The sequence below is a fragment of the Glycine soja genome, chromosome 4, assembly GCF_004193775.1.
Source record: "Glycine soja cultivar W05 chromosome 4, ASM419377v2, whole genome shotgun sequence".
In the NCBI taxonomy this organism is placed as follows: Eukaryota; Viridiplantae; Streptophyta; class Magnoliopsida; order Fabales; family Fabaceae; genus Glycine; species Glycine soja.
Genome location: NC_041005.1, coordinates 46,087,405 through 46,206,176, shown reverse-complemented (window position 1 = coordinate 46,206,176; position 118,772 = coordinate 46,087,405). Strand labels below are relative to the sequence as shown.

At 32.7% G+C, this 118,772-nt stretch overlaps 11 protein-coding genes across 21 annotated transcripts; 6 read left to right on the top strand and 5 right to left on the bottom strand.

Annotated features, from left to right (window-relative positions):
- Nucleotides 1-1,624: 1,624 nt before the first annotated feature.
- LOC114409932 (probable inactive leucine-rich repeat receptor-like protein kinase At3g03770) lies at nucleotides 1,625-7,096 on the bottom strand. Of its 5 annotated transcripts, none has more exons than XM_028373608.1 (8): nucleotides 6,756-7,096; nucleotides 4,873-6,310; nucleotides 4,498-4,631; nucleotides 4,085-4,325; nucleotides 3,183-3,394; nucleotides 3,040-3,065; nucleotides 2,718-2,829; nucleotides 1,625-2,182 (listed from the first exon to the last, which is right to left on the bottom strand). In XM_028373608.1, the coding sequence occupies exons 2-8, from the start codon at nucleotides 6,224-6,226 to the stop codon at nucleotides 1,970-1,972; spliced, it is 2,292 nt and encodes a 763-aa protein (XP_028229409.1). In that variant the 5' UTR covers nucleotides 6,227-6,310; nucleotides 6,756-7,096; the 3' UTR covers nucleotides 1,625-1,969. The 5 variants fall into 5 exon arrangements, with proteins under 5 accessions (XP_028229409.1, XP_028229407.1, XP_028229411.1 ...); XM_028373606.1 differs by having other exon boundaries at nucleotides 4,873-6,306; XM_028373610.1 differs by lacking the exon at nucleotides 6,756-7,096 and adding an exon at nucleotides 6,451-6,724 and having other exon boundaries at nucleotides 4,498-4,616; nucleotides 4,873-6,306.
- Nucleotides 7,097-17,505: 10,409 nt separating this feature from the next.
- Nucleotides 17,506-28,666, top strand: LOC114409929 (4-coumarate--CoA ligase-like 9). Of its 5 annotated transcripts, XR_003666246.1 has the most exons (8): nucleotides 17,506-18,695; nucleotides 20,631-20,820; nucleotides 21,471-21,616; nucleotides 21,703-21,770; nucleotides 22,224-22,326; nucleotides 22,484-22,680; nucleotides 22,904-22,996; nucleotides 28,277-28,666. XR_003666246.1 is itself a non-coding variant. In XM_028373602.1 (6 exons), the coding sequence occupies exons 1-6, from the start codon at nucleotides 17,586-17,588 to the stop codon at nucleotides 22,607-22,609; spliced, it is 1,743 nt and encodes a 580-aa protein (XP_028229403.1). In that variant the 5' UTR covers nucleotides 17,506-17,585; the 3' UTR covers nucleotides 22,610-22,849. The 5 variants fall into 5 exon arrangements, 2 of the variants coding, with proteins under 2 accessions (XP_028229403.1, XP_028229404.1); XR_003666245.1 differs by lacking the exon at nucleotides 28,277-28,666 and having other exon boundaries at nucleotides 22,904-23,150; XR_003666247.1 differs by lacking the exon at nucleotides 28,277-28,666 and having other exon boundaries at nucleotides 22,467-22,680; nucleotides 22,904-23,150.
- Nucleotides 28,667-29,313: 647 nt separating this feature from the next.
- Nucleotides 29,314-40,090, top strand: LOC114409930 (probable aspartyl aminopeptidase). Its single transcript, XM_028373604.1, has 11 exons — nucleotides 29,314-30,477; nucleotides 30,561-30,696; nucleotides 30,794-30,872; nucleotides 31,678-31,880; nucleotides 31,978-32,047; nucleotides 32,435-32,557; nucleotides 32,708-32,863; nucleotides 38,693-38,866; nucleotides 39,112-39,186; nucleotides 39,267-39,407; nucleotides 39,594-40,090. The coding sequence occupies exons 1-10, from the start codon at nucleotides 30,393-30,395 to the stop codon at nucleotides 39,405-39,407; spliced, it is 1,242 nt and encodes a 413-aa protein (XP_028229405.1). The 5' UTR covers nucleotides 29,314-30,392; the 3' UTR covers nucleotides 39,594-40,090.
- Nucleotides 40,091-41,837: 1,747 nt separating this feature from the next.
- On the top strand, nucleotides 41,838-45,008 carry LOC114409928 (EKC/KEOPS complex subunit Tprkb-like). 2 transcript variants are annotated; one of them, XM_028373601.1, is made up of 7 exons: nucleotides 41,838-41,899; nucleotides 43,059-43,142; nucleotides 43,729-43,795; nucleotides 44,118-44,240; nucleotides 44,321-44,404; nucleotides 44,487-44,573; nucleotides 44,653-45,008. In XM_028373601.1, exons 2-7 carry the CDS (start codon nucleotides 43,075-43,077, stop codon nucleotides 44,737-44,739), a joined length of 516 nt encoding a protein of 171 aa, XP_028229402.1. In that variant the 5' UTR covers nucleotides 41,838-41,899; nucleotides 43,059-43,074; the 3' UTR covers nucleotides 44,740-45,008. The 2 variants fall into 2 exon arrangements, with proteins under 2 accessions (XP_028229402.1, XP_028229401.1); XM_028373600.1 differs by having other exon boundaries at nucleotides 41,891-42,025.
- A 7,122-nt stretch (nucleotides 45,009-52,130) lies between these two features.
- On the top strand, nucleotides 52,131-52,874 carry LOC114410884. The gene has a single exon (XM_028374792.1). The coding sequence runs from the start codon at nucleotides 52,131-52,133 to the stop codon at nucleotides 52,872-52,874; it is 744 nt and encodes a 247-aa protein (XP_028230593.1).
- A 6,162-nt stretch (nucleotides 52,875-59,036) lies between these two features.
- On the top strand, nucleotides 59,037-60,528 carry LOC114410883. Its single transcript, XM_028374791.1, has 3 exons — nucleotides 59,037-59,342; nucleotides 59,473-59,811; nucleotides 60,208-60,528. The coding sequence occupies exons 1-3, from the start codon at nucleotides 59,037-59,039 to the stop codon at nucleotides 60,526-60,528; spliced, it is 966 nt and encodes a 321-aa protein (XP_028230592.1).
- Nucleotides 60,529-71,250: 10,722 nt separating this feature from the next.
- LOC114409926 (transcription factor GTE10-like) lies at nucleotides 71,251-76,260 on the top strand. The gene is made up of 10 exons (XM_028373598.1): nucleotides 71,251-73,225; nucleotides 73,670-73,718; nucleotides 73,810-73,974; nucleotides 74,184-74,257; nucleotides 74,357-74,426; nucleotides 74,544-74,624; nucleotides 74,705-74,820; nucleotides 75,101-75,167; nucleotides 75,300-75,430; nucleotides 75,507-76,260. Exons 1-10 carry the CDS (start codon nucleotides 71,903-71,905, stop codon nucleotides 75,780-75,782), a joined length of 2,352 nt encoding a protein of 783 aa, XP_028229399.1. The 5' UTR covers nucleotides 71,251-71,902; the 3' UTR covers nucleotides 75,783-76,260.
- An 810-nt stretch (nucleotides 76,261-77,070) lies between these two features.
- Nucleotides 77,071-84,027, bottom strand: LOC114409927 (protein PLASTID TRANSCRIPTIONALLY ACTIVE 10-like). Its single transcript, XM_028373599.1, has 12 exons — nucleotides 83,225-84,027; nucleotides 82,482-82,541; nucleotides 82,363-82,392; nucleotides 81,918-81,991; nucleotides 81,172-81,253; nucleotides 80,768-80,841; nucleotides 80,498-80,564; nucleotides 80,188-80,280; nucleotides 78,464-78,640; nucleotides 78,337-78,387; nucleotides 77,781-77,932; nucleotides 77,071-77,692 (listed from the first exon to the last, which is right to left on the bottom strand). The coding sequence occupies exons 1-12, from the start codon at nucleotides 83,948-83,950 to the stop codon at nucleotides 77,254-77,256; spliced, it is 2,025 nt and encodes a 674-aa protein (XP_028229400.1). The 5' UTR covers nucleotides 83,951-84,027; the 3' UTR covers nucleotides 77,071-77,253.
- Nucleotides 84,028-86,525: 2,498 nt separating this feature from the next.
- Nucleotides 86,526-91,632, bottom strand: LOC114409925. Of its 2 annotated transcripts, XM_028373595.1 has the most exons (8): nucleotides 90,962-91,632; nucleotides 89,800-89,958; nucleotides 88,879-88,974; nucleotides 88,719-88,793; nucleotides 88,486-88,605; nucleotides 87,852-87,989; nucleotides 87,398-87,700; nucleotides 86,526-86,960 (listed from the first exon to the last, which is right to left on the bottom strand). In XM_028373595.1, exons 1-8 carry the CDS (start codon nucleotides 91,445-91,447, stop codon nucleotides 86,676-86,678), a joined length of 1,662 nt encoding a protein of 553 aa, XP_028229396.1. In that variant the 5' UTR covers nucleotides 91,448-91,632; the 3' UTR covers nucleotides 86,526-86,675. The 2 variants fall into 2 exon arrangements, with proteins under 2 accessions (XP_028229396.1, XP_028229397.1); XM_028373596.1 differs by lacking the exon at nucleotides 88,486-88,605.
- Nucleotides 91,633-97,775: 6,143 nt separating this feature from the next.
- Nucleotides 97,776-100,726, bottom strand: LOC114409924 (glyceraldehyde-3-phosphate dehydrogenase, cytosolic-like). Its single transcript, XM_028373594.1, has 12 exons — nucleotides 100,520-100,726; nucleotides 100,365-100,388; nucleotides 100,143-100,243; nucleotides 99,872-99,987; nucleotides 99,692-99,791; nucleotides 99,388-99,534; nucleotides 99,238-99,298; nucleotides 99,051-99,148; nucleotides 98,803-98,945; nucleotides 98,572-98,655; nucleotides 98,370-98,459; nucleotides 97,776-98,214 (listed from the first exon to the last, which is right to left on the bottom strand). Exons 1-12 carry the CDS (start codon nucleotides 100,521-100,523, stop codon nucleotides 98,166-98,168), a joined length of 1,017 nt encoding a protein of 338 aa, XP_028229395.1. The 5' UTR covers nucleotides 100,524-100,726; the 3' UTR covers nucleotides 97,776-98,165.
- Nucleotides 100,727-104,587: 3,861 nt separating this feature from the next.
- Nucleotides 104,588-108,349, bottom strand: LOC114410882 (glyceraldehyde-3-phosphate dehydrogenase, cytosolic-like). Its single transcript, XM_028374790.1, has 13 exons — nucleotides 108,129-108,349; nucleotides 107,304-107,563; nucleotides 107,154-107,177; nucleotides 106,931-107,031; nucleotides 106,653-106,768; nucleotides 106,462-106,561; nucleotides 106,081-106,227; nucleotides 105,931-105,991; nucleotides 105,738-105,835; nucleotides 105,490-105,632; nucleotides 105,261-105,344; nucleotides 105,060-105,149; nucleotides 104,588-104,903 (listed from the first exon to the last, which is right to left on the bottom strand). The coding sequence occupies exons 1-13, from the start codon at nucleotides 108,347-108,349 to the stop codon at nucleotides 104,855-104,857; spliced, it is 1,494 nt and encodes a 497-aa protein (XP_028230591.1). The 3' UTR covers nucleotides 104,588-104,854.
- Nucleotides 108,350-118,772: the final 10,423 nt, after the last annotated feature.

Below are 118,772 nucleotides of genomic sequence, written 5' to 3'. Positions count from 1 at the left end.
TGGAATAGGATGAAACACTAATGAATCATTGGTCTAAATCCAAATCTCATTGGCCCATAATTAAACTCTCAACACAAACAAACATTAAATGTCTTAAAAATAATTATAGGTTCACATAAAATAAAATAGAAAAAAAATCATTTTTATATATAAGAAAAAAAGAAATACTATCTTATTCGACCAAAGATTCACATCGATTAAATAAAAAATTCGTCCAATTCAACTAATAACTTACCCATTCAACAACTAAAGACCCATCCAATTCAACCAAGATCATACTGATTCTAGTACATTTCTATATATTTCTGATCCTCTCAGCAAATTGAACCGGTGTGCCCACCAAGTTTAAGTTGAACCAATCAGACCAATTAGTCCCGTCCGATTCTTGAAACATTGTTCATAAGTTTCAATCATTTGATTGATTATGAGACTAATCCTCTCTCCAGGACTTATATAAAACAAAGGATGTATTCTCCAACTAGAGATTTTAGGCCTATATAAAATTATTTAATGACAAATTAATCCTTATATTTTGCTATTTAATATCAAATTTGTCATAAAAATATAAATTATTATTAAATTGATTCTTGAATACATTTTAATAACAAAATAGTCTCATAAATTTAACACGTCAAGACCAATTTGTCACACTTTTTTTTATATTCAGGGTTTAAGTTTAAATTTTTATCTTTCAATGATCAATTTGTCACTGTATCATATTTGCTGAGACTAAAATGAATATTTATTCTTTTTTTTCAACTTTATTTAATATTTATTTATTTAACATTGTTATTTTTAAAATAAACTAAATTTAAAAACATTAAGAGGATTGATAAGTATTTACCAAACATGGTTGGTGTTATAATATTCTGACCAATAACATTCCCAAGAATACTATTCCCAAAAATATAACAAGCGTCCCTTAATAATTGAGAGCGTTAACCTAGTTGAGGATAGGATTGTAGGCATGAAGAACAGTGGAGTTTACAAAACGCCCGGTGGCACCATCCTATTCACTGCAGTGAGAGATTTAGAGTGCTTGACACTTGATCGAGAAATGCTTCAGCTGAAAGATTAATTGGCCCTTAAATATGCAGAGTTAATGTACGCTGGGAAGGTTTTTTTTTTTATTATCGGCAAACACTAATTATTAATTTATTAGTTTTTGTTAGCGGGGATAGAATCTTCCACCTTTTTTTTTTCCTTAACCACCCAATCAACTTTATATCTCAATGTTTGTTGGGAGGTGTGGTTTGATCCACTCCAGTGAGTCCTTGGATGCATTCATGCAGAAGATCACAGACACCAGTACACCACAACAAGCTCAGTGACTTTGAAACTCTACAAAGGTTCGGCTGCTGTGGTGGGGAGGAAAAGCCCCTATGCCCTCTATAGGGAAGACATTTCATCGTTTGAGAGTGGGGAGATATATGATCATGCTGATGCTTTGGCTTTATCAAGCTTTATGATCTTCCAATGAGGATCAGAGCTATGATTCAGCAGGGTGTCTAAGTGCTACTTCCAAACATTAGTGTGTTTAATTTTGCCTGTTTTAGTTTTATTGCATGCCTGTTTTAATATAATTTGTTGTTAAAATTTAATATATAAAGAACTAAAGTTACGCTTTTTTTCCGAAGCAATACTGGTTTCTCTTCTGATTCCATCATCTAAAGACTCAAGACTCAACTACCTAAGTCAATTCTGCGAAGAGGCCAGGGTGCATAAGTTTGTTCACAAAGAGTTTAGAGGACTACAAATAATAACCTTATAATAATAACAAAAATAGTAATAATACTATACAGATCAAAGTACTTACTAGATGAAAATTGACCGAATTGGTGTATGCAGCCAATTCTTTCCTACAATTCTAAGAAATCCAAAAGATGAAATGTTGAAATAGCTAGTTGTTATCTTTTGGAGCAGTTTGAAGCAAAACTCAAGAAGTTACTGTCACTGAAGTAGTGGAGTATCAAATTCTCTGATCCCCATCAGGTGTTGCCTGAATTTGAGATGCATACTGAAGGTTCCAAAGGACATCCTCAATGGATGGTCGGCTCCATGACTCAGAAGATATACATTTGTTTGTTATGGAAATAACAACTAATAGAGACTCTTTAGAGCATGTAGCTTGCACAACTGGGTCCACAATCTGTTTCCAACCATCTTGACTATTGAAAGATGCCTGCAGAATGGAGTTAAATTAACTAACATAGAAAGAAAAAAAAAAGAAAAATAAATATATATATATATATATATATATATATATATATATATATATATATATATATTCTATTAGGGATGCTCTATATACTTTTTCTTTTCTTTAATATTGAAAGTGCAAACTTGTCACTTGAGTGGGAGTGGAGGATAGTTGACCTAATAGAAGTATGAACATCCAACATCATCACAAATCTATTTCTTAATTTAAGACTTGAACTGATGCTGACATTCTTACAAAGAATGATAAAAAAAAAGTCTTAGTGCGTGTTTGGTTCAATTTGTTTTGAAGATATAATTGCTTATCAACTCTGTAGAGAGTTTTTAAAAAATGAGCGATTATTTCTTAAGATCTAATCATTTCCAAACATTGTTAATACTTGTAGTGGATGGTATTGTAGATTTGTATTGCATCAACCATCAACAAGGAGCAAGGACATGCATCTCATTATGTCTTGTAATTGGAAGATATCATGTAATCCAAACATCTTTGCACATACCATTACATTCAGCACATTTACTTCACTTTTAGCTGATAATGAAGGTCCAACAAGTGCCTCGAGTAGTATGAATCCAAAGCTATAAACATCATCCTCTAACATTTTCATTTGCCTGAAATTACACATGTTGAAAAAATCATGACACAAATAAACCTCAAGGAAGTTTCCAAAAAAATTATCATCTAATAATGAAATTCTACTAATTGTATCAGAAGTTATCCCATTTGTTGTGTACCAAGAATGTTAACAGAGACGACATTGGATCTAGACAAACTATTGAAGGAAAATAAAACAAAGTCATATGGTATATGGGAATCCTTACCATGAATCAGGACTTTCTCCTTTTACCTACAAACCAGAAAAGACAAGACTTAATCACTGATGATGATAGACAAGGTTATGAAAGACCACCAATAGAGAGAAAAAAAAAAAACACAAAATAATTTAAAGGAAAAGAAATCTTACCCCACTTGCATCAGTTTCTTCTGATATAACGGACAATCCATAGTCACTCAACTTTGCCATCCAATTCTCATTCAGCAAGATATTGTTGGTCTTAAGTCGGTTTTTGAAGAAACCAGGTATCATGCCAGTGTGTAGGAAGTGGACAGCCTTAGCAATGTTAATTAGTACTGACAATCGCTCTGACCAATTGAAAACCTTGCCTGGACTATCTCCTGAACATGCAATTTGACACATTTAAATTTAGTTCACAATCCAAACTAATTGGTGAGAACCAGAGAATACTTTCAACTTTCTAGGTTCTAATTTCTTATGTATATTATATTTCAATTTGAGGGTCTGAATGCAAGTTGGAAAAAAAGCTACCTACTTAAGGTTGTTTTTCACACTTTGAATGGATTCCAAAGCAATTTTAAATCTCCAAGGTGTTATCATCCAATCATAGCACAACTACCACATGGCATTGAATGAAAACAAGCAAAGAAAGCCATAATATTAAACCGCATTTCCCATTAGCCATCCACCACACTTTGCTATATACAAGGAGGATATTTCCATATTTCTTGTCAACTTCTGCATTTACTTGTCAGAATAATGGCATTAATGTGAAAACCACTACTTTAATGTATAGTTTAGGGCTGTACATTGAAAACCAACACCTATTTTTTTATTATAAAAAGAAGTAATGTTCGATACATGGCAGGTGATATACACGGAGGTTAGTTTCAGAGTTACATATTCTAAGATGAGAATGGCTGGATTCAACAATTATAAGTTCCTCATGTAACTAAATAGCTTAATGACTATTGTTCTGCTTTTAGACGGTTGTATGATAATGACACTACTTTAATGACTTAAGATTTTAGTAACCAAATAATAAAGTGAAAGAAACAGTATACTCTTACCAGAGAGATAAGTCTGAAAAGTCCCATTTGACACGTATTCATAAATGAGGAAGACATTAGCCTCATTATTCTCTCCTACAGCACCATCCATGCAGTGCCCTAAGAGGGATACCAAATGAGGGTGACGCAGCTTTGCAAGCAAATCCAACCTCAGTTTGAAATTCCTAATTGAATACTTTTTTGACAAAGGCAGGGACCTTATTACAACCTGTATTCCACTCTCCAATTTTCCTCTGTAAAGCTGCAATATCAGGGAGAAATTTTCGTGAGTATCTCATCTGATAAGAAGAAAATATAGATTTTAAATGTTCAAATATTAAAACCCAACTGCTACATTCAACTAAGTCCCAACTTCCAACAACTTAATAATATCTTTTTTCTGTTTTGAAAATAGAACATGTTTTGGATATTACCTTCCCATATATATTCTCACCCATAAAAGTGGAGTTGTCAAAGTTATTTGTGGCTTCCTTTAGCTCTTCCAAGGAATATGACCGACATGTGGGGAGGTCCTCTCTGCCTAACTTTGCGGCTTCAGAAACATACCCTGAAATTAGTACCCCAAAAATGAAAAGAAATAAATAATTGAATTCAATGTTCATGTCCCTCAATTTATCATATTTGCATAGTAGTTTATCCATATTTTCATCAAAGGTTTTAAAAAATGTTCCGTGGCCACAGTTGCATCTACATCAGTTTCCTGCAATATCAAGGATTGCAACAAAACTGCAATCATGACCGCAATTTAAAACCTTGTTTTTGTCCATTCTTGAATTAAGAGAACCTACTTGCATTTGTGAGAAGCTCAGAGGAGATTCCTGCTGCATAGCTGCTATCTTGAACTGTTTTATGCAATAGGTGCTGCTCTGACACCCCCCAAGGGAAATACCTTTTACAAGTTATAACAATGGTCAAAGCCAAAACCACAATGATTGCAAGAATTCCCACAATGAGACCAACAAAAATTCCAACTCTGTATGATTTCTTCTTCGCATGAGTTTCTGTGCAGTAGGATACTGCATGCTGATGCTGCACACTCCCAGATAAACAGTTTCCATCACTCTTAACAACTCTATTTTCTGATTTAGTGCTGAGTGAGGAAGGCAAGTCCCCCACCAATCTATTGTATGATATGTCAACAAATCTGAGTTGACTGCTACATCTTAGGTGATTATGGAGTGGTCCATTCAACATGTTGGATGCCAAATTCAAGTAACTAATGTTAGGCAAAGAAAAAAGTTCAGCAGGAGCAGTGCCTGTGAGTGAATTGAAGGAAACATCAAGCTTCTGAAGCCTATCTAGTTGACCATAGTGCTCGGGAATTTCACCTGAGAAAGAGTTTCTGCTGAGGAAAAGACTTATCAACCCTTTTGGCATTGCAGGTAGTTTAGAGTCTAACCTGTTTTCCCTTAAATCTAGTTGTTCCAAGCTACTCAAATCAGTTAAATCTTGCAATCTCCCTGATATTTGATTGCATGACATGTCAATTTCAGTTAGGGTGATGACACTAGGGATTGAAAGTGGAAATGGACCCTTCAACCTGTTACTCTTCAAACTAAGAACTGTGAGATTGTTTGATGAACTGAACAAGCTTGAGATGGTACCATTAAAGAAGTTATCACCCAATCTAAGAGTTTGAAGGTTCACCATTGTGCAAATCTTTGGAGGGATTGATCCATAAAGATAATTGGAACTCAAGTCCAAATGTTCAAGTGCATAGAGTCTGTGAATTCTATCAGGGAGTGGTCCCCACATGCCCAAAGAGACAAGACTAAGGACTCTAAGGCTGGTTAACCTTGCCAGAGTAGCCACAAAAGACTCCATGGAGAAGCTCTCTGATAGTGTTTGATTTGGATTGGCAAACCCATCAAAATCTCTACCCTTTGTTGGTTTATCACCCAAGATTGTGAGCTCAGTGACAAAATTGTCCTTGCATGTGACATTCACTTGCCCAGAAGAAGAAATAGAGCAAAGATCTGTCCAACGATCTCTCCATATTTCCAACTGTTTTGGGTACTCCAAGTGCTTTTTCAGCTGGAGAAGCACTTGGGTCTGAGAAGATTGCAACTGAGCACTGCAACTACCCACATAAAACACACACCAAGCTGAACAGAATAGCAAAACCAAGTCATGAAACCCCATGAAGGAAAGTTCTACTCTTCTATTTGCAGTATTTCAAGGAGTAAGGAGCAACTTGCTCATATAAAGAATCCAATGTAAACCTGTCTTAAACAAATGTAAAAGAAGTTCCATTAAAAATAATTGAAAACTTGAAACAAAGACTACCCCCCAGAATATAATAATAATATCAATAAAATAACAATAATATCAGGATGACTTGCATAGACATTAAAATTGACTAGTACCTCATTATGAGCTTAAATATCTTTGACCATTTGAATTGTTAAGCAGAGGTGGTTGTGCAAACATTAATGAACAGAATATAGTAGAGATTGAAGAACAGGTTCAAGCAAGATACTAATAAGCATTGGCTATGAATGAAAGAAAAGTAGCATGAGGGCAAAGAGAAAGAGCAACAATAATAATTAATAACATCTGTGCAAGGCTCTCTCTTATATAGTGAATATCTGAGATGTAAATCAATATATTAAACGAAAGAAAGATCAAGTTGTGATCTTTGCCCGGAATCCAAGATATGAAAGTGGGGTACCTGAAGTAAATGCATTTACTGCTTCCACATGGTGTTCTTTCCTACTGTGCTCTCTCCACCAGATAGCAATAATGGGGGTGCCAGAGGAAAAGGGTAACATGAAAGGTTCTTCTGAAAAAAAAAGTAGGAGGGAAATAAACTATTATGAAGTGAAGAAACCAAGTATCAACACTTAATATGTTGTTTCGGCTAAAGTTCAAATACAGACACCAAAATCCAACCAAGCCCTCATTGTTTCTAATTCAACCCTTTACAGATAAATGGACACTGGTGAAATTGAAGGCCTTCTGGGTAAGACACCAACCGATAACCATGTAATATAAGTTGTTATTTGTTAACCGCAGAAAACAAACAAATAAAACATGGTGTGATGGGTCATATGATATATTAATATATATGCACTTATGGTATGAATCTAACAAACTGGAGGTGCTATGCGGTGGGGACCCCACAATCATTGTAGAACTATGTCTACATCTATATACTTCATTTTCACTTGCGGATTTTGGCATTACTTGGGAACTAAAACAATCTACTCTGCACCTTCAGATTTCTTTGCGTTTTTAGTTAATGAAAACTTACATAATACCAGACTTCTGCTCCTCTCACCTCTCTCGTATCCTTCACTTAGCCTTTGATTCTTGAGTAATGATTATCGTCCCACACTCTCACCCAATGTTCATCTAGATACATGATTAACTGTGCATATAAATATAGTTAATATTATTTCACAATAGTTAAGAAAAATGAACACGATTGTATAATTATCAATATGTGTTTAATAAGATGTGTTATTATTATATACTTGTTTAAAAAGTTATATTTTTAAAAGTATATATGAAATAAAAGTGAGTTGAGCATACTAGAAATATAACTTAAACTTGTCTTTTAAAATGCATCAGATTTAATTTATTTCTCAACATGTCAAAAGTAATATTGGGTTGAATTAGATTAGTGGACGAAACAATTCATTAACACTCTTAATTTAGATAATTTATTTAAAAAATACTGTTTTTAATGTATTTTAGAATTTTTAAAAATAATTTTCCAAATTTAATTGTTTACTATATTTGAGCCTAGTTGCATTGTAACCAGTAAACTTATAATCTCAAGATTATGGAAAAAGCTATCATTCTAAAGTAGTGAGAATAGATCAACCAAACTAAGACTAACAGTGTTTGGTTTAATTATAGTGGGATGTATTTGAAACAAAAGTTTTAAAATTTAGTGAATTTCATATCTTTATATTGAATTTTTTTTATCTCAATTTACTTTCAATTTTTTTTGGTTCTTTTAAACTAAATGGACTCTAAATTAGTAAATTTACATGGCTATGTATTGATAATGTCCTTTGGAACTTGGGGTTCCTGCTTACTTGTCTTGACAGGCTGTCACAAACAAATCAAAACTCAAAAGCACAAATGGGTGTTTGGCTATTAGGCCATGACCTCCACACACACCCCTTATTAGGACAAATGACTTCAGACTACATAGTGTTATAATGTTGGGTAACAATGACAATAGGTTACGGCATGGGACAGCCCCGTGTACTCTCGTCTGTCCCAAATTTAATGGTTAAGGATTGAAGATTTGCCATCCACGAATTAAACAGCTTTTAATTGATAGGTGAATAAATTAAAAAGATTTAAATAAAAAATGAAACTCAATTTAGCTTGTAAGGAAAAAAAAATATGATAAAATAAATGTTAAAGTAAAAACAAAAAAAGTGATGCATATTTGAATATTCTTTCATACTACACGATTACAAAGAGTAGTATGTTTGATTGTTTATTGAGATTAATCTCTTTTAGAAAATTTAAAAGCACTTAAAGATAGGTTGTTTCCTTTTTAATATTTTTTAATCACTTTCTTAAAGAATTCAAACTTATCGCGACCAATCACTTGTTGATATGTCTTAAATAAAAAGATCACTACTAAAAGAAAGATAAGAGTAAAGGAGTAATGTTGAGCATCATCTATAGATCATATTGCTCCATTATTTTCAAAACCATGTACGTAGACTTTAAGATCTAAATTATATCCATTTTTTTAGAAGAGTTTCGATTTCATTTAGATCTAGGGGATAGTTACAAACATTACGTTGATGCATTATTTTCGTACTAAAACTAGTTTGGTTAATAATGAGCCCAGTTATTAATTACACATAAAAAAATAACCATGACTTTAAAATGAATTTGTATGAATAAAAATGACATTTTTTTAATCTAAAGAGAATTATGACTGTGATTAATTAAAATTTAAACTAGCTAGATACTTTTATTTATAAATTTTAGTAACAAGCTCACATTTAACACTGAACCTTATCCAACTATCTATATATAAAATTGAAATGCAACCTTTTAAACCTGTCTCTCGTATGTAGTCTCATGGCTTTAGTAGTTTAGTTGCACGAGAACCCTATTCAAGTTCGAATAGTAGTAGTTTTCATATATATACTTTCTATTAATGGTGCAAAGAAAACTCATTACATAAGCGTGATATGTGATGTTAACAACTTAGCCACCCGATCAACTTTTGTGTTGTTAATTCAACATTTTTTTCTTTAGTTGTTATATCTTATTAAATGATTATCTAACATAAATGAGTGCCAACAATTACTTATGCACTACATTATTGTATTAAACAAGAAGAAAAAAATATGAAATTTTCAAGTTTCAATAATTTACACCAATAATAAAGATAGTTCAAAAAATTGCTTTAGAGATTGCATTGCTAATATTTTTCAATTTTAAAAATTAAAGATTAATTTATTAATAAAATATATTAAAGAATAACATAATAATTCACATATTAAGAGATTAATTTTGATATTTGAAAAATAATTTAGTGAAAAAAAATTAAAAGACTAATTAAAATGATAATATACATCTCTCTTTCATAATTATTTTCATTTCTCATAAAATTTGGTGAACTGAACTGGGTTTATTAGTAGTAAATTATCTAGCACATTTTACAAAATGTAAATCTTAAAACAAAGAAAGAGGTGGGGCTAAACAAAATCCAAACCAGTTGTTGAGTTGGGAAGAGTTATGCGATTCGCATGAAATAATAATGATCTTTAATTTTGGCATGGTGAAGACTTATGAGCTTTATTCCTTTAGTATTGCCATCCTTTTACAGCAAAAAGTTGTATGCTTTTTGCGCACTAGCACGTGCAAGGAAGCAAGGAATTGGCCCTGTTAGTCCTAAAACTTTGGAGGAATGCAACAGCCAACCCAATAGCCAATAATTGTTTTTTGTAACGAGTGAGTATTCACACAGTGGACATACACGTACGTAGGAGTTTTTTTTGAAGGGAGAATGTGAATATTGAAGGTGAGCTCTGGGTTCATTTCAAAAATCAAATTAAAAGTTTATACATTAATTTTAAGTTTAAATATATTTTTTGTTTTTATTTGATAAATATTCCAAATTTTGCTTTTAATTTCTGTAATTTTTTTGTTTATGATGTTTTTGATACTCAATCTTTTCATATGAAGTCAGATATGGAGTCATGTAAGTGTTTCGGTAACAGAAACTAACAAGAGAAAAAAAAAATTGAATATTGAATATTTGAACTTTGAAGGTGAGTTGGGTCTATTTAAAAAAATGAAATTAAAATCTAAGACATTAATTTATGTATACTATTCTCTAATTGTTTAGCATTTATTAACAATTGCTTTTAACTACTGAAGATGAACATAAATATTTTAGAAAATATTTAAAACTGATAATAAAGATATTTCAAACTTTACTTAATGGTAATGTGTTTGAAAATGATTGTTGGTTTTTTTTTAAAGGAAAATTAATGGTTGGTAACATTAAAAATTGTAGAAAAAGGACAGATAATATTATTAGGCGACACTTTCATAATTACAATTGTTAAGTAGTTCATTTATATTGAAGAGGGTTAAAGTACAACTGATATTTATTGAAAAGGGTTAGTGCAAGTTATATATACTCATTAGGAGGAAAATGTGTATTTAAAAGTAAGAGAAAAGTTTGTTCTCAATGATAAAAAAAAAAAAGAGCATTATAAGTGTTTTTTTTAAGAGAGAAGCGTAATTTACTGGGAAAAAGAATGCACATATACAACCTTCATATTCTCATCAAATTTTATCTATAAGATGTCCACTTTCATGATCACTATAGCATTTTACCATGTACACAAACTATTAAGTAAAACTTTGATTAAGAAACATTGCAAGGTTTAGTAGCATACATCTTTGAAGTTTTGAAGGAAAGTTACAAGTTCCAACACCTGTCCTTTTAAGGGGAGAATAGAAAGCAGAGATAGATTAATAATTTTGGCTAACTTTAGTATTGGGCCCATTTAAATTATACCCGAATAATACAGCCACCTTTTCCTTTATTCCTTTGCCTTAACGGCAGCTAGAAGAAAATGTAATCAGTGTAAAGGGAGCCTAGTTATGATAGAATCAAATCCATAATTCTGACGGTTAATATAATTAAATTTGATATTTCTCTTTTTTACTTTATTATTTTAATTTCTCTTGATTTATATAATTGTATATAAAATTAATAGAAATCATTATTGAAAGCTAGAAGTTAAAAATATAGTTTATTAAATTATAAGTGTTCAATAAAATTAATTGTTGAAATAATTAAAAAATAAAAAATAACAAAAAAATAATAAAACTATAATTTATTTAAAAAGAATAATTAAGAAAATGAATAAATATATTAAAGATAAAAATAAAAAAAAATATAAAAAATTAGAAATTAACAGTTAAAAAAACACTAAAAACTAAAAAAAAAAACTAGTTAAAATGTGTTATTCAACATAACTTAAATAAAATTTTATTAACTCTAGATATGAGTATAATTTATCCTAAAACTAAAAGTAACTGGGTTTTTCAACAAGACTTTGTTGGTTAAATGGAAGTGGACCTTTTTTCATAATAACCATTCTTTGTGGGGTCAAGTTAATGAATCTAGGTATGGGGGGAGGGGACTTGTGGAGAGGGGCGTTGAGAAAAATTCATCTATTTGCTGGAGGGATTTGAAGAGGATATGTGGTGAGGAAAGTGAAGATAAATGGGTTGACAAAATGAGAGCGTGAAAATTAGGAGATGGTGGGAGGATAATTGGATGGGAGAAAGTCTTAGCAAGTTTATATCCTAGATTGTACCTTAATTCACACCAACAAGTGTGTATTAAGCAACAACTGAGGGCGAAGATGGCATTGAGATCAGGATGTGAATTTGATAACTTCTTGCGGTAGATTTGGAAGTTAAACATACCACCAAAGGTTATGTTTTTCTTGTGAAGGTTGTTCATTAATAGATTTCCTGCTAAGGATAACTTGAAGAAGAAGAATATTGTGATGCATAGGAATCATTACAAGTGTGTTTTCTGTGAGGACAATGAGGAATCTACAGATCATGTGTTCCTCAATTGTAGGAAGATCCTTCCATTAATTATGGAAAAATGTTTTAATTGACTAAATTGCACTTCCGTTTTACCAGGCTCAATTTCTTATCTGTTTCTACATCACCCTACTGTGCAATGAAATAGGTTACTCAAAAAACAGTCAAACACTATACATAGTCGTCCTCGTCCAGGGCAAAAAGAGGTGTTTCAACCTTATAGAAGAGTTATAGATAAAATCAATAATTTAATCAAAATTAGAAAAATATGGAAAAGAATGTTAAAAATAAAAAAAGGTTTGGATTCAGAACCCAGAAGTCTGATTATGTATAAAGAAAGGGGTGAAAACTTAATCCCACACGACAAATTTAATACATCTATTAATAAGTTGTATAAAGATTTTATACATCTATTAATTCCACTAGACTTTAGTTAATTGTATAAATTATTAATAAATTTTAAATATTTATTTTATTAATGATATAAATAATGGAATTTGAAAATGTGAGTTGTGTATTTATTATTTTTGGAATTGAAAATGTACCTATAAAGATTTTATTACTATATTTTAAAAGAAGAAATTAATTTTGCATGATTCTTTTAAGTTGAAAGAGAGAAACTGTGAAAAAATATTTTTGAGCACGAAAGGAGAGACCCCTATTTCTATATATGTATCTTCAAGTGAAATGAAGAATTAAAATTGGCATAGTTTGAAAATATTTGTGGATTGATTTATTTCAATTAATTTTACATTTTATGACAATTGTGAGAAACTTTGATTTTTGGTAAGGGATTGTTGAGTCATAATGTCTCAGGCGAACCCTAGAACTCAATGCTCCTATGATAATTAAATAAGAAGTTAATAAAAAATATTAGTAACTTATTATTTTTAATTTGGAAAATTATGGATTGTCGAGTTATCGTGACTTAGATAAAAAAAACAAAATTCTCACAATAACCAAACATAAAGTAAATTTGAATTGATTAATACTAATACCATATTTTTAAAAAAATATTTAATTTGATAAGATAATAAATTACAAATTAAGTTAATTAAAAGGATGAATATTTGATCAACACAATGCTACTAATAAAATAAATAAGTCTTAAATATACTTTTAGTCCTTTAAATTTGGGTTATTTTTTAGTTTATCGAATTCATATAATGCTGTTTTGTGTCTCGTGTGAGTCAAATGAGAATAATAGACCCACAATTAGTGACAACTTTTAACATGTAGAATTTGATTTTTTTTATTTTATAATTTAGGTATGATTTTTCTAATAGTTAAAAAGTATCGCAATTAAGTCAATAAGAAAGTTAAAAAAACTTATTAGTTGCTTTAATTTTTTATTGACTTAATTATGATAGTTTTAAACCATCTAAAATTGTATTTTAAGATTTAAAATAAAAAATTAATTTATAACGCTCAAAATCACCCATATGAATATCTCATTCTTCATTTAGTTCATACAATAAAGAGGGACTAAAAGAAAATTATGCGAATTTCTAAAACTAAAAAAATAATTTTAAATTGAGAGGACTAAAAAAATATACTTAATTTAAAGGACTAAAAGTCGATAAATAATTATTTATTTCTAAAAGGATAGTTAAATGAGATAGCAATCTATCATGACAGGATAACCAAATAATATATTCATATATAAGTTTAAGTCAAACTCACGGCTATGTTACGAATGTGAATGGAAGATCGTAATTTATGTTTCCCATAATTATAATTCACTTTGTTTTATTATATTTTTTTAGATTTTTTTATTTTTGTATTATTCCAATATATCAATCCCATCACGGCTATTGTTTCATGCATTCTTACTATTGTATCCTCCTGCATTTCCACTGACATTATAATAAGTTCATTCTGAAAAAAAAAAAATTCTAAAATGAATATGGGAAGTACAGGAAACAAATGCTGCCTGTCATCTAGAATACCCAACAATTAGAGAAAAATCCAACCCAAAATATCTACCCAAAGGTAACAAAATCCAGGGCGTTGCTACTTGCACCATGTAAAATTGTTGATACACCTAGTAATTATGTGATTTTTCTGTTTTAGCCTTCCATGAAAGGGATACAGATTAGCCCAACTTGCATGTCTCATATGGATTTAAACATCATGATGCTCTAATCAACTAAGCTAATAGACCAATTATGTTATAAAATAAATTATGTTGTTATATATATTTAAGGTGTATGTAAATTTAAATAATAAATTTTGTGATAATTAATTTTAATATAATAATTAATATGTTTACATATATGAATTTTTTTTGACAAAAATATTTTTTTCTCAGAAACTAATATTCAAAACATATTTTTAAAAAAGTGACCCAACATTACTAAATAAATTACAAAAGTCATTGTTTGTAATGTAAAAATACAAAAATTAGTTTCCCTAATGTAAACTTTATATTATGGAAACTAATTTCTGTAAAATGTATGAAAAATGAAAATGAAAAAAAAAAACTTGGAAGTTCAAAATGACTTGAGATAGTTCTGGAGAGAAGAAAAGAGTGAGAAAAGCCATAGGAAAAAAGACAAGGAGAGTTCGGGAAGAGAGGAAGGAGAAGTGAGAGAGAATAGGGATATTTTTGGGAATACAAAAAAGTGAAGTGTGAATAGCAGCTCCAATTTTTTATTCAACCTATCAAAGGCTTATTGAATGGTCCAAAAATAACAAAAGCCCAATTTTAATGAGAAATAAGGACAATTTTATGTTTGGTTATTTATTGCGTATTGGATTTAAGGCAAATTCTACGGTGAATCCTGAGATAGTTGATTCACCGACAACTATTCACCCTCAAATTATATTATGAATAGACCATTTTAACCCTATATTAAAAACAATAGTTTTGTGATGGTTGGTGCCAATTCCGTGGTGGTTTCCGACTTGGTAAAAACTAGCTAGGACAACACAAATGGAGTATTGCACTGAAACACTAAAGTTGAAACCCGAGACACACAAAATTCACCCTTGCAAGGGACATAATCTACATAAAACTTTTTTTTTTCAATTATTACTGCACGTAATTAAATAGTATATTATTGGAAGAATAAATGAAACTATAATTTTTATAAGTGATAATTAGAAAAAGGGAGGATTATTTGTTTCTAAACAAATACAATGTTACTTAGTAATAAAGGGTGAATGTTTTTAATGAAACATGAGATGAAAGATTTTATTAGATATCAATCTATAGGACTAAAAATAAGTCACATGAAACGTTTGAGGAAATTTATTAATATATATTAAAATATGTGGGTTTTTTAGTATATATTTAATTTATATTAATTAACCTTTATTTTAAAATTTAGAAACCATTACAACACTTGGTAATACTTTTATTAAAACAAAAATGCAATCTTTATTTTAATATATACTTATATTTACTATTTTAATATAGTTAACGTGACATTGTTTTTCTAAATCACAAAAATTACATAAATAAATTTTTGAATCTAGTTAATGTGCAATATTTCATAATTATGAAATTTGGACTCTATTTAACGTACCATATTCAAAAAATGTGTACACCATTAAATAATGAGATTTCAGAAATTGTAATAATTATTTAGTTATTAAGTAAATTATTAGAATTATGAATGATCCATTAGTACAAAAAGGATATTTCAATATTTTTTTCGCAGTAAAAAAGAAATATTTGTTTTTTGAAAGGAGGACATTTCAATATTAGTATCTTTATTGTTTGTAACTGTTAAAAGTTCTAATTTTAAATATTTAAATATTCGTAACTGGCTTGTAAAAAAATCGTAACTGCATGATAAAATAATGAAATATAAATCTTTTAATTTGTTATTTTTTAAATTTTAAATAAAAGATAACCTGCCAATATGTCACTCCTTAATTTTTCATATATTGTTCGTATACAATTTTTTAATTACCATGATTACATGGATTTTTTTTAAGCTTTGTTTATGGAAATTAAATACTTTTAATGATGTTGCCATATATACCTGAATAATGTTGAATAATGATACATGGATGTACCGTCAGCGTCAAAATTCAATGAACCATTTAAGTCTTTGACAATTATTATATAAAATAAAAAAATGTTTAAAATAATAACAGTCAACAAACAATTTTTTATGTATTATTATTTATACAATTCAGTAAAAAAAATGTACTTTTTGTACAAAAAAAATTATCACCTCTATAACACGGATTTTCTTTGAGGTCTTAATTATAGAAATTAAGACTCCGTTTGGTTGATTTACTGCAGCTGAGAATTGTGTGAAAAAATTCAAAAAATTTGATATCATTTCATGTTTTTCTACATTATTTTAATTTAAATATTTTTTCTCAATTTCATTGATACCGACCAACGTATCTCTAATGACATAGCCATATACAATTGAATAATGCTAAACAATGAGATAAAACAAAACTTTACTGTGAGCTTCACACTTCAATGATTTCAAATTTTAATTCAATCCAACATTTTATTTTGAAGAATGGTAAGTTGGTAACAATATACTCAAAACTCCTTAAAAAAGCAATATACTAAAAAAACATTTTCTTTTTAACATTCTGTCTATTAATGATTAGAATTGATAATACTAAAATTTTTAGTAGGTTTCATTTTTTTTATTTAAAGAGTCTATCTTTTAATTTAGAAGTAAAATTTAGTTTAATGAAAGAGTTAATAGCACGTCCTTTACTATATTATTTCATACATTTTCTTTCTTTCTGGTTAAAATGTATTAAAAATTATAAAATTGAGAGAGTCATTAAATAAAATAAGAAATTCACTAAATTTTGTGATCTTTAATAAATTTTAATCAATAAAAAAATGTGTTCAAAAAATCATGTCAATGAGTGTTTTATCATAGCATTTCTCAAAAGAAAATGTTAAAGAGAATAGAATAATATAAAGTGTTAATAATAGCAAGGAATTTTTTATATGAAATTTTTTTTTTTTACAATTTTGAGTTGTTTATAACTTGAGAAAAGAAAGAAAGAAAAAAAATAATTAATTTGATTGATAATTTAACGTGATAGAAAGAGAAATAAAGAAAAAAAAATATTGATAGAATGTTTAAAAATTTGAATTGTTAAAATATAATATTTTTGGGTCAACAGTCAAATTTAACTTTGAAAGTGCAAGAAGCGGATAAATTAGTCCTCACAAAATAAAAAATTCAAATTTAATTTTTTAATATAAAAAAATATGATAATAAATTGATTCATAAATTTTACAAATTAATGTAAAATTAATCCTAACTTTTTATGTATTCCGAAATTAAATTTTGATTTGTTAGGAATCAATTTTTAATGACAGCCATGTAAGATTTTGGTTATTTATGCTATTCTTTTTACACACACGTGATACTATAATCAATCAGTAATGGTACATAACGTAGTATAGTATGTGTCTCAGGTTGGGCCAGAAGAAGAGACAACTATGGTTGAGAACCGGGAAAACAACAACAGCCACTCAAGAAGATCACTCACTCTTCATTTCATTTCAGTAATGGCTACCCAAACCCAAACACAGTCACATCCAAACACCACCATCGACCCAAACAGCGGCTTCTGTTCCCATTCCAGAACCTTCCACACCCTCCGTCCAAACGTCCCTCTCCCTCCGCCCTCCCACCCCCTCTCCCTCACCGACTACGCCTTCTCCCTCCTCCCCGCCGCCGCCACCACCACCTCCGCCCTCATCGACGCCGCCACCGACCGCCACCTCTCTTACTCTCTCCTCCTCCGCCAAGTCCAATCCCTCGCCTCCTCTCTCCAATCCCTCACCCCTCTCTCCAAAGGCCACGTGGCACTCATCCTCACCCCATCCTCCCTGCACGTCCCCGTACTCTACTTCTCCCTCCTCTCCCTCGGCGTCACCATCGCCCCCGCCAACCCCCTCAGTTCCCTATCCGAGTTGACTCACATCGTCAAACTCGCCAAACCCGCCATCGCGTTCTCCACCTCGAACGCCGCGAAAAACATTCCCTCCCTCAAATTCGGCACAATCCTCCTCGATTCCCCGTTCTTCCTCTCCATGCTCGACGACGACGAAACCGTTAACAGAGACTCGCGTGCTCACCGAGTCGAAGAAGTGAGTCAGTCTGACTCGGCGGCGATTCTATTCTCCTCTGGCACCACGGGGCGCGTGAAGGGCGTGCTCCTCACGCACCGCAACTTCATCACGCTGATCGGAGGGTTCTATCACCTCAGAAACGTGGCGGATGGTGACCCTCACCCGGTGTCGCTCTTCACGCTGCCGCTGTTCCACGTGTTCGGGTTCTTCATGCTGGTCAGGGCCATCGCCGTCGGGGAGACGCTCGTGTTCATGCAGAGGTTCGATTTCGAAGGGATGCTAAAGGCTGTGGAGAGGTATGGAATCACGTACATGCCGGTGTCGCCGCCGCTCGTGGTGGCGCTGGCGAAGTCGGAACTCGTGAAGAAGTATGATCTCAGCTCGCTACGGTATTTGGGCTGTGGCGGCGCGCCGCTCGGGAAGGAAGTCGCCGACGACTTCAGAGGCAAATTCCCTAACGTGGAAATTGGGCAGGTGAACGAACTGCTTTATTTTTTTTTTTAACTTTTTCTGCGTTTTAACTCATGCGTGGGTGCAGTTATTGTGTTTTTTGCGGGTATTATCACTCACGGGTTTAATATATGTTTTTTTTTTTGTTTTTTTAATGGGGCCTACAATAATTTGTTTGGAATTATATTATTTACTCTATCCGTATTAGAATCTTAGATCCAGATACCAGATATCCCACCTTTAGGCAAAGGAAAACCAATCCCACTATTTCCTAGGACTCAAAGAGGACTTTATATTCTTCTTTTAAGAATCTCTTTAGGCATTCTTTTTTATAAAATTCACAAAGGATAATGATATTTAGAAAAATATACTGTATATGAATACCATAAAAAATGCTAGTAAATACCTCATGAGAGAGAAAAAAGAAAAAAAAATACCAAACAAATGTTAATCAATACCCGATGCTGATGAGGAAAGTAAAAGAAAAAAGTTACGAATTTTAGAAGATTATACCGGTTTCGAATCTCCCTTATAAAATTGTCTTATAATAATTACCATACGGATTAAGAAGACTGAAAAGAAAAAAGTTAACTAGTATCCTTTGAATATCTATCGTTAGAATAAATTTAAAATAAAAAATATTTTATATCAATGTATTTTAAAAGAAGATATGATTTGTCATAAATTAAGTAAAAAATACATTTGATCTCATAAAAAAATTAGTTTTATATATATATATATATATATATATATATATATATATATATATAAGATATCAAATTATATCGATGTAATTTTGGCAACTATTAACTTAATATAAAATGTGATTTTTATCTATCTAATCATTAAATTATATTTATATCTTATCAAAATCGTTTGTATCAAATTTTGTTAAAATTGAACAACAACAAGAAAGATAATCAAATGATACATATTTTATTATATTTTAAAATGTTTATATTAAGTCGGTTTTAACTTATATAAATAAAGTATCAAATGATTTTGAATTAATTTGAAATTTTACATATGTGATTTATGCAAAAGGAATTTTCGATCATGGTGAGTTTTTAGAAAACATTATTCAATTGAAATGATAAAGTGATGCAATAGTTGTCAAAGTTACACTAATGTACTTTGATCCCTCTTCATATATATATATATATATATATATATATATATATATATATATATATATATTTCTTTTAGTTTATAATGTTCCATTTTAGTTTTTTATTTTTTAATTAAGAAAATGTGGTTTTTCATTGATTTTTTTCTACAATAAACCCTCAAATTAATTATTTTGGGAAATTATATGATAAATTTGAGATATGAAATAATTTTAAAAGTTTAGAAATGAAAATTTATTAGAAAATTGACAAAATTTAAAGAATTTTATAAAATACTATAAGATTAGGGTTTGGAGAGGAAAATTTATATTTGATTTAGATTATAAAAAAAATGAATAGAAAATTAGAATTTAAGAGTTTTAAGTGGAAACAAAATTGATAGTAGGACTAAATTTGCTTAATTTTAGAAAATAGTAATTAACTTAAAAACTTGGGAACCAAGCTCCTTCATAATCTTTTTTTTTTTTTTTTTTGTGCGCTTGTGTGTTTTGAAGGAAATAAGAGACAAAACTGCCGGACTACACTAAAGTAGAGAGACTAAAATTTGTAATTATGTCTAAAATATATTCGCCCTGATTATGTCATAGGAATTACATATTTTTCCGCAACTCAATCAAAATGTCACAAAAGCATCTTTAGTATTATTGAAAAGAAGTCTTGATTATATATAATAGTCTACTATATTGTTTTTTAATCTATATAATCTGCTTCCTTAAAAAGAATCTATATGATCTACTATTTCTTATATAATGCCACAAGAGTTTTGGATTATGAATATTTTTTTTTATCTATTATTGTTGTTATTATTATTATTATTATTATTTAAACGCAGGGATATGGTTTGACTGAAAGTGGAGGAGGGGCAGCTAGAGTGTTAGGGCCTGATGAGTCTAAGCGCCATGGTTCTGTGGGTCGACTAGCAGAAAATATGGAGGCCAAGATAGTGGACCCTGTTACTGGAGAGGCATTACCTCCTGGCCAAAAAGGGGAGCTCTGGTTGCGAGGTCCAACAATCATGAAAGGTGATTTGCTATTTCCTTTTGATTTGGTGAAATATGTGCTTGCAGCTTAGCATTTAGCAACACCATTCTAGTTAAAAAATCCAAATATAATTTGAGAGGTGTACTGAAAGGCTTATTCATTTTCATTGCATAATACTCTCTCCAGTCTTGAATATGAATAAGAAATCCTTTGTTTTTTGGTATCAAATATAAGCAAAATTTTACTAACTTTGTCTAATGAAACTATCTTCAAAATACCTTTCATTTAATAGGATTAGTGAGTTTTTTTATGTGTAATATCAAGTTCAATGAAGGGTAGTTTAGGAAACACTTATTTTTTAATTGAGATTACACAACATAATGAAGTTAATTAGTTTTCTTAATAAGTAAAATAAGTTGTTTTTTCCTTATAACTGAGACAAGAGGGAGGATTAGGTAGTGAAGAAAGGCTTATAAACCAACCATCGATTAAAAAAGTGCATAAAAATATAAGATCTGTTATCATCATGATTCCTAATAAATGATACCAATTTCAGGTTAAGCCATACAAGATGAATATGATTCGTGTTTTTTACCAAACGTACTTCATATCACTAGCGAAATATACTTAATTTTTTATGGTCTTGCTTATGTAATATGTTCCATGAATGGTGATTATGGTGCCGGTGCAGGTTATGTAGGAGATGAGAAGGCGACAGCTGAAACATTGGATTCAGAAGGGTGGCTGAAGACGGGAGATCTTTGTTATTTTGACTCTGATGGCTTCCTCTACATTGTAGATAGACTGAAGGAATTGATCAAATACAAAGCTTATCAGGTGAGATGTTATTTCCACTAACATTTTTTTTGGATATTATTTTACTACTTAACATTTTTCTTATTATTTTTTCAAACCAAATCCAGGTTCCCCCTGCTGAATTGGAACATATACTACACACCAATCCCGAAATTGCTGATGCTGCAGTAGTTCCGTATGTATCAAGTCCTTTAATGTTGTGTGCTCAGAAGCAAATCAGTTGTCTTCAATGACAATGATTTAAATCTACTAGCTTTTTCCCAATTCTAGTTCCCCTGGGGAATCAAACTTTCTTTTTTTGACTTTGAACTATTAGTTGTTGTGTGTTTGACTCCTTTAAAGTGAGCAAATCACTTTAAAAGTTAAACTAAATAATCCCAGTTGATGAGAAAGTCATCGGTCGATATTACATGCACATGCATAACAAATTATAAATGTGTTTGAATATCAATTGTTGATTTTTTCATCAATGAGTATGATTAGTCTATTACTTACTTTATCCATGTTCAATTTTGAGAATTCAAATTCAATCCAAAAGAAAAAGGTGTTGCTACAATTCATTCTCTTTAACATACATGACTTGATCTTGTAACAAGGTTCACTAAATCTGCTAATCTTTTGGGGACAGGTATCCTGATGAAGAGGCAGGGCAGATTCCAATGGCCTTTGTAGTAAGAAAACCTGGAAGCAACGTCACTGCAGATCAGGTCATGGAGTTTGTGGCAAAGCAGGTGTGCTTCTGAAACCATGTGTTCTAAAATGTGAATATTTGGTGAATGAATTATATATCCAGTAATAAACACTCATAAAACCTAGATGTTCTTGTGAACAAGTCATGATTTGTGTTTTTCCTCTTGCCATGTTGCCGAAGTATTCTTATTGTTGCAGGTTTCTCCATACAAGAAGATACGACGAGTTTCTTTTATCAAATCTATCCCAAAATCTCCGGCTGGGAAAATTTTGAGAAGAGAATTAGTTGATTATGCACTATCTAGTGGTTCATCCAAATTGTGATCAAGAAAAAAGCATGGAGAGCAGCACTTAACACGTGCAACATTTTTTTCTTTAGGGATTGCCTTGTTATGGTATTGACATATTTACTTGGAATGCTTGAAGCATTATTAGGTTTGGTTGTTTTAAGATTTGGCTCTTCCTAAAGCGAGCTGTGTATTTTAAATGGCAATAAAATGAAGTTATTACTTATCAGCCTTTACTAGAAAATCAAGGGAATAGATTGATTTTAGCTGTTAACAATTTTACTGTTATAATTTTTCATACCTCTAAATTCTCTACTTTGTGTTATTACAGATACAGATTAATGTACCTCGCCTCGAAACTATTGTGACCTGTTCAGATGCAACAAATGCACGATATCGTGTGAAGCACCTGGCTTATCATGAGGTTCGTCGCCCTAGTCCACCACGAAGAATGTTGGTGGTGTGTAGGCTGGTCCTGTGTTTTATTTTTATCTGTTGTCCAAAAATCAGCAATCATTTTATTCGCACACACCCCTCAGAGATTTAATCATTTTAATCAACTACCTTCGTTTCCCTCATCTTATTTACCAAAATAAATTACGCACCTTTAGGCTTGTTCACAAAATATTTTTTTTCTAACAGCAAATGCTAATGTTAGTATGGTTAGTATACCGGATAAGGTGCTCAGTCAAGCCAAGAAGACACCTAATACACTCAAACTGAACATATCATTCGGCCACGTATCCATATATGCCATACAGTACGTCTTAGCCTTCAATATGTGTGAACAATGAGTACCATTCTGGCGTGATTATCACCGCTAAACTCACTTAAAGGTAATCACTTGATTAGAAGTTCCTAAGCATAATTAGGAGGAGTGTTACACAACCGGTAATCAGGATATGACAGACCCATAGACCCTAGGCCCAACAGGTTTGTATAAAAAGGGGTGAACTCCTTAGGTAAGAGGACTAATTCACTCTCAAATGTTTGCTACATACCATTAACAGTTCTGAGTCAAACCCTCACTTAAGCGTTGGAGTTCTTTTTCTAGGTATCCCCTCGCTCTTCCAGACACTTAACGCACTCGAGACTTCAACAAGGAACTACAGGAAAAAGATCCTCTGACACAGTAGAAGACCATAAAGCAAAAAGACAAGTATCTGATCCATTTGTGACAAGAACATTTTGGCGCCCACCGTAGAGTCGTGTAAGATATATCTCAACCCCAAGAGTTCATGGCAATAATAAGAACTGGTACAAATACAACACCGATGGAGCAACTGACTAATCACCAGAATGAAGACGTTCACATAGAGGATGAGACCGATCTATCTTCAATAGTTAGGAGAGTACAAGCTCAGGTCTCCGAGATGCAAAAACACCATGCCGAGGAAATCGTTGTCCTTTGGCGCAAGAATGCACCTCCGAGAGGCACGTAGGTCACGACAAGTTAAGGCTAAGTTGCTGGAAGGAGGAGAGGTTGAATCAACCACAGTCGACTTACCTATAGCCACTAATCTGAGTGTGCATTCGAACACTATTCCCCTATTTTTTTACACTTTGGGAAGACAGTTGTCATAGAGGCGACTCTTCCTTCCAACTAGAAGAACTTGACTATTGAGAAGTACGACGACACTACAGACCCAGACGAACACCTAGATGTGTACATTACCCAGGTGAGCCTGTACACCACAGATGATGCAATATCCTCTGCCGGGTATTCCTGACGTCATTGAAGGGGCATGCCCTTTATTAGTTTACACAACTACCTCTTAACTCTGTGGACTCGTTCGACACCCTAATCGCCCGCTTTGGAACACAATTCGCCACTAATCAGCCTCACCACCTAACATTTGTGGCCCTCATCAACATACAATAGGAGAAGAAGGGGTCATTGCGGACCTTCATGGAACGTTTCAGAAAGGTCACATTGAATATCTGAAATTTGGACCTAGCAGTGGCTATGCACCACTTGATAATGACATTACGGCTGTGACCTTTTGTCAATGGCCTATGCAAGAAATTGGCATTTGATCTTGATGAAGTGTGAAAGAGAGTTGCCAAGTATATGCAGATGGAGGAGTTGGCCAAGTATCAAAAATAGGTGTGGGCCAACACCATGTCGGCCAAGAAAAATAATGACAAACACCATAATGGCATAATAGCCTCATTGTCAAGGTTTTTACCAAGAATTGCCAAGAAGGCTAGACCCATTATGAACCTCCTCAAGAAGGCCAAAATTTTTGTCTAGGATAAAAATTGTGAAGAAGTTTTTCGGCAACTGAAGGTAACGCTGGCGACACCATCCGTTTTGTTGAAACTGGATACCACCAAGAAGTTGATTGTTTATCTTTTGGTTTCGACCAAGGCCATAAGTGCGGTTCTAGTACAAGAGGAAGAGAGTGAGCTAAGATCAGTATATTTTGTAAGCCAAGTACTGCAAGATCTGGAGACCAGGTACCAGGTGATGGAAAAGGTAGCCCTCACACTTGTTAACGTCGCTGGCCATCTTTGCCAATACTTTTAAAGCCATTAAATCACTGTTCGAACTGATTGTCCCATAGCAAAAATATTGTGTAATCTCGAGTTGGTCCGACGGATGATGATGTGGTCAATCGAACTCCTAGAATATGATATTGCCTACAAACCAAGAGATACCATCAAAGCACAAGTGTTGGATGACTTCATCAACAAGTTTCATCCCTCACTCCTCTTTCCTTTTTCTCCTTTAAAACACAACTTTGTCTGTTATTTTTCGCGACCTCACGCTAAGCGCGATTGTGCGGAGTAAGTGGTCTCACGCTAAGCACGTCTTCACATGATGTCAGGTTTTCTATGTGACTTCTTTACACTAAGTGAGTGTTGCCTACTGAGCGCTTGTGTCACGCTAAGCGCGTATGGCTCGTTGAGCGAGAGTCTCCTGACCTTCAACTTCTCTTCCAAGCTTTATTTTGTGTTTCTGCATCAAATATAACACTAAAATAGTATAAATTCACCAGTTTAAACACCTACTGGACAAAAACTTAGATGATGCCAAAATTCTAATTATTTACACAAAAAGAAGCAATAAAAGAGAGAAAATCTGGTAATTTTTATTGACTTAATTACAAGATATACTTATGCACGACAGTTATCAAGAAGCCCCCTCGGGATGGAAAAAAGAGATACTCGAGTACTTGAAACATGAGATACTCCAATCGACAAGATCAAAGCCAGAAAGATAAGAACACAGGCCGCCAGGTACACCCTAGTGGCCGACGAACTATATAAGAGAGGTTTCCCCTCACCTCTCCTCAAGTGTCTTGACCAATACCAGGCAAACTATGTTTTTTGAGAAATACATGAGTGTGTTTGAGATTTGCATTCCAGAGAAAGAACCATGGCCACTAGAGTTCTGAGTGTCGGCTACTATTTGCCAATCCTTAGGACCGACTACTCAAATTTTGTGAGGAAATGCTTTTAGTGCCAGAGACATAGGAATTTGATACATCGGCTGGCTGAAGAGCTGCACCTAATGGTCTCCCCTTGGCCGTTCACTATTTGGGGAATGGATATTCTTGAGCCCTTTTCCAAAGCTTTGGGGCAAAGAAAATTCCTGTTGATAACAGTTGATTATTTCACCAAGTGGATACAAATCTAACCACAAGCAAACATCATGGCCCAAGCAGCTCAAAATTTCTTTCGAAAAAATAATCACACGCTTTGGAGTTCCAAACACACTAGTCACAGACAATGGGATACAATTCATAGACTGAAAACTCAATGAGTTCTTGAGTTGCCTTTGTATCAAGCATAAGGTGACGTTAGTAGAGCACCCTCAAATCAATGTATATACCAGAAGGTCAATGGGAGTAAGATTTGTTTTCTTGTGTTATACATGGATGATATTTTGCTTGAAACTAATGATAAGAATTTGCTATATGAGGTGAAATAATTTCTCTCAAAGAACTTTGATATGAAGGATATGGGAGAGGCATTTTATGTCATTGGCATTAAGATCCATAGGGAAAGGTCTCAAGGCATTTTAGGTTTGTCTCAAGAGACTTATATTAACAAAGTTTTAAAGAGATTTAACATGAAAGATTGTTCACCAAGTGTAACTCCTATTGTGAAGGGTGACAAACTCGATTTGAGTTAGTGCTCAAAAAATGATTTTGAGTGAGAACACATGAAGAATATTCAATATGCTTCAGTTGTTGGGAATCTTATCTATGCTCAGGTTTGCACCAAACCTGACATTGCATATGATGTTGGAGTTTTGGGAAGATATCAGAGTAATTCACATATTGACCACTGGAAAGCTGCAAAGAAAGTGATGAGATATCTTCAAGGAACAAAGGATTACATGCTTATGTACAGACAAACTGATTGTCTAGAGGTGATTGGCTACTCAGATTCAAACTATGATGGCTGCATTGATTCATGAAAATCAACATCTGGTTATATTTTTATGCTAGCTGGTGGAGCTGTATCTTAGAGAAGTGCCAAGCAAACCTTGACTGCTACTTCCACTATGGAGGCTGAGTTCGTTTCCTGTTTTGAGGCTACCTCACATGGTGTATGGTTGAAGAGTTTCATGTTTGGACTTAGAGTTGTGGACTTTATTTCTAGGCCATTGAAGTTGTACTGTGACAACTCTGTTGTGATATTCATGGCTAAGAACAACAAAAGTGGAAGTCGAAGTAAACATATCGACATCAAGTACTTAGTCATAAGAGAACGAGTTAAAGAAAAGAAAGTGGTCTTTGAACATATTAGCACTGAGTTGGTGACTGTCAATCCTTTGACTAAAGGCATGTCATCAAAGAATTTTAAGGATCATGTAATGTGAATGAGACTTGGTTCCATGATGTGATTTCATTGTAGTAAAATTGTTATTTTTTAAACTCATATTTAGTTTGATGTTTTCTCATATAGTTTGTGCACATATTCATTTATTTATTTTGAGAAATATCATTAAGTTTAGATTTGGGATAAATATATGGTTTATTCATAAAGTTGAGAGTTGGCATTTAGAGACTTGATATATTGTGGTACATGGAAGATAATAATCGCTATTAGAGGACCTATCACTATGACTCATATTTTGTTTCTTGCTATGACTAATGTTGGGTTAAATGGACCAATTGAAAGAATGTTGGAATTTTCAGTTATTTAGTTCCTATTTTTCTGGACTGTTTTTTGTTGCAATTTTTATAGAAAGTGAGTTTCTATACGGGTCCATTTTTTTGTCCACATTCAATCCGTCTGTGCATCGTTCAACAACAACCCATGATCTTAATGTACATACTCACGTTATGTTGAGCTTTGTGATGGATAAAGCTCTATAAATAAAACTGGGTGCTTTTGATCATCAAACTCACTCCTCTCTTTAGATAAAACACACCATCAAGTTTGAGTGAGTGGGAGTCTGAAATGCTAAAAGTGTGAAGACTACAGTAGGTTGATAGCAATGACTAGAGGTAGGTACCTCTAAAAATTATTTTTCTTTACTTCTGTTGTTTGGTCTGAGAGTGTTATTTATGGTTCAGATCAGTATACTTAAATACTTTACATACAATCCTCTATATGGCCTTTCAATGTTGTCTAAGAGGATTTGCTATTTTTCCATTATTTCATTTGTGCATTTGAGGATTGATGTATTAAAATGATTTTAACTTTACATTGACCCTAAAAAAAATTGTAACATTTGAGGAACCAGTGTAGGAAAATTTTACTACTTTTGGAGTTTTGGAATCTCAGGCAATACATGCTGCACACAGGACACAAAAAAGGTGCATTGCTATAGAAAGGAAAACATTCTCATGATGATATTTAAATGGTTATTGTAATTCAACAAGTTTAAGACGTGTTGGGGTAGGAGTCTTGATATTTTGTTTTTCTTTATAACTTTACACGCGCAGTTTGTTAGACTTTACAGTACAGGTGTTGGGATTTTTTTTTTGATATGCCATGAATGGCGTTAGAGTACCCTTAAATTGCACTCCAGGTGTATGATAACATCTGTAATTTGTGCATTTCTCCCAATTTCATTTGTAATTTTCAAATTTAAAGTTCCTAAATTTAATTTAATATAGTTTGATTGAATCAAGACATTTGGGGTTAAAGTTCTTTTTCCAAGTCATGTGAGAGTGCTGGTATTTGAACTTCAAAATTTATGGAAAGAAGATATAAAAAACATGAATTATAATTATCAGTATTTTACCAAAGAAATGTTAGTGCAACCCACCACAAAATCAAGGTTGAAAGGGGATATGTCAAAGAACCGGCGATGCTTGAAGTCATTGTAGTCGTACTATGTTCATTAGAGCAGAAAGGCTTATTAGACATTTCCTATAGGGATTCAATAGTCGTTTCATAGTTTTAATAAAAGGACATATTAATCTTTTTCTATTAATGAAATTATATTTAATTAAGAAATTATGTTACTGTAGCTACTTTTTCAGTGGTTCGTAAGTGAACCATTTAACTGCAACGTCCAGGTAGAAGCCACCCTACTACTATTACTATTTCAGTCTATAAATTTGTAAAAAAAATGAAAAAGTAAAATTTTGTCTGTAAATTTGCAAAAAATGAAACAATTTAATTCAAATATTAAATATCTCCTTCAAAACAAACAAAATGTTTTACATATTTGTGGATGGATTTGTTAGCAAAAACTTTCTACAGCAACAAGCAATGTAGCCATTTAAACCAAACAACTATTACTCTTTTACTCCTTTCTTCTTTCACCTTACTATGCCTTCATGTTTCCCTTTCCACAGCTATGGACCACTGTCATCAGATGCGATTTTTGGCGGTGACTTTTTTCCAGTGACATTTCAGCTCCCTTTTCTTTCTCTTTCCTTCCTTTTTCTTTCACTGCTGCATCCTTTTTTGATCTGCAACATCTCCACTAGCAAGTTAAACGACTGGATCTCATACCCCCAAAAAAGAACATCAAAATCACAACAAGAGTCTTGAATCCAGCAAGAACTACTGCTCCAAATTAACCTTCCCTTCCACCACCACCCAACCCCAAATCATCTCCTTCAACCGTCACACGAGAGTGGGAGAACACGTCGGCAAGAATGCAACTACAAGGTTCCCTTCCCATTTCAAGCGTGACGACTGTGAACCTTCACCAACGTACAATGTTGAATTCGTGATTCTAGATTTTAACTCCTTTTTGTTTTCTTTTTCCAAATCTGAAAATATGCACAATGTTGGGGTTTTTTATTTCAAATTTGTGGAATGAGAAGAGAAAATCGCGCGTATGAGTGAGAACGAAAGAGGGAACAAAATTCTCCAAATTTGCATTCGTATAGGCATTTGTGGGCGAGTCAAGGAGAACAATTCTTATCGAAATCTCATTTTCCATGATTGAAGTAACCATGAAGATGATCTCATATTTACTTATATTGAAGGAGTGAATCGGGAGGGGAGAGCAACAGAGAGGAAGGAGGAGGAGGGTATTATGAGGAAAAGAAAGAATAGACATTTTTTTGAACTGACAAATTGGTCCAATAAAATTTCTTATGACATTTTAGTCTTTTCAAGTCAACAACACAATAAATGTTTCACTGTCAAAAAATCCAACAATATCATGTAGACTTATCTGGGTTAACAAAAATATTTAATTGTAAGACGGATTTGTCACATATTTTACAAATTGAAGAACGAAATATTATTCTTCACTAACTTAGGATCCAAATAGTGAGGCTCTGCAAATTTAAAACCCGATATAACTAAAGAATAGTAGAATAGTATACGGTGTTGGTTAGCTTCGATAGATTAATCAACACAGAGGAGTGAGCGAAACTAGAATCCGAAAAACAATGGCGGCGAAGCTAGACAGCCACGCCGTGGCTTCCGATATGATCGACTTCCTCAACGCTTCTCCGACGGCTTTCCACGCCGTCGGTAAGACCAAACCCAACTCTCTCTTCCTCTCACCAAAAAATTCGCAAATCCTTACTCACTCACTCTTTATTCGTTCCTTTCAGACGAGGCAAAGAGGCGTTTGCGAAGCGCGGGGTACCACCAACTCTCGGAGAGGGAACCGTGGAAACTTCAACCGGGCAACAAGTACTTCTTCACCAGAAACCACTCCACCATCGTCGCCTTCGCCATCGGCAAAAAGTTCGCTCCATTCTATTCCTCTCTATTTTTCAACCAAACAAACACGGAACAATTATATTAGTATTGATAATAATGTCTCTTTTTTTCAACTTGTCAGGTATGTTTCTGGAAATGGATTCCACATAATCGGGGCTCACACGGATAGTCCTTGTCTCAAACTCAAGCCTGTCACCAAGGTAACAAAACTGCCATATTTTAGTCCCTGGAGTTGTGGGTCTGTCATAAAGAAAAAATGTTGATACGCTGTCAATAGCAGTCTCTGTCAAATAAATACCTGAAAGAAAAATGTCATATGAACACCTAATATGCTATTTGACACCAAGAGAGGGAGAAAAAAGAGAAAAAAATATAGGTATTATAGGATTTATGATGTGATAGGAAGAGAGAAATAAGAAATATTAGAGAGGTGTTTAAAATAATGAGGCATTTGTGTATCATTACTCTATCTGAAATTGTAATTTGTTTAAGAGTTTAATGGTGAATACACTATCATGCACCATCCGATCACAAATCACTGTTATATTGATAGTGGTTTGTGATTGATTGACAGTGTTAAATTCTTTTACAATGTCAGTGTATAGACCTTTTCTCTTTGTTTAATCAAATAAATTTAAAATAAATCACTTATTATCATTTTGATTCCTAAACATATGTTAATATTATCACTTTAAGTCCAACATCCCAGAAATTGTAATTTGTTTAATCTGAGTCCTTAAATTTAATAATTTATTATCTTGGTTCCTAAACATATGTTTATGTTATCACTTAGTCACACTGACTCACACACAGTTTCAGGATTTTTTTAGATTTTTTATTTTATTCGGAGACTAATGTAACAGTGCCCACCAACTTCGAAGATGAAAGTGGTTGTTTATGACACTAAATTTGAATTTATAATTCATGTATTGAATTTTGAATTTGAATATGTTATTATATGTATGTAATGTAAGTGATGTTTAATTAGTGAGGTGTTTTATGCAGGTTGTTAAGGCTGGGATTTTGGAGGTTGGTGTCCAAACCTATGGAGGAGGCTTGTGGCACACATGGTTTGATCGAGACTTGACCGTGGCGGGGAGGGTCATTGTGCAGGAAGAGAATGCCGGTTCTGTTTCGTACTCGCATCGCCTTGTTAGAATAGAGGAACCTATAATGCGGATCCCGACTTTGGCAATTCACTTGGACAAGTTCTGTTGCTATTGTTGAGATGCATTACCTGTTTGTTTGCTTGCTTGCTTGTTCATCATTTTCAACTTATCATTTCCTTTGGTTCATTGTGTACAGGACTGTTAGTGATGGATTCAAATTTAACAACGAGACTCACCTTATTCCCATCTTGGCAACATCACTGAAGGTAATCACACTGGTAACTGTTTTTTCTATGGAAATAATTGTTATGGTGTGTCCTGGTTTAATGTATCTAGTCCTGCAGGCTAAATGCACTTAATGTTATGTTACCTGAATTATTATTTAAGTGATTGCATGTGGTTAGAAAGCTCATTTATTGGTTAAATAGGCGTTTTAAAATTATATTAGCACGCAATTTTGCTAGTTAGTAAATGTTGTTTGTGTTTTTAATCTTTGATGCAATCGTTTTGGACAGTTATACGTTTAGACTCGTATTTAGTTAATTAAAACAAATAAGTAAAGTCTCTACAAACAATGCTTATTTAGATTCATAGTGCTCATTTTGAGTTGTTTAGATCTACCTTTTACACATTCGTTGAGCTTTGTTTTGCAGGGTGAGCTCAATAAAGTGTCCACTGAAAATGGTCCTGTTGAAAGTGGAAATCAGAACGATGGAAAGAAAGCAAATGATAAAACAGGCACCAGCAATACGAAGCACCACCTTCTTCTTCTACAGGTTAACAACAAATTTTGAAACTCTAGATATGTATTAACACTTGCAACACGTGGTTATAACTTGTAACTTTCTTAATTTGGGTCTTGGGATGTATACATGATGATTACGAGTCTAATTATCGGTGATTTTCTTCTTTCCACTTTTCACCAGTTGCTTGCAAGTAAGCTTGGGTGTGAACCAGATGACATATGTGATTTTGAATTGCAAGCTTGTGATACACAACCAAGTACTATTGCTGGAGCTGCAAAGGAATTCATTTTTTCAGGACGGCTTGATAACCTCTGCATGTCATTTTGCTCGCTGAAGGTTTAACTTTTATACAGATTTTTTTTCAAGTCAAGTTTCAAACGCATCTGTATGGTATAGATATGAACTCTGAAATATAACCTTGATTTGGAAGTTTACCACTCAAGATATTGCATCTAAAATCTAAACTGGGGCATTCTGGACTAGAGTTATTCTATAGTGCAAGGAATAGAAAAAATTTCTGAATATCAATAATGTATGTTTATAACATCATTATAATTTATGCTCTAATGGAATGATTTCAGCCAATGATCTCTGGGTATAATTGCATCTTCTCCCATTCTATGAACTTGTGAAATGATAGATCATTAATTCAAACCCACATGGTTTTTCTATGTCTTTGTTACAATATCTATTGATATCTGTTAGATTTATATATGTAGTTTTTTATATTTTGATGTCTTTTCTCTCTGCTGTAGTTATCTGTCATTGAGAGACAGCTTGTATTTTAACTATTAATATATAAATACATTTCACCTGTGTGAGTGTGCATGAGAAAACTTCTTCATGATCGCTTAGGTTATCCGAATTTGTCAAAATTAAAGCAAATGGTTCCTGGTCTCATTAGAGTACAAGTGTTAGAGTGTGAATCATCTCAATTAGGTAAACATAATAGGTCTTCCTTTCCAAAACAAACAGAATCAAGATGTAACTCTTTTTTCTGTCATTCATTCAGGCAATTGGGATCCCAGTCATGTTACATCTTTTGGGTTTAGATATTTTGTCACATTCATCGATGAATACTCTTGTTGTATATGGGTATATTTGATGAAAAGATAGATTTGAACTTTCACCTATTTTTATATCTTTCTTCAATGAAATCAAGAACCAGTTTGGCAAAGTCTTTAAAATTCTTCGAAGTGACAATGCTAAAGAATGTTTTTCTTCTACTCTTTCTTCCTTTTTATCCTCACAGGACATCTTACATCAATCCACTTGTTTTCATACACCACAACAAAATGGAATAACAGAAAGAAAGAATAGACATTTGGTTGAGACAACACTCATCTTATTGTTTAATGCAGATGTCCCTGTTCACCATTGGGGTGATGCTGTTCTCATGGCTTGTTTTTTAATAAATAGAATGCCTTTTTCAACACTTGATAATAAAATTCCTATTTCCATTATCTCTCCACGTGAACCCTTATATCATGTTCCTCCTTGTATCTTTGGTTGTACTTGTTTTGTCCATGATGTTTCCCCAAGTCTTGACTAGCTCTATGCAAAGGCAATCAAATGTGTTTTTCTTGGGTACTCTCATCTTCAGAAAGGGTATCGATGCTATTCTCCAGAAACTAGGTAGTACTACATGTCTGTTGATGTTACTTTCTTTGAAAAAACTCCTTTCTTCTCATCCTCTAAGTAAGATATCAACTCAATACAATAGGTCTTACCTATCCCGTCCTTCAGCTCAGTAGTATTTCCTATCTGTGAGAACTCCAACCAAGAAGAAAATCATTCTCACCCTCCAATGTCTAGTCGAGTTATCTTCACCACCTCCTATGATATCTCAACACAGGAAACAAGGAACTGATCAAGCATTACATGAGTCTTCTAGTTCATTTCGTTCTCCATTGGCTTCCCCTATGACGAATCCTTCTTCATCATCACCTCTTCATGATGACGACTCAGGTTGGGCTATTTCTCTCGGGAAAGACATTCGGTTTACTCGAAATCCTCATCCTATTTATCTGAGTTGCATCATTTATGGCTCAATTAGTGGCCAAAGGATATACCTAGATATATGGTCTTGACTATGGTGATACTTTCTCTCCTGTGGCCAAAATCACTACTCTCTGGCTCTTCTTTGCCATGGCTGCTATTAGTCATTGGCCCCTACATCAGTTGGATATCAAAAATGTATTTTTCATGGTGAACTAGATGAGGAGATTTACATGGAGCAACCTCTTGGGTTTGCTGTTCAAGGGGAATCTGGTCTAGTTTGTAAGCTTCGTTGGTCCCTCTACGGGCTCAAACAATCTCCACGAGCTTGGTTTGGAAAATTCAGTCATGTTGTTCAAAGTTTTGGTCTAAAACGAAGTGAAGCAGATCATTCAGTTTTTTATTGCCATAAATGTTCTGGAAAATGTGTTTATCTTGTTGTTTATATGGATGATATAGTCATCATAGGAAATGATAATGCTAAGATTTCCCAACTAAAAGAATACTTGTCCAGTCATTTTCTGACTAAAGATCATGGGAGTCTTAAATACTTTCTTGGTATTGAGGTAGCTCAATCAAATGAAGGCATTGTGGTTTCCCAAAGGAAGTATGCTCTTGATATTTTAGAAGAAACATGCATGACTAGTTGTAGACCCATTGATAGTCCTGTGGACCTGAATCAAAAGTTAATGGCAGACCAAGGTGAACCATACTCAGATCCAGAAAGATACAGAAGACTGGTTGGAAAACTCATTTTTCTCACAATTACAAGACCTGACATCTCCTTTGCAGTTAGTGTGGTTAGTCAATTCATGTAGGCTCCTCATGTTGATCACTGGAAGGCTGTGATTCACATTCTTAGGTACATTAAAAAGGCTCTAGGACAAGGATTGTTATATGAGGACAAAGGAAATACCCAAATCTCTAGGTATTGTGATTTTGATTGGGCTGGATGCCCCATAGGCAGAAGGTCCACTACTGGATATTGTGTATCCATTGGAGGCAATATTATCTCTTGGAAGAGTAAGAAACAAAATACTATTGCTCGGTCTAGTACAGAAGCAGAATATACTGCTATGGCCACAACCACTTGTGAGTTAGTTTGGATCAAACAACTTCTTCAAGAGTTGAAGTTTTGTGAAATTAAACAAACAAAGTTGTATTGTGACAGCCAAGAAGCTCTTCACATTGCTTCCAATCCAATGTTTCATGAAAGAACCAAACATATAGAGATTGACTGCCACTTTGTTAGGGAGAAACTGTTGTCCAAGGAGATTAGTACTGAATTTGTCAACTCAAATGATCAGCTTGCAGATATTTGGACCAAATTTGTGAGAGGACCTCGGATCTAGTTCATATGTTCCAAGCTTGGAGCATACAATCTATATGCTCCAGCTTGAGGGGGAATGTTAGATTTATATATGTAGTTTTTTATATTTTGATGTCTTTTCTCTCTGCTATAGTTATCTATCATTGAGAGACAGCTTGTATTTTAACTCTTAATATATAAATATGTTTCAGCTGTGTGTGGGTGGGTGAGACACACAAGTATTATTATCAAATATATCTTAGTCTCAACTATATCTATTGATATAGTAGGGATTAAAGAGTTGAGAGAGATTAATAAGGTGTTTCTGGTGATGCTAATGGAATTCTGTTAATTTTTCTGAGAAATTCTATCAATTGTCTGTAAATGAGATTTTTCTAATGTGTGTAGTGTTAAGTTAAGAACTGCATTGTTGAAGGGTTTGAGATACACATTACATTAGAGAAGTGCTGAGTTACTTTACTTAGCCACACATTGTATATATTTATATAAAACAGAAAGAGAGTACAATAAGAAAGAAGAAAAGACAGGTTCAGACTAGGGAACCTGCTCCTACTTAGGCTTCTCAGAATACACACTAAAAACAGCCTTTTCTAAACCTGTCAAGATTACTCTTACAAAGATACAACTAGCTTATATTCTAACACGTAGTATTGACTGTAGATACCAATGTCAGTGTGATATCAATAGCTGTATCATAGAATTACAGTGGATAAGATGAGATGAACCCAAAACAAACAAAGCCAGGGCATTTGTGAGAGCCTTCACTCTCCCACTCTCTTCTACACACTTTTTCCTTACTCTACAAGTACACTCCTCTCATCTCTCCTATATCTTGCAAGTCATAAGAGAATTCTCTACTTTATTTCCCTGATTGCCTCACTGGCAGTCTGTTATATTACTAATGGTCATGCCCTCTACGTTGTGCATTTGAGACCCTGATCCCCTACATCCTTTCCTAATGCACACCCAAGTGAAATGTAGGTAATTACCCCTGTATAACTGCAGAGGATCCCCCAAAACTTACAAAGTTCTGTAGGTCTTGCCATTTGATTAGGGCTTCAGTCATGCCCTCTTTGGTTTCAGTCTGAGCTCTCCAATTTTCTGATGGAAAACCTGTCAATGTCCTGCTCACAGCAGGTTCAGATATGGATTTCAGTCTGATCTTGTCAAATATTGCAAATATGTCTCTAGACACTTGCTGACTACCTTGGATTAAGGATGGTAGGTAGAACAGAACTTGAGTTTGGTTCCTGATTTCCTTGATTATTCAGTCCATACATAACTGACTGAGAAAACCCTGTATCTCTCAATAACTTTTTATGATGGAAATCCATGAAGTTTGAGAATTTTTCTGATAAAACTTCAGCCACTTCCTTGGCAGTAAGGGATGGTAGATAACAGGAAGAGGGCATATTTGACGGATATGTCTACTATGACCATGATATTAACCACTTTAGTGTGAACACATAATGGTCATAAGGTGTTTTTGCTTCCCTGTAAACCCTTAATTTAGTCTTCCAAGATTAGTGTGTTAACATTAGTCCATAAAAGCTTTTGTCTTTTGTTCACTCAAATTAGTCCTTTCAAAGACCTAAAACACTATCATATTCATTCTTGAGTGTATTTTTAAAAGGGACTAATTTGGTGAAAAAAAATCTTTGGAAGATTAACGTTTGGAGGACAAATTGAGGCTTTACTCAATATTATATAATAGTCTATACTCCTATATGCAATCATGAGCCTTTGCTTATGCTCTTAATGTCCTGTCATATTTGGCTATTAAATCAATTAATTGTGTCCTTGTTTTGTTTTTTTAAAAGAATATTATGCCGTGCTTAGATACCATTTTGCTTGCAGAAAAAGTGACAGTATTCTGTGTGAACCCTTTTTTGGTTGTTACTATAGAGATAAGGATCTTGAGAGAAGAACCCTTATTGAATGTGTTGGTATCACTGTACACATCTTTAGTCCTAGTTATAAAAATATACTACACAAGGCACTACTATATTACAAGAGTATATTTGTGGCACTGAGTGCGCACCATACATACAAAACTATTTCTTAGTTATGATCCATTGGAGTCTCACAGTGGTAGGGATACTTGGCATCAACATATATAACCTTGGGCTCTTTCCCTTCAGTAACTAGCTTTTGGGGGTGGACTCTGTCAAGCTTATCTCCAATGGTATTAGAGTTCCCACAGTATCTTCACAAATCTGCAGCTTGAGCAGTGATGTTGGTGTTGTAGTATTCTCTTGGCACTAGAGTCACTGAGACCTTGTCACCCTGAACACAAAGCCAACCCACATGTTGGAATGCTATGATCCATCAGAGTCCCAGATTGTTGTTATAGTGTGCTACATAAGGGTATGTATGGCCTTGAGCTATTTACCTCTTCCCCTCAACTGGTGACTTTTCTGGGTGAAGTCTTTGAAGGCTGTATTATCGGTGGCTTTGACGCTTTGTCAGTATTTGCTATGCTTCACCTTGCCAATCTTAGATTTACCTATAGCTAAAAAATTATTCTTAGATGTGTCTTTCCCTTGGTCCTATGGAAAATTCCAATCAACTTAAGATCAAAAGTATCTCTTCGTTTGTCAACCATGATGTGGTTGAATGACATCATACTCACAAATTCAAATGCCACAGGGTGTATGTGTATGTTCGCTGTTTTTTTTTCTCACTAGACTTCAGCATTTTGGGACTTAATCTAAAAGTTAAGATTAAGTGACTAATCTACCTGTAAATTAGAAAGTGTGTTTGCATGATGTGTAAATTTTTCAATAATGTAAGTAGTTGTTGATTATCCTATGCTAACATCTTGGTTTCTATTTCAGGCATTAATAGATGCTACATCCTCTGACAGCAGTCTTGAGGAAGAGTCAGGGGTTAGAATGGTGGCTTTATTTGATCACGAGGAAGTTGGATCTAACTCTGCACAAGGAGCTGGCTCTCCTGTTATGCTAAATGCTGTGACAAGGGTTACCAATTCCTTCAGCTCAAATCCCAACGTATAATTCCTTTAACTTTTTTTTACCCCTTTTTATGCCTAAGAACTACATGGATGACTCTTACTACTTACAGTGAGTTAAATCTAGGTAGGGGCTGTGGTCATGCACTTATGCCTGCCCTCATAATTTACAGCACCATTCCACTATTTAGCATTTTAGATATTTCAACGATGGAAAGTGGAATAACCACACTCTAATTATGCTTTCAGTATCTAACTGGTTTTTGTTATGGTGATTTGTTTTAGCTTCTGGAGAAAGCAGTACAATTAAGCTACCTTGTATCTGCCGATATGGCACATGCACTACACCCAAATTACATGGTACGTCTTTTTATGTGCCTTGATTTACTTTTGTCAATAATTCAAATTGTTGATCCTTATCAAGGCCTAATTTCTTACAGGAAAAGCATGAAGCAAACCATCAGCCCAAACTACATGGAGGACTTGTCATTAAAACCAACGCTAACCAACGCTATGCAACCAATGTTGTCACATCCTTCATATTCAGGGAGATAGCATCAAAACATAAACTTCCCGTTTAGGTCAGTTCAGTGAACAATTTTATCTCTCTTTTCTTCCTCTGTGATTGGAATTGGAACTGATTGCTTCGGCAGAGAGAAAGCCTTCTCTACTTTAGTATCTGTAGTATTTTGAATTATCAGAAGCTTGGTATTGTGTAAGCATTGTATGTGATGATGGATTATAATGAGGTATATTGATGAATGTAGGACTTTGTGGTGCGCAATGACATGGGTTGTGGTTCAACCATTGGTCCTATTCTTGCTAGTGGCATAGGTATTCGCACTGTTGATGTAGGTGCACCGCAGTTGTCAATGCATAGCATACGAGAAATTTGTGCTGTTGATGATGTGAAGCATTCATATGAGCATTTCAAGGCATTTTACGAAGAATTTTCTCATGTCGATGGTAAGATGGTCGTGGATATATAGGATATCTCTAATCACGAAATCCTCATTTTGATCCTTTGCTCTAGAAGCTGTTGCTGAAATGGTCGTGTTTTGTAATTTAGTATCTATATAATGCTGACTTATTATAAGTTTTCAATAAAATTAGACTCCCTGAATGCAATATTAGCAACGACTTTAAGTGTGTTTACTTGAATAGTCCAAGTTCATGCTTCTAAAATGGGACCGTATTCAGGCGAGTAACGAATTTACTAAAGTAGAAGTTGAAATAAATATACTATTTTTCGAGCAATATTCAATCTACGAAATGTATGGTAGTACTGTGTTATTTGAAGCTTCAGCTTTCACGTGTATTATCCTTGCCTACTATCGAGAATTCAATTGAATATATTATACTAAATGAAGCTTAAGTTTGCACATCATCCAGATTAAGAATGTGCTTGATTTAATTTATTTTGGGGAAAATTGTATTTTTTTTCTCTAATTTTTCAAGTGAAAAATTAAAAAATGATTATTTTTACAATAAAATGGTTTCCGTACATGTAAGCATCTCGATTAAGATGTGCAAACCTTAGCCCAAGAAAGGCCCAAAACAAATAACAAGGACTCGAAGTAGTGGATAGGATCTTACAATAACGCAGGTAGGCCCACAGACTCTTTGAAACTGAGTCCATGCAGACTTACGCAACACACAAGGCAAATGTATAGAAATGCGACCGTGGATCAAATTAACGCAAAGGAAAAAGATGTTATTGAGAGAGTAAACCGCAAGAAGCCAAGAAGGATGGCTAAGTAATTATTTTATAATTGACTAAAATGCATTTTTTTATAAGGTTGAATCTACCATTTTAGTCTTTTTATTTTAAAATTAAGATATTTAATCTTTCAATTTTTAAAAATTAATAATTTTGATCTTTTAGTCAATTGACCATCCCAAAAAATTAAATAATATGAAAAATAAAGTGTTCAAAGGAAATTAAATCAAGGACCTCTTACCAAAAAGCAAGTCATTGAACAAGTAAGCTAGACATTATCATTAGTCAATGTTGTAAATAATATTTTTATATATAGCATTGTCAACGCAAGTCTAATACAATGAAATGATAATTTATCTTCATTTTTAATTTATTTTTTAATTCTTCTTAATTTTTATTTTTCACACTTCCATTAAAAATTTTATGAATAATTTGAATGAAAATAATTTACATATTAAATTTACATAATTTGTATGACTTAGATAAAAATAATTTATATAAATATTTTACATATTAATTTATGTAATTATATTGATTTATATAATTAGAATAGAAAAAATTTATATATTAAATAAAGTTTCACAATTAAAATAACAATATGAAAAATATTCAAAATAAAATAATTTGTATATTAAATATAAATTTATTTGATATATAAATTTTTAATTAAATTTATATATTAATCAAAATTTTATAATTAAAATATATATTAATACGTAACATAAATTTTTATAGTTAAAATATGTAAATTACCCCCAAATAATTTCGCCTGATTATAATATGTTCATTATTAAAAAAATTGTATAAATAAATAAAAAAATTTAATTTATTTAATATATAAATTATGTTTATTTTAATTATATAAATCAATATAATTACATAAACTAATATGTAAAATATTTATATAAATTATTTTATGCAATTCGTATAAACTACATAAATTTATTTTTATATGAAAATTATTTTTATTAAATAAGTAATTCAATTTGATTGAGATTCGGTAATTTTGTCAATTTGAGTTGATCATCGAATCAAACATGCATATCAACTCAGTTTGATTAAACCTGATCACTTAGTTAGGTTTGATGACCTAAATTGGGTTGCATATATTTTTTAAGAGTGTTAAGAACACACTTTTTAGTATATTTTTTCAAGCACATTCTATTAATTGATTAAAAAAATTTAAAATTACAAAATTGGGAGAGAATCATTAAATATGATATTAAACCTACTATTTTTTTTTAATAAATTTTGGCCGAGAGTGTTTTGAAGGAGTGTGTTCTATCTTTTTTATAAAAAAAAAAAAAGAATTCCAAACAACAACGTTTTGGACGTGGCCCAAAAAAGGAAACGGTACGTTTACTCTGTTACTCAATCTTCACTTATTGACAGATTCACGGCGCACGAGCCCTAGCTCTTATCCGTGCCGTTGAATCTCGCCGTCCGGCTGCTGCTGTTAGTCGACGGAGCTCTCCTACTGTTCGTCATCTGAACTGAAGCTCCATTATTTTCTATTTTCTTAGATTATCCTTTTTCGCGCTTTAATTTGCTTCTTATTAACTGAAATTGGGTTGTGAATCTTGTGATTGCATAGTTAAGGATCATATTTTTATACTGCTTGTGTCATACTGTAACTACAATGCCATTTTTTCTTTGGTCCCCTTGTTCAACCACCGTGGCAGTAAACATGCGCTTTGTAGTTTGTACAGATTTTTCAAATTCGTAATTACATTTAACAGAAAAATACTTATCTTTGTCATTAGCATATGGAAAAAAGGTAATTTTGAATCATATTCTTTCGAACTTACTATCAAAATCTAAATTGGGTATCCATTATTGGTGTCAAATGTACTCAAATTACTGAGTTATTCGTGGTGATTAATCATGACAGTGACTGAGCGATGCTATCATTTTGATGTCGGAATTGGAATTCCACTGGTGGTATTGTTCCATGTCAAACAATCTTTTATATAAGTTTTCACACCTAATTATTAAAATTTAGAAGTTAGTAGTATTCTATTTGCATTGTTTCTACCAGTGGTGAACGGACAATTCCTTATGGGTTGGCTGTCTGGTATCTTGAAGGTCCACTACATAGGGTGACGAGTTTAATAGGAAGCAATTTTGTTGGCATTGGCAGTTTGTAAATTACACAAGGGCTATCAGGAGGAAGTGGCAATTAATTATATATTCCCTCCGTCTTAAAATAATTGTCGTCTTAGGTTGTTTTACACATACTAAGAAAAAGTAATTGATCAAATTATGATATATATATATATATATATATATATATATATATATATATCTTTTAACATATACCTGGTCAACTGGTTCAATCCGTGCCCTCAGGTTTGACCACTAACCTATTAACTCTGCGTCTCGACTGGGTCAATAACCGGATTGGTTTTCAAAACATTGCACCTTTCTCTTTCTTTACTCTTTCCAGTATTGAGAAATTTTATTTTCATGTTTCTTTCCTTATTTTGTTTAACAGCTAATGCTCTTGTTACAGATTCAAAACAGAAGCTATGAAATCGTTCAATATAAATGGAACCACTCTTTCTGTTGCACTCTACACTGACGTAACAAATTCAAAGTTAGTCTCTCTCTCAACTTGTCATGGGAATGTTACCATTAAGTGAAAGCCAATATATTTAGCTTGTTTGTCATTTAGAATCAAATTTAAGCTTTTCTTTTGTTCATGCCAACTGTGAAGATGTTTTGCTATTAACTTAATTATGTTTAAATCAAATTTCTTTATTATGGTATTAGGCTAAATGTTTATAAGGTGAATGATTGTTTCTGGATAACTTTTAAATATTGCCTTCTATAGACACAAGTGATAACTTTGTCTCAAAATTCAGTTTAAACATAGTTAGAGTTTGATATGCTTATTTTTGCTTGTGACAACAAGTAATAACACTAGGTGCTAGTAGTGAAGTTACAAATTTACAGTTAGTTAATTTATGATAATTGATAAACCAGTTGCTCCTATATAATTATTTCTAGATGGTGTTTGGCTGTTTGCAAAATATTTGCTATTTCTTGTCATATGTCAGTCTATAAAAGTAAATACACAGCAATTGTAAAAGAATTTATCTATTTATTTGTAAATTGTAATTGATTCAAAAGATTGGGAGCCTGCTCTTAGCTAAAGTATATTATGTAATTGTTATTCTCAGAGAACTCTTGGAAAGTATGCAAGCCGGGACATTGGAGCCAGAAGTTGCATTCCTCAATGCTTTACTTGTATGATTTCTTATATTTGTGTTTTATGTCATGCTCAACACCATTTACAAGAGGATCACAATCATTTATGTCATTCACTAACACAAGAAGGTCATGTTATGAGAGAAAAGTATGCAGAAGTAATTATAGTTGGACATGGACCCACCATTTTGTCAAGAGAATTTAATAGTTTTACTTTTCTCTCTTTCTCTGTCATAAGCATTGCATGTTAGTATGTAACATGGGAGGATCCTAAATGATTCTGGTGCTTAAATTTTCAACATTGACTGTTAACAACACTTTTGCTTCTTTCTGATGGTACAACTGTTGTCAATTGAACCAGATTCCAGATATTTTCCCTGTTCTAGCAGCTGCACACAAAACACTTGTAGCCAAGTCTCGAGACTCTTTGACCACACGCACTCTTCATTCAGAGCTTGTTTACAACTACTCAGGGTCTAAGCATGTAATTATGTATTGCTATTTAATCTGTTATGATACATATTTCCAATTAGAGTTGCTAACTTTGGCGTGTCTTGTGACTAGATTACTGAATCTTTGAAAAGATGCGGCATCTCTGACAGCACAACTTGTATCCTTGCTGCTCGATTTGATGCTAGTCCTGATGAGGTGAGTCAATTCTACAGTAAAATACGACACCCATTTATTTCTTACACTCACATAACTAAAGTGATCTCTGTATCTTTACTAGATAAAAGCTATAGGGAAGCTCATTAACGGCAAAGAGATTGACCTGGAGGAGCTAGAAGGGAGAGCAAACCAATCCCAGATACAAAAGGTTCATAATATCTTTGATCCAAATCACTTAGTATCCTTTTGTGCATAACTAGCGTATTCAGTAACTTGTTATGCTTCAGATTTACAAGATATCTTCCTCGGAACTTGGAGTATCATCACTTGCTGATGCAATAACTTGTCGTATAGCTGCTCGTGATGCCCTGTGAGAAGAATGAACGTGATCTGCTTGAGTTTTCTTATCTCCTTGATCTATTGCAGAAAATGTCATGAAATTTATAAGAAAGCTTCAGGCTACCTTTATATATACTTTAGCTTTCATGTGCTGTAATGCTGATGTATTTTTTTATTATCATTCTTACTGCAGTAACATTTCTTATGGAAAATAAAAAAGTAGATGGTCATTTGATCTGGTATATGCTTACTGGTCATGAAATGCATGCTGTAAAAAAATAAATGATACTTCTTGAGTTCTTCATTTGCTTCTCTAGGTATACATTCATGCATACCTACTTAAATATGTGCATGGACTTGATTTATGGAGTGATATTGATTGAAAAGATACTAAATTATGACATTACAGTCTCTAATATATTTGGGCTTCAATATGTAGAGACGTGTATACATACTTAAAGTGAGTGCATTTCATCTGAGTGTTTATTAGCTAAGTAGACCTTACTTTTTATTCTATATTCAAATGAAAGCATGATAATCAACTTGACAAACCATTTTAAAGTTGGCACATTTTTTTAAGCTTAATTATGTTTTTAGTTTGGTAGGGGGTATGCTTAATTTTAGTTTCTTAAATAAAAATTTATTTTTTTAGTCACTCATTATGGTAGAGGAACTATAAAAAGCATTTTTCGAATGAGGGACTTTTTATTTCGAGGGTTCAAAAAACAAATTCCCTAATTTGAGGGATAAAAACAAAATTAAGTCTCTTTTTTTATCATCTAAATTAATGGACGCATTATTCAGCTTCTCTCGTTGAATGATTAAAAGTATAAATTAATTGAATGAAAAGAAGAAATACACTGATAAGACCCAGACCCATAGAATAAAAATAAAAGTCAGTTAGAAGGAAGAAGTTTTCAAGTAGGATGAGAACAATAAAACACAGTAAATGAATAGCATAGTTTGTTCAATAGTATAGGTACGAAGGTTGTTAAACTCATGATTATACGTAAACTCATGAAAGTCTCAAAAACTCATAAGAATTTACTCAATATAAAAAATATATTAATATTTATATATATATAATCATAACTAAATATTTCAATCCTAAAATAAATTAAAATAATAAACTTTAACAATAGTTTAATAAACTAACATAGGTCGCACACAATCAAATATAAATTCATATAATACAAGACATAAATTCTTAAAATAAAAATATTTAAAAAACAGAAATAGTTCAAATGTTGATCAATCTTCTGATTAAATTATCTCTAATATTACCACCAACAACAACATTTTCATCTCCATCATCTTTAAACTCTTTCAAGTTTACTTCGAGTTTGGTTCGATTCTATTAAATTTAATCCAAATCTGTCAAAAAAAGATTCTATGTGGTATTCAACTCATTGGGGGTGTGCATACTCATAAAATCATACGATTTTATGATTTAAAATTAGAGTTTGATAATCATGATAGTTATTTCAAAATTTTCTTAGAAAAACAAAAACCCGCAGCCACTCCATACTAGTCCTAAAGCTATTATTATTTTAATCTGAAAATTTTAATTATATTTTAAGTCTTATTAATGAGTAGTTTAAAAAATATTATTTTCTTCAAAAAAATATTAAGAATATATTCAATTAATTATGTGCAAATATTCATCTTACTAAGAATGTTCTCTAAACATTAAATAATTCTTTGTTTCTATGATATTTTAATTATTTTTTAATTAAATAGTTTTAGTTACTAAAAAATATAAAAGCAAATAATTTATATACTTATATTATAGTGATAATTCAATAGATTAAACTCGGTTAACAACACACATTAAATTTTTAAGATAAATCTCGGACAAAATTTTTAGGATAAATCTTGGATCAAAAATTAATTTCATAATCAATCTAAAAGATTCAAACTTGTAAAAATACTTCAATATCTACTAAGAAGCCAAAGATCCTTTGATTTAGCCAAACAGAATAATATAATGATAACTTTTTAGATTAATGATTTTTACATTTATTTTTAATTAATAAATCATAGAATTGTCGTTACTTTTTTGGACCAAACATAGCATATGTGCACCATACCTTCCGCTAAAGAATTCTTGAACCTATTCCAAAAGTTGACCAATCGCCGCTTCCTCCCATGTGAGTTTGGGGATACAAAGTTCAAAAAGGAAAGCAACCAAAAAAAATTTGGGGACAGGATTTCCTTGTCGTACGACACACCAAGCCAATACCCAATAACCAATAGGGGAACTACAACACACGACAATTGATAATCACTGTACTCATTTGACGCCACCGTTGGTATTCAAATTCAAGAATAATGACACGTACCTACTTTGCAAACTAAGAAAGGGTCTAAGACCCAATAACCAATGACTACCTTAATTAGTTAATTCCCCCTAGCATCTCTTGTTGAGGAAGGGTATTATATTATGGATAGGGATAGTGCTAACTCATAAGCTTTGAAATTGGAGTTCAAATGATGAAATGATCAATAATTCGGGCAACAACTTTTTTTCTCCTGTTAGAGATTCAGGATGTTTGTTAAATTGATAGGTGATAGATTAATCTGTTTATGATATATGACTGTGTTTTCTTAAAAAAAATTACATACAAAAAATTTAAATATAATTTTTTTTATTAAATAGATGATTCTTACACGTATAAAGACATCATAATATTACATTACCATGTTAATCCTAAGGTTTAGTTTGGACACTAGCTCATTAAGGATATAACGTGGAGTTCAATTTGCATGCAAAACTTGGTACAAATGGAGCAATCCCAGTCGTTGGTTTTCTAATTTTTTGATTTTTTTTCTTCATAAAAAAATTCTAATTGGTGCCCGGTTTAAGGAGAGGGAGAATCTGCTACAACAGCATGATGGATTGATGATGCCACCAAGGTGTGATTTGAATTACCGGCGGATCCGCCATATTCAACTAGGGCAATGGTTTAAAAGTCAAATTTAATTTTTTGGTGTACCATGTAACAATATAATCAATTTAACTAATAAAATCATGACTTTATTAAGGGATCATGATTAATATGAGTGATAATGTATCGAACTAATTTAAAAATAGTTCAAAACTCGATTTGATAATTAATTCATTAAATTTAATTCATGAATCAAATGAACTAAAAATAAATAAGTTGAACTTAAATTCCTATAATTCAACTCGTTTAATGAATTAGTTATATATATATGTATAGAGAGAGAGAGAGGCAATTTTTGTTTATGGAAACTTTAGTTATAATTATGCTTTTTTATACCCTTTGATCCTATAAAGCTAATAGAATAAGTTTGATTTTATCTTTTTAAAAATTATTTTATCTTAAATCCAGTAATAAATTAAGAATTTGAAATGTATAGGATTTAAAAAAAAATAAATCATAATTCATGTTATTTGAGTTAAGAAGTTGAATTGAATTGTTCACAAGCTGAAAAAATAATTCATATCAAATTTCAAGTTGAACTAAATACTATTAAACAGAGTGGAAGCTTGACTCATTTTCAGCTTTAATGATTAAAGAATCATTATATTACATTTCAATTTGACATAGAAAAAGAATGTTACGAAGTGTTTTTAAGATAATATATATATATATATATATATATATATATATATATATATATATATATATATATATATATATTACTGATATATATTTGTGATTTTTAATGTACTTTTATCATAATAAAAAAACTTAATTAAAAGCTTTTGGATTCATAAGAAGAAAGTTTAACTGGATTGAATCATAATTTGTATTTTATGATTGACTAGTATAAGGTATAAACATCAACAAGTCTAAATAGGATTTAGTGTTGAAAAGAACGAACAAATCCACGAATACTAATATAGCAAATACTAGACGAAGAAAAAAAACCAATGATTGCTACTGATTGGTATATTAATTACTACTAGATTGGTATATTATACTAGAAGAAGAAAAAATCCCACTAATACGTAACTGTGTAACTTTACCAGGATTAATTTCCGTCATTTCACGCAATTGCTACTGATTGGTATATTATACTAGAAATATGCAATAACTAGGATGCATGTACCATATTTATAATCTAAAATCAAAACGAAGTCAGGCATTACGTAAAACAACATTGGCAGTTTCCTCACGGAGCTATTTAGCATTGGATAATTTACTATGAGGTGGAATACTCTACTGCAAAAGCTGAAGTAAACTTTCTTCAGAAGCACATCAAACGTCGTTTTCAACAATCACCCATTGCCATCAAGATTCACAAATCTTGATCTGCACTATAAAATGATTTTTGTTTGACTTGTTCTTTAGTTAGTTGACTATTCTACAAACGGGAAATGGAGAAGAAATCAGGGGAACGAAATGAAGAGATACAATGAAAACTAAAGGCTTAATTTTTAATTAGACTTTTTTGTTCAACTAAAGGTTTAATTACATTTTTTTCATTATGTTGTATATTTATTTTATTTTTGATACATTAAATTTTATAATTTTTATTATAGTCCTTCATATTTTCGAAATTGATATTTTGATCTTTTTTCAACTTTTTTTTAAAAATATCAGTGTTTTATTAACTATTAAATTTTAAAAAGAATCAAAATAATATGTTTCAAAAATATAAAAGATTAGAATGAAACTTTTAAAACTTAATATATCAAAGCGAAACAATTCTAAAACATAATAAATAAAAAATGACATTAAGTCAAAAAAATAATTAACTTTACATAATAACGACTAAAAATTTCCACTATCTTTATTTTATTTTTAAAAAATAAACAACTTAAAAAAAACATCATTTCCTCCACCTCCTCCAGATCTGAAAAGGTTAAAAATATATTGTAAAAATCAAATGATGTTAACACATAATCTCGTTAGAATCACGGAAATTCTTATACTTCTCACTAGAAAATCAAAATATTTCATTCAATTATGCTATTGGAAACAAAAGCAGAGGAGACCAGAGCAAGAGTTTTCTTTGATGAAAGACAAAAACGTAACTTTAACCTTAGCTCGTCAATTAACCCAAATTTGAACAAGAAAGTCACAATAAGGCTCTGTATGAAATTTGCGAGCAAGACCTCCATGGCCGACAAGTAGAGGATTACCCATCCAACATCTACAACTAGGTCAGGAAAAGACGAACAACACAAAGAGGGGTGGAACAGTTTGTTTCATTGGAAGATGATTTTGACCTACCCAACCGATCAAACTTCATCCACAATTGAGCGTTATCGATCTTCTTCTTCACCTATGTCAACATGTTGTTGCTGGCGACGATGATGAGACAATTGTTGTTAGGCGAGACGACAATTCCAGCAGCGCAAGGAGGTTGCAGTGAGGATGAAAGTGCGGGCGAGACAACGATTTTTTTTTTTGTAAACAGTGAGAGGCAGAGCAACAGAAGGAGAAAGAGTCCTTATTCATTGAGGTTGGGAATAATTTGTGAATGAAATTATTATGATTATTAATTGATTAAATTGAATGAAGAGAATAATAATAATAATAATAATAATAATAATAATAATAATAATAATAATAATAATATGTTAACTTAACTATTTTAAAATTTAAAACACTGATGGACACCATCATTTTTAACGAAAAATTAAAAAATGATCAAAACGATATATTTCAAAAACATAATGGATCATAATAAAACTTTTAAAGGATAATATACCAAAGTGAAACAAATGTAAAACACAATGGATTAAAGGTGACATTAAATCATTTTAAAAATTAAAAGTTAACATAATATTAATGTTTATAAAAGAAAATTATAAAAAAGACCAAAATGATATATATTTTGAAAACATAAAAGACCAAAATAAAAAAATTTAAAATTAATGTGCCAAAGTGAAATAATTGTAAAATATAATAGATGAAACCCAAAAAAAAATGTTAAAACATCATTCTACAAATAATAATAATAATTATTATTATTATTATTATTACGACCGAAAAATAACATCGACAGTTTTTTTCGTATGCCTATTTAGTCACCAATAAAGTTAATCAAAACTTTATGCCATTATAATTATATATATATATATATAAGATAATTAATTAAAATTTACTTATATTTTACTCTAACATATTTAATTTTCTTTGTTTATATTTTAGTGCTGAAGGAGTATTCAATAAAAAAATCCAGTGGAATATAAAAATAATTAGGCAAAATTGTATTTTTGATTTCCCAGTTTATTTCTAGTTTCGAATTTGGTTTTCCAATAATTTAATCACGAATTTGGTCTCATGGAGTTGACATCCAATCAGAACATGACATGTGGTAGTCATCATCCAATAAGAACGTGACACATGGCGGTCAACATCACTTGTTAACGGTCAACGTCTAACTGTGACTTGGGGGACCAACATTGCACGATTTTACAAAATAAAAGATCAAATTTGTAAATTAAATTACTGAGGAATCAAATTCGTAACTGAAGATAAAATGAAAGACCAAATTTACAATTTTACCAAATAATTAATGAATATGAGTTAATAGTTTAGTGCGGTATATATTCGTACATATCAAATTTTTCTTTCTATTTTTCTCTATACTTATGACATATTATATTCATCATCTTTTCTTCTTTTACTTTTTTTCTCTCTCTTTATCTCTCATCCAATCCACTCTAAAATGAATTGATTAATTAACATAAAATTATACGTCAATTGACGTAAGATTATCTTAAATTAATTATTGTTCTTATATTATGTTATCTTAATCAGAGTTTGAATTATGATATCTACGTTAAATGTTGAAAAGAAGAATTTATAAGTTTTAGTGATCTTATTCAATATTACCCCCCAAAATAAAGTAGATATTTAGTTGTATTTACTTCCTGACTCATACAATCAAAAATTTATCTGTATCTTAAATTTAAATATAAGTAAATTTAATTAATTAATTTATTATTATTATTATTTAATAATATTATTTTTAAAATATTATTTATTTAATTTATTTGTAATTTTAATTTCAAGAACTTTATTTTATTCATGATATTAAATTTTAATGAAAGAAAAATTAAAAATATTTTTTTTACTTGACACTAATAAAATTAAATAATTTCAACTAAATTTTTAATAAATATAAAAATAATTCATGAGATCGAAAATAGGAAAAGTTGTCCTTATCTGGCCGTCCACTTGGCTCATATCTCCCGTTTCTAATTGCGGAATCACAATAGTCCTTTTCCTCATCTCATTGGCACACGTGGTCCATGCACTTTCACTGCTACGTGCAAGCGCCACGTCTCCCTCCCCTCGCACGTGTCCAATGTCTACCCCACACTGTTCCTATAAACCCAATCTCCCTCTCCCTGCATTCACTCTTCCCTAGTAACCTAGCAACCCTCACACACAAACAAACTGGAAACTAAGGGTGCCTGTTGCATCGCGAGGCATATAACATGTCCAAGATGGACAAAATAATGTTACGCTTTCGCCCTATCGCCCCCAAGCCCCTCCCCGCCGCCGCCGCCGCTCTTTCCGACGCTTCCTCGTCGGAAAGCACCGGCTCCGCCAAGCGGAAGGATAACACCGCCAGCAAGCGGTGCAGTCGAGGGATCCGCCGGAGGAGAAACGCGCCTCCTCCTCCTCCTCCGGCGGTGACTCTCCCGCTGCTGCCGGGATCTCCAGGTCCGAAGAAAATCACCTCAGAACTAAAGAACAAGAATGTACCTGTGTTGCTGAGCTTCGAGAACAACTTCGAGAACCGCGGCGGTGCTGCTTCGGAGAAGCTGGATCCTTGCTGGTACTCGCCGGCGACGGCGGCAGCGGGATCGGTGGTGACGGTGGAGTGCGTGATGGACACGTGGCAGCAGCAGGATGAGGGATTAGGGTTGGGGAGTGGAGACGAGGAACGGAAGGTGAAGCTGAAAGAGGACACGTGTCCGGGGTTTATATCGGATGGTTACGGGAGGGTGACGTGGACAAATGAGGCGTACAGGGAAACAGTAGGTGCTGGAGGAGTATGGTTGGCAATGAAAGTGGCCGTACCGTATCCGTACAGAGGTTTCACGTGCAGGGTGAGGGTGCGGTACGCGTGCGGGATAGAAAGAACGGTGCCATGTGATGTGTGGAGAATGGACAGTGGTGGCTTTGCCTGGAGATTAGACGTTAAAGCTGCTCTTAGCTTAAGCTTAGCTTTCTAATCACTATAACAAATAACTAATTAATAACTGCTTCTAATATCTCGAGGTAAGTTAAGGGTTCGCTTAAAAAAAAAAAACTGCCATAGAAACGGTATCGTTTGGTTCCGTGGCAGCTGCACCTAATTAAGACTACAATAACTATGTATATATCACCCTAGGTCAGGTAGCTTTCTTAAGTACTGTAAAGTGTAAATTAATGCATGTGCTTTTCCTGATCGGAACAACACGACTTTCCGATCTCAAATTTGGACGTGAAAGAGTTAAGTTGATTACTCTGCGTAAATCTGTATATGAAATATATGAATATTAATACTCTACGGTATGAATGTATGATCGATCAGTATCGTGTAATGTTTCCTAATCCCACTAGTGAAGCCTTTATGTTGTTCTGTGGCTTATAATATATCGGATCTTATCTTTCTCGGCTTCCTATGCTTACTTAGTTTGGATCATCCAAGAAATGAAATGGAGAATAAAGTAAACTAATCAAGTTGTTTAGGAGTTAAAGAAGGTGATCGTAAACTAGTCAAGTCTTGTTTCTAGAATATTGATAATTAAGATATTCTTAAGATTCTTAATTAAAATCAGAGACAAATTTTTTATCTCTTAATAAAATATTTTTATTTTAAGATTCTTAATTAAAATTCTTAAGACATAATTAACATTTTTCATATTTTTAATTTAATGTAGTTAATAATTTATCAGGATGTGGTCGAAGTATAGTGTTAATAGGATGAAATGAGGATGTGATGGGTGGGACAGATGGTGGATAAGGGTTGGATTGGGAGGAGAACCTGTAACACTGTTGGGGAAGTGTTTCTGGTTGGCTGGGGTCACGGTCATGGGTTGTAGAAAGAAAGATTGAAAGAAAGATATGGCTTTATTTGACAATCCAATATCCCATTATAAGCTCCTCGGAAGTTGCTGATTGCACCACGTCGCTGCATCTCAGTAGGGCATGCATACTTTTTTAGCTTTTTTCTTTATCTGTATCGGCTTTTTCTTTCTTGTTTTTGCTCCTAAGGGAAATGGTATAATACTAGTAACTTCCCCCAAAATCCAACGGTTCAACCCATGAGAATAAAGAATATAACAGCTTGTTCTAACTGGTCGAGACTTTGAGTACTGCTCTCTGCCAAGACCAATCCTTATCTTCAAACTACGTGCACTACCCGTCACGCCTACAATTAATGGAAGACTTGCACTTGATCATATGGTTTTTACTTGTGGCATTTGTAGAATTGTGGTTTTCTCACTTTTCTCCATGAGAACGCATATTGAAAAGCAATGTTTTATATTGAATTAACAAGGCATTGATTTAAAACGAATATTCACAGTTTTGAATATAAACGGGTTGTAGTCAAATTAATCAAGGATATATTTAATTTAAAGTATAGTATTTAAAAAATTTTAACATTAGAAACCGTACTATAATAATGAATAGATGTAAGAAAGGGTTTACATATGAAAATGTAAATATGGAAAATGTTAGGTAGACAAAGTTGCACAAAACACTTGCAAAAAAAAGTAAAAAGACTTAAAAATGCTTGAAATAAAAAAGTTAAGTTGCATAAAAAAAACATGGAAACAACGACACCAAGAGTGAGAGATGTGGGACAGGCTAAATAACTTTAGAATATTTTTTTTATTGTTCTATAACAAAAGAGATATCCATCATCTATCATCTATCATCTATCATCTATCATCAGCTGCTGAGGAACCATTGGATTGAGGAGGGTCCTCTATATATAGCACGTACGAGTAAGGTGTTTCCTTTGTATTTCCTTTAACGCGTTGGCTAAGGTGGGAGACCTTGATAATATATTGCGTTTTTAATTGAACGACTAGAATTTCCCAAGGCTACCTGCTTGCATAATTGCTTTACTTGATTTTTTTATAAATAAATAAAAAGAAAAAGAAAAATTCCACGTGCACTACGTGCCAGTTCTGACGGTCTCTGAAGTCTGAAATGACTGAGAAGACCAGGCTGACCGCTTGAAGGACGCACACATCCAAACGGGTTCCAACTTCCAACCTGACTCTCTTCTCTTACCGCACCTCTCCTTTCTTTCACTCCTTTATTTGGACCACACCCACAAATTAACAAAGTTTCGTCCTCGTCGTTTTTTGCCTTGGTTTTTTTCCTATTTAATTTAGTGTATGTTGTCATTAAGTGAATAATTCTGGATAAGAATTAATATTTAATTTCAAATTAACAATGTGCATATATGTTAAATTGACAAGAACCCTAAACAAGTTGAATTAGTCATTGAAAAGAAAAATACTACTTCATCGGCATCCCTCTTAAAAAAGGTTAATAATTATAATGTCAATAACACAAAATATACTAATATTAAAATGAAAATATTAAGTTAATATATTGTTTTTATTTATTAATTATTAATGTGTGTGTATATATATATATATATATATATATATATATATATATATATATATAACTATAATAAGATTGGCTAACTTAAACTCATTTATTTATTTAAAATGAATTAGTTAGCAAGTTATATCTTTAGTGTAATTCAAGGAATTGCTAGTTATATTTTTTTTAACTGACTCCTTTTAAATAAATAAGTGACTACAAGTTAACATACACACTTATTTTTAAGGTGTAAGTAAGCAAGTTTTTTTTTACAATGTAAGTAAATACGTTACAACTTTGGTATATTTTAAGAAAATTTTAGTTAGATGTTGCTATGTTACATATTGTAAAAGTTAAGTTGGTGTGAGTCGACAAAATGCCTATTATTATATGGAGTTTTTATTAATTTTTAGGCTAAAATATATGTTTCAACTCCCTATAAATTTAAATGTTTTGGTTTTGATTCCTATAAAAAATTTAATGTTTTTAATCCTTCTGATTTTATTATTATTAATTTTGGTTCTTATAAAATGAGTGAATTTTAGATTTGGTCGTTCTAAAATATTTATCTTTGTTAGATTTAATCCATCAAAATGTAAAATCATTATTTTTTGTCCCTAAAGTTCATTTGAAAAACTAAAATTTAATAACAATGGAAAGGATCGTTCTTTACCATATATTATTTTTTTAAAGACTCATTAGCCAATTTAAAATTAAGTTAATAAATAATAGGTTTTTAAATAGACTAATAAATCATATCAGACTTAAAAGTCAAGTTAAACTATAAAAATACTTATGATAGATAATAGGTCAAGTTTAAGCCTTAGCTTTATAAAATAGATTGGACCTATTTATTTAAAGTTTAGTCTAATCTAACCTATTTCATCCTTAGCCCCCATTGCATAGCTATTGCAAGTGCAACACAAACCTTAGGCTTGTGTAGTGTAAACTTTGGCCTTGTAGGCAACAATGTTGCTTGTGTTAAGTAAAATCATTAAAGGCAACAATGTTTTTAACATGCTTATGACATTTAATATCATTAAAATCCTTCATGAAAAATTGATTGAAATATTTACACAAATATTTACGAGAGACAATCTTATTTGAGTAAAGTAAAATCATTATAGGTCTTATTTAAAGAATTTGATCTTAATTCCACTCGAATCAACGACGTATTGGTGAGTAATATTTGTTTTTAAAAGTTTGCATGTAATTTAATTAAATCTCACTTTAAATTATTCAAAGTATTGTTTATCAACTGTATATAAATATTATAAAATTATCATTTTTTTATTCACAATATAAGTTGTAAAATAATTGAATTATTTTATCATTTACATTTCAAAATTACAAAAATGTTTCAATTAAACATAAGTTAAATTTTGTCTAAATTTTTAAACATGAATTCTCATACAATTTTATAAAATTAATATTTTAACTAAAATAAGAAAGATTTATGGGATTATAACTAAATATATTTTATCTGCTTGAGTACTCTAACTCTTTATGCATTTTTTTAGAATTTAAACAACTGGTTACATTTGTCTCAATATAATTTTTTTAAAAGCATATGTATTTTATGCATGTGTGAAACTGAGTGACCCATATGAATACACAAATATCTTATGCTACTCTTACGGGTGTTTTTTCTCATTAACACTTTTTGTTATTGTAACCCCCGCAGTCCTCTTGGTACATATTTAGCCTCTTCGTGTCACAACGTTTGAGGTTGAGGGCCTGTGTATCATTTGATTCTTATTGGGTCGACTTGCCTAAGGCTCATTGACTTGGTTGTCAAATGACCTAACCCAAATACGATTTTACTATAATCCATACTAGACCTTAAGGGTTAGACAGATTACACTTTCACACTTGAACGCTTCTGGGCTATGTCTTCTTTCTTCGAGGCGCAACCTAGCAACAGGAACCATTAATGAGACTAACCTTTTTAATATGTTTCAAATTACTATTTTAACCCAATTTATGCAACATCAGCCACAACAACAATTTTTACTCTATCATTCTTATTAAACCTTCATGTTTTGATTTTGTATTGTTGTTGAGCAACAAATATATATCTAATATTTATTTTTAAGCAAATTGTAATATACGCAAATTATTTCAAAAAATACATAAAAAGGCAACCTGTGCAAACACACAAGTAACTCACTAGTTTCTTTATAATGTGTTTCATATTAATCATTCCTCAACCACTATGACATTCATTAATACTTTATACCGTACTTTTGTCATTTATAAATTAATAATTTACATCTATCCATACAATAATTTAACTTAACACTTACACAAATTAAATATTGCAACATTTATTTATTTTTGAAATCATATTCCATCATTTTTTAAAAACCACATTCTCATCCTTTCACAAATTATTAAGTGAGACAATCCAATACCCATTTTATCATATTCATCATGCAATTTAATTCCAGTCAATACAAACATTTAATACACGTCAATTTTTTTTTAAAAATAATTAGAATTATAATTAAGATATTTTCATCACCAAAATCACCTATTTGAAATATGTTTTTCATGTTGGTCCAACTCTCTATAGTAAAATCCAATAAATTAAAGAAAAATTATAAGGGCACATACAAATGTGCTACATGGGTCAAAATTATGTTAAGCAGGCCCAAGTTATTCTACATGGCCCTAGTTATGCCTACATGGGTGCAAATTATGCTACATGGGCCTAAATTTTGTTACACTGGCCGAAGTTATGCTACATCGGCCCTATGTATGCCTACATGGGCCCAGGAAGGCCCACAACAACCTAAGTTTTGCTACATTGGCCAAAGTGATGCTACATGGGCCTAAGCTTTGGTAAATGGATCCAATTGACAAGGCCCAATAAGGTTTAAGTGCAACAATGATGGTTGACTAAGATCCAATAAGGCCTAGGTATAAGTACTGATGATTAATCAAGGTTCAATAAAATTCAGGTGTAATATTAATGATTGACAAAGTCCTAGTAAAGCCCAAGTATAACACTAGTGATTGATTAAGACATAATAAGCCCCAAGTGTAACACTTGATTGACCAAGACCCAAGCGTAACACTTATAATTGATCAATGTCCAATAAGACCTCAGTGTAACACTAATGATTGATTACGACTCAATAATACCCAAGTGTAACATTGATGATTGATTAAGATCTAATAAGGCCCTAAATGTGACACATATGATTGACCAAAGCCCAATAAGACTCAAGTGTAGTATTGACGATGGGTGATGCTAGGTGCACCCATCATTATTGCTGGTGCACCCAACATTTTAAGTGAATGGGCGAAAATGCCCTTCACTTAAAATTTAAAAGGTGTACACCCATTTGCACTATTCACGCATTCCTTATGAGCATCTTCTTCCCTGCGCCGTTTCCTTAGCTTCGTTGTGTCGTTCGAGCTTTTTCTCCTCCCTGCATCATTTCCGTTCCTTGGAGGTTCGTTTTCCACACATTGGGTGGTTCGTTGTCAGCATTGAGGACTTGCAGCTTCATTTTGTTGTTCCACCGTTGAGGTAAGTTTTTTCTCTCCGTTAATGGTTGCATTTTCATTTTTGGTATTGTGTTTTCGTACAGATCAATGCATTTTCCGTTAATAGTATATATATGAATTTTGTAGTTGTTTATGTTTATTTTATTTCTATGAAAAATTGTCATATATTATTTAATTAGTTGTTTGTAAATAGTTTTTGTTTATTAGATAAATGAAAAAATATATTGAATTTCGACCAAAAAATGTATGTGTGTGAAAATTTGCAGATTATGGTTAGAACTAGAGGGTTAGGTCGTGCCTTAGGCAGGGTAATAGATAGAGCCCTGGGGAGAGAGAATCATTGTCATTCAGATGATGTTTCCCAACGACGAAGGCCTACAACATCTGCACATAGGCAACGAGAAGCTGCCTCTGTTGCTAAGGATGCTCCTGATGTGGCTGACGTGACTGAAGACGTATTCCGACATGCCAAAGAAGTTGTTGATGATGCTGAGGGGTTTCTTGATGGGTCGTGTGACTCATTAGTGATGACTGCCTATGGTGACCATGTTGCAGTCATCGTATGGAATGAAGAGGTATTTAAAATTTTTAATTAATTATATGTGTTAAGTATTTGTTATTATTTAAATTTGTCATAATTTGAATTATTATTGTTAAAAGTTGTAAAATCATTTAAATTTTTTCCAAGAACGTCTTGAATTAAAGTTATCCTCCCATGGAAGGAAGGTTCAAAAATTTGGGAGGCCTACTCCTGAAATTGAAGGGCTAGTCGCTGCCACAAGATTAAATCCATTGATCGCATGTTCAGTGGACACTGGCAATCAGGGACTTATATATGCTTTTGTGGAAAGGTGGCATAAGGAAACGAGCAGTTTCCATCTTCCTGTTGGAGAGGTGACCATCACCCTGGATGATGTGGCCTCTCTGCTTCATCTTCCTAGTATAGGTGCATTCCACAACTTTAAGACTCTGCATGTCAATGAAGCGGTCTTGATGTTGGTGGAGTTACTTGAAGTCTCCAGAGAGGAAGTTAAAGCTGAGACAGTACAATGTCATGGGGCATACGTACACCTATTGTGGCTACGATATATTTATCAGAGTAAATGTGAGGCCGAACATTGGACTGTTGCAGCTTGTGCTTATTTGTTGCATTTGTTAGGTTGCACTCTTTTTGCTAACAAGAGTGCAACACATGTTCATGTGGGTTTTTTAGACGCTTTCCGAGACTTGGGTCAGAGTGGAAGCTACGCATAGGGAGCTGCTGTCCTAATGTATATGTATGATAATTTGAATGATGCTTGTAAGAGCGACAGCCGATAGCTTGCTGGATACATCACACTATTATAGATAATTATTGTCAATTATTGTAATTTAATTGTTTTTAATATGTTATTAATATGCTAATTTGACATTTGTTTTATTTTGATCTAATCTGTGTAGTGTTGGATATATGAGCATTTTTCCTCTATTGTTGAGTCTTTGACGGATCCAGACTATGATGAAATGTCACCATATGCCTGCCGGTGGATTTCTACGAAGGCCTTTTCAAAGTCATTACCAGCATCGATGTACCGAAAACGTCTAGATGGACTCACGATTGTTGATGTTTACTGGATGCCTTATGATGACCACCGTATAGTGTGGGATTTTGATCTGATTTCATGCTTTTCATGTCATATCCGATGGGGTCCCGTTGTCGCTAAACACCGACTAGAGAGGGTGGTGGGGCAATTTGGATATGTTCAAACCATTCCTCCATAGACTACGGGTTCAATGTTATCATTTGAAGATATTGACGACAAGTGGATGCATTTCTCTGACTATCTTGCACCAATGGGACAAATTTGTGTTGTGCTAAGACAATGTGCATCTGATTACATGCACTGGTTCTTCATGATTTCTCATCCATTCATGACACCGACACAGCTTGCTGATCTGGTCAGACATCCATCTGTGATGCAGGATGACACATATGTGGAGTCACATATCCCTGAGGTCCTAGTGGCACCAGCAACAACACCTGCACATGCCCCTTCTGATGTGGAGTAGCCTAGACATGTAGCGATAAATTATGCATTAATGTTCTATTAAATGTCATTTAGTTTAATTTTGAAATAATGTAATATTTTGTCAGTTTTTTTTCAATGTCATAGGTGGCTTGCCAAGCAATCGCAAAAAGGTTGGAGCGTTTGCTCAACCTAAGGATAGTCACTGCAGGTACAGAAGTACATGATGTCATGGAAGACTGCTTAAGGATCGCTAGGGGTGTCACTACAGAGGGCAATGTTTATGTCAGGTCACGATGAAGGCGACGCACGGATCAGCCATAGACGTCATCCATTTTATATTTTAATATTTAAACTATGTTTATAATTTTCTTGTATTTGACAACCTTTTGGTTTTACCAAACATTTTGTAAATGTTAACTTATTTTGGTTTATAATTTTTAGACTATGTTTATGCCTGTAAATATTAGGGTTAACGTTAACAAATTATTTTGAATTACGTAATCGTAAAATGTATCAGGTAACCCTAGTAATGACGTGACAATAAATTCTTAAGTTTTACACCTTAAACAATTAAGTTTAATGTAACAAAGCTAGTGATAATTACGTGAATATGCAACTAAATGTTCAGTCTTTAGTTATGTCAACATAGTCTCTTTTCAACATCATCAAATTTCTGTACTGATGCATATATGAAGTTGATCATTACTTTGTCGGAGGATGACAATTCCTAGACCATAACAATGCTAAAGGCGGTAAATGACAACGGCCTTTTAAATAAACTCATCGTACATGCACAAACAATTTTACGTTATTATAACACAAATGATTGCATAAATTGGAAAATAGGATTATCTTGAATCCACCTGAACAAAATGATTGTCATAGACGTGACCAATACATATTATGCGATGCACAAAAGAATTTGTTGGTGGTTGACTTCTAAGAGGAAAGAATGTCATGCTTTGTTGCAGGGACAACGATACAAGGATTACATTATACCTTGATGCAATGACATATCTCATCTCTGTTATATTCATGCACTTATCCATAGTAACCTGAATCAAACAAATATACACATCACATTTATTTAAAGTTAATTCTTAAAAAACAAAACATAAATTACATATCATGGATAACCCATCAACAAGTAAGGACCTCCTTAATTCCTCGAATCTGTATGTGCCACCAAAGAGCTTGATATAGTCATCTTACCATTTGTTAAGTTCTTTAAGCAAATGGCCTAATAAAACTCAAATGTAACACTAATGATTGATTATAACTCAATAAGACCTAAGTGTAACACTAATGATAAATTAAGACCTAAGTTTTGTACTTACGATTGACCGATGACCAATAAGATCTAAGTGTAATATTAATAATTGACCAAGGCCTAATAAGACCTAGATGTAGCACCGATGATTAAGCAAGAGTCAATTAGACCTAGTGTAGTATTGATGATTTAAAATTTATATTCATTCTTTAACCTTAGTGTCTCTATATGCCACAAAGTCACAAACAAAATAATCACACATTGATATTCATAATTTAATAATATAAAATTTATATTAATTATTTTATATAATATATTTTCATGACATTAAATTATAATGTGGTATTTTATTAATTATTGGTATTAATTAATTATTATAAATGTTAGAATTGAGTCAAAATTAAATTGCTCTAAAAAAATTAATACTCAATCTAATAATATACCATTTAAAAATGAATCAAAAATCTTATTTTATCATGAGGAGGGATCAAATTACACTAGTCTAACTCTAGAAAAAATTATACCAAATCTGATCCATTAATATAAAATGATTCTACAGTTTATTTTATATATATTTATTTTGTCATATTCAATCAATTAATTAATATCAATCAATCAATTTCCTTTATTTTATTTTAATTATTTTTTTACCAATAATAAATAGTAAAATATATTTACTATAATTTTATAATATTTTATTGTATTTTTTAAAGTATCTTAATATATTATATAATTTTAATTTATTGATCATTCGATTGATTATGTTTTTCAAACAGTTTTTTTACGTAAATATTAAAAGGTTAATTCCTATTCAAAATATTTCAATAATAAATAGGAATATATATATATATATATATATATATATATATATATATATAATTACATTAATTTTACTTGAGTTACAAAAATATTTCTGTTCATGTTATATAAATAATTAGTTTTTTATATTAAATTATAGAAAATATAAAGGTTCAAAAAGTATTTATTCAAAGATGAAGAAACGGTTTTTATTTCATAAAGCATTTAAAACATGTAACTTAGAAACAACTAACTACATTTTTTTAAAAATACACCAAAACTATAACTGGCTTGCTTACACTTTCTAAAAAATAAGTGTATATATGTTAAGATATGCATATGAATTTGCTAACTTGTAGCCACTTATTTATTTAAAAGGAGTCAATTAGAAAAATATAATTACTGATCATTTAAAATATACAAAGGTATAACTTGCTAACTAATTCATTTAAAAAAATGGATGTAAGTTTTTTTTTGCTGGATTGGATGTAAGTTAGCAAAGCCAATAATAATAATAATAATAATAATAATAATAATAATAATAATAATAATAATAATAATAATAATAATAATAATAATAATAGTTATATATAAAAAAATATAAATAAAATATTAACTTTTCTTTGACATAAAAAAATAAAATATTAACTTAATATTTTAATTTAATATTATTATATTGTGTTATGAAATTATAATTGTTAACCTTTTTTAAGAGGGACGCCGACGGAGTAGTATCTTTTTTTCAATGACTAATTCAACTTGTTCAAGGTTTTCATCAATTTAACATATATGCACATTATTAATTTGAAATTAAATATTATTTCTTATTCAGAATTATTCACTCAATGATAATTGTACATTAAATTAATTAAGGGAAAAAATCTTTTAAGGCAAAAATAATTTCAAACTTTAACTGATGTTATTCGATAATTTTTTCCCACTTCACCATTTGATATTTTTTTCTTATCGCTATTTTAACCAACGATCACCATGTACAAAAAAAAAAAAAGAAAAAAACAACCAACGATCACTCGGTCAGGGACGAACTTAGTTAATTTGATGTTTAGTACAAAAGGAGTGAAAGGAGGGAGAGGTGGGGAAGAGTCCTTTTCACTCCAAGTGAATTATTTCTTTTTTTGAAAAATAAAGTTAAAGCAACATTGTTAGCAAGTAACCGTAAAAAAGGTGTGTCACCTGATTAAAAACACATTATATCTAATGAACATGGTAACTTTCTTACAGTAGGAGACCTATCGTGTCTCCCATGTTAGTAGACACCTTCCTTTAATGAAAAAGATATTGGGTAAGCCTACTATACTATACTAATCAGGGCAACAAAGAATCTTCTTGAAAAAAAGTTACTTTGTATTATACGTAGCAATGGAAATTAATTAGGCTATGTTGCCTAACCCAATTCATGGATTATAATCTATTTCAAGAACTCTACGTGTCTAGGGAGCATTCCCTCATTGTAAAGCTTATTGGCAAGAATTTTGTCATGTCATGAAAAGCTTCTTAGCAGACATTATATTCATACTCCTAATGCATCAGCAAGAAGCTCGGGCTTAAGACTTAGGGGACAAATATCTAGAATAACTAGAGGATCATCTCCTTGAGCACCACCATCCTTGGCCAGATAATCAGCCACTTGATTTCCCTCTTGCAGAGTATGCTTGAACTCAATATATAATCCAGTCATGTTGCCACAAAGAAATAATCTTTGAAACAATTGGATAAAAAGGTGAGTTACCTCTACTCCATTCTTAATAAATTTGAGTGCACAAAGTGAGTCAGATTCACACACTAGGTTTCAGATTCCCTCCAACCACAAGATACTCAGACCATGGTAGATTGCATGAAGTTCTGTGTGCGTGTTTGTGGTTATACCACACGAGCCAAGGTAGCCCACGACCCAAGCACCATTAGAATCATGAACTACACCTCCAAAACCTGCCTTTCCTGGGTTACCTAGAGTACTGCCATAAGTTTTTAACTTGCAAATGCCATTGTCAGCGGCAAACTATCGGACCAATCTAGCAGGGCGAGAAGAAGTCGAATGGGAGAAGACCCTCTGAATGGTACTGTGGAGCAATAAAATTCTGCTGTGAAGGACATGATCTGGAATAGATGCATGTCTGACGAAAGACCTCCTTGTTGCGAGTCTTCCCAACCCACCACGTTGTTGCAACAAAAAGAGAACCACTGATGTTGGTCGCATGCTTCTTAATCCAAATCGAGACGCCATCTTCAGGAGGATTGCCATGCACATCCAATTGAAAGAGGTCCCATACATGGATAGCCTTGGGATAGTCACGAAGAAGGTGAAGAATGGATTCTTCACTACTGCCACACCTGAAACAAAGAGAATCAAAAGCAATATAACGATTAGTTCGAAAGAGATTAGCTGGAATGTAGTGATAATCAACAAGCCAAGGAAGTGTTTGATATTCTCTGGGATTTGGAGTGGCCAAACCCAAGATCCTCTCCCCTTATTGAACACAACGGATGAACGAGCTCTTGCGAGCCATCTATAAGTGAATGAAGTAGTGTAAATACCATTAGACTCATGTCCCCATGCAACAACATCATGAATATCATCATTAAGAAATAAGTTCTCCACCTCTAATTTGAGCCATTGAGGGATATTGGAGACCGCATCACACCAACACCATGCCCTATTTCTCCAAATATCCTGAATTTTAAGACTCACACCATTTAAATGAATGTAGTTGATGGAATGACAAGCAACGGCTTTAATGGACCAATGATTATACCATAAGGAGAGATTACCTTGATCCACTCGAAATTTGAACCCGGGTTGAAGAAATTAAGAAACATTCTTTAAGGAAGCCCACGTATACAAATGTGGTCACATCTAGATAGAGGAATGTGTTGAAAGTCTCATATGGCGGGTAGCCATGAGGAAAAATGGGATATGGTAAAGTTCCACATCGAATTGTGCCGAGATAAACTATATAAGTGAGGAGTAATCCTATCCAGCTTCATAGAATTTATTTATGGCAAATTTAACAAAAGTAACTCTACTTGTCTTATTTAGAAGCTTTTATTTCCACCTTGCAAGACAGACATTGACTTTATCAACAATGAAGGAGAAACAAGATTTCTTGACCCAACTAGCAACAAGAGGAAAATCAAGGTAGTTGTTAATATTTTGAGTACTTTGAAAGCCAAGGGTGCTAGCAATCTTGTCCACCTTTCTCCACGGCATGTTCTTTGAGGCTAAAAATCTGGATTTTTGCAAATTAATCTTAAGACTTGGATTTTTGCCAATTTTATAGGGTTGAGTTAAGTCTAAATCCACTTTCTGACAACAAACAACCATGATAAGCACTAGAACGAAGAATAGTGTCTCCTTTCAGTTATCTAGCATTAACTAATTAAACCTAAGTTTTGTTAGGTTCATGAAGAATAAATCAAATATGTTTTCCTAGCATTGCCTCATTGGCCTTTCTCGTTCTCCTGATGCCAAGGCCATCCAGCTTCTTAGTTGGCCAAGTCACCCAATGACTATGGTTTGAGCCTTAAATAAATCTTCTAAATGCAATATCAAGAGTATCATAAATACCTTTAAGCAACCTCATATTTTGCATAGTATAAACAGTTATAGAATTTATTTATGACAAATTTAACAAGAGTAACTCTACTTGCCTTATTTAGAAGCTTTTATTTCCATCCTACAAGACAGACATTGACTTTATCAACAATGAAGGAGAAACGAGATTTCTTGACCCTACTAGCAACAAGAGGAAAACCAAGGTAGTTGTTAATATTTTGAGTACTTTGAAAGCCAAGAGTGCTAGTAATCTTGTCCACCTTTCTCCAGGGCATGTTCTTTGAGGCTAAAAATCTGGATTTTTGCAAATTAATCTCAAGACCTGAAGCCTTGCAAAAAACATTCAATATTCCATTGATAAGACGAGCTTGAGCACAAATTGCTACTGATAAAAGCAAATAGTTATTTGCAAAGAATGAGTGAGAGAAGGATGACCTTTTTTTTAACAACTTTAATAGGTTGTTAGTAAAAAAAAATCAAATAGGATAATTTTTCCATGCACATCACAAAAAGATATGGAGAAAGAGGGTCTCCTTGTCTAAGCCTCTTGTGATGGCTAACTCTTTTGAACTTCATTGTTCCATCTCAAGGATAAAGATGTAGAGGTAATGTAGTTCATATCAGGCAATAATTGAAGAGGAAAATCCAAAATCAAATAAAGTGAGGCGAAGAAAATCCCACTCAACTCTAGCATAGGCTCTCTCAAAATCATTTTTGAGCATAAGGTAGCTAGACTTACCTTTTTTTTTCTTTGCATACTGTGAACAATCTACTGGGAAATCAAAGCATTATCCTTATTAGCCCACACCTTGTCGCGAAAAGGACACCTTATTCTGCATATCACCACTATCACCGTTAGGTGTTTCGTTACCTAAGCTTGTTTTTTCTGTCGTGTTCATAGAGAACTCAAAAACCTGGGCACTCTTCACTCTCCTATGGATGGTGGCTTATATTTGTAATATGATTTGTCAATTGAAGCCTTCTATTTTCACAATACAACTATTAAAATGCAATTAGTAATGTGAGTTCATGTTGGGACTAGATATGTAATGGTCCTATTGGTATTGTTATAAGTTAATCGTCATTCTAGTGGAATCTCAATTCTTGGTGATAACTCAATTTACTTAAACATTGTTGTGATGATCCACTATTTCTTCCACCAAAGTCTTACTAGTAAATGCATGAAGTGAAATAAAGGCAATTGCTATTCTCACCTCCCACATGCTTTAATTTTTCCCCAAAATGCCCTTCCAACAAAAATATGTTTATGTTGTATAAAATATACAAGGGAACTATGTTTCCGTTGTAGTATATAGGGGAGCAAAAAAAATAAAAACATAAATATGTTTCTATTTTGTTACATAAACATATTTCCATTTTGATTTTTTTTTGCACAAGTATACCACAACAAAAATATGTTTCCGTTGTATATTTTAAACAATGAAAACATATTTCCATTTTTATTTTTTCGCAATCATATACTATAATGGAAATGCAATTCTATTTTTGTTTGTACTAAATACAAGACAAAATTGTGACTACATTGTGTCCCCAACACAACAAAATCATGATTTTGTTAAAAAGTTGTGTAAGAGGAAGGGAAAGAGAAAGGGTGTAGAGAATACCTCAAAAATAATTTTTCTAGATTACTTCCACCTAATACAAAAATAGTAATTTTGAAAGTGAATACCTCAACATCCAATAGCCTTTTCCCTTTTTTTTCTTCCCAAAACCTCAACACCAAAAGCCTTCACTCTCACATCTCTAAACACAAATGTGTTTCCTTTTCTTTCTTCCTTTCACCATGGGTAGCGTCACTGTCAATGCCACCACTTGCTCTTGACGTCCTCGAGCGGGTGCTTAAAGGTATGCCTTGTGTTACATCACTAACTGTTGACTTCTCGGTAGTTTACACATTATGACACTTCACACAACATCCTTGTTGGTCGAACCCTCCATCGGCCAAAATCCGCTATAGGTATCACTTTTTGAGATCATCCATTTTCAAGATCTCGACAATCAATTATGGTTACTTTCAGGATCAGTGACTGTCCCCACAAACCAACACAAAACTTTTCAGCATATTTTGTTCTCACACACGCTTTCTTGAAAACTTATAGAATGTCATTCATCCTATAATTACTCTAAATCAAGCACACTTAACTGTGAAGTTCTTAAGTGACGAGCTACCGAAAAGTAGATACATCTTGTTGGTATAGGTAGTACCAATTAATTTCTTTAAGTTTTTCTCAACTATTTAGTCTCATATCTGTACAACCTCTGGATCTCTCTCATTCCAATGTGATTCTTCTAGGTGTTACACCTTAGCCTTTGCATTAGCAATCATGGTAAAAAATAGTATACCGAGAAGAGAGTTGTTCAATATTGAGTTCGGGCTTGTGGACCTCAAAGTTGTAGTTGGAGGGGAGCACTGAGATGGCGACGTCCCCACAAACCAACACAGGATCGAGGGGAGCACCTAGGGTTTGTTTGGGTTTTCTTGGGAGAGGCAGGGATGCTAGGTGAGGGTATCTATGCCATATATTTTGGGGGTGCAAGAAGCAAAAAATGAGCTTCTGCAAGTAATTCCCTTCGTTGGTATATTCTTGGGCCTTAGCTATTTTGGTGGGCTTTTTACTGCTAATAGTGCCTAAATTTTCAAAGTGCCTATCATAATTACAGATGGTGCTAAGGGTAAAACATTTACTTGAGCTTGTCATCAAGACTTTCACATAGGTATATTATGAAGGGATTGATTGGCTAAGTAAATATTGACCATTATGAAGACATCTTTTTCATACGTTTTTGTTGAGAATTTGTGTCGGATAACCATTCTCCAATCTCTGTTCTAAGCACTGGTGCTAAATCTTTTAGGAGTGAAAGAGCTTTTCGTTTCCTTGTCGCTTGGAGTACTCACAATGATGTGGTTAAAAAAGCTTGGGATCCTAATGTGCATGATTTAGTGGCTAAATATAGGAGAACATAGAAAAGGATTCCATTGTTCTTAATTAATATATTTTTGGCAACATTTTCTTTTCTTCTAGAATGTGTTGATTAATTGGAAGACATGCTTTTAGGTATTCAGAAAGTATTATATATTAAAGTATGGTTCCAGTGCCTTTTTCTTGCAGTAGAAGTCCATGCAACAGGGTACGATAAATAAAATAAAATAAAAATTGATCCTTCTAGGGGTATAATATAATTTCAACCAAAGAAGAATGACTTTGATGTCAAATTTAATTTTCAAGGAAAGATGGGTGAAGCTTGACGATCACAATATAATATTTTTCCTCTCATTCACATAATAATTCTTCGTAAAAAAAAAAAAAGATTTGTAGCTTTTTCCTTAAAGAGAGTTTTGCATTTTAAGAAACTCATAGTTGAATCATGGAATGATAGATCATAAAGGAAGATATTGTTTTTTATAGCAACTTGAAATTTGAGAAGTTTTCTAAATATTATTTGCTGATTAATTAAAACGATATAACTTCTGATGTTAATGCGTGTGTGTAATTAAAAACTTATGAACATGCCATAAGCTAATTTTACACACTCTCCCAAATTAACATTTACACAAGTAGTAATGTCATGAGACAAGTTTAAATAAATTGTAAACAAGTTATTTCATAGACATACGAATTCTAACAAAACTCCCATAAAGAAAACGAATTCTAACAAATAAAATATAAGAAATATAATAATACTATAATTTATAATAAATTATAAATATTACTACAATATGTAGAAAACAAATGTTTTTCCTAAATTATAACTATTTACATATTTAAAACATACATAAACAATTGTACTTTGCTGATAATATTAATCAAATAAAGATAATTTGATAATAAAGTTTTGCTACTCGTTATCATATCAAGAAATTAATAAGTATAAGTTTTATTAAAAATATGACATATTTATAACATTATATATTATACCTTTAAGCTTTATATGATGTTTTACTTTTGATCCATAACTAATATTCTTAAAATAACAATTATCAATTTTGATATTATGATGAGGATGATCCATATTTGGCTAAGTACAAAAAATATTCTAAGAGATAAAGTCCGGATAATAATAATAATTAATTATAACTAAAAAAATATAACAATTGATAAAATTATTAGATGATTTAAACTTGTACTACCTAAATTCGACATACTGCCTATACGGAAGATCGATCTTGTAGAGACCTCTTCTCTAACTGACAAAAGACTCATCCATAGTAAAACACAAAAAAGTGAGAAAGTATATTTTTATCACCTAAAAAATTAAGATAAGAAAAGATCATATAAGATCAAGTGATAAAAAATCATGTTAAGATTAAATTATATCTTATCTTTTCTGTCAATATCAATGACATTTAAATAAGGAAACTAGCCCATGGACCTTGAGGAAAATTCTATAAAACAACTTCAATCTATCTTATTCTTGATACATGTTTCTTATCGTTATGTCTCTAATGTGAGGGTTAATTCGTTTTTACAAGTATCTACGCGTGAAAAGATTGAAGTCACAACCATCGTCGAACTAAACGGTAGGAACAAATCTAGTTCTTTTATTAATAATTGACTTATTTTTCTGTTAAAAATTGTTACGGTATAACTTTACAACAGATAAAAAGAGAGGAGGATAACATGAGATGTAATTAATAATGAGATGAAGAGGGACGGAGAAAAGTAAAATAATATTGAAAAAAATAAGATAATTTCACATAGCAAGAGGGAGAGCATCAGTGACCGTGCGATTAAGATGGACGTGATGAAATATGAGCCGTTGGATCTGTGATTGCCGAAGCGAAACGAGGCTTTAAGTAGAGAGAAGAAACAGCTATCTAATCTTTTTGGCTTCGCTGCATTTGGTGTCTCTCTCTCGCTCTTCGCTCTCGCTCAGAGTTAAGAAGGTAATTGAAGAAAGGTGTCGTTTTTAGGGTTTGAGGCACATTGCATTTGCGAGGTCACGCTATAAAAACCCAGGTTCTCAATTGGATTCTCCCTTAGGGTTTCGCACATTTTCTTTTTTCCTTCCATCTCGCATTCTCGAGATCTAGGGTTTATGCTTCCATTATTCTTTCAGCCTTTCATTTCCCTTTTCCGCAATTCTTTCATTTTTTGTGTGCGCGATTTCAAATAATGAGCGTGCCTTTGCTCACTTGGGTGTGTGCAAAATAGGGATTTTAAGGAATCTTGCATTCGATTAAGTGGTGATTGCTATTTCACCGTGAAAGCGGAAAAAAAGCCTTTCGTTTGTTTCGACATTTTCGGAAAGTAAGCGAATTGTGGAGGGCGAAACTGAAATCAGCCGATACGATAGGGTATGAGAGAAGTTCACCCGTCACTGGGTTTTATGATATTTTGCTTTAAAATTTGGAGGATAAGACTTGATTTGTGCTTCTTGGGATTGGGGTTTTTTCTGAGATTGTTGTGTGGGAGTAAAATCTGTTGTTGGAGTTGATATGTGCAGTTGTTGGGGTTTTTTCTTATGGCACCAACTGTACCTATAGAGTTTGCTGGACAAAAGGAATCCAGAAAGTACTCTCATTCACAGAATATGGGGAAATCTAGAAAATACTCCAAAGGTTATGCTACTGGCTTTGTTCCTGATTTTCGGCATGCTGTTGAGACTATGGGTGAATCAGAAGGGCTAGGTAGCTTGGGAAGGGTTGATACAGAACTGACAGCATTGGCAGATTCTTGTGCACCGAAAGGGAAACGCCCTGGCTTAAATGCAGGTGACGGTGGTTATGGTAGTTTTGATGTACCATTTCAACATTTCTCATTATCAGCGATGTCGGGTTTTGAGAGAAAGGATTTGAAAGTGAGGTTAACTTGGGAACTTGAACAAGTAAGGGAATTTCGGAAGAAAATTGATGGTATGAACTCAAATGTTGTTGGATTGTCTCTCTCCAGTGACATAATGAGCTGCAGTGCAGGGCAGAAGAGGCCTAAGCTGGAGAGCCAGCATAGGACAATGGAAGTATCAGTGCCACATGGTAAGAAAAGGCCCTTACCGGGACATACTGGTCCCAAGTTAAAGAAAAGTATGTCTGGGCATCTTGAATATGCAAAACCTGCTGCACCAGTGACTTCATATGCTACGTTGATGAAATTATGTGAGAATGTACTAAACCGATTGATGTCTCATCAGTTTGGTTGGGTTTTTAACACTCCAGTTGATGTTGTTAAATTGAACATTCCGGATTATTTTACTGTCATCAAGCATCCAATGGATTTGGGTACTGTGAAGAAGAGAATAACCTCTGGCGAATATTCAAATCCCATGGATTTTGCTGCTGATGTGCGGCTGACTTTCGAAAATGCAATGTTTTATAATCCAGCTGGCAATGATGTACACATCATGGCAGAGACCCTTAGTAAATTTTTTGAAACAAGGTGGAAGGCCATAGAGAAGAAAATTCCTGCTATTGATAGTGTCGCATCTGAGCCTTCAAGACCTACTCACGTGGAAACAGAAATTTCTGATCGAGTTCCTCCCACAAAAAAGAAGAAAATAACACCAAATGACACTAATGTCAAGCCAGAGCCTGTTAAAAGAATCATGACTGTAGAAGAGAAGCAAAAGTTGAGTCTAGAGTTGGAGACGATGATTGGAGAGCTGCCTGATAGCATTAGTGATTTCTTGAGGGAGCAAAGTTATAATGAAGGGCAAATCAATGATGATGAAATTGAGATTGACATTGATGCTCTTAGTGATGATACCTTATTCAAACTGCGGAAGCTTCTTGATGATTACATGCTGGAGAAGCAAAAATCCCTGGCAAAAGCTGGACAATGTGAAATGGAGGTCACTCTCTAATTTTTTTTTTGTGTTGTGTAACTAAATGACTAATACAATTGTCCAATTTATGTGATATTTTTGTGACACTCCTTCATGTCAAATTTGAGATAAATTTGATATTTTTAAGTATTTAATTGAATAGTTTATACGGAAATTTATATTAAAAGCATATGATACATCAACAAAAGGTAGATAAACTAATTTGTAAACTCCATCAAATTATACGATCTTGATCTGCCTTATGATAACGTTCAATCTTACAATTGAATTTATGAAATTTGACATTCAAAAAAGTTATTCCATGGAATGTGTTATGAGTCTTACACAGGATAAGTGGTTCCCTGATTATACAATGTGTGTGTCCTAAACTATTAATATGTGCATGTCTATGAATCATCTATGGTGTGTATCATTTTGACTGACATCTTTGCTTGCTTAATTTTTATGCAGCTTCTGAATGAATCAGGGTTCAGCAATTCATCAATGCAACCTCACAAGGGTATATTCTATTTCTTGTGCTAGTATGTTTGTTTGTATCCTTACTGTATAAATAATTGACACTAAGTGAGGCCCTTTATTTCTCACTGCAGATGCAGGCGAAGAACAGGTTGAGGAGGATGTTGACATTATTGGTGGGAATGATCCTCCTATTTCAAATTATCCTCCATTAGAGATTGAAAAAGATGTTACCAATAGAAACAGTAAATGCAGTAGCTTGAGCAGCTCTAGTAGTGAATCTGGCTCTTCATCCAGTGGTTCGTGTTAGTGCATACTTTTGACATTTTTTCACTTTTCAGGATGTTTTTCCTTCACTATTCTTATAAATTCAGTGGATACTGACAACTATGCTTGTTTGGCTCATGATTCTGGCAAAATTAATGACTTGAAAATGAATTATTTATGTTCAAATTTGTTATTCTTGTCTGACTCATGCGAATGACTAGTGCAATTGTGTCGCTGACAGATTCAGACTCAGGCAGTTCATCTGGTAGTGAGTTGGATATGGCTAAAACATCAGAACCTCTTAGTGCCACCAAGGTAATTGGGATACATATGGTAGATGTTGTGGTATTTTGACAAAATATTTTTTTTCTGGTTTGACCAGTATCTTTGTCTAAACAAAACTGTGTATTGCAGGAAAACGTAGGATTTGATTTGACTTCAGATCAAAACAAAGGGGATCCTGGTAATTCAGAAACTGGAAAGGGTGAGTACCAAAGTTTATGGCAGTAATCATGTGCATATTATGGTTTATTGCCATTACTTTTGATCAGGATGCCTCAGCCACTGTTGCTTTCTAGCTCATGATCTCTTTTTTATATAGATTCAACAAATGTGGGAGGCCAAGTTGAGCAGAGTTCCCAGAGTGGGCATGTTGCTACTGAGCCAGAAAGTCATCAAGACGGTAAGCTTGAAAAATTGAAGAAATCTGTCTGCTGTTTGTTTTGGGGGTATGATCTCACTGTTCATGCTGTAACATTTTAGGGGAGAGTGCTGCATCTAAGAGGCAAGTCTCTCCTGAAAAGCTCTACCGTGCAGCTTTGTTAAGGAGCCGTTTTGCTGACACCATACTTAAAGCTCAAGAGAAAGCCCTTGAAAAGGTTTGTTAAGGGGGTAATGTGTTGCAACTTTAATTTCCTGCATTAATAGAACAGGTCTATTGGGTTAAACTCTGATGTTTGAAAAACATAAGAAATTGAAGTGTTTAGTATTTTTGCCTCTTCCTCCCACCTATAGAGCAGATCTGTGACTGCTAAGGTATCACCAAATCTAGTAATTACCAATTTACCATCATTGCTGTCTTTCATGAAAACTTTCCCAACATCATTGCAATTTTTTTTAATAAAAAAATCTGGTTTTTTAACTACGTCTTGACCTCAGGATGAAAAGCGAGATCCTGAAAAACTTAGGATTGAGCGAGAAGATCTTGAAAGACGGCAGAAAGAAGGTGAGTTTGTTATTTTAAATCTTGTAAATTTTAATTTTTGTTCTGTAAAGTCAAAAGTCCTTCTGTTATAAAATACTGCTTCAGGTTTTCAAGATTCAACTGATATTTATAATTTTGTTTATGGTGAATTAGAGAAAGCTCGGTTGCAAGCGGAGGCAAAGGCTGCAGAAGAGGCTCAGAGGAAAGCTGAAGCAGAAGCTGCAGCTGAAGCCAAAAGGAAAAGGGAACTGGAAAGAGAAGCAGCCCGCCAGGCTTTGCAAAAGGTAACATAAAAAGGAAAGTATGTTAGGATGCAAAGTCAGCTCCTTTGTATGCTTCACTGAGTGGTTATGTGTGCAGATGGAGAAAACTGTTGATATCAATGAGAACAGTCATTTTTTGGAAGATCTAGAGATGCTTAGTGCTGTACATGATGAACATCTGCCAAGTTTCAAAGAGGAGACAAGCGCAGATCAACCTCAAGATGGATTGGGTGGGATCAAGCTACAGGGAAATCCCTTAGAACAGCTAGGGTTGTACATGAAGGAGGAGGAGGAGGAGGAGGAAGAGGAGGAGCCACCTCTGAGTGGTGCTGCAGGACCATCAAATGATGTGGAAGAAGGAGAGATTGATTGATTTGTTCCCCTTGATTGTTCCATTATTTTGAACAGATATATAAACGGGGTATTTCTTGGGAACAGTTGCTGGACTTAGGGATGCTGCTTTTTTGTGGCTATGGGGAACAGTTGATGAACAAATAATTACTATTTGTATGTCTGATGCTGGTTCACGACGGGATAGCAAACTTATAGCAAACGAGTGAAGATTGGATTTGGTTTTGGTTCTGGTTCTTTCTGATTAATTTTGGTTTTAACTTGGGAAATGGTTTCTGAGAATGTGGATAGAAAGCTCGTAGCCCCCATTTATTGAAGGGCTTTGGTATCTTGGATGGAAAGTTTGTATCAATCAGAATATGTCCAATTTTGCTTGTAAAGAGGAACTCATTTGTAACGAGTTCTATGTCTCTGACCTCAAGTAGTTGGCGTCTCTGACAATGTAAAATATTTTAGAGCCAGGGTAAAAATTAATTCTTTCTATTTATTTTTTCCTTGAAGTGCCTTCTGACTGAGTCTAGTGGTGCGAAGAATCCTTTTATTAGTTATTTTCCTAATCGGTGCAAGTGGCTAGGCAGGTTTTGGGACGAGTTTAATCGTCTCAAAAGATGTGAGCAGGCGGATAATTTGTCTGGTTTTATTGAGTTGCAAGATAGAAGTTGCACATGATTAAAATGTGAGTGAATAGTCATTTTAGTCCTAAAAGATTAGGGATTGGTTATTTCAGTTTTAAGAAGACCCAAATGCAAACCAGGTCTTTCTTTGTTGCTGTCAAACCCCTAGGCCGAAAAGCCTAATCTTTTGCTCATTAGTCCTAAAAGATTAGGGATTAGTTGTCTTGCGTTTAATGATGTGTCGTGATTCATGTGTGTAAGTTTGGCTGTTGGGTTTGAGACAGATATTTAGTGGAGGTATGATTTCTAACATGAAATGTGGTAAAACAAAGGGTGGTGGTTGATTTGGTTTTGGGAAAAGGGAAATGATTTTTCATGAACAACCGACAGCATTTTCACGCTACCATGTGCATTTAACGTGATATTTATAACAATTAACATGCTATACGTATTCTATTTAGTGTTAAGTCGTGATTATTAACTAAAGACCCGAATGATGGATCAAAGCTTCAAAGGTTATACAAATGTTTGCACGTATACCACGTGATAATTTTATAATATCAATCGACACAATTTGAAACTTTTTACTACAGTTTCATTTTAATATTTTGCTTAAACCGTAAAGTTTAAAATTGCATGGTTGAGCATTTTCACAGAATGTCTTTTCTTGATTATCATTTCCCGAAAACCTAAATGTTATCAGTCAACCACGGTTTATTTTGTTTTTTCTTTTAAAGTAGCATGCATATGACAATTTTCGTAAAATATACAAATAAATTAGATTGCCGTTGTGAACAATTTGTACACTGCCAAAATTTATGCACATTTCTCAGCCTAACTGTACATTTTACTTTAGCTGCACAATGATGCATTATAGCATCAATCCTCAAACATGCCCCCACTTGATATTGTAGAAGACTCGGTCCCATTAACATGAGGCTGTTCTGAGAAATTACTACCGAAACTGCTCAGAATACTGAAGTCAAAATCATCGTCATCGTTGTCATCCTCATCTTCATCAGCATGGCCTTGCCTTGTATCTTCATCGTTTTCTTGCTCCTTAGACTGGGCTTCACTTTCCATCTGTTGCTTGATGCAATCTTCATAAGACATTTCGTACCAAACATTGCCCTTGCCCACAATTTTTTTGTTATGGATATCTGTCATCCGCTCTTGCATGCTCTTCTCTGAATTCTTGGGCTCCCCCCAGTAGTCATAACGATACAGAGGACTTGTAGGATCATATTGGTCTTTACCAAAAAAGCTAGCATCCATATATCTTCCTGGCTCTTCCAATGGCAGACCAAGAACTTTGCGACTGGAAAAGGGGGAGAAATAATAGGTGAAACTTAATGCATCATAACAAGGAATTAGGTTTATGATTATTAACATTAACATAATAGTACCAGCTGATGTCTCTAATCAATGTTTCTCTTTCCTCAAATGATCTACGCCAATGCATGTAGTCATACTCATCCATCTCAACATTGCGCCTCAGTTTGGTAATTTTGTATTTCTCACCTCTGTCCTCTGCTTCTGTCCTTAGTTTAAGATGGAGCTGCACACCAAAAAGTTAACATCTCATATTTCAAAAAGAGGAAAGCTACACCATCTATCTCAAACTGAATATATTGAATAACATGTCAAAGAACTCTTGAACAATTTGAGAAAATATCAATAATAAATACTATGAATATTCACATGGTAAAATTATTTTTCACAGATTAAACTATGATCTTGCTAATCAAAAGGTTAAATCGAATAAATTTATAGTCATATCCTTAAGTTCACATTTTGGTCAACAGACATTACAAGAGCAGAGCACTAAGCAAATCTGACATTAGAATTGCAAGGAAAAGATGCAAACCCATATGGGAAGTAGAATATTTTGATAAATCACAGAATGTAATATGCATTACCAGCAATAACAGAGAAAGGCTTTAGCAAAAAAGGAAAGCTGACCTCACGCTCAGCAAGTGCAGCCTCTAAGTCAAGCTCTTTGACACTTGTTTTCTGCCGAAGTGTTAAAAAAACAAGATCGTTAAACAAGTCAGCAACCATATGAATGCAATTTCATAATATTACTCACCAGAGTAGTTTGTGGTAGCATAGTATTCTTATATTGAACTTTTGTATATTCAACAGCATTTTGTTCATCAAAATCTTCTTCATCAACCAAATCTGACAGCTTTTTGCCTTCATATTTATCAGGATTAATTGCCATATCATCTAAAATCATTTGCTCAGCTACATTAATTTGCCACAACTGCAAAATAAAGGCAGTAACTCACTGAGGTTCATGCCAAAAGTCTAGAAGTTGGGGGATGATGGATTTCAACTGGACCTCTTTGCAATTTGACTTGTTCTTAAATTAGTGATCCCTCCTTGGCTTAATGCTTTCATGATTTGACCAACCATGAATTGATTTCAGATTTAATTATACAATAGGAAAATTGGTAGTTCGGTTACATTAAGAGTCCCTCACAATATATCAAGGAATTGAACTTACTTAATTGAGTGATTTTGATCATTAGTTTGAATTAAGTCTTGCTGGAGAGCAATGAGGTGTGTGAAATCAAACCTTAACGAATTTTTCTTATCAAATCCCCATTCCACTTTTTTGCTTTGTGATTTCAGCTTCTACAGAAACTAAAAGATTCACTGACTTCAGTTACTTGTGAACTCCCTTCAATTCAAACATTAAGTCCAAATAATTAAAAAAACTTGTGGATTGGTACTTGAATCTCAATCCCTAGGGATGATACTGATAAGCACCTAAACACTTGGGGAACCCTCCCTTAAAAGCTAGCTGTTAAGGAGAGAGAACCAAACACTTAAATATTCCATCGAGCATCCCATACTACTCAACGTGGGACTTAGGCACTCCATAATACCCAAGTCCCTATCCTAGCACTGCCCTTGAGAGCTGACGTCTCAAGGGCTCATTCTATGGCACTTCACTCAACTTTCTCATTGGTCAAAGCCTTCCACCGATCAGAACTCTCCACAGGTAGCCCTTTCTGAGACATCAACAGCCAACTCTGGTACCAATTGATAAGCACCTAAGCACTTGGGAACCCTCCCTTAAAAGCAAGTTGTTAGGGAGGGGGGGGGACCAAATACTTAAATACTCCACTGAGCATCCCATGCTACTTGATGTGGGACTTAAGCACCCTATAATACCCAAGTCCCTATCAAATACTTATTTCATTTGCAATTTATTACTTGTGTCAACCGGGTACACTAGTTGATTTAGCAAATACCACTCAAAGCAAGTGCCATTAACTTTGAAAGTTCAGATTATATTTTGCGTTGAGGGATTTTATGTGATTATGTATCAGAAGCACATATCTGTACTTTATTAGCAGACAGTAATTTTATTATGTCAAGACCATTGCTTATGCAGGATTCAACTGAACATCCACCTATTCAAGTACTTAGGCAAAAACTATGAGTGGATATGAAACAAGTAGAAGGTTTTGCTTGGCTTCACATTTATGCAGGTTTGAATAGGATCTTGTATTGGTTCCTTGAACAAATTAAAAATGAGGGTCAAGTGCAACCAGGTTATAAACTAAAAACAAACCCATGCACACACAAGGGATTTGGAACTACTGTGTGCTTATAGACAAATGAATTCCAAAAGAGAAAGTTGTCAAGACCTGGACCTACCATTGATGTGTAAAGACAGATATATTCTTAATGGGATAAAATTTGAAGTTAAACAGAAGCTTGCAATGCAGGAGTTAAACAGTCCACCACAAATGTTCCTTGAAACTACTTTAAAGAGATGAATTTGTTATGAGAAAATACCTTCTCGACATATGGATGATTAGACAATAGGGGTTCTTCCTCTGGCCTGTCTCCTGGATCTTTCCTAGGAACAGGAGGTCTTCCACAGTCACGCTGTAAACTTAAAAATTTCAAATCAAATGAATAACTATCATAATAATATTATTTTAAAAAAAAACCAAATTTTGACAGGTTCAAAACATGCACCCAGGGAGGGGGTTGAACCTCAATAAATCTCTAATATTTTTCATTGAAAAGGAACTAATAAACGCAGAATATCTGATGCAGCAAGATTGGGGTGGTTTGGCATAACAAAGGGAAAGGTGCAAACCCGTATTTCATCTTCATTAGTATCTTCATCACGATGAAATATTGGTGCGAAGTCAAATTTGTTAAAGCTGAAGCATGAAAATGAAAATAAAATATTAAACTTACGGCTTCAATGTGATCAAATTAATAAAGATTAAACTATGTACTAACTAAGAATGAATTAAAAATATTAAGTTCACTGCTTCAATGTGATCAAATTAATAAAGATTAAACTATGTACTAAGAATGAATTACAGAAAGTTGAATGTAAAAAACACATAAATAATCATACATTAGATGATCTATATTTGGATCGACAAGACGAAGTTCGATAGGAAAGCGGAAGCGATAAGGATCTCGCTTTGCCTGCAAAACAAAATATAAATAAGTGAACAGATGGTAAAGGAATTAAGGAAATCCATTTATGTCTAAACACAGAAATCATGGAAACTAACACTAGTGATTAAAATCCATTTGATATTCAAATTTGGTCAGGAAGGAATTTATGGATACAGAATCAGTCATATAGCCTTGTCTATCTTACTTACATTGCCTGTGAAAAGATGCAGAAAAATTGAACATATGAATATAGAAGGAAAGAAAATCTCAGTCCAGTGGCAAGATTAAATCATAATATCAAGCCAATATTTAGTGACAACTTATGGGAAATTCTCAACCACTGACTGAAACACTCACCGTAATTTCAACAATGACGTGCATACCCACTTTTATGTGATGGCGAAGCCAATACCAATCATTGTTCTTAATAGGAACCCACCTAGAACATAACATGGTAGATGAATCTTCCAGAAGAACATTTGCATAAAAATATAAACATCAAATAGTAACACTGAACAAGATAAATATGCTACAAAAGCAAAACATCACATCAAAGTTACTGGTGATAACAAACTGAGAGCGCAGGTAATAGAGGTACAGGAAATGGAAGAAAATATGTACAGACTCAGGTTGAATAAAGAGAAAACATTAGTTTTTAAAGATTTACTAAAATGGATTGTTTAAAACTATAAACAGAATACAGTTGACATGTCTTCAATAACCAGCAGGTAGTGAATACTTCTCTCTCATATTTAAACTACACATCCTTTTTCTATACCAAAAGAATGGATCCAAAATTGAAAGATTTAGGTAGTCTCAAGATATGTCTTTTAATACTTGTTCCTGTCCCTGGCTACCTATGTCAATAGAGCATTTCAGTGCTACAAATGCTTACGAAGTCTAGTAGTTTTTTTGGTTTCCTGCGAGATTGATTATGTATGCATTAAAAAACCTCACATTCTAAAAGTGTAGCTACTCAATTAGCAAGATTATGATAGTGGAAGTAACTTGTTATCATCTGAGAAGTACAGCATTCCAAAAAATAAGGAAATTAACACTATACAGAAAAGATTCAAAGAACACTAAAAGGTATTGATAGCTACCCATCATGTACACCGCCAATGTCAACAAATGCCCCTTGATAGAGATGCAACATTGTCACCTTCCCTACACAAATCTGCATAGAAAAATGTCCCAAGTTATTAATATATATGAAATTCTCTTTCAGGTACTTAAAAAAAACTTGAATCTCCATTTCCACACTTTTATTATGAACTATGATACATAGATAATAGAAAAAGTATGTTCAAACTTCGAATTATATGTAATCGTGGAGATGAAACCAAGCCAAACAAAAATAGAATTATCATTATCTATTGGATTACAAACACAATTATCCAAATATGGCCATCACTGAGCTTAAGAAAAAAATCAAAGACATGATGTTAACACTTGTAGAAATCTCAGATAGATCAAAAGAAAAGTTTTTACTTTCTAAACATCAGAACAGCATGATTCAAAATGAATAAGATGAGCTCAACTGCTTACTTGGCCAGGATAATAGAACGGAAGCTCATACTGCATAAAACATTAAAAAAATCAGTAAGCACTGAAACCACATTTTATTAAGCCTCAAACACACTAAAAGGAAAGAACAATCATCCCACCATGCCCTCCTTGTAGTCCTTCCCTCTTTTCCTTCTACCAGGGTAGTAATCTTGGTCTTGCTGTCACAATCACATTCACATCAACATAAACCACATTCAAAAGAAGAAATAAAGCAAAAACTTGAGAATTTATTATTTTGAGAAAACACTTGCTATTTTTTTTAATTACAAAAAATGTTTCTCATAACAATAAGGCAAACTGTTCAGATTTAGCTCCTCTAAAATAAGGAAGTGCAACTTAGAGATTTACAATAGCGGAGAATTATGCTAAAATCAAATATGTATAATTCTTTTGCATGAACCCAGGGTATTCTCTAACTGAGAGTCAGATACTAATATCTTGAGATACTGAAATTTATTAACGAGGTTGACTTCTCTTAAGAGATGTACTTCCATACACAGACCTATAGATTGATACCTGCTACATAATTAAGAGACATGGCTACCAGTCAACCATACCACACCATGTTGGTGTGTATATATATATATATATATATATATATATATAGCTCTAAAGCTAATTAGAATCTCAACCATGATTTCTAAGTAATGGTTATAATTGAACTTTATCTCGTGAGTTCTGAACTCCACTCCATCCTCACTTTAAAGGAGCCAAACCCAACATTTTGTCCTAATAATTAAAACAAAATTCAAAAAAAAGAAACAAGAAAATGTTTTCTCAATCCAATCCAAACAGCAACCAAAAAGTTCAGTTCAGCATTGGTGTGATGTAAAATCAAAACCTTATAAGACTCCACTTCCAACCTATCCTTGTTAGCCTCCACCCACTCCTTATACTGCTTGAGAAACACCTTATACCTATCCAAGCCCGCGTCATCAGTGTCAGTCCTCACTCCACTCTCCACCTCCTCCAGCCTCACCCTCCTCGCCTGCATCCTGTGCGCCTCGCGGATGAACGCGAGCTCCTCCCGGTCCACGCACCACCCGCGGGGCGGCCAGTCGCGCGGCGCCACGAGGCGCACCACCAGCGGCCCCGCCCACGTCGTCACGAGAGGGTCCGGAATCTCGCCCTTGATCTCGAACTGCTTCGCGTAGAACTCTTCTTCGGTGAGTCCCATTTCCTCTCTTTTCTTCTTGCGGTAGTTAGGGTTTAGCATTTTGAAGGCTTCGATGGCTTCCGGGGAGCGGAGGGGAACCTCCTCGCCTTCGTTGAGGCTCTTGCGGGCGAAATCGGCCTCCGGAGTGAGGATTTCCTCCCAGGGGGCCCACCCGCGCTCAATCCAGTTGCGGCGGCGGGCTTCGTCCTCGGTTTCTTTGTCCTTGGGGCCGAAGTTCTCGAGGAAGGTCTCATCCACCGGGAACTCGTCGGAGCTGAAGGATTTGGAGATGGTGAGGGGGCGGCGGTGGCGGTGGTGGAGGAATGGCTGAAGACGGTGGTGGAGACGCTGAGGGGAAGGGTTTAGGGGTTTAGGGAAAGTGAAGAGATAAGAGGTTTGCAGGACTTGCATGGCTGGATAGTGGAATGACGCACCTGCTTTGGAACGGAACTTTGTTTCTTCTTTCTTTGCTTTTGTTGAGATTGAGCAGATAAAATTTTTGTATTTTTTGACATTAGTATTTTTCTTCTTCTTCTTCTTATTTTTTATTGTTAAATGACTTTTTATAAATCTATACATTAAGGACTAATTTTTTTTAAAAAAAATATAAAAGCCGAAATGCAATAAAAGTTAAATTAAAAAATTTAAAATACTAATTTTGCTTAAATTTAGGTATAATCATCCATCAAAAAAATCTTTTGAATAAACTTTTTCTTTTGTTGAGTTTTGTTGAATTAGGAGTTAAATAAAGAGAGAGTAAAAGTAAGAAAATAAACTTTTTTTTGGTAATATTAGGAATAAAATCAAAGATATTGTAATTTCATGTATTAATTTGGTGTATTACTTTAATTTTAAGAAGATTCACAATTTTCGGAAATGAACCAACTCAAGAATACTTAAGTGACATCAAAACTATCACAAGGTTTAAAGATTCCTAATTTATTTATTTATTTCTTTTTGTGAATCAAAGTTTAGAAGAGAGAAAGTTATATTCTAATAAACTCTTTCCAGTACATATTTTTATTATTGATTAAAAATTATAAATTATAAATAAAACTCATTAAAAAAAAAGGTAAGATTCCTATAATTTTATAATTTTTAATAAATTTCAACTAATAATAAAAAAAGTGTTTCTAATATTCATTTAACTAACAATACTTACATATGATTTACCACAAAAGACTGCCACATGCACGACTGAAGCCAATATTTTGTTTTTCCTACATATGAATTCAATACTCTAACTGTGAAAAAGTTATTAATAGTTAATCTATAAATGTCTCTTAAAAAACAGTTAATCGATAAATCTGTTTATGACTTTTTGTACCCTAAAAATGATGTAACAGAAAATCTATAAATGTGTTTATAATAAGCGAAGAATAGACCAGTTTGAAGTAACTTTAACGAGTAAGTTAATTCCACAATCTAAGCTCACAAATAGGCATATTCGCATATCTAATTTAAATTTTCTTCTAACAGCAAACTTTGGTATAATCAACACTCAGATAATATCAAGTCCTGGTGATTCGGAAATAGAATTATCTACACCAGAGAAAAAGAATTACTTTTTTGTGTCTCTATATGATTTTTTTATTTTGAAATTATATTTTATATGCAGTTAAACCATCTTCAATGTTATTATTTATGAGAGTTGTTTCAAGTTAATTAATATTGCTTAACAAAAATTATTATTGTAAGTCAAAACCAAATATGATGTTAGTTCTTTATAGGGCATTACTGACTCTTTAATTAGGGGCATAGTCTACTGCAGGCTGTCTAGGAACAAATTGATTTTTGAAGATTATTAGTTTTCTGTAATAGAGTTTATTAGCAAGATTAAGTTTCTTATGTATAGACAAGCGCACCTGTTACATTTGTTTTAGCATATAGGTCTTCTTGTATTAGGGAGACTTTTGATTTTCTTTAATTCTTGTATTAGGGAGACTTTTGATTTTCTTTAACTGCGGGTATGCCCCATTTATTATTGTATCATTTTGGGTTTAATATAATTTACATTTTTCCCAAAAAGAATAAAAACTTTCAAGTCTGAAATGGAGTGCAGGACTCACCCAAAAAACTTTAAACAACTCAATAAGGCCCGTTTGGGTGATTGTGAGTTACCAATTTTCAGTTTTAAAATATTATTTTTAATCCAAAATCTCTTCGAATAATTTTATTGTGAGTTTACGTTTTACTAATTTTTAAAACACTTTTTAACATATTTACAAAACAATAAAAATAGGTTTTAGGATTTGGGAGGTGAGTTTTAAGCTAGTGGCCTCTCTCGTTTCTGACTGTTGCCGTTTGCCGCCCGCCACCGCCATCATTATCGGTCGCCCGCGAGTCCCTCTTCCTCCCTGGGACTGAGTGATTTATTCTGCTTGAAAAGTGTAAAGAATGCACTTCAGGACCCCTACAATTATTTGCAATCTTTGAATTTCAATAACAATACAGAAGGATATATATGCAAGTTTATTGGGGTTGAGTGTTGAGTGTTAGCACCCTGATGAGAACAACGTCTTGAATCTCAAACTGTCCAACATGGAACTCAAGGGCCAGTTCCCTCTTAACAAGGTCTTGAGTGTCATTATTTTTTTAGTTTTAAGAAAAAAAATTGTAGTAAACTTATTATTTTTAATTATTTTTTATATTACATAATTTCATAATCAAACACGATAAAATAAAATAGTAAATTTATTTTATCTATTTCTAACTTATAACAGCTTCTAAAATTTCAAAACTAAGACTGAAACTCAACCCTCAAAACTGACATTAGGTTTAGTTTTTAATAATTTTAAAATTGGAAACAAAAAATCATCCCGAGCCTAAGCAATTATGTATGGTAAATACTTTTAGTGGGATAGCTTTTTTATATGCGGTTAAAACATAATGTGATGTAATTTATAATGTTAACTACGAGTTTATAGATTATAGATTACAGATAGTATTGACTATTTCAGGCAATAAAAATAAATTATGCAACACATTTTAATCCCAAAAAAGAAGGCTTCCGCACATTAAGCATATCGTTTATCAACTTATATATGGAAACATAAATAGATGAATTGCAATTATCTGTACATAGAATTCATACCAGGCGAGAAGAAGGAATGACCATTCTTGAAAACCAGAATTTCTAAAATAATCTTAGGCTACAAAATAAGAGAGTGCCTGATTTAATTCTCTGCCGTTGCTTCCAACTCTCAATCAACAAATTTTCATTGCTTTTAACTTTTAGGTAATCATCCATATCATACCTCAATCCTTTGGATTTAGCTGATAATGAATGGTCTGGGTAACCACAACCTTCTCCTAATTTACTGTACACATCCTTTCCAACATACTCCTGAAGGTAATCAGGGCTCCAACTTCCACGACTGCTGATAGAATTGTCACCTTGATCTTGTACTTTGATGTTTTCCTATGTCATGGACGAATTTCAACAAGCCAAGCCATATAAAAGAAGAAAATAAGAGCTACACATCAGAAAATATGGGCCAACATTTGTTGGCATTGTTGAAAATTTTTCCATAGCAATGAAAAGTTTGTATGATGTCTTTCTGATCCCCTTGAATTTAATCCTTCTATTCGAAAACTCCAGATAATGCGAGATATGTGGGCAAATATCCAGAGAAAACGATGATGACTAAATGAATCATATCAATTTTCCAAGACTTATGCTCTTAGCAGTAAATGAAAGTGAGCTTGTGGAATACATTAAAGTCGATGTCAAGACACAACACAATTATATTGTTATTCAAATACGGTCATGTTATTACCACAAATAAATTATTTGATCTCAAACACATTTTATTTGAAAATAATTTCACAGAACAGTGAAAACAGGGTAGAACTTACAGTTTTTGGAGTGATCGTCATATGTGTCTTATTGAGGTTTGTCATAGGAGAAGCATCATTATTTGTCTCCCATTGCAACCATGGCAATGTAACCCCATCCGTCAAAACAGGAAGAGATCTAGGTACTGGAAGACTATTAAATGTTTCTGGTTTTATTAGTCCTCCAATGGATGAGCTTGCATCACTCCTTTCACCATCAAGTGATGAAATATCTGTATCTTCAACATTTGAAATAAAATCCTCAATATATTTCTCAGCCTCCTCAGTCAAGCGCATAGACATTCGGCTTCTGTCTTTACTTCTCTGGACAATAAAATAAAATAAATGAAAAACACTGCTTAAAAAATCAAATGAACAATTCATTGTATCTTCCTTCACAAAGAAAGACTAATATGTTTAATTTATATTAAAAGGAAATCATTGTCAGTACTAGAAGCAGAATAGTGACAAGCACCTTCCTGGCTCTTGATGGATTTTGTATAAGATTGTCCTCCTTAGCAGGAATCAATTCGTTAACAATCTTAGAAAGTTCTCTGCCTCGCTGCTCCTCAAACACCATTTCAGCTAATAAATCTTGTTTCCGCTTCTCTGACTGTAATTTTAAACCAAAAAAACGCAAATCATGATTCTCTTTGTCAAATAACATCTACCAGCAACCAGAATATTTCATCGATCAAAAGAGTCTAAGTTATGCAATGAAAGTGGCCTACCTGTTGGCATTCATAGAAAAATACAATGTTTCGACTGATAGAAAGTGATGGAATGAAATGATACTTGGTTCCATTGTTTGGATGGTTTAAAGTAGGAAGGAATGGAATGAACCTATAGATAAAACTGCAAGGAAATCATTTTTTTCATGCACTGTAACAAAGTTTAAACAAAGAACCAACATACTCTGCTTGTAGAAGAGCATTAACAATAAATTAATTTTCTAGTAAACAGCTCCAAAAACTAAAAATTTCAATTAGAGAACAGGTGCATTAGAACCTTATGAAGTCAGCAAACACTACCACTCAGACTTTCATACCACTTCATTAAAGAAATGTCATCAGTATGAATTTTTTTTTTAAAAAAAAAACTTTTATTACCTTTTCCAGTTCAGTTTCATAGCTCCTTCTGATTGAAGAAACTGTCTGAATAACATCAGAGTTGTTTAATAACAAGCAATCAACTGTGGATAAAGTGGAGGTTCTTGGTTTCACCACAGCCTAAAGTGGAAGTTTCATAAAAAAAAAGTAACAATTTTTTCAGTGAACAAAGCAGAGGATGCCATTACAGCATGACAGAGAACATACAAACAAGCAGATGTACATAAACTGACCTGCTCAGTTTCCATATGCGTCAATTCTTTTTGCTTTGCTTTGTGGGATCCTTTATCCGTGTCAGTAAGTGCCACCTGAACATTTTTTAAAACAGGAAGAACATTAGAAGCAAAACTCATCAAACTGACAGTGCCCCTTGCCCAACTGTAATACTTCAACCTTTTTTTGTGCATAAACTGATCGTAGTTTCTCAATTCCATTTTTATTAGAGTGAGCACTTGTTCCTTCATCATCAGTGAGAACTGAAGAATGACTCTGAAAAGTGACAGAAATAATCTCAAATTTAGCTAAAATACAAATGTATCATGACAAAAGCTGATAAAAAAAAAAAGTGTCATGACAAATTTAAGAATAAAATTAACAGGACAGAAAAGATATTAATACCATCTTTCATAAGGCAATGTTTGGGAGGATGAGGTTGGGCAGCTTGCAAAAGAAATCCATTCCATTATTTGGAAGATTTTATCGAGGGTGTAAAAGGGTGGGTTGGAGAGGGAGGCCATTCCTCTCCGTGCAATGTCATGAGAAAATTTCCATACCCTCAAAATGTGGCACCCCTTGAGGTTGGCATTGAATGGATAGAGAAATGGATGTTTGGTTTGAAAAAACATTTTCTGTTTTCATTTTCTATTTTCACTTAATTACAAAATGCTTTCATGTTTTCACTTTGTTTCCTGTTTTCAAAAGTTTACACCAGAAACAGAAACAGTAAAGAAAAAAACATATTGTTTTCCGTATTCATTTTTCTTTTCTTTTTACTGTTCTATACAAACTAATAGCTGAAAATGTTTTCTCAAATTAAACAGCCCCTAAAATACTAGTGTATTCTACTTTTTAACCTTTACCTTCTTTTCTTAATTTTTTGTGCGAGAGTTATACTTTGACTTTTCAAAAATTCTGGCAACTCCTCTGTCTTTATTTGTAACATCCAACCAGCCAATAGAAGAAAATGTTACCATTCCACCCCCTAAACATGGCATGCAAGTTTCGATTTATGGATACTTTGATAGGAAAAATTACTGCCACAAGCTTCCACAGCAAGATATAAACAAGTACAATCCTGAAAATTATCACACTTACAGAGTAGCCATCATATGCCCTCAAACCCTTCAGGCTTAGGGACTTTCTTAGCACTGGTCTTTGATCTGAAGCAACTGGTTTGTGCATTAACTTGTTCCCAACATCAGTATTTTTCAGATTTGAACGACTTCTAGAATTCTGAGAACGGTCCAGGTCACTCTGTATCATGCAAGATATGCACATGCATAAATACATAGAACAAGTTAAAGAAAACCATAACATATTTAGTTTGAGCTCAACCACCCAACTGAGGAGGGGATGATAATTTAAAGTGCAAGCAAAGCAGCCTGGTTGGTATTTGATTCCAAAATCAAGTATCCCCAAAAAAACTTGGTACAACTTAAGCTAGATCTCTTAGTTTATGCATAAATTATTCACGGATTAAACTTAAATGAAAAAAAAAGAAGTAAAAGAAGAACAATATTAACAAACAAAATACTATTAAGTAAAACACTTAAAATTATAGGCTGACAAATCCAACAGATTAGATGGCAATTACATAACAATCAGCCTCCCCGAAAGCAAAAGTGAATCCCCCCAAACATGGAAAGCAATAGTGCGATATTTTGTCATGCAAGGACCTACCATAATCAGTTATATGGTCCACCAATTACATTCAAAGTAAATTGTCTTTTTCCCTTTAAAAGGATCCTCTCCTGTTAATCAACAGCAGAAGAGAAGCTAGATCCATTTTTTCAATTATTAAAAAATAAGAGACTTTCACTCTTCCCAAGAAGCTTAAATGACAAATTATAAAACGAAGTAAAATGGATAGACTTCATCAGCACAAATATGTAGCTAACACCGCCTTGTTGGGAAGCAAATAAGAGGGGAAATTATGCAAGGTACAAGGTGAATCCTAACATAATAAATGCATCGGAAATTTGCTAATTTTTCAATCCTTTCATCTTCTTGTCCTCTTAAGTCTTCACTTTACTTCCCAAGTAACTAACTAAACAATTCAAAATGGACATTCAAAATCTGACCAACCATTACCTACACAGAATAACTCAACTCAAGAGCTTAAAATCCTGTGTAAACGGTGTACTAAGGAGAGATATATTCAACGGACAGTTATTAATTACTTCGATTTTATAACCAAATATTGAAATCAAATTCAAACCTAAAAACTAGAGCAAATCAAAGACGATCATCGGAATACCTCAGAATCGCTAATTTGGTACCGAACCACCGATACCGATCTCCTCCTTCTCGAATTCGCATCAGAGAACGGCCTTCCCCCGCCAACACTGCTTCTTCTATCGTCGCCGACACCGGAGCTCTTCCTCGATACGGACCTCCCTCGCCGCTGCGACGCGGCGGAGCCGGCGCCGGCAGGACTGGCCTCTGACTTGGAGGTTCTGGAGCTGAAGCGGTCGCGCTTCGCGGACTCGAAGAACTCGATGGCGAGATCGTCGAGGCTGATCTCCGGGAAGCCGGAGCCGCGGACGGTGTTGACGAACCGGCCTCTCGGAGTGCGGCGATCGCCGCCGTCTTCGTCGTTGCGGGAGGGGAAGGAAGGGCGGGCGGGACGGCTGAGGCTCCGGGAGCGGCGGTGGTGGAGGGAGGAGGAGTAGGCGGAGTCGTCGGCGGAGGAAGCTCCGACGAGGGTTCTCTTGGTGGTGGATTTGAATGCCGCGGTGGCCATAGGAGAAAGGGGGAAATAGAAATGCCGAATTCTAGGGTTCGGAGTTGCATTCAAAAATCAAATGCCATTCATTCATTGCTCGTGAAGAAAAGATTGGCGGAGAAGTCCAGAAAAGCATGAGAAATTTGAATATCGTAACTGCTCAGTTATATTTGGTATTGGCGCATTATTGGTATTCACATCCTACTATACTATGTGAGAACTAAGAATAAATGTTAATGAATTTATATTTATACAGCTGTCAAAAGAATAATTTATTTATGTAATGTTTTTTTAATTAAAAAATGAGTTTAATAACTATTAGCATTGGAACTCGCGCAATGCATGAATTTTAAAGTGAAAAAAGAAAGAAAAAAAGTAAAATGTTTTGATTTTAAAAAAAATAAATAAAAAGTGAACAGTGTCCTATTGTTGCCACGTGACCATAATTGAATATATATATATATATATATATATATATATATATATATATATATATATATATATAATTGATTCTTAAATAACTACTAATTTATAATATTAAAAAAATTGATTAATTTAGTTAAGAATATTAAATTTATCTTAAATTAATAGTATTTTAAAAAAAAATACTCATGAACAAAACTAACCATCATTAATTAATTTTTAAAAGTTACTACGCATCATTTTAATAAAGAAATACTTAATATAAAAGACGATTTAAATTAAATATTACAAAAAGATTAAATCATATTTTTAATTTGGACTTCATAATAAGAACTGAACAAAATAATACATTTTTTATTAATATAAAAACTTTTATAATTTTGATATGTTAAGCTGATTTTTTTAATAATATTATGGAATAAAGTATTTATTGATTTTGTTAACGATAAGTTTGACTCACTATTTTTAATAAATAAAAAATTCTCAATTATATTTTTTTCATCCATAAGGGTCAAATCCAAAACCTTGCTTGAGATAACCAAATCAAGTATTACTCGAACCAATGACTTATAAAAGTTAAGAAAGAAAAACATCACCACACATAATCATTTATAATTAAATAACAATTTAAAAATATTTTAAATTGATGATGTATGATATATATTTTCTCATGCTAAATTAGAATTTTAATAAGTTTTTTTCCCACTGTCAGCTCATTAGAAATTAAAAAATACCTTCTATGTGATTTTTAGAATAAATGTTATAAAGTTAATGGGATTTACTATTTTTCCCTAAAATTGTTTGGATTTATGCTTTTAACTTTTAATATATTTTTAAACCAGACAAAAGTCTTTAAAAAATATATTATTAATTTTTTTTTGTCAAATAACAATGATAACATAACAACTTAATTAATGGCATAAAAGTTATATTGACAATCTAATAACTTTACTAAAAGTGTGAAGTATATATAAAAGGATTTCTATTAAAAATTATAGTTTTAAATGAATTGTACTTTAAATTCTTTTTTTTACATAGGAATCAAATATAATGTGAAAGATTTACAATAACTAGTTTATGGATGAGTGCTCTTGGGTAGTCGGTTTCACCCTGAACCTATGTGCCTATGTGTAGGGTAAAAAAAAATCTAAAATACCTATGTTATTCCAAATTACAATTATTCTTTAAATATTTTCATATTTTAAAAATATTGTATGATTTTTCATTGTCACTCCTATAATAATTGAAAAGGTAAAATGATAAAATTAATACTAATTTCTTTTTTCTTATAACTTTTTAAATTCATTTCTCTTACTATGTTACTTTGCTTCCTTTCCAAATTCTCAAAGTTGTTTTCATTCCACACTTTTAGCTCCCTCTTCAAAAGTTTCAACTTCTCTTTGAGTACATAAGCACACCCCACCCTTCAACATGCAAACCCTTCCACACCCCCTACACATATTTAATGAAATTCTTGTTCATGAACCAACAATTGAGGACCTTAGCTTAGGTCCCCAATCTACCAAATTATTCTTGACAAGAATAGGACAATGATCCGATATGTTCCTATCAAGAGTATATTGTGTACTTCCTTGCCAAACATAGCCTAATACTCTATTTCAAACATTTATATATTAAATAAAATTTCTGACATCATAATTTCTTCTCAACAAAATCTCCCTGTAAAGTTTGTCGTTGAGTTTATATGTGAAAATGCAATAGAAACTTTGGAATAGAAGATGAAGAGAGAAGAAATTTTACATGCAAAATAAGGAGAAAAAGGACTAGGAGAAGCTCATCTAAAATTAGAATGGAAAAAGTTTTATCTGGCTAATAAATTGAAGAAAGATAACAATTAAAGTTGATACCGTTGATAAGTGTTATGCATACGTAAATAGTATACTAAAATCGCATATCAATTATCTAACTTTTCTCTATTTTTACTACTTATTTTGTGTAAAACAATAGGAACTTAGCTTCTTCTGAATTTCATCCAGAAGATGTTAAAATTAATTAAATAACACTAATTTTGATTATATTTTTGTTGTAGAGAGTAACAGAGAAATGGAAGAGCTTTTGAAGAATTGACAACCTCACTCAACGAGTTGGAGTCGCTTAGTGCAAGGAAGCTTCATTGGAAGATAATTGCCATAGGCAAGCATGCTAAGCGCGCAAACTCACAGCTTAGCGCAAGGAAGCTTCATTGGAAGACAACTTCCATAGGCAAGCACACAAACTCGGGACTTAGCGCTAATCCACTTGATCCACTTGCAATCCAGCTAGACATGCGTGCTTAGCGCGAGAATCGCGCTAAGCGCATAAATGCCCTCTGATTGTCTAGTAAGGAGGCACAATCCCTATATAACAAAGAAACTTCAGAAGCAAAAGAGAGGTCTTGAAGACAAAGAATACTTAGAGGAGAAGCAAACCATCCATTGTCAATGCAAGGAAATTTGTTTCCAGAGCTCTGGACGATTCATTTCACTCCATTCTTCTTCCATTAAATCCTTTATATCTTACTCACCTATCTGTAAGTCTTTCATGATAATGAGAGGCTAAAACTCCACTGTGTTGGGTGCTCTCTAATCCAAAACTCTCTATCATGTAATGATTTTGAACTATCTTTTAAAATAATGTTGTTATTATTGTTCATCCCTGTGCTTATTCACATATTTATGGTTTTGATCATCCATCTTTATGTACTGTTTTAGGATATAAATATTGGGAAATGTCTGTATGCTAAGAACTTGAGAAAAATATCTATAGTGACTCATATAGGGATAGAGTAGTCTTCTTTAACCTGTTTATGCATCTATGTTTTTAATGCTTATCATTTAGTAATCAATCGCCAAGGAATTGAGAGCGATATTAAGTGATTTAGGTTCTTTCACTCAAGAGATCTTGATTAGAATAGACTAGTAGATGCAGATAATAATCATATTAATGTTAAAAGAGAAAAATCTATTAAGATTACATCAAGAGAAGTTCAGGTAGCAAAGCCCCTAACACATTTTGCACTCATCACCAATCGCATACTCTGAGCGTTTGTCTTCTCACCTTTTTATGTTAATGCTTTGTTGTTAATTCTCAATTTATTTTTGTTAATACTATTTTTGATGCACAAAATCCTATTTTCCATTCATTAATTGCTTAATCATTAGATATATATAACTCTGAGTACAAGCATAATTTCTTTAGAATACAAAACTTGATCTTACCGTTTTATACTACTTATGTAACTTGATACACTTGCCAAGGAGCAACAAAAGTGAACAAAAACTCTTTGAAGTTAAAAGTAACAATCATTCGTTTATAAGAAAAAGTTGATCACTTGTTGCAAGTCAATAGAATTCTAAAATGATGAATTAAAAAAAATGTAGCAGAATTTGCATCAAGTGGATCAACTTTTACTTATGGATTAGCTTTTAACTTCAAAGATTTCTGTTCATCATATTAATTTGAATTTTGTTATTTTCCTTCAATTTGTTAGTCACATAAGACTTTTTCCATTCTGATTTTAGATTAGCTTCTCTTGATCCTCTTCTTATTCCACACGTAAACTGTCTTTCATCTTCATCTTCTATCTCCAAATTATTTTTTTGTAAGAAGATCCTATTTTAAAAAAATTATGATGTCAGAAATTTTATTTAATAATTATAATAGGTCTGAAATCACCAAAACAAAACCATCTTTCAACACATCTTTAAATAGATACATGATAGCCTAGCCTTACGAATAAAAGTTTGAATCTATTTTCAAGTAAATTAAATAAAAATTAAAAAAATATCAACAATAGAGGTATTAATAGATGATGCAATATCATATAATATGATGCAATTGGTTTATACTTCTACTTCCATTAGAACTAATTCCATTGAGCGATCTGGTTGACTCGTTTTATATTCTAGAACAGCCCAAAGTCGGACCAATTTTGCTTTGATTCAATTTCCCTCTCAGGAGTCAAAGAAGAAATTGCATCATATCTCACAAATTTTGGCATTCTCTTTGAAACAAAGAGCAAAATACAAACTGATGGAATAGTAGTGAAGTAAAACCGTTAATGCAGGTTACTATTTAAAAGGACTGAACTGAGATGATTTATTTGTCAAAAAATGAAAAACCGAGATGATTTAAGAAAATCTGTTAATATTTTATTTGGAATTAAGGATAATATTATGTACGTGAGTTTGTATAACTTCTCGTGATCTGATAAACATTTCTAACAAATATTATGTCAATCTATATTAATATTAATTCTTGCTATAATTTTGATTGATCGAATATCCCGTATAATAATATCCTATAGCTTTTAAAAAAGTAATATTTTAAAAAAGTCTAAATGTTATGGAGTTCTGAGTGGTTACAATGTTGATTGATTTAAATTTTTTAAAAGCAAATTATTCCACGGATATTATTATACGATGCAAATTTATTGCCTCTATTTTTTTAAATACTCAACATAATATAATGTCCCGTATGATAATATTCCTATAATTCAAAATATTTCTAAAAATGTTCACAATTAATTGTCCTTTTATATTTGTCTAAAATATTTAAATAAATTGTGATAAATATGAAATTTTTTAAATTTTAAATATGTAATATTCACTATGGTTGTATAATATCCGGAATTAACTAATATTGATTTGAATTATTTTATTAGACAATCAATTAATGTTGATTTTTTAATTGATTAGGCCAGTAGAAAAGTGTTTGAAAATGCATTCAGCCAAAGACGTACAAAATACACCAAGAATTGACATGTAACAAAACTTTTCCCGAAAATGACTGAGAAATGTAATAGTATATAGAATATAAAATATAGATATATATAGATTATAGATTATAGATATAAATATAAATTCGTCGGCAACATTTTTAAATTGTATACGTTGGCAATCTGGGTTCAGTGAAATATCTATGCCGCAAGACACTGACGCAATTTATTAAAAGTGGCAAATCCGGATTGACAATTCCGAAGTAAAATTTATATGTTCCAGATGATCTAATCCGGTTCAGTTACAAAGTAACACTTTCAGATTAGGCAATCCGGATTAGGCTACAAGATTCATAAATCATTCCAGATCCCCTAATCCAGAAGTATAATCAACAACATTATGGATAAGACAATCTGAAGCACATAAAAATTGGTGGAGCCTTCCAGAAATGCAAATTCAAAATTACTTTTTGATAATTTTGGATTAAGCGATCCGAAAAACAAATTTTCTTTCCGAATCAGGAAGTATTTTCAAAGTTTAAAGTTAAAAGAGGTGCAGGAATAGCCTAATATATTTTTCCAATGTCCTTTTAAACTAATGAATTATTTGTGGTTACATAAAATATGAAAATGTTTATAATGGATTTTTCAATTGACAATAATACCAAATAGGAGCAATAACACAATAAGATGGAAAAGAACCTTATGAAAATACTTCGAGATCCCACCTGAAAAAAAACTATAAAATCACAAGTGAATTTATTTTACCTTTGGAAGAGAGTGTATCCCTTTAATGGATAATCCAATCCAACCATATGTTCGACTTGATAAGGTTTACAATTGATTAGTTGAGAAAAGAGTTTAGCATGTTCTATATGAAAGAAATACATGTCTTTCCTATTTTCATACATTGTGATAACCAAGCAACACAAGTTTAACATATAGAATGGCATATACACAAACAAAATTCACAATTCTATAATGGTCTAACAATCAAAATTCATTGAACACTAAAATTATAGAATTTTTAGCATACAATAGCAATAATCAAATTTAAATTTAAAACCAATAGTTTAAATTATTAAAACAATAGTAAAAAGGTATAATTCTTAATATTTCTCTACAAAAGGTTATTCAAAATGGATTGTTGACAATCTGCAACATGATTTTCACGGGGAGAAATAGAGGAAGGCAAAGAGAAGAGGGTCAAATAATACGGCAACTTATTGAAAGTGTAAGGTTAATTAAAAGGTCCATGTAACCATTAGTTTCGATAAACCACCGAAACGTCATGACTGGAATCTGTCTTAACATGGACACTTATACGAGAACCACGTGGAAAAATAGAGGACGGCCAAATATCTACTATAACAATCAATAACGACAAGTACATTAGCAAATATATAAAAATCCAAAAACTCCATCCTCCTCCACAAGAGGCAAAGTCCAAAATAGAGCTAATGCTCCTAACAAGGTAAATCCACTGGTTCCAGAAACCGATTTATTCAGACCTCTCATTTTTTGCACGAGCAAGACACTAAATCGCAACTAGACAAGCACATAATGTGTAGACAAGCAACTTTGCAGTACACCACCTTAAAAAGACTTCTTGGCAACGAATACAAGCAGGTCAATGACACGTGAGCTGCAGAACCAGGGACAAGAAGGTATTAGATCTAGCTGAATTAATAATAAAGCATCTAAATTTCGCGTGATTAGATTTTTGGCCGAATTAAGAACTTATTGACACACTAACCCACTACTATCACATACAAGAAAAGGTTAAAGGTGTACATTTACCTGTATCCCCACTCGTTGTCGTACCAAGAAACAAGCTTCACAAAGTTCTTATTCAATGCAATTCCAGCCTTTGCATCAAAAATACTTGATCTGGAACAATGATTAAAAAAAATGGTTAACAGACCTTTCCGGAAACAGGAAAATGAATAATGTCAAGTTATCAACTGAAAAAAGGCAACAATTATGTTAACATAATTTATACCTGCTATCGCCCACAAAGTCGGTGGAGACCACATCATCTTCAGTGTAACCAAGAATTCCCTTCAACTTGCCCTCTGATTCCTCCCTGAGAAAGACAACATTATGTAAGACAAATTGAGAAGGACCAATCCCAAAATGGAGTAGCATTTTTGAATAACAAGTTGTGAAAATTTGCATAAGACCCAATAATACACAATATCATTAGAGGAGAATCAAAGAATTCTGCCATTACTTGATAGCATTTTTAATTTCATCGTAGGAGGCTTCCTTCTCCAGCCTCACTGTGAGGTCAACAACAGAGACATCCACAGTGGGAACACGGAATGCCATACCAGTCAATTTTCCATTCAAAGCAGGGAGGACTTTTCCAACAGCCTTGCACAGAAAAAGTAGGAATCAGTAAAACCAAAAAAGTACTGACAATAAACAATAAAAATAGTGCTCAAGAGCAAGATGCAGCACATCATATAAAATATTCACCTTGGCAGCTCCAGTGCTGCTAGGAATGATGTTAAATGAAGCAGCTCTTCCACCTCTCCAGTCTTTGGCTGATGGCCCATCAACAGTCTTCTGGGTAGCTGGTTTGCAAAACAAAAACGTAAACCTCAATTAGCAACTTGTATCATAATAGGTAACAGGAAATACAAATAGCAAGCAATAGGCTCACCAGTGATGGAATGAACAGTGGTCATCAAACCCTCAACAATGCCAAACCTGTCATTGATAACCTGCAAAATTGACAAGAAACAGTAAGGACTATAATAGTCACAACCAACACAAAAAAAATCCATTAAACAGAATCCGGTGAATTGCAAACCTTGGCGAGTGGGGCAAGGCAGTTGGTTGTGCAGCTAGCATTGGAAATAATGTCAAGCTCTGGCTTGTACTCATGCTCGTTAACACCAACAACAAACATGGGGGCATCCTTACTGGGGGCAGAAATAATAACCTTCTTTGCACCACCCTGAATTAATAAAAAGACAGACACAGTAACATCAATAACATTCTACCCTACACTAACTATTACAGCCTTACAGGCACACAAGACATCAGAAAATTTATAAATCAACTACAATATTTTGAAAATGAGAGGCAATTAGGGTAGTTCTAGAAATAGAAACCTTCAAATGTGCGGCAGCCTTATCCTTATCGGTGAAAACTCCGGTGGACTCAACAATGATGTCAGCTCCAGTCGACTTCCATGGGATCTCTTCAGGGTTCCTGAGTTCATAGAGAAAACAAACACTTAACATTTACACGCAACAATCGTATAAATAGAAAACAAAAAGAGAGAAAAATACCTGTGTCCAAAAACAGTGACTGGCTTGTCACCGAAGAGAAGGGTCTTCTCATCCTTAACGGTGACATCGTGATGCTTCCAGTGCCCGTGAACACTGTCGTATTTAAACATGTATGTCTACATGGGCAACCAAACACACTTAACAATCAGATCTAAGATTTTACAATAAATAAAATAATAAAAACACCGTAACGATCTGAACCTATCCGAACAAAAGGCATAGCTATTATATTTGTGCTTAGTTATAGAGATCAAGACACAACATAGCATACCATGTAATCGGTGGTAATGAAAGGATCGTTAACGGCAACGAGTTCAACATCGTCTCTCTGCAGAGCCACCCTGGCCACCAAACGGCCAATTCTTCCAAATCCTGTTACATTTCAATTGAAATATTAATTAAAAAAAAAACAGAGAAAATGGAAAAAAAGTAGAAAAATAGTTGAACTGTTCTGAAGCAACAGAAAGGAGATCGAAGGATGGAGAAGACTTACCGTTGATTCCGATCTTGACCTTGCCTGATCCATGCAATTCATTTGAAAACAAAACAAATATCAGAAAAGAAAGAAGAAAAATCACATCGGAAGAAACGGAGTGTAGAGTTGAAAATGAAAAGAAAACGGTGAGTGTGTGGTGGTTATTTGCATACCCATGACTGCGGGAAAAAGGAAAGTGGTTGGAGTAGGAAGTAGCGGAAGTTGGTGAGAGATAGGGTTTTAAGAAGGCAGTAGAAGAGTAAAAGACCGCAGTGATAGGTAAATAGGCCAAGTGAAGTGCGTGATTCCTACGGCTTGTGACTCGTGATGCTGTGCCAACTTCCAAGGACTACTACGCTGTATGGTTTTTTTTTTTTTTTTTTTCTGTGGTTTCTGCTTCACGCCCAACAGATATGCGAATATTCCATTCGCTTTTCTTTCTTTCGTTCTATTTGTTTAATTGTGTGGGTTCTTTTTTCTATTTTATTTTGGTATTTTTTTCAAAATTAAATAAGGTTAGTCTTCCTTGGGATGCAATCATACTCGGATACATGTAAAAAAAATGAATTTGAATTTAACTCAATTATACAAAATCAGCTTATAAGGTGAACATTATTTTTTATTTATATAGTTTATCTCGATATTATTTTTTATTTGATGTGGTATTTTAACATGTGTCATCTTTCTCATGGCTAGTTGTTATGTGAGACTTTCAACACATACTCCTCTATTTAAGTATGACCACCTAACGGGTCGATCCAACCATTTCAAATCAAGTTTAATATGACCACCTAACGGGTCGATCCAACCATTTCAAATCAAATTTAATAACTAAGCTTTTACATTTTTGTTTAATGATGATGATGTAATAAGATATAAGATAGGGACAAAGGCATAATTGAACATTAGGGGAGGTAATTTTCAAAATTAAAATTTATCAAACAAACATATATATTAGTATTAATTTTATACAAAATGTTAATAATATATGTTTGTTAGATCACGTGGTTATCATGTCACACGTTCTTACTTTATATAGTAGAGACTAAAAATGGTTAAGCAAAGAAAATACAAGAACAAAAAATATTAAAATTTTAATATGAAAATTAATGATAGAAGAAAGAATACTTCTCTGCATGTCCCAAAATCGTAGTTAACAACATATAAGAGCGACGATATCATTTAATCACATACAATAACTTACAACTTTTAAAATAGCAATAAAGGATTATCAAAGCAAAATTTATTAAGAAAAAAAATGATACCCAAATATTTTTATCGAAAAAGAGAAAAATTGTAATATCTCCACAAAAAAATTATAAAAAAGGAAATAAAATATGTGTATTAAAAAAAAAACTTCCTTTTCTTTACAATAAAATCATATTAAGATAATTGATTATTTAAAAAATAAAAAACATTTAAATATCATTATTTTTAATTAAATTTTAAAAAAATATCTAAGATTTAAAATATCATGTATATTATAAAAAAAATTAGGGGCGGCCAAGGCCTCAAAGTATACACATATTCCTAGATATAATAGAACATAAGAATAGGATAAAAACATGAAATTTTAATTATATCCAATATTTTGTGAGCATAACAAGCAATGAACTTGTTGTAATTCAGGCAACACAATCATAGAGCGTTTAGGTCTATTTTTAATTATTCTTGGATAAGGCTGCTTCTTGCATATGGCCTTTTCCATAAGTTAATATTTAAAAAAAAACAAAAAATGCTGAATGAAACAAATAAATGTTGCACAAATATGACAAAATCATAGCAACTCTCTCTCTCTGATCATATATATAACAACCATAGGACTAAATCATCAAGATAAAGAAATACGGTAAAAAATAGTTATTTTTAATTGATATTAATATTTGAATTGTATTTTAAAAATGTCCTTAAAATTGATTGATATAAGTTGTGGTTAAATATAATGGTACTATTCTTAATCCAAGAAAAAACAATTTTAATCTATGAGAATGAGTTATATTATTAATAACTCATTAAATGTATAGATTTTTATGAAGAATGAGTTATCATTAAAGATTTCACGGTTAATTAAGGATATAAAAGAAAATTAGTTATTAATACACTTAAAAATGATTATTATATGTTTCTTATAATAAGGACAAAAAATATTAGTATTATTTAATTTTTATATAAAGGGTGGAAGATAGTATGTTACCAAGCCCCATGATTTCCTCTATTTTTATTTTATTTTATAATTTTATGTTTACTTTTTATCCAATAAAAATGAACACATACTTTCCTTCAATAGATTAATAGATTGTACTAATCCTATTCATACTAATTAGCAGTTCTTTGGAAGAAAAAAAACATAAATTTAGTTTTTATATCTTAAAAAATAATTATTATTATATTGTAAAGACTAACTTCATATTCCTTATATTTTTAACATTAATTCAATCATGTAATAAAATTAAAATGTCATTATCATAGTTTACGCAAAAAATAACAAGTTGTAAAAAATTGAGTGAATACTTATATTTTGTAAGCATGTAAGCCTATCCTATAGTTTCTACTTTGTATTTTCTAAGGACAGAGCGAAGAGGATCAGATTCAGTGGGCGCATCATCACGTTTTTGAAGTGGAAGCCAATGTTCGCATACATGTGGCTTTCAATTTTCAAAACACTCACTCGCCTTTTACTTTCTTTCTGCGGTTCGAAACTTGTGGCATTGGTTGGAGGCTGGCATGATATTATATTGAATAAATGACTGAAATAGCCAAAAACGGGGATAATAGGACATGCCTGGCTTGAATGTTTGACCATATACTTTTTTCCTCTCATTATTTGCGTATCTGAAACTCAATTCAAAGTTTGTTCCTTAAACATCTTCATAAATCTAGAAGTTGCTATTAAAGTATATGTTTGGCATAAAGTTGAATAGAATTAATTTTATATTAAAATTAAAATATCCGTACAATAAGAAATCTAATAACAGGAGTATAAAAATTTGATTTTTTTAAGATATAAAAAATTGATTCTTAATTTAAAATAAACATATCTTTTGTTTTGTGAACTTATGATTATACAAGAAATTTTATGTATTGGGCTTATGATTATACAAGAAATTTTATGTATTGGGCTTGTCAAGTATATTTGTAGGGTTAAAATACATTTTTAATTTAATTTCATCATTTATCTTATAAAAAATTTAATCTTTTATATTTTTTTAAAATTGAGTTAAAATAGTCCTTCGAAAATAATTATTGTTTTCTAATTTTGAACTCTTTTCAACTAATTAAATATGTGAAACTTATCTCTTAGATTCATTTACCTGAAAATGAAACCCAATTTATGTTTAAAACAAAAATAATTATCAAGGAACTGATAATTAATTGAACCAACTCATTATATATATATATATATATATATATATATATAAAATTTATTATTAAATACAAAATTAATTTATACACGCTTTTATTTATTTTATACAAAAATAATTTGCATACAAAATTAATTAAAAATAAAATTATAATTATACATGTATTTTATATTATTAAATTGACATCAATTTCATATTAACTTAATTTTTGCATTAAACAAATAAATAAATAAAAATATATAAATTAATTTTAAATGGAGTCTAACTAAAACTAAATTGAGTTGTGCTTGAGCATATATATATAAATATATATCGAGACAACTTTTACATTTTGAATCTCGAAACAATTAAAGGTTCAAAATCATTTTTCAATGATAAAAACAACTATTGTTTTAACAAAATCATTTTGACTCAATTTAAAAACATAAAAAGACTAAATTAAACTTTTTTAAATACAAGAGATCAACCTTCATATAATAAAAAACATAAAAACTAAAAGTATATTTTTATATTTTTGTAGGAATATAAATGGATAATGGGAAGAAAATGTTAAAAAATAAAAGTAAATATTTATACTGTTGAGTGTGAGAAAAAAAAAACAGAATGAATTATTTGTGGGAGTTATCCTGTTTTCTCTTACTTTCACCTAAATAAAAAAAAAAAATCAATGAATGACGGGTATCGAAAAGGTTAATCCAATACGAGTGAAAGCAGAAAAGTGAGATTCAAAAAGGCACGCCAATCAAAACTATACCAGTTATAACCAAAAAAACGTTAACTTCAAACCAAAAAATTTAAAATGTGCCGAAAAATATATAAACCACACGAATCAATAATTCAAAGCAGAAAAGGGAGGGGGGTTCAAACACTCGAGAACCATGGACGAAAAATGGAGGGCAAAAATGTCTGCAATCAGAATCAACAAAGACCCGAGTACATCAGCAAGTATATAATAATCCAAAAACTCCATCCCCTACACAGAAGAGACAACAAAAAAAAGCTTAATGCTCCTAACAGGGTAACAACACCGGTTCCCGAAACCGATTTATTCATACTTCTCATTTCTGCCCGAGCAAGAAGACACTAAATCGCAGCTAGACACCAGCACATAATGTCTAGACAAGCTACTTTTTTTTCAGTACAACCTTAAAAAGACTTCTTGGCAACGAATACAAGCAGGTCAATGACACGTGAGCTGCAGAACCAGGCACACATAGGGTATTAGTATTAGATCAAGCTGAATACATAATATAGCATCTAAAATTCGCGTGATTAGATTTTTGAACTAATTAACAACTTATTGGCGCACTAACCCACTATCACATACAAGAAAAGGTTAAAGGTGGATTACCTGTATCCCCACTCGTTGTCATACCAAGAGACAAGCTTCACAAAGTTCTTATTCAATGCAATTCCAGCCTTTGCATCAAAAATACTTGATCTGGAACAATGATTAAAAAAATGGTTAACAAACCTTTCGGGAAACAGAAAAATGAATAATGTCAAGTTATCAACTGAAAAAAGGCAACAATTATGTTAACATAATTTATACCTGCTATCGCCCACAAAGTCAGTGGAGACCACATCATCTTCAGTGTAACCAAGAATTCCCTTCAACTTGCCCTCTGATTCCTCCCTGAGAAAGACAACATTATGTAAGACAAATTGAGAAGGACCAATCCCAAAATGGAGGCATTTTTGAATAACAAGTAGTGAAAATTTGCATAAGACCCAATGATACACAATATCATTAGAGAAGAATCAAAGAATACTGCCATTACTTGATAGCATTTTTAATTTCATCGTAGGAGGCTTCCTTCTCCAGCCTCACTGTGAGGTCAACAACAGAGACATCCACGGTGGGAACACGGAATGCCATACCAGTCAATTTTCCGTTCAAAGCAGGAAGGACTTTTCCAACAGCCTTGCACAGAAAAGGTAGGAATCAGTAAAACCAAAATAGTACTGACAATAAACAATAAAAATAGTGCTCAAGAGCAAGATGCAGCACATCATATAAAATATTCACCTTGGCAGCTCCAGTGCTGCTAGGAATGATGTTAAATGAAGCAGCTCTTCCACCTCTCCAGTCTTTGGCTGATGGCCCATCAACAGTCTTCTGGGTGGCTGGTTTGCAAAACAAAAACATAATCCCTGACTTAGCACGTAACATGCATGATAAGATAGGTAACAGGCAACCAAATAGCGAGCTATAAGCTTACCAGTGATGGAATGAACAGTGGTCATCAAACCCTCAACAATGCCAAACCTGTCATTAATAACCTGCAAAATTTAGGCAAGAAACAATTAGGACTAAATATAATAGTCAAAAATTCAAAATCAACATGTTAGAATTGTCCAGAATATGAAACCTTAGCAAGTGGAGCAAGGCAGTTGGTTGTGCAGCTAGCATTGGAAATAATATCAAGCTCTGGCTTGTACTCGTGCTCGTTAACACCAACAACAAACATGGGGGCATCCTTACTGGGGGCAGAAATAATAACCTTCTTCGCACCACCCTGAATTAATTAAAAGACAGACACATTAACAATTTAACTTCATTAACATTCTACCCTGCAATAATTGATACAACAGGCGCACACATGACATCAAACAAATTGATAGATCACATACAATATTTGAAAAATAAGAAGCAATTAGGGTACAAGTACAATGTTTGAAACATAGAGCATAGCAAGAATAACAAATGGAAATAGTTAATAGCTGTACAGGGTAGTGCTAGAAATAGGAACCTTCAAATGTGCGGCGGCCTTGTCCTTATCGGTGAAAACTCCGGTGGACTCAACAATGATATCAGCTCCAGTTGACCCCCATGGGATCTCTTCAGGGTTCCTGAGTTCATAGATAAAACAATCACTTAACATTTACACACAGAACACAACACAATCGAAAACAGGAAGAAAAAAGAGTGAAAAATTAAAACCTGTGTCCAAAAACAGTGACTGGCTTGTCACCGAAGAGAAGGGTCTTCTCGTCCTTAACGGTGACATCGTGATGCTTCCAGTGTCCGTGAACACTGTCGTATTTAAACATGTATGTCTACATCCGCAACCAAACACACTTTTAATAATCAGATCTAAGATTTTAGAATAAAAATAAAATAAAAAACGTAATGCAACAGAGGGCATAACTATTCTTACTCTGTTTCTGATTAGTTACAGAGAACAAAAGGTTGAAAACCAAAGTAGGAGGTTAGCGTACCATGTAATCGGTGGTAATGAAAGGGTCGTTAACGGCAACGAGCTCCACATCGTCTCTTTGCAGAGCGACTCTGGCAACCAAACGGCCAATTCTTCCAAATCCTGTTACATTTCGATTTAGATAAAATTGAGAGAGAAAAAAACAGCGAAAATGGAATAGTAGAAAAAATAACTAAGCTGATCTGAAACAACAGAAGAGAGATCGAAGGATGGAGAAGACTTACCGTTGATTCCGATCTTGACCTTGCCTGATCCATGAAATTCATTTGAAAACAAAGAAGAAGAAAATCAGATCCGGAGAAACGAAACGGAGTAGAGTTGAAACTGAAAAGAAAGAAAAGAAAATGGTGAGAGTGTGGTGGTTAATTGCTTACCCATGACTGTAGAGAAAAGCGTGGTTGGACTTGGAAGAAGAGAATGGGTAGCAGAAGTTGAGTTAAGAATAGAACAAACGGTGTGTGGGTGAGAGTGAGTGAGATAGGGTTTTAATAAAGGTTGAAAGAAGGGTAAAAAAAGAAGAGCGAAAAATGACAGGTAAAGGTAAGTGAAGTAGGTGGGTCGGGTGACACCTACGGGACCGGCGTATGACCCGTGATACCATTTTTTGCGATTTCTGCCTCGCGTCAATGCGATTCTATTTTATTTAATTTTTTGAAAAAAAGTGAGCTTACTCTTATTTTTTATGATTAATTTTTTTTAATCTGAGATAATTTATAATTAGATAATATTATAAAGATTCATTAAATATTTACTTAATAAACTGATATCTACATTTTTATAATAATGACTTGAAAATCATATTTATTATAATTTTAATTAATTAAGCGTGTAAAATTTTATTGCAATATATAAAAATTAGATTATTTCAATCATCAATTGTTATTTATAATTGATAATTATTTATGATCAAAATTAACTTTTGTACGGATAAATTTGTTGAAAATGATGTTAAGATGAGTTTAATGAGTATGATTATTAATGTAAAATGTTTTTGTTACAAATCAAATAACTTTTAATGTAATTTTAAAGTATATTAGATAAGTGTTTGGTCTAATCAAACATTTAAAATATCTCTAACAAAATCTTTAGGACATTGAAGTATATTCTATAAAAGATACTTAGACATTCGGCTTGAGTGAACACTTAAGTGCTCCTTAGATTTCATATCCCCGTATTCGACCATGCCGTCGAATACCTACACATTAATAACCTTGACATTCAAGAACTCTTCAAAACTTCCATCAGTGTTCAAATATTTAGCCATGTCGAATATCCGCACACTGACAACCTTGTCATTCAAGAACTCTTCAAAGCTTTCACCAATGTTTGGGTATTTAGTCATGCTGAATACTTGCACGCTAACAACCTTGACATTCAAGAACTCTTCAAAGTGTCCACTAATATTCGGATATTTGGACATGCCGAATACTTAGATACTCCCCTATCTTGCCTTATTTCTTAAATGCATCTTTCAACACAGTAAGTATTCAAGTACTCAGCTTGGTCAAATACTCGAATACCTCTACACTATTAGAAAATATACTTTCAACATCGGTTATTTACAGCATTCTACATCGATTTTAAAACCGATGTTGAAAGTACTGATGCTGAATGTATTATTGTTAATATCGATTTTTAAAAACTGATGTTAACATAAAAATGTTAATATCGGTTTTCTAAATAAGCAATGTTATATATAAAGAACTATAGCAAAATAAGTGTATACATGATGAACGTTGACATCGGTTTTGATATAAAATCGATGTTAACCAATAGATTAACATCGTTTTTTTATATATAACCAATGTGAACGTCCATCATCTATACACTTATTTGTTGTAGTTAGTTATATATAACATCAGTTATTTATAAATAACCGATGTTAACGTTTGTATATTAACATCGGTTATGTATAAATAACCGATGTTATTAGAAATAACCAACATCGATTTATTGAAAAACCGATGTTAAGGTGTATGTTGACATCGATTTTTCTAAATAATTGATGTTGTTTACTATATTAACATCGGTTTTTATTAATAACCGATGTTGTTTTCAAGTTTTTTTTATATAAACTTTCTTTATAATAAACCCAAAATTGTACCTGTAAAATACAATTTTTGACCCAATTCACAGTAAATAAACATTTTATTCTGCTTTCAAGCAGTTTTAATCACAATAAACAATGAATAATTGATTTATTATTAACACCTATCAACAAATGAATTTAATGTTCAAATAACATAGGAAATGACAAAAATGTAAAACCAAAGTAAACTAAGTTAAACTCAATGTCCCTAAATCCTAGCTAGCTCTGATCTCTAACTCGGAGATAATACTATGCCCACTGGATCCGAAGCGTCTTTAATCTCTCTAACTCCAATGGTCTAGGATCGTTAAAATACTGCATGATGAAATAAATGATAAGTTAATAATGTAATACAAATTATAAAAAAATCGAATTTGTTTGAAATAAACGTACTGCTTCCCAGTTATTCCTGAAATTTCCTAATATGATGGTGGACATCCAGTGCATGACATAATAGCCGCACTCAGTGCTTCCTTTTTGTCTATTACACTAAATACATAATGAAATTTGGATATTAATTAAATAATTAATGTACATACACATAAGAAGTATATATAAGTGAAAGTTTTATGTAAATGACGTACCTTGACGACAATCCACCTAGCAGCAGCCTTTGATTTAGGTTGTGGAGCATCATCAAGACCTTTTAAAGCACTGTTCCAGACGAGTAACAATTAAAAACTGGTATTGTTGAGGGATTTCAATGCAAATGTATTGAAAAGAACATTGACCTGTTAATTATCCCCTTAAGGTAGTTGTTTGGCCTGTTAACACTGACCTGCTATTTCTACATTTGTTTTCTGGTATATTTATTTCTACATTTGTTTCATCAACGATTTTTTCTTATGTACTTTTTAATTACACTGTCTTTTAAACCTACACATGCTATTGAAGTTTCCAAACGCCAGACAAAAGTAAGAGAAACACCAGGCAATGCTGAGAATTCTATAAAGCTGGAAGCAGCTGAAACAAAGCTGCAAGACCTGAAGACAAACATGGCCATATTGGGAAAAGAAGCAGTTGCCGCAATGGCTGCTGTAGAAGCTTAGAAACAGAGGTTAACCCTCCAACGTCTTATAGCTATGGTATTACTGTTTAACCATATGATTCTGCAATTCTTTTGTTTTAAAATCTTGGATCTGAGTTATCAGAAATTATTATCCCCACTTAATTCCACCGTGCTATTTCTATTATGCAGGTTGAAGCAGAGTGTGCCTATCATAAAAAAGTACTCCAAATACTTGATCAGCTTGAGGGAGAGGTGAGCCATTGTATCCCTTTGTCATTTTTTCATTATATTCTCCATATAGAAAAGTATGTTATTTGTTACATTGTTTTCTTTTGGTATCAACAAATGATTATATGGCATATGTATATTTTAATAATAGATAATATCAAAATGACAACGAATTAAAGCCCTTCCTACACCTAGTGTGGATAGCAGCATGACACCACCCCCATCATATGAAGAAGTAAATGGTGTATGTGCTTCTCAAGCACATAATGGCTCAACAGATAGTATGGGTTACTTCTTAGGAGAGGTTACACTATTTCTTGCACTAAAGTTAGAGATATTGTACTAAAAAATAAGTGATTGTTTAGTGCTTACATTTACTTTCTATTGTACATTTTACTCATGCAGGTTTTGTTTTTCCTACCATGGTGAGTCAAAAGTTGAATTGAATCTATCAGTTGAATTGACCCAGATCCACAATGAGTCACAAAGCAACCCCACAGATGGGTGACTCAAGATCAATAGCTGTTGAACCCAATCCCCATGTACCACCCCTCTTCCATTTGTTCTCTCATTAAACCCTTCAGGCAAAGCTGATTCTATTGCTTCAGCTCCAATAGGGGGTTTTAATGCAGCCAGGAAAGGCATTCTTGTGAGTTCAAAACCCAACAAAAGTACCTTAAATTAATTGATCACTCTTCAAAAAGCATTCAATTTCAAAGGAGGTTGAGGAGTCTGTGTGATAGGGCAAAAATAACACTATCCTATGATGTTATTACCAACATTGAGTTGGATGTTTTATTTAAGGGCATTGACTTCTGCTCTTCAATCACTCGTGCAAAGGGGTTGTATTGTTGAAAGGGGCCGTATTGTTGTTCATGGAGTTGTTGTTGAAAGGGGTTGTATTGTTGGGTTCAGCTTTGGATTGGAGACACTGCAATGAGAAAGACGATGACATTTTTGTTTGAAAAAATTCATTAAACAAGTATGTGCAGTGCACGTGACAAGAGGTGCATCTCTAAGGAATGGTAAAAATTGAGGTGTTTTATGTAGGGTTAAAACAATAAATGTGAGTGAGTGTAATAAATGTTAAACACAAAAGAGATAAACATAATTTGCTCAATTAATTATTGATTCAATCAATGATACAACTTAAAAACTAAACACACATTGGCGGTTCATATTCAGTGGGCACGTCACGTCGTTGAAGTCTTGAAGTGGAGGCCAAATTCTTCGCATAGAAAGTGGCTTTCAATTTTAAACCACTTGCTTGCTCACCTTTTCTTTTTGAGGTTCTAAACTTGTGTATTGGTCGGTGCTAGAACTGTTCGTGTGGTCATGCCTGGCCTGAATGTTTGGTCATAATGCATTTGCCATCGCATTATTTGAGAACCATAAACTCAACTCAAAGTCTATTCCTCATAGATCTAAGAATATGTCTTATGAGTTGACATTATACAATGGTTTTTATGAATTGGGCCTCAGGCAAGTCAACGTATTTTTTTATTTATTAAGACAGTCAAAGTATATTTGTGGTTAGAGAAATGCTAGTAGTAACATAAATGGGTGAAGAGAAAAAAAATGAACAGAAGAATATATTGAAAAAGAATATAAAAGAGTGTGAAAACAATTTTTTTTATTAAACTTTCATATGATTTAGTATAGGAGGAAAAAAATGAAGAGAAAAACGTTGAATTCTCCTTCCACTCTTATAACTCACAGAAAAATGAAAAGAAAAATGGTTTTTCTATTAAATGACAAAAATATGTCCCTTATATAGAAGATAACCTGTTGTTTACTTCGCCAAAATGGTGAACAAGGGTATTTTCATTTTACAAAGAAACAATAGTTGTGTAATTCTTTTCTCCATTGGCTCATTTTTGTATCTCACGTTTGGTTTCTAAGATATTATATGATAATTATTCTATTTTATTGTAATCATAATTTTAAATTTTATTAAATATAAAATAAGTCAAATTAATATTATATTAATTTATAATATTAGTAAAATAATAAGTTGCATGTGGCAACTATATTATAGTGACAAGTAAATAATGATATTATTATATGAACTTTTATAACTTGTCTTATTTGATTTGAACTAATGAAATGAAGTGGTTCGCAAGCTTGGTCAAATTGAATTTAAGTTAAAATCAGGGTTAGGTTAGTGTGAATATTAATTTGACTTTGATGTAGTCATTAATTTTATTCTTAATCATCAATTTCAAGTTCTCATTTATCACTTTATACAATATTAATTTTTTTTATTCATAGAAATCAAAGTTACACATCAAGAGATTTATAATAATTTTTAAACATAGTTGAATTAATTGAATTAGTCTCCCTTCATAAACTGATATTAAGGTATAAAAAGTAAAACAATTGTTAAAAATATATTTTTTAAATTTTTTTAATATAATAAATAAATTTATATATATATTTTTCTTTAAAAGTTAATGTTAAAAAAATTATATATTTAATTATTAAAACTAGTTATTACGTGTCTATATTAGTCACATTATAAATATTAAATACTTGATTATTTTAAAAAATATTAAATAGTTTTGTGATATTGATTTAATAAATACTTTCAGTTTTGATAAATTTTTCAGCTTTAGACTCGATTTCAATTGGCTAGTTTAGTTATAAATTTAAATTTTATTTGCAAGTTGTGAATCAAATGAATTGACTTGTAGCCTCATTTTTTTAAATGACTTCAAAACTAAATTAATCATTTGTTATTATATTTTAATATCGTTATATTCTTACATTAATATAAATATTTGATATTAATATATTTGTAATTTAATAAAATTTATAAAATTTCCTTGACCCTTACTTAGATTTTAGTATTCTATTTTTAGTATATAGACCAGTGTAATATAAAAAATTTAATCAAAATAAATAAAGGTTAAAGAAATGAATAATAGGTCACTAAAATGACACGTATGCCCATTCACCTTCTGGGCTCTAGTGAGTCATTGTAAAATCTTCTAAATGGATAGTGTAAGGATTTATCGCGTCATTATAATATTACTATTTTAAATTGCATAAAATTTTAATTTTTAAATGAAAACTCCATTAATTTGTTTATGAAAACGAGACTAAAGTTTTTGTAATATACATCCATCAAACAATACACAAATACTTAAATGAATATATATAGATATAGTAACTCAGTACACATCATTCACATGACTAAAAGTAAATTAGTTTATACATATAATTAAAAACTGTGATATACATCCTCAATTAAAAAGAACTATAGAACCAGTTACGAAGAAGTTGATTAATAAAACACAATTCTCTCCCAAAACAATTTAATGTCATCACGTCGGCTTGATAGCTCCAACAAAAAAATCTCATTGCATGTAATCTATTGTTGTCCATCTGCTCCCACGAACAAAGGTTCGTAATCACCATAAGTACCAACCACACAGTACAAAAAATACAAGGGTGAGTTCATGACAAAAGAAACCAATAATTAGCAAGAGAAACAATAACAAGTATCATGCTCACACACAATTATCCATCAATACAACATACACTTAGTAACTATTCATCAAATTTTCCAGAATTCCAATCAATCATGCTCAGTATGATGCATGCACTTGACCATAACTCTCAAATGCAATGTGATACCATTCGTCAGGAAATAGCCTAAGCATATTCATGCGACACTCTCACTTAGGAAAATTAGATAGCACGTGTCAAGGTCACCCTATCGTGCACAGGCAACTCCCCCCATGGTGATAAGCCTAAGTCTCAAGGGAGTTCCAAACCGAGTGATATGCTCCCAAGTACAAGTATTTCTCCTCATGAGAAACTACAAGTACTTCTGACAAATTTTATACTATTTACATGCAATATGAAGTATGAAACATGGATATCATTAATGCATTGACTGTGGATAATTAAATATTCTAAGACATCCTCCTCCAGAGATACTTAAAACTCTTTAACCACTCTATTTCCCTCACGAGGGATATCCATCATGGCCACTACACCCTCCATGTACATACATCATCATAATGATATTTTTAACATCGACAACATCTCATCTCAATGTCATTATCAACATCAACATCATCTCATCTCAATGTAATAACATCATCTTGTTTCAATATTATCATCAATAATGACATCACCTCATGTCACATTATCATCAATAACAACAACATTCTCATATCAATATTATCACCAATAACAACATCATTCTTTATCAATATTATCATCAATAACAACATCACCTCATATAAACATTATTATCGATAACAACATCATCAGTAATCACATCTCACAAATACATACATATAAATTTCATCTGTGAGATTCACATTTTCCAGGTCTTCAAACAACATAAGTCTAATACAACAGCAATCCATAATATCATGAGACTAGTATTTTAGGGGAAAATTCTAAATTAAAGAGAAGAACTATGATTTACAAAAAAAACTCGTATGCCTATTTAAAATTTAATAAAGGAGTAAATAAAAGAACAAATATGAAACTTTCGGCAGAGTCTCCTCTTTAATTAAGACTTTTTCCAAAAATCAATTGTTACAAGAAAAACATCATTCACAATTTCATTCATCAATAATAAATATATCACATCTCATTAGTTGAAAACATAGTTTTTTTTAGAACCAACATGCAACAAGGATAGCCATACATCCCCATAGTTGGGTTTCCTGACCCCAACTACAGTATAAAAGCGGTAAACCAAAATAAACTTTCTTCACCTATCATGAACTCTCCGTTAGCTCCTCTCTACGTCGCTCAGAGGCCTCTCTCATTCATGTTCGTCGATCCAAACACAGAGTTTTATATACCAGATCGAAGGCAATTTAGTACAAATTTCAAAAACAAGGTTAATAATAGCATTTGGGGTCAATTACCCCTGTCAAAACAAAAAAGGGCTAAAGGATGTTTCAGGTTCTACTACAAAGAGACGTCATTTTGAAATTCCGACTACGTCAATGTGACCGGGGTTCAACAAAGGTCATGAAAACAACATCAATTTTATAAAAAGATAACTTTTACAACGTCTCATTTTCAAGGATTTTTCAAAGGAAGTATAAAAACATCCTATTACAATACCCAAAACACAAGAGACATTAAGAAAAACTCAAAAATAACTAGGAGAAAGACATAGAAGTCAAGATTACCTAAGAGAAACTACAAAAGAAATGATTGAGAACTTGCTTCTCTATTGAATCCTTCAAGTGGATTCTAAGGATTCCGCTTCGATTAAAACGTTTCTCTCCGTGCGGTGATTCGGCGACAAACAATGGCGGTTTGTGGTGGCCACTGGTGGTCGTGAATGGTGGAGGAAATTTTTTTGGGGTGGTTTGGGCGGAGTTTAGAGAGAGAGAGAGAGAGGTGTGAAATCATGTTTTTTACGCTGAAGAACGTATTTATAATCTGCAAATCTCGCTAAGCGGGAATCCACTTTTGGCACTAAGTGTGACTTTTCGCACTGAACGCAATTCTTCTCGGGTTGGGATTTGCGCTAAGCACGACATTTCACACTGAGAGCAATTCCTCTTGCATTGAGCGCAACATTTCGTGCTGAGCGTAATTCCTCTTGGGTTGAAATTATGCTTAGCACACTTCTCGCGCTTTTTGTGCTAAGCGAGATGTCAAAAAATGTTAATTTGCAAATCCCAACGATTAAAATGTGAAGACGTGGGTTAAGAATCTACAGTACAAATTTGAAGGCGATCCAACGGTTAACAAGTCCAAGATTACAGTTTTATTAGAACAAGTTTAAGTATAACTTGAAATTTCATAATTTCAACTAAGTCAATAAAACTTCATATAACTCAACATCCACATTAAGCAAATCACACATGACTAATTCACATAATACTTCAACTCATCCAAATGAATCACATAATCAAATAACATGAGAAATTAATTAAACATTGATTTACAGTTTATGAAATTCAGGGCGTTATAAATAGGATCTAGGGTGTTGCTTTCTGCTCCTTTAAGTTGTTTTTTTGTATACTTTTCATAATGTTTTTTTTTAATCTTTTGGATCGACCATTTGAAAGCTAAAATCTATAATCATTATAGAATGTAATTGGTCGAAAAAGAGGTTTAAGAAGCAACTTAAAAGTGCAGGAAACAATAACCAAAGATCAAACCATATATATGTTATATGGGCTATTTTGGAACGATTCCTATTTTTTTTTTTACAAAATTACATTTTTGGTCCCTCAGTTTATCTTTAGTTTTGGATTTGGTCCCTTAGTAATTTAATTCACGAATTTGGTCCCCCTATTTTGTAAAATCGTGCAATGTTGGTTTCCTAGACCATAATTGGACGTTGACCGTTAACAAGTGATGTTGACTGTCACGTGTCACGTTTTTATTAGATGATGACTGTCACGTGTCATGTTCTGATTGGACAATGAAAACAACAATGCATTTCATCTTTCATGGAGTTGACATCTAATCAAAACATGACACATGACAGTCATCATCTAATAAGAATGTGACACGTGGCAGTTAACATCACTTGTTAACGGTCAACGTTCAATTGTGGCCTGGGGGACCAACAGTGCAAGATTTTACAAAATAGGGAGACCAAATTCGTGAATTAAATTATTGGGGGACCAAATTCAAAATTGAAGATAAACTGAGAAACCAAATTTACAATTTTGTTTTTTTTTTAATGATTGCACTAGATTTGAAATTATGATCTCTTGCATTCTATCTCAGCCCCCTACTAGGCCAACCCTAATGAGTTAACTTTATTCTATTTTGATTCCTTATCCATAAATACGGATAATAATCAACGCAATGATCGAGGTGCAGGAAGCAAAATATGAAAGGGCACGAAGCAACTCTGTGCCAATAAAAGACTAATCTTTTGGTATAGACTCAAATACATGTACACCATATAGTGCGAAGTGCGAACACAAAGACTCCTTGTACGACTAAGCTTAGCAAAATCCACCACCACCCATGCATAATTCATGAACCTCCAACTAGTACACATGGTAAGTGAATAAGTTTCTACATTAATCTTTGCAACAATTAACTGACTTAATTATCCCAATTACAGGATCAACCCCAAGTCCTCCATAAAACTAAAAAATTCGGTTGAAGAGTCAATTAGTCAAACCAATCAAAGTGCCATCCATGGTCGAAGAAAAGCCAACATCCCATTTTTTGAAATCACTCCCTTTCATGCCCTGAATATGGGTTCATGTCCTTATCCTTTACTCGATTGTCTGTTTCAGTGGCAACAAACATAGAGTTTATGAAGCATAGTTCCTTCGTTTTCATTAACTGAACTTCATGGCAAACATAAATTTCCATATCACTTTCAAATGCATGGCCATTCGGTTTTGCTTGAATAATTAAGGGTGGCGGTGCCACGATACATGTGTCGATTTTTCAAATACTATGCACTAGTATTTTCTAGTTTATAAAAAATTGGTGTATTGACTTGTTTCTGTCAACAAAAGAAAAATCTTGAATACGTAAAAGAAATATAAAAAAAAAGAAGATATGCTGTAAATATAACTTATTATTAGTGGTAAAAAAATCAGTTCTATTTAATTTTCTAGATTGATTTTGAGAAGATATAGAATCAACTATTAATAGGAAGTATTTTCTAGATTTGTTGTAGTGAGAACTGATATAAAAATTCACAATTCATAGTTCTCGCTACAACTGATTTAAAAAGTTATTTTTAGATCTATTATTGTCGCAATCAATATAAAAAATCAATTTTTTTTAAAATTCAAACAAACAATTTTTCTTATATATAACGTACATAATTGTCAGCATAATTTCACACTAATTATCAATTTATATAACAAATAGAACTACATTTTCATATGACCACTTTCTATATTTTCTTTTTATCTAATTGTCACAATCAATGTAATTTTTTTTTAAAATTCAAACAAACAATTTTTCTTATATATAACATACATAATTGTCAGCATAATTCCACACTAATTGTCAATTTATATAACAAATAGAACTACATTTTCATAAAACCAATTCATATGACCACTTTCTATATATATATATATATATATATTTTATCTAAACATGGTTACAGCCTAAGGTGTTTGAGTGAATGTTAACATAATATTAATTTTGAAGTAAAGTAATTTATCTTTGAATACTGTTATTCTAAAAGCAAATTAGTAGTAAAGAATTCAGCATAATTTTTTTGATCCAACACAAAACTAGTGAGTTTGGATTTGCTTTAAAACTAAGCTGAAATCTTGCCAAGAGAAAGACGTACAAATTACTATTGGAAGCTTCCACTTTGATGCACATTTGGGTTTGTCAAACAAAATACCAAACATGCATTAGGTTACCTCAACTCAAAATTAATTTTAGATCTAAAATTAAACATACCAAGATTTGCTTAAAATCAAATTAATTGATATTTCAATATGACTTTAGATAATTTAATGTGAACTAAACATGCACTAACTTTGAAAATCTTTTACTTGTCTTTTGTGCTTACCATACCTGCTTGGTTAC

What these genes read in the sequence shown, in the direction of transcription:
- LOC114409924 (XM_028373594.1), bottom strand. An exon ending in GGTCAAGATCGGAATCAACG is followed by an intron (nt 100,244 to 100,364) that starts GTAAGTCTTCTC and finishes GAAATGTAACAG; the next exon opens with GATTTGGAAGAATTGGCCGT. An exon ending in GACTTTGTGGGCGATAGCAG is followed by an intron (nt 98,460 to 98,571) that starts GTATAAATTATG and finishes TCATTGTTCCAG; the next exon opens with ATCAAGTATTTTTGATGCAA.
- LOC114410884 (XM_028374792.1), top strand. Translation starts at nt 52,131, where the DNA reads ATGTCCAAGATGGACAAAATAATGTTACGCTTTCGCCCTATCGCCCCC.
- LOC114410883 (XM_028374791.1), top strand. Translation starts at nt 59,037, where the DNA reads ATGGTTAGAACTAGAGGGTTAGGTCGTGCCTTAGGCAGGGTAATAGAT. An exon ending in TCATCGTATGGAATGAAGAG is followed by an intron (nt 59,343 to 59,472) that starts GTATTTAAAATT and finishes CTTGAATTAAAG; the next exon opens with TTATCCTCCCATGGAAGGAA. An exon ending in AGGAAGTTAAAGCTGAGACA is followed by an intron (nt 59,812 to 60,207) that starts GTACAATGTCAT and finishes TAATCTGTGTAG; the next exon opens with TGTTGGATATATGAGCATTT.
- LOC114409928 (XM_028373601.1), top strand. Translation starts at nt 43,075, where the DNA reads ATGAAATCGTTCAATATAAATGGAACCACTCTTTCTGTTGCACTCTAC. An exon ending in ACTGACGTAACAAATTCAAA is followed by an intron (nt 43,143 to 43,728) that starts GTTAGTCTCTCT and finishes TGTTATTCTCAG; the next exon opens with AGAACTCTTGGAAAGTATGC. An exon ending in ACTACTCAGGGTCTAAGCAT is followed by an intron (nt 44,241 to 44,320) that starts GTAATTATGTAT and finishes TCTTGTGACTAG; the next exon opens with ATTACTGAATCTTTGAAAAG.
- LOC114409929 (XM_028373602.1), top strand. Translation starts at nt 17,586, where the DNA reads ATGGTTGAGAACCGGGAAAACAACAACAGCCACTCAAGAAGATCACTC. An exon ending in CTAACGTGGAAATTGGGCAG is followed by an intron (nt 18,696 to 20,630) that starts GTGAACGAACTG and finishes ATTTAAACGCAG; the next exon opens with GGATATGGTTTGACTGAAAG. An exon ending in AGGTCCAACAATCATGAAAG is followed by an intron (nt 20,821 to 21,470) that starts GTGATTTGCTAT and finishes GTGCCGGTGCAG; the next exon opens with GTTATGTAGGAGATGAGAAG.
- LOC114409932 (XM_028373608.1), bottom strand. Translation starts at nt 6,226, where the DNA reads ATGGGGTTTCATGACTTGGTTTTGCTATTCTGTTCAGCTTGGTGTGTG. An exon ending in GGAGAAAGTCCTGATTCATG is followed by an intron (nt 2,830 to 3,039) that starts GTAAGGATTCCC and finishes GTGTAATTTCAG; the next exon opens with GCAAATGAAAATGTTAGAGG. An exon ending in TAAATGTGCTGAATGTAATG is followed by an intron (nt 2,183 to 2,717) that starts GTATGTGCAAAG and finishes TCCATTCTGCAG; the next exon opens with GCATCTTTCAATAGTCAAGA.
- LOC114409927 (XM_028373599.1), bottom strand. Translation starts at nt 83,950, where the DNA reads ATGCAAGTCCTGCAAACCTCTTATCTCTTCACTTTCCCTAAACCCCTA. An exon ending in AGGACTACAAGGAGGGCATG is followed by an intron (nt 82,393 to 82,481) that starts GTGGGATGATTG and finishes TGTTTTATGCAG; the next exon opens with TATGAGCTTCCGTTCTATTA. An exon ending in CCAAATATAGATCATCTAAT is followed by an intron (nt 80,565 to 80,767) that starts GTATGATTATTT and finishes TTCATGCTTCAG; the next exon opens with CTTTAACAAATTTGACTTCG.
- LOC114409926 (XM_028373598.1), top strand. Translation starts at nt 71,903, where the DNA reads ATGGCACCAACTGTACCTATAGAGTTTGCTGGACAAAAGGAATCCAGA. An exon ending in CTGGACAATGTGAAATGGAG is followed by an intron (nt 73,226 to 73,669) that starts GTCACTCTCTAA and finishes ATTTTTATGCAG; the next exon opens with CTTCTGAATGAATCAGGGTT. An exon ending in ATCAATGCAACCTCACAAGG is followed by an intron (nt 73,719 to 73,809) that starts GTATATTCTATT and finishes TTCTCACTGCAG; the next exon opens with ATGCAGGCGAAGAACAGGTT.
- LOC114410882 (XM_028374790.1), bottom strand. Translation starts at nt 108,349, where the DNA reads ATGTCCAAATATCCGAATATTAGTGGACACTTTGAAGAGTTCTTGAAT. An exon ending in GTCACTGTTTTTGGACACAG is followed by an intron (nt 106,562 to 106,652) that starts GTTTTAATTTTT and finishes CTATGAACTCAG; the next exon opens with GAACCCTGAAGAGATCCCAT. An exon ending in GACTTTGTGGGCGATAGCAG is followed by an intron (nt 105,150 to 105,260) that starts GTATAAATTATG and finishes TCATTGTTCCAG; the next exon opens with ATCAAGTATTTTTGATGCAA.
- LOC114409930 (XM_028373604.1), top strand. Translation starts at nt 30,393, where the DNA reads ATGGCGGCGAAGCTAGACAGCCACGCCGTGGCTTCCGATATGATCGAC. An exon ending in ACCACCTTCTTCTTCTACAG is followed by an intron (nt 32,558 to 32,707) that starts GTTAACAACAAA and finishes ACTTTTCACCAG; the next exon opens with TTGCTTGCAAGTAAGCTTGG. An exon ending in TGTCATTTTGCTCGCTGAAG is followed by an intron (nt 32,864 to 38,692) that starts GTTTAACTTTTA and finishes TTTCTATTTCAG; the next exon opens with GCATTAATAGATGCTACATC.
- LOC114409925 (XM_028373595.1), bottom strand. Translation starts at nt 91,447, where the DNA reads ATGGCCACCGCGGCATTCAAATCCACCACCAAGAGAACCCTCGTCGGA. An exon ending in GGGCATATGATGGCTACTCT is followed by an intron (nt 88,975 to 89,799) that starts GTAAGTGTGATA and finishes GTCACTTTTCAG; the next exon opens with AGTCATTCTTCAGTTCTCAC. An exon ending in ATGAAACTGAACTGGAAAAG is followed by an intron (nt 87,990 to 88,485) that starts GTAATAAAAGTT and finishes TTAAAATTACAG; the next exon opens with TCAGAGAAGCGGAAACAAGA.